At 45.2% G+C, this 121,896-nt stretch overlaps 1 protein-coding gene across 6 annotated transcripts; it reads right to left on the reverse strand.

The window, feature by feature from the left end:
* Nucleotides 1–20,879: 20,879 nt before the first annotated feature.
* On the reverse strand, nucleotides 20,880–116,910 carry xpnpep1 (X-prolyl aminopeptidase (aminopeptidase P) 1, soluble). 6 transcript variants are annotated; one of them, XR_013498971.1, is made up of 22 exons: nucleotides 116,794–116,865; nucleotides 111,809–111,957; nucleotides 92,878–93,002; nucleotides 89,914–89,977; nucleotides 88,685–88,789; nucleotides 87,067–87,159; nucleotides 84,399–84,542; nucleotides 80,273–80,368; nucleotides 77,046–77,127; nucleotides 66,738–66,948; nucleotides 60,283–60,372; nucleotides 59,430–59,480; nucleotides 58,337–58,395; nucleotides 52,307–52,384; nucleotides 50,039–50,110; nucleotides 47,778–47,838; nucleotides 45,648–45,717; nucleotides 41,837–42,010; nucleotides 34,267–34,343; nucleotides 25,092–25,190; nucleotides 21,372–21,689; nucleotides 20,880–21,216 (listed from the first exon to the last, which is right to left on the reverse strand). XR_013498971.1 is itself a non-coding variant. In XM_078223194.1 (22 exons), the coding sequence occupies exons 4-22, from the start codon at nucleotides 92,992–92,994 to the stop codon at nucleotides 21,567–21,569; spliced, it is 1,866 nt and encodes a 621-aa protein (XP_078079320.1). In that variant the 5' UTR covers nucleotides 92,995–93,002; nucleotides 109,626–109,697; nucleotides 111,809–111,957; nucleotides 116,794–116,865; the 3' UTR covers nucleotides 20,880–21,566. The 6 variants fall into 6 exon arrangements, 5 of the variants coding, with proteins under 5 accessions (XP_078079320.1, XP_078079319.1, XP_078079321.1 ...); XM_078223194.1 differs by adding an exon at nucleotides 109,626–109,697 and having other exon boundaries at nucleotides 20,880–21,689; XM_078223193.1 differs by having other exon boundaries at nucleotides 20,880–21,689; nucleotides 116,794–116,910.
* Between the last annotated feature and the right edge of the window lie 4,986 nt (nucleotides 116,911–121,896).

Consider the following 121,896-nt stretch of genomic DNA (forward strand, 5'->3'; position numbering starts at 1 on the left):
TCACACAAAAAGTGGTAATTGTGTGGAATAATCTTTCAGCCGGAATACTGATTTCCAGGATATTGCATCTGTTCAAAAATGAGGTGAATGCTATGGTGGGAGTTAGTTTATAACAGGGATGAACTTCTAAGTGATTGTCCTCATCTCTTGTCTTCAGTTATGTTAATGGCTTTCATATGGTGGTGTGGTGGCACAGTGGCTAGCACTGCTGCCTCACAGCGCCAGGGACCCGGGTTCGATTCTGGACTCAGGTCATTGTGTGGAGTTGGCACATTCTTCCCGGGTCTGTGTGGGTTTCTTCCAGGTGCTCCGGTTTCCTCCTACAGTCCAAAGATGTGCTGGTTAGGTGGATTGGCCATGCTAACTTGCTGCTTCGTGTCCAAATATGTGCAGGCCAGGTGGATTAGTCATGGTAAATGTGCAGGAAGAAGGTGGTGGGGGAAGGCCTGGGTGGGATGCTCTTTCAGAGAGTCAATGCTGACTCGATGGGCCGGGTGGCCTCTTTCGGGACAGCAGGAAAACCAAAGCCTTGTGCTCTCATGCTTTGAACTCTAACCGTGCCTTAGCAATTATACAAAAGGAGAGTGCCATTTGTGCTGTAAATTTGAAGGTCTATATCTGAAATTTAAAACAGAAAATGTTTAAAAGTGGATACATCTCAAACTTTGATGAAAGATCATGAACCTTTGAGGCATTGAATCCCTCGCCAGATTCTGCCTGACCTGAGTATCGAGTATTTTCCGCAATTGCTGCTTTTCAAACTCAGCACTGTACAGATAGAAGCAACCAGGACTGGGTAGGGTTAATGCCAGGACTGGGTAGGGTTAATGCCAGGACTGGGTAGGGTTTTCCATAAATATCAGTGTCATGGTGTGTAGCCCTGAGTAGATGTTATTAACAGTGGGTTATGGGGGATGTTAATGTCCTCCCCTATTTAATCTGCCTCACTCATTCACCGCATGATTGGGTTATAATTACTGATCAATACTAAACAGTTAAAGCCTCCTCTCCAAATATTTCCCTTTGATAGTTTAAGGGAGTTAACCAGGGTGATGATAGGTGGTTCAAGTAACTTTGGAATCATCACATGTTATGTACATGATAACTTGAACCTGTCACTTTAACCAGGGAATGGGGAAGAACCATTAAAAAGTTAGCTTGTAAAAAGAGGTCATTCAGCCCATCCTGTCTGCACCAGTTCTTTTCCCACTGCTGAAAACAAATTCAATTCCAGATTTTGTATAAAGTTTCCCAAAAATGTTGTCTTAAGTGTGTGTTTCTTCAGCACCTTCGAAAAGTTACCAGGATATCATTCAAGGCCTGAAAATCCCGCCTGAGGTCAACAGATGGAACAAAGAACAAAGAACAGTACAGCACAGGAACAGGCCCTTCGGCCCACCAAGCCTGCGCCGATCGCATTGTCCTATCTAGACCTACCAACCCCCTGTATCCCTCTATACCCCGCCTGTTCATGTGCCTATCCAAATAAGTCTTAAATGTCGCTAACGTATCTGCCTCAACCACCTCACTTGGCATGTTCCGTGTCCCGCCCGCTACAATCCCCTGGCGGGCAGGACGAGAAAATTCCGCCCAATAACTTGCTCATTTCCTGATAGATTAACCCTACCTACACACCTCAGCACAACCCTCAATCACTTCTCATTGTCCCTTCTTACCTACTTGAATGAGCTTCCCTGGTAATAAGATTTATCCTGGCACCAATATAGCATTTCCTTGCAAATGATGTTTATTTTATGTGGCACGCATTTAGAATTGTTTAGTATAATGGTCTCATGGGGCCTGTTAGTGTGAATTCAATAAGTAAATAAACCTTCCTGTATGTGCGATGTTATTAATGACACGCGACTCTGCAATTACCTCACAAAGCGTCATGAGACATCAAAATTTAACCTTTTCCCATTCTACATGGATGCTACCTTTTGGCTGAGCATTTCCAATACTTTCACCTTAAAAGAAAAAGTGTACAGTTCAAGAGGAAATTCTGATATTCTAGAATCATAGAACCTACAGTGCAGAAGGAGGCCAAGTGGCCCATCGAGCCTGCAGCGACAACAATCCCACCCAGGTCCTATCCCCGTAACCCCATGTATTTACCCTCCTAATGCTAAGGGGCAATTTATCATGGCCAATCCACCTAACCCACACATAATTGGACTGTAGGAGGAAACCGGAGCACCTGGAGGAAACCCACGCAGACACGAGGAGAACGTACAAACTCCACACAGACAGTGACCCGAGGCCGGAATTGAATCTGGGTCCCTGGTGCTGTGAGGCAGCAGTGCTAACCACTGTGTCACCGTGCCATCCTTGCTCCAGGACCAAAGCCTTACTTGTGCTGCAGGATTAATGACAATATATATTCTTACCGTGTTGGTTACAATCACTGCTCACTGCCCTTAAATAACATGAACTGTTCATTATCACTGTTTGCTGTCTGTACTCAATGTTCACTATGTGCACTTTTCCTGATCAAATCTTCCAAATCAGAAAAGTGCTGTTTTCATAATCAAAGAACCTTTTTGCAATAATAAACAAACGTAACTATACATATAATATTAAATAAGAAACTATCACATCGTTGCAGCAGTTATAAACTGGGCCGGCACGGTGGCACAGTGGTTAGCACTGCTGCCTCCTAGTACCATGGACCCAGGTTCAATTCCGGTCTTGGGTGACTGTCTGTGTGGAGTTTGCACGTCCTCCCCTTGTCTGCGTGGGTTTCCTCCGGGTGCTCTGGTTTCCTCCCACAGTCCAAAGATGTGCAGGTTATGCTGATTGGCCATGATAAATTGCCCCTTAGTGTCAGGGGATTACTGTAAATATGTAGGGTTATGGGGATGGGACCTGGGTGGGATTATTGTCAGTGCAGGCTGGATGGGCCAAATGGCCTCCCTCTGCGCTTGTGATTCTATGTATGATATGATATGAAATAATAAATCATCCTCTTGAATGTACAGAATACACTGAAACTGCTCCAAAAAGGAATCTCCCTTAACCCTCTTTCTCTTTGATTTTACATCTTAATGTCACTTCACTCAGGGCAGGACGGTGGCACAGTGGTTAGCACTGCTGCCTCACAGCACCAGAGACCCAGGTTCAATTCCCAGCTTTGGTCACTGTCTGTGCAGAGTCCACATGTTCTTCCCATGTCTACGTGGGTTTCCTCTGGGTGCTCTGGTTTCCTCCACTCAGGTTAGGTGGATTGGCCATGCTAAATTCTCCCTCAGTGTACCCGAACAGATACCGGAGTGTGGCGACTAGGGGTTTTTCACAGTAACTTCATTGGTGTTAATGTAAGTCTACTTGTGACACTAATAAATAAACTTAAACTCTCCAAGTCCAGAAGGTGCAGTAGCAGTCTTATCCCCAACGTTATTCTTCAACCAGCTGCATACAACCTCTCTCCCCAGGAATTCAGTACACAGAAACCCATGTTCCTCTAGTCCATTATCCAGTGTGTTGGTGCACTAACCAGTGAGCCACCCTACAAAAGGGATTCTAATACAATGTTCGGTTTTTATCCATAACACAGCATTCTCTTTCGCGTGCCAATGTGACGGTTGATAGGATGACCCATTGGCACTAAGAATTCATGATGTTTTCACCACAAATGGCAAAACTCTAGAATACTCAAGCCAACATTGGCCTGAGCAAGAAGAGTGCGGATTTACAGATACAAGTGCTGCATTGTTGAAGCCAGGTTAGTAAAAACAGAAGAACTCAAGAAATAGAAACAGGAGTAGGCCATTTAGCCCTTCGAGCCTGCTCTGCCATTTAGTGAAATCATGGCTGATCCAACACTCACTAAGTCCAATTTTTCTGCCTTAGCTCCGTAACCCTTAATTCCCCTTGATGTTTTTAATATGTTGAAATCTTAAAAGTTTAAAGTTTATTTATTAGTCACAAGTAGGCTTACATTCGCACTGCAATGAAGTTACTGTGAAAATCCCCTATCGCCACACTCCGGCACCTGTTCGGGTAGACTGAGGGAAAATTTCGCATGGACAATTCATCTAACCGGCACATTTTTGGACTGTGGACGATACCCACACAGACATGGGGAGAATATGCAAACTCCACACAGACAGTGACACAAGCTGGGAATCGAACCCGGGTCCCTGGCGCTGTGAGGCAGCAGTGCTCACCACTGTGCCACCGTGTCGCCATAATCCATATCGATTTCAGTCTTGAACATACTCAAAGACTAGGCTTCCGCAGCCATCTGGGGAAGAGAATTCCAAAGATTCACCACCCTCTGAGTGAAGAGGCTATTCATCTGAGGCTTAAATGGCCTATGTCTTATTCTGAGAATGTGTCCCCCCGGTTCCCCAGCCAAGGGAAACATCAGTCCTATATCTACCCTGCCAAGCCTATAAGAATTCTGTATGTTTGAGTGTGATCAAATCTCATTCTTCTAAACTCCAGATAATAAAAGCCCAGTCTATTTAATAGGCTGTAGACTTTCCTACAGAAAATGAACTGGGGGAAGTATCAACCCAAACCTGTATGGTTGAGTCTACTGCACAAATGGGTGCTAATTTGTCCATTTTACTCAACCCACACTATGACTACTGTTAAGAAATATTAAAATCTACCATTTGTGCAGTTGAGTCTGTGGTACATTTCGGAGAGACACTCCGAAAGCTTGTGCTACCAAATATACCTGTTGGACTTTAACCTGGTGTTGTGGGACGTCTTACTGTGTTTACCCCAGTGCAATGCCGGCATCTCCACATCATGTACATTTAATGGCCAGAGCTGAGGAGGCTATAAATCTTCACTAAGGAACAAAGAAATGTACAGCACAGGAACAGGCCCTTCGGCCCTCCAAGCCCATGCTGATCATGATGCCCAAACTAAACTAAAAAAAACCTTCTGCCCTTACTCGGTCTGTATCCCTCTATTCCCTCCCTATTCATGTACCCATCCAGATGCCTCTTAAATGTTGCTGATGTGCCTGCTTCCACCACCTCCACTGACAGCGTGTTTCCAGGCACCCACAACTCTCTGCGTGAAAAACTTCCTCCGCACATCTCCCTTAAACTTTCTCCCTCTCACCTTGAACTGTGCCCCCTTGTAGTTGATATTTCCACCCTAGGAAAAAGCCTCCACCATGTCTGTGCCTCTCATAATTTTGTAGACCTCCATCAGGTCTCCCCTCAGTCTCCGTCTTTCCAGTGAAAACAATCCTAGTTTATTCAACCTCTCCTCATAGCCAACATCCTCGAGGCCAGGCAACATCCTGGTGAATCTTCTTTGCACTCTCTCCAAAGCTTCCAAGTCCCTCTAGTAGTGTGGTAACCAGAACTGCACGCAATACTCCAAATGCGGCCTAACCAAGATTTTATATAGCTACAACATGATTTCCCAACTCTTGTACTTAGTGCCCCGGTTAATGAAGGCAAGCATGCCTATGCCTTCTTAATCACCTTGGCCACCTATGTTACCACTTGTAGAGAACTGTGGACCTACACGCCCTGATCCCTCTGTATGTTAATGTTCCTAAGGGTTCTGCCATTTATAGTATAATTCACACCTAAATTTGATCGTCCAAAATGCATCACCTCGCATTAGTTCAGATTAAACTCCATCTGCCACTTGTGTGCCCAAGTCTCCAATATATCTATATCCTGTTATATCCTCTGACAATCCCTGGCACTATCAGCAATTCCACCAATCTTCATGTCATCCGTAAACTTACTAATCGGACTCCCCCACATTTTCCTCCAGATCATTTATATATACCACAAACAACAGATGTCCCAGCACTGATCCTTGCGGGACACCACTAGCTATAGATCTCCATTCTGAAAAACACCCTTCCACCGCTATTCTTTGTCTTCTACAACCAAGCCATTCTGTATACATCTAGGCAGCCCACCCCGAATCCCATGCGATTTTAGTTTTTGCACCAGTCTACCATGTGGGACCTTGTCAAATGCCTTACTAAAGTCCATATGAATTACATCCGCAGCCCTTCCCTCTTCAATTATCTTTGTCACCTCTTCAAAAAACTCAATCAAGTTGGTGAGACATGACCTTCCCCATACAAAACCATGCTGCCTGTTACTAACTAGTCCATTTTCCTCCAGATGCGCATATATCTTGTCCCTCAGTATCTTCTCCAAAAGCTTTCCCACCACTGATGTCAGGCTCACCAGCCTATAATTTCCTGGATTATCCCTGCTTCCTTTCTTAAACTAGGGAACAATGTTGGCTATTCTCCAGTCCTCTTGAACCTCGCCTGTGGTCAAAGAGGATGTTAAGATTTCTGTTAAGGCCCCAGCTATTTCTTCCCTTGCCTCCCACAGTAATCTGGGATAGATCCCATCTGGCCCCAGGGGTTTGTCTACCTTAATGTAATTTAGGATACTCAACACTTCCTCCTTCGATATATTGACATTCTCTAGAGTATTCACACACCTATACCTGACCTCAACATCCGTCATGTTCTTCTCCTTGGTGAATACCGATACAAAGTACTCATTAAGGATCTCACTCACTTCCTGTAGCTCCATGTATAACTTCCCTCTATTGTCTTTGAGTGGGACTATTCTTTCTTTTGCTACCCTCTTGCTCCTAATATATGCATAAAAAGCCTTGGGATTCTCCTTGGCCCTGTTTGCTCAAGACATTTCATGGCCCCTTTTAGCCCTCCTAATTCCACGTTTAAGTTCCTTCCTACTTTCACTATATTTCTCTATATTTCTCAAGGACATGATGTGGAGATGCCGGCATTGGACTGGGGTGGGCACAGTAAGAAGTCTCACAACACCAGGTTAAAGTCCAATGGGTTTATTTGGTATCACGAGCTTTCGGAGCGCTGCTCCTTCATCAGGTGAGTGACCTGATGAATCACCTGATGAAGGAGCAGCGCTCTGAAAGCTCATGATACCAAATAAAGCTGTTTCTCAAGGACTTCATCAGTTTTTAGATGCCTAGACCTATCATATGCTTCCTTTTTTCTTTTGACTAAGCATACAATTTCCCTTGTCATCCAACGTTTCCGAATCCTGCCATTTCTATTCTTCACTTTTGTGGGGACATGCCTGTCCTGCACTTCAATGAACCGGCCTTTAAAAACCTCCCACATGCTAGACATGGATTTGCCCTGAAAATGCCGCTCCCAATCCACATTCCCCAGTTCCTGTCTAATTTGGATGTAATTGGCTCTAGCCCAATTAAGCACCCTCACCCGAAGGCCACTCTTCTCCTTATCCATGATTTCCTAAAATCTTACGGAATTCCAAAATGCTCCCCTACTGAAACATCGATCACCTGGCCTGAGGTTATATCTGTCCTGCGAGTTTTATTGGCATCGATACTCAAACTGGGAAAGCATTTGATGAACATAAGGTCCAAAAGGATAGAAAATCTTCACTCATTTTACGAATTGGCTAGGGTGGCCAACTATGATTGAATGTTTTCCTGGAGGTTTCACCACATGACTTGCCCCAAGCTTCCATCCTTGTGACACACTGCCTTCCTACACCAATGCGAAGACAAAGAGACTCAATACCCAATTGGATAATGCTTGACTGTCCTCCCAACAGCTTTTTTTTCCCATTGTCAACATTTTATATCCAATAAAGAGAAAACTACGAAAAAAAATTATTCTTAAGATCCCAATGATGTCCCTTCAGGATTACACACAGCAGCGTCCTAGGACTGATCCTTATAGAATTTCTTTACAGAATTATAGCATCTCTACAGTGCAGGAGGAGGTCATTCGGCCCATCGAGTCTGCACCGACCACAATCCCACCCAGGCCCTATTCCCGTAACCCCACATATTTACCCTGCTAATCCCCCTGACACTCGGGGCAATTTAGCGTGACCAGTCAACCTAACCCTAGCACATCTTTGGAGTGTGGGAGGAAACCGGAGGAAACCCACGCAGACACGGGGAGAATGTGCAAACTCCACACAGACAGTGACCCGAGGCTGGAATTTAACCCAGGTCTCTGGCACTGTGAGGCAGCAGTGCTAACCACTGTGCCACCCAGGGATCTTCAATCCCTGGAGACTCCAGGCCAATCCCAAAGGGTTGGCAACCCTAGAATTGAAACAGAATTAGCTCAGCTGGGAAGGTGGTGTGTTTCCCTTTTGAAGGATGTTGTTTCCATGGTTTGAGAAATTCCGAATATTACAGTGTTGGGCACTGTTCCATACTTTGCAAACTTTGCAAACCTGATTCTTTCAACGGCACAGAAAGGATTAAGTTTAAAAAGTGTTAAACTATACACGGTTTAAAGCAAAGTTTCAACCAAGTGAAGGTGGCTCTGGCCAGAGCAGTGTAATGAGAGATTACCTCAGTGCGGCCAGACTAGTTTGCTTTCTCTGTTACAATTTACATAACGGCTCACATATTTTCTCACAGAGTGTATAAAGTGAGGATCCAAGATCCACAAAAGTGCCCATTGAGCGGCGCACAATGGAACCATTGTACAGTTGTTCTCTCCAGCCCAGTTTCCCAGAGCTGTGAAAGGACAAATGACACTGAGCAGATCAAAAAGAACATTTTGATTTTAAAAAGGATTCATAACTGGAGGATCGCAGCCTATGCTGTGCCTAAATTAGCTCAGAACGTTTTAATTTCGCTTCCGATAAGTGAGTGCATTACGGGGGATGGCGAAAGTGAATGTAGCTGTTGGCACGGTAACATATGATGACTAGTTGAATCACATGGTTTGACTATTGGAACTGCTCAGTCTGTGCTCACTTATTTCACTCTTATGTCAAGATGACTTTGAACAGTACAGACATTTTGGTGGGTTTCGCAGCCAATGGAACAAACTGTCGCAAGGGTCTGGATGATGCTATTTTGGGTGAGTGATACTATCTGTTCATGAAAATTTGGATTAAAGTAGGCTGCATGAACTGTGTGTCCTCTCTCTGTCTCACAACAGATAATAGAAATGTGTCTGCTTCTGTTTTGCAGAATTTAAAATCATGAACATCACCGTAGCCTCCATTGCATTTTGTATACTGATTGTGTCTGGGATTGTCTGTAGCCTCCTCTATCACAGGCGAAGAAGGTACAGTAAAATATTCAAAGGATGTACCAGTTAAAGGACATCCAGTTATTATTCTGACACTCATTGGTTCCCCAATAGATTTGATTAAAGTGCAGGGTAATCAAATGAAGGGATTGCTTTCCTATTCACTAGAGTGGTCCTATTCACGAGACCTTGACATACATTGTCCAGCAGTTAATGAACACCGTGCCGTTAGAAACAACAGTTTAAAGGGTAAATATTTGCTCGGGCATGGGTTCAATTCCCACGCAATTCATAGCAACTATTTGAGAGAAACCATTTGATGCATGGGACATGTTTGATTGCTGTTAGGTCAAACCTGTTAAGAGGCCTTAACTACATTTTACTTCACCTAAAAGTCACTTTCCAAAAAAAAATACAGATTTCAAGGCAAAAACTACATGACATTCTGGTTTAGGTGTTCAGATCAAAACATTATGTCACGTGATGTGAGCGCGGGAATGGCTGTGTCTCCGGGAACTCTGGTGCTACTCATCTTTTAATCCTTTCATTTATCCTGATGCACAGCTCATTAGTACCTAATCCTGGAGTGAAAACTCTGCACCATGTCCCTGGAATATTTCTGGTTAAATTTTGGGACAAAATGCCAAGTAAAAGGCATGAAAATCCTCGATGGAAAGAAGCAGCCCGGGTGAAGCCGAGCTCTCAGTGTGGCGATTTGGTCAGTGAGCTGGGTCTCGACCCAGTGACGGCGAAGGAGTTGTCAATGATGATTGCCAATACGATTGATGTCATAGACGACAAACTCAGCATTTTGGCACAGAATTTCAGTGCTCAGATTGCTGAACTGCAGAGTACTGATAAGAAGCTTGATGAAATGGAGGAAAGAATTCTTATTATCCAGAATGCAGCTTCCTCAGTTGCTTTCAATCCTTGGAAAATCAGCCACATGGTATGGCAGATATCCTGATTGATCTGGAGAGCCGGGGCTAGAGGAGGAGTGTCCGTGCGACCAGCTTTCCAGAAGAAATTGAATGCGAATTCCTAGCTAAATACATTGAGAACTGGCTACCAGATTTTCTTAATCTCAACACGAAAGCCGGCTGAATTAATCTGGAAGGGACATGTCACATCCTGTGTTCGAGACTTGCCCCTGGCTGGTAATCATGCACTTTCACAGCTTTGGTCAGAGCTTTCGATGAGGCGGGAAAGCATCTGAAAGCCATCTGAATGCAGTTTACCCTGCTTTATCCTGCTACCCTAAGGGTGAACATCTGATGGATCCTTAAGGCTGTTCCACATCCAACGAAGGTTTTAGCCTCTCCAAACTCCAATAATTTGGAATCCTAATCTGCAGTTCATTGTTAATCCTGGACTTTACCCTTTGTCGGGACACTCACTTTTTGATTTAGTGATGTGGTTTATCAAGCTGACAGGAGCGATCGAGTCTATGACACTGGGGTGAACTTCACCTGCTAGCCTTTGAAAACCAGGGATTGTCTATTAGTTTATAATGGAATGTATCCTTCAGTGTGTCCCGTTAATTACTCCAAGCTTGAGACACAGATTTGATCTTCCTAAATCCTCGTTATACCAGGGGTGCAAGGTGGCACAGGGGAACTACTTGCATTGTTTCTGGTCCTGTGTTAAAATTGAATCCTAGTAGTTTAATATCCTTAAATAGCTCGAGAGTGTTGGGGAGCCTGCTGGATAGGGTGTATGGCATGAGAGCTGTGCGATATTTGTCTGTGTTGTTTCTTATAATCCTTGCAATATAATGGTGGTATATACTATGTGGTATCCTTTACACTGTCCTGGCTAATATGAGTAATGCCACTGAGGGGAGGTGGGTGGGTGGTTCAGGGTAGAGATCGCAGGTATGACTCAATGAGTCCTCATAGCTGGTGAGGAAAACCCACTTAGAACTACTGGTGTTAGGTAGTTTGTTTCTGTATTTTGGTTAGTTTGGGGTCAAAGAATCCCAGAAGGATGGCACGGTGGCGCAGTGGTTAGCACGGCTGCTTCACAGCACCAGGGACCCGAGTCGATTCCCGGCTTGGGTCGCTGTCTGTGTGGAGTTTGCACATTCTCCCTGTGTCTGCGTGGGTTTCCTACGGGTGCTCCGGTTTCCTCCCACACTCCAAAGACGCGCTGGTTAGGTTGATTGGCCATTATAAATTGCCCCTTAGTGTCAGGAGGACTAGGAATAAATATGTGGGATTACGTGGATAGGAACTGGGTGGGATTGTTGTCGGGGCAGGCTTGATGGGCTGAATGGCCTCTTTCTGCACTGTAGATTCTATGACCCCTGTAAAGGTGCAGACAGAGAACGTATTCTGGGAAAATACATTGTTTTGTATCAATGGCACCCTTAATATAGCTGGAGATGGGGGAAGTATGCTTTGGTGCATGAATCATTAACTGATCAGCCTTTTCTATTCCCGTATCGATATCCTATATTCTTCTTAGCTGAATACACAATGGCAGGAGTTACTTTGAGAATGTATAAACATGACATTATTTCATGGTACGTCAACCCTCTGAGAACTGATTCTCCTTGGCAGCCTTCAAAATGCACTCCCTTTTCCTCATCAACTCTAATAAATTACTTCCGATAAACCACAGCAGGATGTTGTAAAGCAAGATTTACAAATTGTTAGTTACATCACCTTCCTCGCTTGGAATGATATTGCTGTTTCTTCACTGTCAGCGAGGCTTCCGGGATGGAAAACGTCCTCTCGCTGAACTCTTGCTCAAAACTGGCACAGAATACGTTGAGCTCATCGGGAAGGGGTGCATTGTTCCTGGCGATTCTACACGCCTTCATCTTGTAGCCTGCTATGCCATATAGACATTGCTATAATCGCTGTGTGTTTGTGTGGCTAGCCTGGGATTCTAGCTTGATCCAGTACTATCTTCTGGCATCTTTGATGGTTCTCTGTTGATCATATCTGGATTTCTTGTATAGGTCAGGGTCATCCGACTTGAACGCCTCAGACCTGGAATTCAGTAAGCAGTGGATATCCCTGTTCACCCATGGTTGAGGAACACATAGATTTGCTTTGCGGCACACAGTCTTCTGCACACTTACTAATGAAGTCTTGTTACTGTAGTGACGTACTTATTCAGGTTGGTCGCTGAGTTCTTAAATATTGACCAGTCCACTGACTCGAAGGAGTCCTGTAGGAGATCATCCAATTCCTCAGACCAATCTTCTTTCTCGGATTCTCCCGCTTCAGTTTTTGCTTGTAAGCCGGGAGCAGGAGCACAGCCTTGTGGTCTGATTTGTCAAAGTGTGGATGGGTGATAGAATGGTAGGCATACTTGATATTTGTGTAGCAGTAGCCAAGGATGTTTGGGCCTCTGTTGGGACAGGAGGCATGTTGGTGGTATCTTGGTAGGACACACTTGAGCTTGGCCTGGCTGAAGTCCCTGGCCATGATGAACAAGGCCTCAGGATAGAACTGACATATATGGCCTACAAAGCACTATAGACCTATGGTTAAACTGTGGAGGTACCAGAAAGCTTCACTCACTGGAGGACTCAAAGTTATTTAAGTTTTGACAAAGGCAATATGAAATTTCAATACATTTTTTTAAACACCCCATTATGTTATACATTTCACTCCTTCCACATTCCATCTCGCAAGTTTTTCTGTTATCGTTTACCATTAGACAGGGATGGATATATTCTTGGAAAAAGCCATCTGTTCATCCAAATACAGGATATTAAAATAAATGTTACTTTCCCTTATGCAAAATACAATTTGCATTTTTAAAAGTATTTTCATGGCCTCAGGACATCCCAATGTGCTTTTTAGCCACTAAATACTTTTGAAGTGTAGTCACCATCATAATGAAGGAAATGTGGCTGCCAATTTAGTGCTAACAAGGTCCCACAAGCAGCTACATCTGTTTACAGGTACTGGTTGAGGACTAAATAATGGCCAGGACAAGAAGCTTTTTAACATAGTCCCACAGGATCTTTCACATCCACCTAACAGGGTCTCGGATTAACATCTTATCCAAAAAATAACTCCTCGACAGTGTGGCACTCCTTCAGTACTGCACCGGGAGTGGTCTGGACTTTGTATTCAGGTACCAAGAGTGCTACTTGACCCTACAATCTCCTGACTCAGAGGAGAGAGTTCTTCCCACTGAACCATTGTTGAGTAATTTACCTGTCCAACGATGGTGAATTCTGGATTCAAAATTCCTTTTTTGGAAGGATTTTTATCCTGGCAGCGTGGTCAGTAAGGGGAAAAGACAGGTGAAATGAATTAAGAGCAGATAACTCCAGTTGAAGCATCGATACTGACAATATCAGCTTTCTTGCGATTCCTTTTATCCCCCTTTAGAGCCTTGTTCATGTCCTGGATTATGGAATAGACTCTTTGGGTGGAATTTTACCGGCATGTCTGCCTGAGGTTCGTCCGATCCCGCCCGAGGCCAATGGAGAACGCCGTTCTCCGAGCCTCGCCCGCCCCCCAGAATCGGTAAAATTCCGGCCATATTAGTTCCACAAACTAAAATAAACTGAACTTCGATGAGCTTTTTTTTCGTAAACAACTTTTGCTCCGGCTTAGGAATGTTTAGGGGAAAAAAGCGCTTCTGAATTCAATACTGTACACGTTTCTAATGTAAAACGGAGAGAATCTAACACTTTGATGCATTTTTAATTGGAACACTGCCACCAATACTGTTGCTTCAACACACAATGTACAGCGACTGATCCAACAGAGTAATTTACTAATTTCCAATTTGTGGCTGAGTGTGATGATGATTAATGTCAACATGCCCACTTTATCCTGTAAGTGAGCACTTTATAAGAAATAGGAACATGAGTAGGCCACTCAGTCCATTGAATGCTTTGCTATTCAATAAGATCATTGCTGATCTGTTTATGGCATGAACTCCATTCTCCTGCCTGTCCCCCATAACTCCTGACTCCTTCTAAACTAAAAATCTAACGCAGTCTTCAAAATATTCAATGACCCAGCCTCCGCCATTCTCTGGGGAAGAGAATTCCAAAGACTGATTAGGTGCTGAGAATCATAGAAATCACAGAAACCCTACAGTGCAGAAAGAGGCCATTTGGCCCTTCGAGTCTGCACCGACTGCAATCCCACCCAGGCCCTACCCCCATATCTCTACATATTTACCCACTAATCCCTCTAACCTATGCATCTCAGGGCACTAAGGGACAATTTTTTTAGCATGGCCAATCAACCTAACCCGCACATCTTTGGACTGTGGGAAGAAACCAGAATACCCGGAGGAAACCCACGCAGACACGAGGAGAATGTGCAAACTCCACACAGACAGTGACCTAAGCGGGGAATCAAATCCAGGTCCCTGGAGCTGTGAAGCAGCAGTGCTAACCACTGTGCTACTGTGCCGCCCGTGGCACGAGAGAAGAAATTCCTCTTCATCTCAGTCTTAAATGACAGACCACTTATTTTTAAAACAATGTCTCCTAGTTCTACATGCCCCACATGAGGGGAAATGTCTTCTCAGCATCTACCCTATCAACTCCCCTCAGAATCTTAAATGTTTCAATAAGATCATCTCTTATTCTTCTGAACTCCAAGGAGTATAGGCTAAAACTTTCCTTATCAGACAAGCCCCTTCATCCCAGGAATCAGCCTAGTGAACTGCTTCCAATGCAAGTATATCCCTCCCTAGTAAAGGGACCAAAACTGTACACAGAACTCCAGGTGCAGTCTCAACAGTGCCCTTTACAGTTGTTGCCATGAAGTTGGTGGTAAGTTGCAACAACCGAGGTGATGAGGTCACGACCTCCAGGGGAGGTGAGGATGTGTATGGGAGAGTGGTGTCCCTTGAGCTGGCATTGAGTGAGATCCCTGTGCTGTGTATGTGAGTGCGTGAGTTGAGAGTGATCAGAAGACTTATGCTGGCAGAACGGAGGGGATCATTCATCCACTTCCAGCGCTGGATGGCTGTCCTCTACTGCAGGGCATTGGCACTGACCACTGTTATCACTGCCTCCCATGCTGGGTGCATGATCTTATTGCTAGGTTTCCGCCCTGATATCACCATCAACCTCTACAGCATTGAGGAGTCTCGCCAGAGAGGCATCAGATAATTTGGGGGCAAATTTCCTGGTCATCACTTCCCGGTGACGGGCTAAATGTGGTTGCTGTACACCGGGGCAGCCTTTAAATGTGGCACCCGAATGATTGCAGTGCCGAGGTGATGGCGGGGCGGCAGAAACAGAGGCCACCACACAAGCATTATGGTGTAGAAACATAGAAGCTAGGAGCAGGAGGAGGCCATTCGGCCCCTCGAGCCTGCTCCACCATTCATCACGATCATGGCTGATCGTCCAACTCAATAGCCTAATCCTGCTTTCTACCCATAACCTTTGATCCCATTCGCCCCAAGATGTGTGAAAGCCATGGATGAGAATTTTTGACACTAAATGCCGCGGAAAAAGCCACAATTGTCATTTTGAAACAATTAGTAAACTTTTAAAATTAGGATTTAAACAAGGAATGTTGGCATTGATTAAATAAGCACAAAGAAAGTGCACTTTTGATTGGAACTGAGATCCGTTCAAGAATCAAACTCAAAACATTATCCGACCTTCCCTTGGCAGGCACTGAACAACCTGCTGTGTTTTGATGGAGGGTGATACCCAAAATGTTAGACTATCTTTTCCTCTCTACAGGTGCAGACACATCTGCTGCGTATTCCTACCTTTTTTCTACTTGTGTTTCAGACTTCCTTCAAGAAATTTCACAAAACCAGGTGTGAATTAATGCTTGCTGTGCTCACTCGCCTTCCCCTACAACAAGTACATCACAATCCAGCCTGAGGAGGTTCAAGAAAACACGAGACTGCTAGTCATTCACGACAGCGTCAACTTTAAAACTATGGGGCCCTGAACTGTTGATGCATCTCTGAATTTTGACCTGTGCTGTGGGGTAGCCAGATAGTGGGAAGAAGAGCAGATAAAAGGAAAATGAAATGAAGGAAGAGACATGACTTTAAATGATTAGCCTTTGGAACAGTGATAGTTTGGGTTCTGCTCAACAGTAGTGACTACGTTACCAAGGTGACCAGTGGAAGTGCAATTTTGATCAAAGTGGCTTGGGCAAATTAACATCAGACTTTAATTTGCTCAGATTAATTGAAAAAGATCGGAGCTATTGATGTGTTCACATTTTTTCATTTCTATTTCACAGGCAGCTTCAACAAGCCAAGCGGTATGAAAGCACAATCAAAAGCACGTCAAACACTGTCAATGTGAAGCGTGTGAAAGGGAGACAGAGTTTCAGCAAGTCATCAATTTTCATGAGGAAACAAGAAAACAAGCACAGCACAAAAATATTCTTCATATACCAAAATCCAGCAATGGCATCATCAGAGGAGTGCATCATTGCTATATGAACTCAGAAACCTTCCAGAAGTTGCAAAGCTAGCCTATGTTCTTTCCTTGGTAAAGAATGTGAGAATAAAAATATAATTTACAACACTCCATCACAGAAAATTTACCTTTTTAACGACATGCACACCCCTAGATTGCATTGGTTTCTAATCTCTAACTGTAGCAACCCTCCAATCAACTGTAATGAGTGGAAACCTCTTTGTCCCTTGCCTGGTACCTTGTCAGTGTGGCTCAACAAACATAACACATTGCTAAATGGGCAGCACGGTGGCATAGTGGTTAGCACTGCTGTCTCACAGCGCCAGGGACTCGGCTTGGGTCAGTCAGTGTAGAGTTTGCATGTTCTCCCCGTGTCTGCGTGTGTTTCCTCCAGGTGCTCTGGTTTCCTCCCACAGTTCGAAAAACATGCTGGTTAGGTGCATTGGCCGTGTTAAATTCTCCATCAGTGTACCCAAACAGGCACCGGAGTGTGGCGACTAAGAGATTTTCACAGTAACTTCATTGCCGTGTTAATGAAAGCCTACTTGTGACACTAATAAATAAACTTTAAACTCAATGGATTATCAGGGATTGAACACAGAGAGAATGTTGAACGTCAAGGATGCAATCATTTGGATGTGGTGCCAACACAGATGGTGATGAAAGATCCCGCGGCATTTACTGCCCCGATGTCCCGGTCCCATATTTATTGCTCACATTTGAGAGGCAGTGCAGTGCACAGACCAGCTGCTGCCTTCACCCACAGGACAATAATGGCTTTGCTTCAAAAGTAATTTAATAATGGTGAAGTATCTTGAGATGTTTTGAGCATGTGGCAAAGTACCTTTTGTCTCAATTTTAATCTCAGAAAAGCACCTTCTAATTCTCCCATCAGCTATCAGTGAGACCTCTGAATGGGATCATCATGCTTTATGCTGCAAGATCGTGTGCACTGGGAATTGTTAACTGATTTACGTATGGGTCTTTTGTCAATAGTATTCCATCTGTAAAACACCCAAACTGCTATTAATGTATTTATAACAAAGGTTAAGTCTATAAAACCCATTAGAAATTTAGATAAAGCTCCTGCATTTGTAAAGATTAAAAATACAATTATTCTAGATTAGACACAATTATTCTAGACTACCTCAACTAAATCGAGATCAGTGAGTGTTGGGATAAGATGGCAGCACCTGATTTGGCCTTTCTGTCATTCCTACTCATGCAAACTCTCCTAAAACAAGCAGATATAGCCAGACATTTGAATTGCTGTATATGAATGCTAATAATTGGATCTGTTGTCCTCACAATACTTGCATTAAAATATATTTCTAGTCAATAATAAGGCTTCGGATTCACCTTTGACGTCACCCATCTGTTCGTCCTCCCACTCCAGGGTCATCCGGCTCTTTTCCAAATCTCCTTCAATGTCTAACACCGTTTTTCTATTTATGCTGCAGATGTTCCTTTCAGTGGTCGCTCAGCACCCTTCCAGCGCAGAGGATGGATGGTATCAACAGCTCCGAGAATTTTTTTTAAATGTACAGAAGCAACAATATCCTCCGATCCTACAACAGTCATGGTGGCACAGTGGTTAGCACTGCTGTCTCACAACGCCAGGGATCCGGGTTTGATCCCCCGGCTTTGGGTGACTGTCTGTGTGGAGTCTGCACGTTCTCCCCGTGTCTGCGTGGGTTTCCTCCGGTTTCTTCCCACAGTCCAAAAGATGTGCTGGTTAGGTTCATTGGCTATGCTAAATTCTCCCTCAGTGTACCCGAACAGGCGCCAGAGTGTGGCGACTAGGGGATTTTCACAGTAACTTCATTGCTGTGTTAATGTAAGCCTATTTGTACAGTGAATACAGTAGGCAGGGTGGGAATTTTGTCAAACTTGCCGCTTCCAGACGCTGCAGTCAAGTACACCATTAGCCCACACTGATTGAATATACATTTCCTCGAGATTAGTGGCAGGATTCCAGAGCGCAGCTGAACTCACATGAAAGAGTTTGCGGCCGACATACTAAAACTGACCTTGCGTAGCACTGCTCCCTCCCTGGCTTACACCTACATATGCTTTTCGTCATCTGACACCAGCCAGAAACACGGCTCGCAAATCAGGTAACAGCTCATAAAAGGTCTAAATGGTTCTCCATTGCTACCAGAAGTAAAGACCCATGAGAACACCATTGCCTGGTATGGAGGTTATTAGCTGTTAGCTATGAGGTTGGATTGAATGAACTGAGATTGCTCTCCCTGGAAAGATGAAGACTGAGAGGCGATCTGGTAGAAGTTTATAAAATCATGAGGAGTATAGTTAAGATGAACAGTTGGAAGCTTTTTCCCCAGGGCAGAAATGACAATCATGAGGGGGCACAAGTTCAAGGATAAGAGGGGGAAATGTTCAGTAGAGATGTGCGGGAGGTTTTTACACAGAGGGTGGTGAGGGCCTGGGATGCACTGCCAGGTGAGGTGGTTGAGGGAGACATGTTAACAACATTTAAGGCTTATCGGGATAGAAACATGAACAGGCGGGGAATAGAGGGATACAGGCAGTTGGTCTAGGTAGGACAACGTGATCGTCCCAGGCGTGGTGGGCCAAAGAGCCTGTTCCTGTGCTGTACTGTACTTTGCTCGCTTTGTTCTAACCCTAAAATACCCAGCAACTTCCAGTCAAAGCTTCTAATGCAGACTTATAGATAGAACAGTTTAGTTTACAGCCTGTTACCATGATAAGAATCAGCAATGTGAACAGTAGGGCAACATGGTGGCACAGTGGTTAGCACTGCTGCCTCAGAGCACAAGGGACCCGGGTTCGATTCCCAGCTTGGGTCACTGTCTGTGCTGAGTTTAGTATGTTCTCCCCATGTCTGTGTGGGTTTCCTCCGGGTGCCCCGGTTTCCTCCCACAGTCTGAAAGACGTGCTGGTTAGGTGGTTCGGCTATGCTAAACTCTCCAGTTCAGCGTCTGTCGTTTACTTTGTCAAGTGTCGACCTTCGTTCTGTGGTAAAACTCTCACCTTGAGTCAGAAAAGTGCATAAATTAAGTTTTTCTTTGTTTCTTTGGTGGTGTACATTGAGGGACACGTGTTGGCCAGGACAGAATGGCCCTGCTCTCCTTCTAGAGTGCCACCTTCAGAGGACAAATGGGATCTCTGTTTTATATCTTATCCAAAAGATGGTACCTGCATCACTCTCTCAGTATTGCACTAAAGTGCCAGCCTAGATTGTGCTCTCAGGAGTGGGATTTGAACCCAAAACCTGCTGACTCAAGAGACGAGATTGGTAAAGGAGACAATCCTAACACCTTACCATCAACCGAGACAAAAGAACCAAGACAAGTCCATTCAAAATGGTCAGGTCTATGAAGGTCATAAAGAGCAAGATGGGCAACACAGTGGTTAGCACTGCTGCCTCGCAGTGCCAGGGACCCAATACCAGCCTCGGGTGACTGCGCATAGTTTGCACGTTCTCCCAGTGTCTGCGTGGCTTTCCTCCGGGTGCTCTTTCCTCCGGGTGCTCCGGTTTCCTCGCACACTCCAAAGATGTGCAGGTTAGGTGGATTGACTATGCTAAATTGCCCCTTAGTGTCCCAAGGTGCGTAGGTTAAATTGATTAGCTATGCTAAATGTGGGATTATGGGGATAGGCCAGGGAAGAGGGCCTGGGTAAGTTACTCTGTCAGACTCGATGGGCTGAATTGCCTCTTTCTACACTATAGGGATTCTATGATAATGATTATATAGTGAGCAGACAGATAGCTCCCACAAAGACCTCCAGAGAAATTGAACAATGTGTGTCCAGTCAACTGCACTTCTGTAGCACTGAAGTTTCTTAAACTTGCAAGCTCAGGGGGGATTTTTGTGTCAAAATGACAAATTGACAAAAGTGACGCAACAGCTCCTCTGGGTATTTGCGCTCATTAACACATCTGGACTTCAAACATTTCTGGACAAGATGCCTGTCGCTGTAAATCAAAATGTTTTCATATTTCCAATTCATTCAATCATTTATAAAGATTACTCTTGCAGCAAAGATGCCTTTCAAAGTTATCCACTGTTTGAATTTGGCCAATTTTTAAGCTCACCCACAACAGCAACAATTTGCCTTTATGAAGCGCCTTTAACATAGTAAAGTGTTCCGAGACAGTTCCCAGGAGCAAATTGGAGAAGCGCAGTGATCTCGAAGGGTTGTAGGGTTGGACGTAGTCACAGAGATGGCGGGCAAACATCCTTCAATTTATAAAACAAATCTCTCTCTGCACTTCTCCAATTTGTTCCTGTGAAGTGCCTTGGAACATTTTACTATGTTAAAGACACTACATAAATGCAAGTTGGGGTGGGTGAGCTTAAAAACTGACTATATTCAAACACTGGGTGACTTGAGAGACAACTTTAATGAAGCTGTAATATTTATGGACAAAATATCCTCCAAGCGGTAAAGCAGTCAAAACAGTTGATGAAAAATACATAAAAACACCTTTAAAGAAAAATTTATTTCATCATATAAAGACAGCGGGCCAAGAATTAATCTAAATTACAATGCTACAGAATATTAATTTACCATAAGACATAGGGGCAGAATTAGGCCATTCGGCCCATCAAGTCTGTTCTGCCATTCAATCATGGCTGATATCATTTTCATCCCCATTCTCCTGCCTTCTCCCCATAGCCCTTGATCCCCTTATTGATCAAGAACCTATCTATCTCTGTCTTGAAGACACTCATTGACCTGGCCTCCACACCCTTCTGTGGCAATGAGTTCCACAATGTGGAGATGTCGGTGTCGGACTGGGGTGGGCACGGTAAGAAGTCTCACAACATCGGGTCAAAGTCCAACAGGTTTATTTGGAATCACGAGCTCTCGGAGCGCTGCTCCTTCCTCACCTGATGAAGGAGCGGCGCTCCGAAAGCTCGTGATTCCAAATAAACCTGTTGGACTTTAACCTAGTGTTGTGAGACTTCTTACCATGAGTTCCAGATTCACCACCCTCTGGCTGAAGAAATTCCTCCTCCAAGTACAAAGTAATAGCGCACCATTAAATATTTTATTTGTAACAATTACATTCTAAATCTGAAGGGGACATCATTGCAGTTTCAGTTATTATATTGAAGGTGTTCTGTTCTCTGCCAAGGTTTCCTTTAGTCGACAGACTTCCTTTTGTTAATCAGCGATTGGTTGCGTTTCCTTGAGGAGCCACTGCAGAGCCTCCGGTCTTCCCTGCTTCTCCAGTTCTGCTCCAGTCACTTCTCTGCAACGCTTATGATAGAGGTTGATCCAATCGCGCTGAAGGACATTGATGAAAGTGACGTTATTCATCATCAGATTAAACCCATAACAAACAAAGCTGCTGAGTGATTGCATCGCTGGAGATCCGTTGGAAGCACCAGCAGAAGCCGATGCCTGAGACAACTGAGAAATGAAAATTCACACTTTGGTGCGTGGGATATGAAATTTCAGTGGGTGCGAGCACAAAGCCAGATGGGCCTCCCACACTCTAATGGGTGTCTGATGAATCTATAATTGCTCTAATCACATATGCATCCAGAGTGTGTACACTTTATGTCGAACAGTCGCACACATTACGGGGGATGAATCTGAAATTGCAAACTTGCACACCTGCTTAAATGCATTGCAGGGAGCAATATTAAGACTCTCTTTAATCCAATTATTTCTCTCTCAAAACCTGGAATGCTATTTTAGGAAGATAAAAATCCACAAGTTAAGCTCTTTGTATGTACTGGTCCTGTCATCCTCTCATTCTCCATCATTTTCTTAAACTAGGATAAATCAATCTGTCCAATACCTCCATTTCTAAAGAATTTTAAATCACTTTCCTTCTATCCTATTCATTTTATCTCTCACTGTTCAGTTTAAAAGTGGGATCTACTTCATGAATTTTCATAGACTGAAAATTAGCTTTGAAAGTAATTTCAATCAACTATTTAAAATTTCCATAAACTCTAATCTTGCCAGCGATCCCTGGGCACCCAAATTACTGAACCCACCCAAAACTGGATTATTTCAGCTCAAAGCTTTGTCACCTCGTCACTGCAACAAACTGTGTGCTCTGGTCACCAATTCCATCCCTCCCCTAGGCAACTTACTGTTGCTGAACCAGGCCCTGAAAACCCAACTGTAACTTGTTACATCTTAACATTAACATCCCCGAGATGAACACAGATTATCTATTTCCACCTCTGTTGTAGCGCCCGACTCCATTCCTGCTTCATCTTATCTGCTGCTGAACCCCTCATCCGTGCCTTTGTTACATAGAAATCAGAAACCCTACAGTGCAGAAGGAGGCCATTCGGCCCATCAAGTCTGCACTGACCACAATCCCACCCAACCCCTATCCCCGTATCCCCACTTATTTATCCTGCTAGTCCCCCTGCCATTATGGGTCAATTTATCCTGGCCAATCACCCTAACGCGCACATTTTTGGACTGTGGGAAGAAACCGGAGCACCCGGAGAAAACCCACGCAGACACGAGGAGAATGTGCAAACTTCACACAGACAGTGACGCAAGCCGAGAATCGAACCCGGGTCCCTGGCACCGTGAGGCAGCAGTGCTAACCACTGTGCCACTATGCCACCCAAGCAACCTCGAGACTTGACTATTCCAGCGCTCTCCTGGTCACCCTTCAGGAACTTGAGCCAGTTGCCAGTACCCCCATACACACCAAGTCCTGTTCCCCTAGCCCCCATGTGCTCACAATCAATCAATAATGGCACTCAGGGTGTGGCAATGCTATAATTTTCAAACTCTCATCTTCATTTTCAATTCTCTCTGTTGCCTCATCGGTCTAATTACTGTAGTCTCCTCTACCCCAGCAAGTCTCCAAAATCTCTGCACTCCTTAATTTTGGCATCCACGATTTTAATTTCTCCACCACTGGCAGCCATGTCTCCAGCAGTCTGAGACCCAGGCTATAGAATTCTTTCTTTAAATCTCTCCTCCCTTAAGGCCTTCTTTAAAACCTAATTTTTCACCCAAACTCGTGGCTCAGCATCAAATTTGATTAATGGTTCTTATTCATTCATAGGACGCGAGTGTTGCTGGCAAGGAGAGCATTTATTGCCCATCCCTAGTTGCCCTCGAGAAGATGGTGGTGAGCTACCTGCTTGAACCGCTGCAGTCCATGTGGTGTAGGTAACCCACAGTGCTGTTACGGAGGGAGCTTCAGATTTTGACCCAGAGACAATGAAGGAACGACGATATATTTCCAAGGGTCAGGATGGTGTGTGGCTCGCTAGGGAACTTGCAGTTGATGGTCTTGTCATGCCTCTGCCACTCTTGCGGCACAGTGGCACAGTGGTTAGCACTGCTGCCTCACAGCACCAGGGACCCAGGTTCGATTCCCGGCTTGGGTCAGTCTGTGCGGAGTCTGCACGTTCTGCCCCGTGTCTGCGTGGGTTTCCTCCGGGTGCTCCAGTTTCCTCCCACAGTCCGACAGACGTGCTGGTTAGGCGCATTGGCCATGCTAAATTCTCTCTCTCAATGTATCCGAACAGGCGCCAGAGTGTGGCAACTAGGGGATTTTCACAGTAACCTCATTGCAGTGTTAATGTTAATGCCTACTTGTGACTAATAATAAATAAACCTTAACTTGTTATTTTAGGTCCAGAGGTTGTTGGTTTGGAAGGTGTTGTTGAAGCAGAACGGTGAGTTCCCGCAGTACATCTTAGAGATGGTAAAAACTGCTGCCATGCGTGCCAGTGGTGGAGGGAGTGAATGTTCAAGGTGGTGGATGTGATGGCAATCAATCGGGGGTGCTTTTTTTCTGGATAATGTTGGGCTTCTTGTGTTGACTAGTGCAGGCGAATGGAGAGCATTCAATCACACTCCTGACATGTGCCTTGTAGAAGGTGGACAAGCTTTGGGGAGGCAGGAGGAGGAGAGTTACTCAGTGCTTGTGATAATGCTCATGAAGCACTTTGGAATGTTTTTCTACATTAAAGGTGTTTTGTAAATGCAGGTTATTGACGTTAACTAAAGCCAATCAGTGGTACAAAGCTCTGCTTTACAGGATTTCGTTTTCACGTCAGCACTCCAGAAAGGAGTCGTATTGAACAGATTGGGTCTGTACTCGTTGGAGTTTAGAAGGCTGAGGGGTGATCTTATAGAGACATATAAGATAATGAAGGGGCTGGATAGGGTAGAGGTAGAGAGATCCTTTCCACTTAGAAGGGAAACCAGAACTAGAGGGCACAGCCTCAAAATAAGTGGGGGCCGGTTCAGAACAGAGTTGAGGGGGAACTTCTTCTCTCAGAGGGTGGTGAATCTCTGGAATTCTCTGCCCATTGAAGTGGTGGAGGCTACCTCGTTGAATATGTTTAAATCACGGGTAGATAGATTTCTGATCGATAAGGGAATTAAGGGATATGGGGAGCAGGCGGGTAAGTGGAACTGATTTGCTTCAGAACAGCCGTGATTTTGTTGAATGGCGGGGCAGGCTCAAGGGGCTAGATGGCCTGCTCCTGTTTCTTATGTTCTTATGTATTCTGTTGGAATGGCAACATCTGAATGCCGTGGTATTATGAACATGGCTGCACAGCCTCCACGATGGTCATACATTACAAGTGTCAACCACTGCCACTTGACAAGTGATTGTTTCAAAACAAGATGCATAATGGCAGGTAGAACCTCCTCTGTTCACTTCTAACAATTATAATGTAATCTCACCTCTTTTTTTGTGAGTAACTCAACGTTGATCATTTTGGTTTGAATTGGAACTAGTGTCAATGCTTCAAAACTCAGGCTCTCCTTATTCAGATATCGGTACTAAACAAAAATAAAATAAGAATTAATACGTCTTGTCCATGATCGCACACAAAGCTTACTGTTCCAAAAGTTATGTTAGTACATAACCGAAGCATTAAAAGACAGATTCGAGAACAGGTCATGTCAATTACCCAAAGTCACAATGAAGTGATTTGAGTGATAAATCTGTAATTTCATCAGCTGGCCAAACATGTACTGAACTATTTGAAAAAGCACATTTTTAAAGGCAAGAAAAAACACTAATTAAGGATGGCTGCCACAAGTTACATGACATCTGGCAATATCAATTGATCATGTTTCTAGAAAGTTTGAATGTGGAATTACAATTCAAACTTTGCGATTTGAAATGAGACAGAACAAATTATTTAAAAGTTCAAGGCCACCTTTCAAAGTGAAGGTGAAAACGCAAGCAAATCACTCTGAGGGGATATTTCCTACAAGTCAAACGTTCATCAAACCTCGTCACTGGCTAAGGAAGAGACATTAAAATACAAAGTGATGGATGTTGAAACAATGGCTGCCACACACAGACTGATCCAAAACTCCTTGGAAATACACACTGGGTGAAGCATAACAGACAAACTGTCAGCCACTGCAAGGAATCTGTAAGTGTCAAGAAAGTTTTCAGCTGAGGAAACAGCCCGAAATGCTGTGTTCTTTTCCTCTCTTTCGGAAAAAGTGTGAATCACCCAACTTGAGAAGTCAATTACCAGAAACTAACAAGTGAACTGAGATCTCGCAATGATTGAAACACCTTTTACATCTAATCACACCAAAGGAACCAGCCAACCTAAATCAGATGCAACATTTAAAATCTATGCCTCAAGGAAAATCAAAAGACACTTAACCATTTACCCTTTTTTTTTAATTGGGATCTACCTTCCCTTACTTCTGATACCTGTGTGAGATGTCACATTCTTACTATCTTTTTTCTCAGGTTTACTGGTCAATTATAAATTTGTTCTTTCTTTAACTTGAAAGAAAATCGGCTCCTTATTGATCAGCACGTAAATAGTTGAATATCTTTGCGTTTGGAAACGGCATATCTTCGTGAAAAAGAAACTTAAATCTTTGTTGTGATAAACCAAGGAGGTTGAATTGAGGGGAACCAGTTCACTCCATCTCGCCTGGCCAATAAGAATAGAGTATATCAAGCTGAAATGATGTTGTAGACACCTAAATACAAATCATACTATCCTTTGTTAAATCTTTGAATAAACTCTAAATATCTTTCTATTGATCCCAACTCCACGAGAGCTCACTAATCTCATTGCAGAACAAGATTCCAGCCATTATGATACCTGCATAGTACATATTTTTGTTGCATTTACCTACAAGTAAATTCAAGTGACTGACTCATCTTTGATATTAGTTGCACCTACGACATATCTGCCACATTAAACTAATTGAATGCTGAGTATGAGATGCTGGCAGCCAGAGTCTCTAGGTTTCCTGACTAGCTTTAAGTAACAAATCATTGCTGAAATAACTGTAGCGCCGTGATAGAAAGTGCAGATCTCAGTAAGGTCAAAGGGTGCTGAGCAGAAGGCCAAGTTAATGCTGAACAAAGGCAAATATTCTTAATGTTATTCTCCGAGTTTTCCCTTTGCTGCTCGAGTGAGAGACAAACGCAAAACCAATCCGTGAAAACATTACCTCAGTGAGCAAGTGGTCAATCAATGGAACAAGCTCCCTAAGGAGACAGCGAAAGAAGTTACCATTAATTATTTCAAACGAAAATTAGATAAATTTCTGTCAGAAAATAATATTTTGGGGATGGAGTCCGAGTAATCTGTGACATGATATGGTAAGTATATCCAGCTTGGGAAGAGCATGTGACATTGGGCCTATTGCTCTCAAAGCTTTCCATCACTGGGGTTTTCCTCGTGTAGTCTGTTGTAAAACAGCTTAATAGAGACTGATTTCTATGAATCAGAAACTTAATTTTCATTGTGTATCACCAGGACGACAGAAGACAAACTAGATGGGCTACAGTCTTCCTAAGTTTCTATCTTTTCTGATGATGGCAGCCAGTGCTGGGGCCCTCAGCGAGTCGCCAGGCCTCTTGTGTGAAGAGTGTGAAAGTGGGAAAATTGGGTCATTTGACCTTGGGAAGCAGGAAAGCCAAATCCCACGTCATCGATCGGCATTCACAGCACAGGAATACACTTCTAACAAAAGTCTCGGAATTTTACTCAGAAATAAGTACCTTTGGCTGATTCTTCCCTTTGCTGAGTTGGGTGACCATCAGATACTTCCGCTCACAATACAGGCTGACAAGCGATCCATAAAGGTTTTAACAAAACCCTTCCATTCTAACCAGTTACATTTCGAACACAAATTAGAGGACAGGTGAGGGAAGAGATAGCGGAATAATTACACTCTGGTAGCAAACCTTTTGATTACAAGTTCACTACTTAATGAGGAGGGGCACTGGAGTCTTTTTAAGCACAATCTATGTTAGATTCATAGAATCCCTACAATGCAGAAGGAGGCCATTTGCCCATTGAGCCCGTACTGATCACAATCCCACCCAGGCCCTGTACCCATAACCCTCCTTATTTACTAACCCCCTGACACTAAGGGGCAATTTAGCATGGCCAATCAACCTAACCCGCACATCTTTGGAGTGTGGGAGGAAACCGGAGCACCCGGGGGAAACCCATGCAGACACGGGGAGAACGTGCAGACTCCACACAGACAGTGACCCAAGCCGGGAATTGAACCCGGGTCCCTGGCGTGGTGAGGCAGCAGTGCTAACCACTGTGCCTTTCCAGCACCACCATTCTGATCTTTAATGTAGAACTACCAAAGAACAGACTGCGGGAAACACATGCCATGTTAGACAGAAACTGAGAGAGAAAGATACAGAATGGAATTGGCAGAATGGACCCGGTGAACCACAGTATCTGGAACGTCAGTTTGTTTCCCACTTTACTGCTGTGCATTTCCAGCAACTTATATCCAGCAATTACTTTCAATATTTTGAGATTTCCAAATATCCTGGGCTTTTCTTTTTATTTTATTGACAGAGAGGAAAAAAAAACATCAGTGTAAAACATGATATTTTTGTCACACATTCAATGATAAGACAAAAGCCAGAGGCAAATATTATAAAAGAAACGCAAAATCACTCCTCCGGGGCCAGTGTCCCTTCACCAAATTCAGATTTATTTTACAAAGTCGGCCACACGCAGATAGGTACTTACCCGTACAGAGTATAAAGCCGGAGTGCTAGTAACCCTGACACTCCACATTTCATACACCTGCAGGGCTCTCTAATTGGGAATGCCATTACTGTCTCAATCAGGGAGCTCATATTCTAAGAGGCCCACATCAAGGGCCTCATTAAAGTCATTACCGAGTGCGGAGAGGTTAGAAATTGGAGCATGAGCAGACAACACTTAAAATTACAATTACTTTGTTCGGGTAATAACCAAGGAAAACATGAACAACCTGTTCTCCCTAAACAGTGATAGTTGAGGCAAAATAAATGGCTCATAACAAATAAATTGGTCAGCTGATAGTTATCTTAAGGAGAACAGATTGCAACTTGTGGTGGTTAGAAGTGTCCTGAAAGGGTCCATGTTAAAGCTATTGCTACTTCCACAACATTAATAATCTACCAATAAAAAGCATTGAATATCTGCGCTGGAATGTTTGTTGTCAGATTTGATACAAGAGTATTTTAAAGTTTATTTATTAGTCACAAGTAAGGCTTACATTAACACTGCAATGAAGTTACTGTGAAATTCCCCCAGTTACCACACTCCGGCGCCTGTTCGGGTCAATGCACCTAACCAGCACGTCTTTCGGACTGTGGGAGGAAACTGGAGCGCCCGGAGCAAACCTACGCAGACACGGGGAGAACGTGCAAACTCCACACAGACCGTGACCCAAGCCGGGAATTGAACCTGGGATCCTGGCGCTGGGAGGCAGCTGTGCTAACCTCTGTGCCGCCCAAGGTAGCTATCCACAATACCCAAGACAGATTGAAAAAGATCTGCACTGAAGTGTGGCATGATTTGGTAAAAATCAGTCAAAAGAAACAGTTTCAAATCAATGGGATAATTGCTCAGCGGCCAATTACATTTGCGCGGCATTCAGACACGCAGAGTAGGAGCGCCTCAATTTCAACTTCAGTCTGAATTCTTGGCCATGCCCAGTGAGCAGTCATTGGAAGCCTACATCATAGCGGGCCTCGTGGGGTTTGCGTGCGTCTGCGTGAAGTTTTGCCCTCCACAGTCCACCAAACACTGGCCGAGCCACCTCTTGTGTAGGATGGTGGAAAGCTAACAGTGGCTTTGGAGTTTGCATGAGTAACATGCCACTGTCTCCAGGAGGAGGAGTATATGCAACAAATAAAAGTGGATCGCGATGATTTAAATCAAAATGAACTAACTAAAATAAAAATGGCGATTTTTGTTTTTTTCATTCAAATTCTTGGCGGTCAGATAGGCTCCAGCTTTGCACTGGGCCGCAATTATACCAATTCTTTAAAAAAACATGTAATATGGGGCGGCATGGTGGCACAGTGGTTTTAGCAATGCTGCCTCACAGCTCCAGGGACCCAGATTCAATTCCAGCCTTGGATGACTGCTCCTCAACCTGAGTGTGAGGTGATAGTCAGTAATGAGGAACAGAATGTTTATCAGTGATTCTGGTGATGCCCTATCCTACAGCGTGAAATTAGTGAGGTGTATAACGCAAGAATGAGATTGAATTTTGCTCATTTGTCATTTATAATTATCCGGTGGCTCTGCAATACAAAGTATTCCACAGTGGCAAGCACTGCTGCCTCACAGCTCCAGGGACCAGGGATTAATTCCAGCCGTGGGTGATTGTCTGTGTACAGTTTGCACATTCTCCCCATGTCTGCGTGGGTTTCCCTCGGGTGCTCCAGTATCCTCCCGCAGTCCAAAGATAGGCAGGTTAGGTTGACTGGCCATGCTAAATTGTGCCTTAGTGTCCAAAGATGTATTGGTTAGGGAAATTAGCAGGGTAAATATGTGGGGTTACGGGGATAGGATCTGGGTAAGATGCTCTGTTGGAGAATTGGTGCAGACTCGATGGGCCAAATGGTCTCCTTCTGCACTATAGGGATTCTATGATTCTATGAATTTCTTGTTTTGCCTATGTAATTTTTGCCTTATGTTTTGTCTTTATAGCTACAAGATCATTGATTTTTAAATGGTTTGAAAATAATCAATAAATAATGGAGGTCACTGATTGTTTTGCTATTTAATCGAAGGTTAAATTCAGGCACAATAAATCTCAGATTTAGTTGCATCGGGAAGTTTAACACAGGCGCACACCTAGATAATATTTGCTGAAAAGCCTTGAAACATGTACTCTGAAAATAATATTTTTTGACTGCTACCAAGCCTCAATCCCACTGTCTCGCCTCATCATTCCTCCAAATGTCTTTAGAAACATATCCGCTGACCTATTTTAGGGTGACCCCTATAAAGTATTTTTAAAATACTGAGGCTAGAATTAATCTATTGTATCTTCTGTACTGGGTATAGAGCAAAGGGTAACTGTGTGACAGTGTTTGCTACGTAAGGTGCAATGATAAATGCTTGGAAAAATAAAATGGATTCAATCGTAGCATGTTAAATTACTGGAAGTTGGACAACCTGAAGTAATTCATGAGGCCACACAAGTTAATGAGAACAGGCAGGCCATCCTAGACCACAATGCTCAATTCAACATTGATGCTGTGAGCTTCACTGCAGGGTTCTTTGTTTATAACCGCAGGTATTTTTAACCCTTTTACAGCAATTATAATCAATTTGACTTCTTGTGTGTGTTGCACACAAGTAGCTGCTATAAAAAAAATTTATGTTTAAGGGAATGTTTTAAAATTCAGGTTTTTTTGGCTACAGTCAGTTTGTGTGGAGGGAATGTAGCTCAGAATCTGGGAGAGCAGGATAATCACTCATTTTAGCCATGTAGACTTTACTTAGGATAGAGTTAATGGATTTTTGTTTATAGATGAAAATTTTCCCTGGGGTTTTTAATTAGGTTGATTGATAGGGTCATGTGATAATGTGACTAATGGGAGGAGCTAGGTTTGCAGCAGAGAAACAGCTTTCAGTTCTGGCTGGGGTTGTTTAAAGACGGAGGTCTGCAAGCTGCTCTGAAACTCAAAATCTCTTTGAAAGCCCCAAGACGATTAACAAATGTTAAAGCAAGAATGCTTGGGTTGGTAACTGTAGTTACTTAAAAAGTAGATTTGATCTATGCATTAATGAGGCTTATTTGGAACTGAAACAGTGATATGTCAAAAATGAAAATTGTTACCTTTCATTTTTTAAACTATTGTTCAGCTGTTAAAAGTTAAGTGGCTTCATAGAGTTATACTTAAACTGTGTTACTAAATAAGGTTTGTTTTACTATAAAAGATCCCTAATTTGTCAGCAGATTTACTCTTGGAATGAAGCATCCTATCTTTACATTTATGCAAAAATAGAAAAATTGTTAGGGTCTAGTCTAGTTTCCTATTGCAATTTGGGATTCTGGTCCAACCCCCTAACATGTGCCAGAGGTCTCTGATTCATTCAGAGAATGCTGCATGGTAGCAAAATGTTATTGGGTCAGATTTCAGAATCGACAGTGAACAAACAGCCCCAGCCATTCATTGCACTTAACCAGAGTCTTGCTATGGGTTTTTGTGTTGGAACTTGCTGTGATTAGAGAACCATTTCAGCATGCCGGCTTTTACAGGGGATCTGTCAGAACAGAGCAAGCAACTGGGTATGTCCTTAACCGATCAGACTGAAGAATCCTTACAGAGTCAGGTAAAGTCTGAACAGGAATGTTTCAGTTCGAATACTTAATTCAATGTCAAATTCGTACAAAAAGCAAAGGGAAGGAAAGAAAACCAGGATTGAGTGGGGAGATAAAAAATCATAGAATCATAGAAACCCTACAGTACAGAAAGAGGCCATTCGGCCCATCGAGTCTGCACCGACCACAATCCCACCCAGGCCCTACCCCCATATCCCTACATATTTTACCCACTAATCCCTCTAACCTACACATCTCAGGACACTAAGGGGCAATTTAAGCATGGCCAATCAACCTAACCCGCACATCTTTGGAATGTGGGAGGAAACCGGAGCACCCGGAGGAAACCCACGCATACACGAGGAGAATGTGCAAACTCCACACAGACAGACTCCACAAAAGACAAGAGTAAAAAAAAATCTTCAACAATAATTAAAAGCTGAAGGAATGAGACTTTGCACTTCAATTCCAAGTCTACTGTGGGATTGAGGCTACTGGAGCAGCAGGGAAACTCGGACAGAAACTTCCCGATTTCCACGTTTAGTTGCACACACGCAGTCACCAGAGGTTGCTGTAAAATGTACTGTTAAATAACGGTGAGCGTTGATGGCTTTACCACTATTTATACAGCAAGATCTGGTTCATTGCCTAACATAGATCAAAGCTGTTGTTGCAGATTTTGTTCGAATGCAAAATACTGGTCTGTGGAAGCAATGCTGCTCATGAAATTGGAGTTAACTTAAGGGCAGCACGGTGGCACAGTGGTTAGCAGTGCTGCCTCACAGCGCCAGGGACCCGGGTTCAGTTCCCGGCTTGGGTCACTGTCTGTGTGGAGTCTGCGCATTCTCCCCGTGTCTGCGTGGGTTTCCTCCGGGTGCTCCGGTTTCTTCCCACAAGATAAAAGACGTGCTGGTTAGGTGCATTGGCCATGCTAAATTCTTCCTCAGTGTAGCCGAACTGGTGCTGGAGTGTGGCGACTAGGGGATTTTCACAGTAACTTCATTGCAGTGTTAATGTAAGCCGACTTGTGACACTAATAAATAAACTGTAAAACTTTGGATTCGGTACGATACAGCTTCTATACTCAGGTACACGAGACTGTCCTATTATGGACTTTCATTGAGATAATATCTAGTTCAGCAAGAACCATAATTGGTCTAATCAGGTGGTTAAAATATTTAATTAGAATATCATAGAACCTATCACAATGTAATTCATTTTAGAAGAGACAGAATCAAGAATGAGCTTTCTGTTCTTTTTTGTCAAGTTTAATGGGTTCATAAGGCAGGAATTTTCAGCCCTGCCCAAAACCAGATATTCCCACCCGAGGTGTACGGACCTTTTAATTGTCCATTAAATTGTCTGTCCTACCCACGGCAGGCGGGATCATAAAATTTACCCCAAATCTTGTTTTAAGAGACTGGGAGATTCGGCGTGCTAGTTCACCTTTCTTACACTTCTGGGGTCTGATTTCAACGGCACAGTGGTTAGCACTGCTGTCTCACAGCTCCAGGGACCTGGGTTCGATTCCCGGCTTGGGTGACTGTCTGTGTGGCGTTTGCACGTTCTCCCCGTGTCTGCGTGGGTTTCCTCCGGGTGCTCCGGTTTCCTCCCACAGGCCAAAGATGCATGGGTTAGGTTGATTGGCCATGCTAAATTGGTCATAGTTTCCCAGGATGTGTAGGTTGGAGGGATTAGTGAGGTAAACGTGTGGAGTGTGGGGAAAGGGCCTGGGGTGGGGTTGTTATCGGTGCAGACTCGATGGGCCAAATGGCCTTCTTCTGCACTGTAGGGGTCCTATTTCTATTTCAAATCCAACTCAGTCCAATTACGGGCGAAAGGCTCTCTTTTAACTCACCAAGAGAAAGCTTGGGCGGCCTCAGAACTATTTCCTCTGCAAGTAAGACTAAACCGGTCAAAACAATCCTTGCATTAAGTAAGCCATCAACTTCAGGAGTCATACAGATGGCAGCTGCAGGAAATGGAAATATGAAACAGTGCGAGGTGACCTGTACGCAACCCAGGCTGCAGCTGAACGAGAGCTGCTTAATGGGAGTGCAACGTCAAACAGAGCAAGATGCTCTCTTCCCCCAACACCTTCATACTTGACTGCAATTGAACACATTCCAAGTTCTTTTTAAAAATAAGGCAGATCCTACCAAGGGGACTAAATAGACTTGGCTAACATCCAGAAGAGATGAAGAGTCCAGTCAAGAGGATTCCAGTTAGGGTCCACATTTGCAAAGTATGAAACGAGAAGGAAATACAGAGGCTGATAATCTACCTTGGTTTTCACAGGAACTACAAGCATAATGCTTTCAATCCGTATTCCAAAACTGCCATCTTCATAATAGCCAGGCTCTAAAAATAAAGAGAGATTTATCAGTTAATGTCCTACAGATATCAAAACACTGTATCCATTAGTTATGTCAGATGGCTGTTACTGCATGAAGTGCAAAAGGAGTATTGCTAATTCATTTTTAATGTGTTGTCTCATTTCCTCACTATTAGCTTTGATAACAATGAAACAAACCGGTTTTTTAAGGTCTTACTGAGCTATACATTATGGTCTTTTCAAAGCACTCCTTCCCATGATAGGATTCCTCCTGTAACATGAATTTTAATCATTATTGCTCATATAATTAAGCAATCAGTGGTGTCTAGCTGGGAAAAGGAATGAAATGCAAAAACAAAACTGGGAAGAGACTGGTTTTTGATGACTGCTGCATTAACAGTTCACCATTTGTATTAAATTTTCTCCCATGTCTTTGGTACATTAATGCATCACTCTGCAACATACTATTAATTTGCAAAGTTGTGCCATGTCATAAAGTAGAATATATTATCGACATTGAATATCAAAACTCCGTGACTCAGCCTCCAAGAGCTTAATCAGACACTGGATTGAAAAGACATCAAAACATTCGAGCCCCGCAACTATTCCATATCTTAGAGAAGGAAAGGTTTGCAAGATCAGTAACACATACTCCTTCAAGTCAGGGTTTCTCTGATAGTAACTACAAATTGGAATGCCCGGGAAAAAGTCTGAGATCACGTACCAATCGACCCCAGAATAGGTTCTTCCCAGCTGCCATCAGGCTTTTGAATGGACCTACCTTATATTAATCTGATCTTTCACTACACCCTAGCTGTGACTGCAACACTATATTCTGCACCCTCTCCTTTCCTTCTCCCCTATGTACCCTACGAACGGTATGCTTTGTCTGTATAGAAACAATAATTTCCACTGTGTCCCAATACATGTGACAATAATAAATCAAATAACCCGTCTGGTTGTAGGAAGAGATTGAAAATAGAAGGTAAAGATAAACAGAAAGAACAGTGGAGAATATAAACTTATTAGAAAGATAATCCCTGGGCTGCTCTAAATCCCCTCTTGTGACTATTTCATAATAGTTGCCATAGTACTGTGGTGGCGATTGAACCCAAGGGTCACCACACCTCAGGCAAGGATCAAGGTTGAGAAGGCGGGGACTTCACAAATAACCGCAGCTGGTACAGGAATTGAACCCACACTGTTGGCATTGCTCTGCACCATGAACCAGCCGTCCAGCCAACTGAGCTAACCGACCCCCAATATAACAGGACTAAGCAGCAGGTGTCATATCCAAAAAAGATAGAGCTGGAGTCAATCTTCACTCAGTCTAACATAAAAGCAAAATACGGCAGATTCTGGAAACCTGTCTCAGTCTAACATTTGCTGAGATTGTGAAACATTACAAAGTAGGACCTCCTAACTCCAACTGTGCCACAGTTAGGTGTCTCTCTCTAAATGTGCTTGGGAAACCCACAATTAATGCTCTCCACCTGCATATAATTAAACACAAATTATATACAATAGACAGTAGATCCCACAAGTCTCAATGTGGCCCAAGGAGAGCAAGAAAGTGACGGTGAGAAGATATCAAAACTATAAATTACAACGGTGTCATTGGAGAATATTACCCTCCATCTTGTGTGCAAAGCAATATACTTCATTTAATGTCTCTTCGTAAGCATTCACTGTGTCCTCCAACAAGATATGAAAGTGTTTGTTTGTCATAAGGATTATTAACAGATGGGGCGGCACGGTAGCACAGTGGTTAGCACTGCTGCTTCACAGCTCCAGGGACCTGGGTTCGATTCCCGGCTCGGGTCACTGTCTGTGTGGAGTTTGCACATTCTCCTCGTGTTTGCGTGGGTTTCCTCCGGGTGCTCCGGTTTTCTCCCACAGTCCAAAGATGTGTGGGTTAGGTTGATTGGCCATGCTAAAAATTGCCCTTAGTGTCCTGGGATGTGTAGGTTAGAGGGATAGTGGGTAAATATATAGGGATATGGGGGTAGGGCCTGGGTGGGATTGTGGTCGGTGCAGACTCGATGGGCCGAATGGCCTCTTTCTGTACTGTAGGGTTTCTATGATTTCTATGAACAGAGATAGATTGTGTAAGTAGCTGAAATTTGTTATTGTACAGTTGACTATATTGCTTATTTAATCCGTTTGTGAATACATCCACACCTTGTGCAAAGAAGACTTAATAAAAGCAAAATACTACGGACGCTGGAAATCTGAAACAAAAACAGAAAATGCTGGATAAACTCAGCAGGTCTGGCAGCAACGATGGAAAGCGTAACAGTTAACCTTTCAAATCCCTATGACCATTCTTCAGAGCTAGAGAGGAGAAATGTGATGAATTTTATACCGTGTAAGAGGAAGTGACGCAGTCGGAGCAGAGTCACGATGGTCCTTTGAATGCAGAGGCTGGTGGGGTGGAAGGCGAGGATAGGATTATCCTCTGCTAGTTCCACCATCTCCAGCACGATGCCACCACAAAACATCACAAATCTTCCCCTCACCCTTCCGGTCAGCATTCCAGAGGGACCATTCCCCAATCACCCCCAACTTCTCATCCCCTTCCCATGCCAACTTCCCTTGGAATTGCAGATGGTGTAACCCTTTACCCTCTCCCTCCCACCCGTTCAAAGCCCCAAACACTCCAATCAGCAACATATCGTTTGCACCTCCTTCAATTTAGTCCACTGAATTCACCGTTCCCAGTGCGGTCCCCTCTACATTAGGGAGAGTAAACGCAGACTGGGTGACCCCTTTGTGGAACACCTTCATTCAGTCCGCAAACATGACCCCAACCTTGTCATTTCAACTCTGCATCTTATTCTCATGCCCACATGTCTATCTGTGGCCTGTTGCAATGTTCCAGTGAAGCCCAATGCAAGCTGGAGGAGCAGCACCTCAGCTTCTGATTAGCCACGTTACAGCCCTTGAGACTCAATATCAAGTTATACAACTTTAGGCGGTGACATTTTTCCTCCATTGTGACCCTTGTTTTTTAATATCCAAAACATTTTTTGGTCCCAATGTAAAGTCCCCATCCCCCACTGGGCCATCTGTCACTTGTTCCTTGGTTTTGCATTCACTAAGCACTCACCTTTGTTCTCCTATTAACACATTCTGATATCTTGCCTTTATGCCACTGTTAGCACCTTCTCTAGCCTATCACACTGCCACAGTTCCTCTGCCTCATGATCTACACACCTTTGTTGCAATGTTTCCATTTCTGACTTTCTACTCTACTGCTGCTGCCTACAGCGCTAAGGACTGGGTTCGATCCCTGGCTTGTGTGGAGTTTGCACATTCTCCCCATGTCTGTGTGGGTTTTCTCTGGATGCTCCGGTTTCCTCCCACAGTCCAAAGATGTGCAGGTTAGGTTGATTGGCCATGCTAAATTGCCACTTAGTGTCAGGGGGACTAACAGGGTAAATAAGTGGGGGTTACGGGGATAGGGCCCGGGGTGGGATTGTGGTCAGTGCAGACTCAATGGGCCGAGTGGCCTCCTTCTGCACTGTAGGTTATCTATGATTCTATTCCAGCTGCTCGCCCACTTATACAGTATAGCATGCATCATATTTCTCCCTCTCTTTAGCTCTGAAGAGTCATACAGACTTAAAATGTTAATCATATTTCTCTCTCCACAGATGCTGCAGAACCTGCTGAGTTTCTACAGCATTTTCTGTTGATTTTCTGGCAATGTGCCAGAGCCCAAATAGAAAAAAGTCTCAGACTCCCAAAGGCAGCTTGGAGCACTTCACACATTACAGTTACTTTATGTAATGAACTGCTGTTATGTAGGAAAGAGTGACAGGCATTTGGTCCACAGCAAACACCTCACAACGCAGCAACAAGGTAAATGAACAATGGTCATAGATCATAGAAACCCTACAGTGCAGAAGGAGGCCATTCAGCCCATTGAGTCTGCACCAACAACAATCCCACCCAGGCCCTATCCCCGTAACCCCACATATTTACCCCGCTAATCCCCTTAACCTATGCATCCCGGGACACGAAGGGGCAATTTAGCATGGGCAATCAATCTAACCCGCACATCTTTGGACTGCGGGAGGAAACCGGAGCACCTGGAGGAAACCCACACAGACACGGGGAGAATGTGCAAACTCCACACAGGCAGTCACCAAGCCAGGAATTGAACCCAGGTCCCTGGAGCTGTGATGCAGCAATGCTAACCACTGTGCCACCCTGTTAAGACCTGGGCAACTGGTTACTGTGGGAGGCAAGGGAAGAGATTGCAGAGCCTCTGGCGATGATCTTTGCATTGTCGATGGAGACGGGAGGATTGCGGATGTGGTTCCTATTTTCAAGAAGGGGAATAGGGATAGCCCAGGAAATTACCGACCGGTGAGTCTAACCTCAGTGGTTGGTAAGCTGATGGAGAAGATCCTGAGGGACAAGATTTATGACCATTTAGAGAGGTTTAGTATGCTCAAGAATACTCAGCATGGCTTTGTCAAAGGTAGATCGTGCCTTACGAGCCTGGTGGAGTTCTTCGAAAATGTGACTAAACACATTGACGAAGGGAAAGCGGTAGATGTGGTTTATATGGATTTAAGCAAGGCGTTCGATAAGGTCCCCCATGCAAGGCTTCTAGAAAAAGTGACAGGGCATGGGATCCAAGGGGCTGCTGCCCTGTGGATCCAGAACTGGCTTGCCCAAAGGAGGCAGAGAGTGTGTATAGATGGGTCTTTTTCTAATTGGAGGTCGGTCACCAGTGGTGTGCCCCAGGGATCTGTTCTGGGACCCTTGCTGTTTGTCATTTTCATAAATGACCTGGATGAGGAAGTGGAGGGATGGGTTGGTAAGTTTGCCGATGACACGAAGGTTGGTGGGGTTGTGGATAGTCTGGAGGGATGTCAGAGGTTACAGAGGGACATAGATAGGATGCAAGACTGGGCGGAGGAGTGGCAGATGGACTTCAACCCAGATAAATGCGTAGTGGTCCATTTTGGCAGGTCAAATGGGATGAAGGAGTACAATATCAAGGGAAAGACTCTTAGTACTGTCGAGGATCAGAAGGACCTTGGGGTCCGGGTCCATAGGACTCTAAAATCAGCCCCGCAGGTGGAGGAGGTGGTTAAGAAGGCGTATGGTGTCCTGGCCTTTATCAATCGAGGGATTGAGTTTAGGAGTCCGGGGATAATGATGCAGTTATATAAGACCCTCGTCAGACCCCACTTGGAGTACTGTGCTCAGTTCTGGTCGCCTCATTACAGGAAGGATGTGGAAAAGATTGAAAGGGTGCAGAGCAGATTTACAAGGATGTTGCCTGGATTGAGTGGCATGCCTTATGAGGATTGGCTGAGGGAGCTCGGTCTTTTCTCCTTGGAGAGACGTAGGATGAGAGGAGACCTAATAGAGGTATATAAGATGTTGAGAGGCATAGATCGGGTGGACTCTCAGAGGCTTTTCCCCAGGGTGGAAATGGCTGCTACGAGAGGACACAGGTTTAAGGTGCTGGGGGGTAGGTACAGGGGAAATGTTAGGGGGAAGTTTTTCACACAGAGGGTGGTGGGCGAGTGGAATCGGCTGCCGTCAGTGGTGGTGGAGGCAAACTCAATTGGGTCTTTTAAGAGACTCCTGGATGAATACATGGGACCTAATAGGATGGAGGGTTATAAGTAGGCCTAAAAGGTAGGGATATGTTCAGCACAACTTGTGGGGCCGAAGGGCCTGTTTTGTGCTGTAGTTTTCTATGTTTCTATGTTTCTAACTGCTGGGCAGAAGACACCCAGAAATTTCCTAGAATTCAGCTGGATTAAACAACAGCAACATCAAAAATGTGAGTAATATTAGAAATAGCCACCAGAAGTGGCTGAGTACATTAAACTAATGAGAAATGCTTTAAGTTTATGCTGCATTTAACACGCTAGAATTTTTTAGTGGTGGAAAAAAAAAGGCACTATGAAATTATTCATGCCAATACGCTGAATTAATCAACTCCTGATTGAAGAAGACCTCACTTTCACCCCTCTACTGCTGACATTTCTGTCAAGTACAGACTTTGCTGATGGGTTTGACTCTGCATCTCAAAAAATATTATCGTTTTGCTGACTGAAGAGTTGCCTTTTTGTTCGTTCATGGAAGGGAGGGGGAAGGGGGGGAAACAAAATTATTTTGTGAGAAAGTCTACTTCTTTTTAAACTCGAACATTTTCGCAAAGCTGTTGACAGGAGGAATTTCACTCCCTGGATGTCCATCGTACTCCATGAATGCACTAACACCTGGGTTTGCAGCCCCTTCAGACTCTGTAAAAAAAAATCATCAGAGACTGCACAGGAAAAATATCTGCAATTAGATTAAATCAAAATCAGGACAGGCCCATGGGGCGATTCAATCGAGGAACGCCCCCTCCCAGTGAGAATGAATCAGAGCCAGGGTCTCCTGGTGTTCATTGTGGGAAGATGTCAACGTTGGACTGGGGTGGGCACAGTAGGAAGTCTCACAACACCAGGTTAAAGTCCAACAGGTTTATTTGGTATCACGCGCTTTCGGAGCACTGGTGTTGGCACAGGTTTTTGGCTGAAGTGTCGGGAGAGAGAGAGGGAGAGAGCACAAAAGCTGATCCATATGTGAATCACTTTGTGCTCGGATACTGAGGGATATCCCTGTGGATGAGGGTGCCGCTGGTGGTCAGAACAAGGAGTTTTTTGCCTGGCCAAAAGGATCGAGAGAGAGAGAGTTTTTATAGGATGTGCACTTTTTTAAAACTGCTCAAGGTAGAAAAAAGCTTGAAAATTGGAAGGGTAATTATGTGAATCTCAGAGTGAGTGTGCAGAAGAGCGAATGTTAGTTGGAGAGAATGTGGAGGATAGTGATCAAGCTGTAAGTAAAACAAAAATAAATATATATGTTTAATTGTATAATTACTTTTTATACAGAAAATATACTTGTGTAACATTGTGGAATCTATGTGACACAAGAGAATCAGGCCTCAGAAGGAGTCTGAGAATTTTTTCTATAATAGACAATTCGTAGATTATGATATACTGGCATCTGGTGACAGGAAACCAATACTACACTTTCTTACAGGCTGCGTTTTTAATTTATTTATTCAGTGTGACACTATAACGTATATTGTACACGGATGGTTAATGCACTGTTCTTGTCCATTGCACACGGTCAGTGGGGTATAAAAGCAAATTACTGCGGATGCTGGAATCTGAAACCAACAAGAAAATGCTGGAAAATCTCAGCAGGGCTGACAATATCTGTGAGGAGAGAAAAGAGCTAACATTTCGAGTCCGGATAACCCTTTGTCAAAGCTGGACAAAGAGTCATCTGGGGTATTTTTGGACAACTCAAGCACCTGTGTTTACTGACGGAAGGGAACAGTTTTCAAGGAAAGTGCGAAACAGGTTACACATCACCAGCGTCAGGGGCCCTGTGGACTTGGCTCAGTCTTGGAGCTTGGGTATCCTTTTCTCCTGGCAGCTTGCCTTAACATCTGCAACACCGCGGTTCAACAACGTACGTCACCTTTACTCACCATCACTCAGAATCATTCCAGCCTCGAGAGGCTCGTCCAGCAATGTTTTGTAACTGATGCTGCAAGGCCCTTCGTGGACATTGAGGAAAGATCCGACTCCATGTCCAGTTCCGTGCAGGTAATCCAAACCATGATCCCAAAGGGTGGCTCTTGCAAAAGAGTCCAGTAGGTGCCCTGGCAGGAAGAAGCAGAGCAGAGGTGAACATACTAAAAAGAGTTTTATATATTGGACCTCACTACTGTGTCAGGAATTCATCACAAAGCACTGATGTTCCACGGGCATTGAACCAAGCCAGTATACATTTGTGGAATTCTATTAGGTAAATAGGACATTTCCCCGGGCAGGAAAGAAGATTAGTTTCTGTGCTTTACAGTACTGGCAAATGTGAAGAAAAATCAGGAGATCACAAAAGAGAATGGCCCCAGTGCCACAGTTTTCAACATCACGGCTGACTGTGACTTCATTACACTGAAGGGTGGCGCGGTGGCACAGTGGTTAGCACTGCTGCCTCACAGCGCCAAGGACCTGGGTTCAATTCCAGCCTCAGGTCACTGTCTGTGTGGAGTTTGCATGTTCTCACTGTGTCTGTGCAGGTTTCTTCCGGGTGCTCCGGTTTCCTCCCACAGTCCAAAGATGTGCGGGTTAGGTTGATTGGTCATGTTAAATTTCCCCCTACTGTCAGTGGGATTAGGAGTTTAGTTTATTTATTTATTAGTCACATGTAGGCTTACATTAACACTGCAATGAAGTTACTGTGAAAATCCCCTAGTCGCCACACTCCGGCGCCTGTTCAGGTACACTGAGAGAGAATTTGGCATGGCCAATGCACCTAACCAGCACATCTTTCGGACTGTGGGAGGAAACCGGAGCACCTGGAGGAAACCCACACAGACACGGGAAGAACGTGCAAACTCCACACAGACAGTGACCCAAGCCGGGAATCGAACCACCGTGCCAACGTGCTGTTCCATAAATATGTGGAGTTACGGGGATAGGGCCTGGATGCTTGTTGTCAATGCAGGCTTGATGGCCCGAATGGCCTCCTTCTGCACTGTGGAGATTCTAGGATTCAGCTCCTGTCATTCAGACAGCTACTCAACCTATTACTATCTCAAAGTCTGTTGTTTCTGAAGGGCGGTCGGCCAGTGAGCTGACAGAACTGGTCAGTCTGAATGTTTTGTGAAGCCATGATCTTAAGTCTCCGTCATGCAGCCCTACCACTGTTCCTGGCCGCCACCACCTTCTCGAGTTGGATCACTTTGTCCATGATTGTCGTGCTCTGTTTAATCCTGTGCTCAGTTTCATATCTCATCCACTCATCATCAAAGTCACTTCCTACAGGTTGGACAGCGTTGTTCACCACAGTCCCGGTGCCACGGAGACCTTCACACATGCCTTCATTGTTTCTGGGGATGACTATTCCAAAGCTCTCTATTCCCCCACTCCATCATAAACTACAACTTTCCCGTTGCTCTGCCACATATTATCTCTGTCTCACTTCCATGACTTTTGCACAAGGCTCCAGATCCCACAAAACTTTAAATCTTTGTTCTCATCTGTAAATTTCCCCATGAAGATTCCCCACCCTACTTTTCAAATTCTCCTTTGGCTGGACTTCTGTGCAGTCCCCCCCCCCCCCCCCCCCCCCCCCACTCCCCCCCACCTCTCAGCTCCCCGGCAACATTGGCAGCAATTTCAGACCCACACTTTGGAGCTCCCTCAACTTCTGCCTCTCCTCAGGACCTATCTCCAACCTACCTCCTAATCTCCCTTTTGCAGCCTCCATTTTCCTGATGCCTATTTGTGAGGCAGCTAGGGACATAACCCATGCTTAAAGTTCAGTGTCAGTGCTAGCTCTTAGTAAATTGACTGGGAATAATATATAAAGCTTTGAAAGTGGGTGTGGAGTGGCCAAGTGCCTCGGAACGGAGTGGACAGAACTGGAAGCTGATGTGAATGACAGGGTCTGGCTGCAGTGCCGGGGGATACAGATAAGCTGGGATAGAATGAATGCTTACGAATACTGCAGTTGCCTAATCAGCTGCTTAGTCAATTGTAGCGCGGAAGCTATTCAATTGGTTTAAAGCGGGAAGGATGCCAACATGTGCGGAACATCTGGAATGCACCAGGATTTACATTTGAGTTTCTAATACGATGCTTGGAAAAGAACAAGCATCACAACTGCACTTTCCCAGTAAGACGGCATTTTTTAAAAGTTTATTTATTATTGTCACAAGTAGGCTTACATTAACACTGCAATGAAGTTACTGTGAAAATCCCCTAGTCGCCACACTCCAGCGCCTGTTTGGGTACACTGAGGGAGAATTTAGTACGACCAATGCACGTCTTTCAGACTGTGGGAAGAAATCGGAGCACCTGGAGGAAAACCACACAGACACGGGGAGAACGTGCAAACTCCACACAGACAGTGACCCAAGCCGAGAATGGAACCCAGGTCCCCGATGCTGTGAGGCAGCAGTGCTAACCACTGTGCAACCGTGCCGCCCTACTTCAGCAGTCTTCAGTGTTTTCAATTAAAACCTCTGAAGGTGACTACTTCAGTGCTCAATCCAGTGGCACTGCCCACCCTGTGGCTTACCACTTCAATTCCCAGTACATTGGCTTCCTGCTAAACTCTAACCAAGTTTAACGCATGCTTTAGTGCCTTATGTTTCTGGGCCAATCAAGAACCCCCAGCTAACCATGGCTATTTCTGTCGTTTTAATATGGGATAGAATGAATGCTTACGAATACCGCAGTTGCCTAATCAGCTGCTTAGTCAGTTGTAGCGCGGAAGCTATTCAATTGGTTTAAAGCGGGAAGGATGCCAACATGTGCAGTTTTAATATGAGACAGAGGAGCTGAATATGTAAGTGAGAAGGGTGGGGGACTGTCTTTTGCGTTGAAAGCACAGATGAAATCTTTGCTAAAGAACAGAACTGAGAGGGGCGGCAACTTGCATCTCAGGTGTTGGTCTTGTCTTGTTTTGGGAGCTCATAACATCAGTATATTGCTTCCCAGCTACACCTGAATGATTATAAAGCATTGACAGCTCTTTCCCACCGTATTGATTGACCTTACTGAAAAAAGAGACATGCTATCAAAGCTTTTCCTCCTGCACCTATCAGGATAGCACAGAAGAATTTTTCAATGGGAGAACAACAATTGATATTGCACGAGAACAGAACCCATCTACTTCACTAATGTCTTTCAGGGAAGGAAACTTGCCGCACTACTCGGTCTGGCCTATAGGTGACTCCAGACCCACTGCAATGTGGTTGACTCTTACGTGTCCTCTGAAATGGCCCAGAATGCCGTTCATTTCAAGGGCAATTATGGACGGGCAACAACTGCTAGCCTCACCAATGATGCATACTCCCCATGAAAGAGTAAAAAAACAAAAGTGTAGATTGGTTAGCAAGTGGATTCTGATCGATGGAGGCACTGCCGTGGAGAATGCAGGAACAGCTAACTTCCCAACTTTGTTCAAACTCAAACCAGGCAGGTCAACTCCCATTGGTCAAAGCATTGCCCTGGTGAGTGAGCCAGGGAATGAATATTGCGTAAGCTTGTGTTCAGCTGAAAAAGATGCAATATTTGAACATGTTCCATTTGTCTACAAATGTTTAGAGAATGCCTCCACCAATCAGAGTCAACTTGCCAACCAATCAGCACTCTCGTCTCAGGCAGTAAGAATTGTTCTCTCAATCCCATTGGAATTTGAGTACAAGATGAAAAGCTTTGGTAGCATGTCTCTTTTTCCAACACAGCTCAAGTTCTGTACTACTAAACGACTATGAACCATATTACCTTTGGTACCACTTGGGAAAATTGTTGAACCCAGACAGATATGCCCCTTCAACACATAAGTGAAGCACTCCTGAGGATAACAGAAAGCACAGATAAGAACAGATAAAATATATTTTAACACAAATATATTTTACTTACAGCTTCTAGAAGATCTGAGAGTTTTGTTTTTTTTAAATCACATTTAACTATATTACATACGGGATACAGAATATCCTCCTCATCAACCGTGTATTGTTTATCATCAAACTATTGCAACGATGATCACTATTCCTCTCAAGACAGATTGTCACAAAAACTGGTCGAAACTAAATCATGCAAAATCTCCAGAGGAAACTATAAACACCAGAGACCAAAAATGATTTCAAAGTAACTCAAAGAATCCCTACAATGCAGAGAGGTCATTCGGCCCATTGAGTCTGCACCGACAACAGTCCCACCCAGGCCCTATCCCCGTGACCCACGTATTTTCCCTGCTAATCCCCTTGACATTATGGGGCAATTTAGCATGGCTAGTCAATCTAACTTGCACATCTTTGGAGTGTGGGAGCACCCGCAGACACGGGGAGAACGTGCAAACTCCACACAGACAATCACCCTAAGCCAGAATTGAACCCGGGACCCTGTTGCTGTGAGGCAGCAGTGCTAACCACTGTGTTGGTTATATATTTGTGGCAATCTGCCACAGCCACTTTCACTAGCCATTTCATAACAGGTGTAAACCTATGCAAGCTCTGATAATCCTCCGTTAACTTTACAAACCAGTTGACTCGCTGGTGGAAATCCACACATGCAAATGAGCCACTTATTAACCAGATCACTAATGTTAACAAAGAAATCTTCTATCTGTTGATTTCCATAGAAAAGACTACTTACTCTCAGTCTCAAGAAAATGTATAATGCTAACTAGGAACTCTCCTTAAAGTCATGGCATGGGGGCAGACACAATATGACTCAATTTGGGTTAAAAATAGCATTAAGTAAAATTAGATAGAGAATACAGTCCAGAAACTGGACATTTAGCCCAACCAATCTATGGCATTTCTGCTGCACTTCTTCCCATCCTTCCTCATCTAACTCTATCAACATATCCCTCACTTCCCTTCCTTATCTACCTTTTCCTTACAATGGGAACGAAGTGGAAATGGTCGAGAGCTTCAAGTTTCTAGGTGTCCAGATCACCAACAACCTGTCCTGGTCCCTCCATGCCGACGTTACAGTTAAGAATGCCTCTACTTTCTCATGGCATGTCCACTATGACTCTTACCACCTTTTACAGATGCACCATAGAAAGCATTCTTTCTGGTTGTATCACAGCTTGGTATGGCTCCTGCTCTGTCCAAGACCGCAAGAAACTACAAAGGGTCGTGACGAAGACCAGTCCATCACGCAAACCAGCCTCCCATCCATTGACTCTGTCTACACTTCCCGCTGCCTCAGAAAAGCAGCCAGCATAATTAAGGACCCCACGAACCCCGGACATTCTCTCTTCCACTTTCTTCCTTCGGGAGAAAGATACAAAAGTCTGAGGTCACGTACCAACCGACTCAAGAACAGCTTCTTCCCTGCTGCTGTCAGACTTTTGAATGGACTTACCTTGCATTAAGTTGATCTTTCTCTACACCCTAGCTGTGACTGTAACACTACATTCTGCACTTTCTCATTTCCTTCTCTATGTATGGTATGCTCTGTCTGTATAGTGCGCAAGAAACGATACTTTTCACTATGTTAATAATAATAAATGATGACAATAATAAGTCAAATCAAATCAAAAATAAGTGCTATTCATTTCAAATGCTTCCTGTGGTGGTGGAGTTCCACATTCTCAGCACGGACTAAAGAATTACCTTTGTAATTCCCTAATTGATTTCTTGATGACTATCTTGCATTGATTGCCCTTCGCCACCATTGGAAATACGCCCCATGACTATTCTATTGAAACATTTTATCATTTAAAAGACCTTCATTCAGTCACCTCTTTTCAAAAAAAAAGCAACCCAACCCTTTCCAAAGAGGTATAACCTTGCAGATCTGGCACCTTTAGCAACTCAATTAACTGGTTAGTAACTAGATCTTTAGCAGCTTCATGAACTACTCAATGGTACACTGGTGCTCACGAACGAGGTAACATACCTTCTCATACTCGCTAGGAGTGCCAAAGTGCATTGTCCGTGTGACATCTGTAGTTCCATCCCTAGTTAAAGCACAAACAGCAGTTTACACTTTCATGAAGAACCGTCAATCTAAACATCCTGAAGCAAAGAAGTTTCACATGTATTTACAATTAAAGGCGGCTGCATTAATGATGCAAGATCCCACAATATTAGTTTTTAGTTTATTTATTAATGTCACAAGTAGGCTTACATTAACACTGCAATGAAGTTACTGTGAAAATCCCCTCGTCGCCATACTCCGGTGCCTGTTCGGGTACACTGAGGGAGAATTTAGCATGGCCAATGCACACCTAACCAGACCAATTTACAGAACTGTAATGTTGGGGACATGATACAAGGTCCCACAAACAGCAACAAGATAAATGCCTAGAAAATCTGTATTAATGCTTTCAGTTGAACATAAATGTGAACCAGAAGATCGGGGAGAATTTCAGGCTTTTCTTCAAAATAGTGTCATGCGATCTTTCATGACTACCTTGAGGGCAGATGGAATCTCAGTTTAACATCTCATCCAAAAGACGACACCTCTGACAGTGCAACATTCTCACAGTACTACATTACGTGCTCAAGTCTCTGCAGTGAGGCTTAAACCTTCTGTCTCAGAGGCAAGAGCACTGCCAAAACTTCGGACCGATACACGGATTGCCATCACGCTACTGAAGTGAGACACCTTTGGACATTATTCCTTGCCATGAAGAACCTATTCAGGGGCCCTCTCAGAAGTTCTTTCACAGGAGGCAACAACAGGAAAGTCCCTAACATCAGCCAGCATGCTAACTGTCCAGAAAAATAAAATGTCTCCACAAACATGCCAGATCAGAAGAGGAGTGGGCGATTAGCAACAGCAGGAAAGAGCTTGCATGTGAAGGTTGACTCTCTTTCAACGAGTGAAAGAGATTATACTTAACAGTTAGTATTCTCTAATGTTTAACTGCTGCATGTCAAGTTTATCCCAAATTAGAATCTACATATTGACACCATCAGTGTGTAATTCTCCTGCTTTTCCATTCAAACTGGTTAAATTCTTTCCATTGAATCTAACTGTTAAATGGAACCTGTGTCTAAATATGAACCATTAAAGTTACTTCCCTAATAATGGAATTGGAGATCGATATTTTCATAGGTCTACAATGCCACTGAGCGAAAGTAGCCAAACATGTTGCCACTATGGACTAGAGTCAACCAAAGGAAAGTTACTAAAAGGGAGCATGTCGAACAGTCCAATTCTCCACCGTGTTATAAATGTGGACACCTGTTCCCAGGCTTTAGTTTCCAGCACCAATTGTTCAGTTTCAACTGGAAGCGCATGCCACAGAATTGAAATCTATCTATTGAGTTATAAGGAGATGCTGGATTGACTGGGACTTTCTTCCCTGGAGTGTAGGAGGTGGAGGGGTGATCTTCTGGAGTTCTATAAAATATTGAGGGGCATAGGAAAGGTAGATAGTCAACATCTTTTCCCAAAGGTAGGGAAGTCTAAAATTAGAGGGCATAGGTTTAAGGTGAGAGGGGGAGAGATTAAAGAAAGGGTCCAGAGGGGCAATTTTTTCACAGAGGGTGGTGAGTGTCAGGAACAAGCTGCCAGAGACAGTAGTAGAGGTGGTACAATTTTGTCTTTTAAAAAGCATTTAGACAGTTACCTGGGTAAAATGGGTATAGAGGGATATGGGCCAAATGCGAGCAATTGGGATTAGCTTAGTGGCAAAAACTGGACAGCATGGACAAGTTGGGCCAAAGGGCCTGTTTCCATGCTGTAAACCTCTACAACTCTATGACTCAAACCTCATTCAAGGGCATCAGCACGCAGACTAAGATATTACTTCCATAAAATCATAAATGAATGATCCGTGATCATAGATGTCATTTTTGAGATCAAGGCCTGGTCTGCCTGTGTAGGGGAAAAATCCCATAACTGTTTTTGAATAAATGTAGTGCGTGGTTAACATTCTTCCATCTAACAAAACAGATAATGCGGTCAGTCACCTGACTGATATTTGTGGAATTATGCTGTGCATCAATGAACTTAATTACTTAGCGCATCATGACAATCATCGGTGCAAAGCACTTAAGAGGCTTGTCAATGACATAAGGTGCTCCAGAAATGAGAGCCTCTCCTTTCCCCTCAGAAATAACTAATCACTTGCATATAGATCACACCGGTAAATGATTTTTTGTTTTTAAAAAAGTGCAACTCTTGTTTAATTTACTACAAAGTCTTACCTGTACTGAGCACCAGAATCCAAAAGGTAGACTTCATTCACTGATAAAGTTCTGTTTGTGTGCGGAGTGGGTCTGAAAATTTAAACAAGTCTGAAATTTAAATAAGCTTCAAGTACAAGTATTTATTGTACTGCATACAAATGTCCCCCACAACAAGTACAAGAGGCTTAGCCTTCAAGCCTGTTCTGGCATTCAATGAGATCATAGTTAATCTGAATTGTAATTTCCAATTCATTCCATATCCTTTAATAGCCTTACTCAAGTCTAATTACTGCAAAGTTTTTGCTTGTAAATGCAATATCATTATTGCAAAAATGATATCTTAGGAAGTGCAGTATATAGTTGTGTTGGCAAAAGCAGCACATTGTGTGGTGGACCTAGAAAGCCCCAACTACAAACAACAGAATTAGGATCTGGAGTAGGCCATTCGGCCCCTCGAGCCTGCTCTGCTATTCTATAAGATCATGGATGGTAGGATTGAGGCCTCAATTCCACATTCCAACTACCCCCAATAATCCAAATGTGTCAACCTACCTCTGCCTTAACACTATTCAGTGAACTTGTCTGCACCACTCTTGGAGGAGGAGAGTTCCAAAGATTCACAACCCTCAGAAAAAGTTTCCTTCGTCTCCATCTTAAATGGGAGATCCTTATTTTTAAACTGTATCCCTTTGTTCTCGTCTCTCCCACGAGGGGAAACATCTTTTCAGCATCCCATCCTGTCAAGCCCCCTCAGGATCTTATATGTTTTAATAAGATCTCTCAATCTTCTAAAGTTCAGTGGATATGGACCCAGCGTGTCCAACCTTTCCTTGGAAGATAAACTCCCCTCTCTCACCCCTCCCCATCCCAGGTATCAGTCAAGTGAGTACTCTTTGAACTGCTTCAAATGCTTTCTTATTCCCTTCTTCGTGTCTTGTACAACTGTAGCAAAACATCCCTACCTTTATATCCCATTCTCCGTGCAATAAACGGCAACATTACACTTGCCTGCCGAATTATTTGCCGTATCTGCATACTAACGCTATCTGATATTAACTCTCCTGAATTGAATGATCCAGAGTGCTATAATTGGCATTAATACCTCTGAGACAAAGGGTTAAAAGATGAATCGCAGTTGACAAATTTGATTGCTATTCATCTGTAGCCATTGGGAAAACATGGAATAGGATCAGATGTAATAGACTACATGGTCAACCAGCCTGACATTCTTGCATAAACAATGGTTACAAGAAGCATCTTTATCTTGGTATTACCCTTGACCCAAAATTGATATACAAAATACATCTAAGCAATACAGAAGATCAAAATTCAAAACAATCTCCTCAGTAAACTGGCTGGCTCTTCCTGGGGTGCAGATGTTCAAACCTTAAGGACCTCAGTTCTTGCCACTGTCCACGCAACTGTGCACCAGTGTAGTACAACTCATCCCATACTAGACTGAGAGATACCCAGCTCAACAATGCATATTATCTCGGATACCCTCCAATCAACTCAATTTTCCTGACTCCCAGTCCGCAGCAACATCGCACCCCCTCACATTCACATAAAGAGGGAGATTGCAACAATAAAACTCCTGGAGAAGGTCGACATCAACCCAACCCTGCTGCTGCACAAGGACCATACCAATCTACCGGCTGCTCGCCACCCATCACACCAGCCTGTAGGGCTAAGGCCATCGTGCCAAACAACAACAAGCAGAGACTCTGTGGCAGCAGGAATGGAATAAACACACCATCATTAAAAACCACTTCCTCATCACAGATCCCTCAGTCCACCCACCTGGCTTCACGCCAACATTGGGCACTCCTCAACCGTGCCCAAGGCCTTTGGGCAGCGAATCGGCACAAGTGGGGCCTTGCAGGGAACCCAGGGTGCAACGTTGTTGCATCCCAATCAATGATTCACATCATTGAAGACTGTTCCCTGACAACATCCAACAGAGGGTTCAGAGAGCCTCATTTAGCCACTGCGGAAGCTGTTGACTGGCTTGGTGATTAATGCATATGCTTAAAAAAAACATGAGGCACTGGGAGGACACCAACATCCATAAATGTACCCTTGAAAGAGCTGGGAATAAAAGGGAAAATAGCGTTGAGGTAGAAGATCAGCTATGGAATAGCGGAGCAGGTTCACTACACGGAGGACTCTGTTAAGCTTCTGCCTTTAGAAAGAACGGATCCCAAGACCGAACATTTCGCTTTCAAAGCTTATTGAACATTATTGTCACAATGCAACACCACAGCTGTTCAATCCATTGGTTTTTACCTGTAGTGAATTATTGCACTGTTTGGACCTGTGCTGGAGATGGTGGAAAAACTCAAGTCCACAAATTTCTCTTGCTGCCTGCAAAATATTCACAGAGGGGATGAGTGAAAACTGGTCATATTTGAAAATGCATTCTTCAACTGCAGAATTTAATACCAAATACATTGGAAACATCAACATAATACATCACTTTTTAAACATGAAACTGGTACTTTGTTTAACCATCCAATTTCACCATTACAAATATTTACTCTGAAGCAATATGATAGCGTGATGGCCATTAAGAAAATGTACACTGATTAGAAACAGAATACAGTCAGTTCCACTTAATCCAACAATTTAACCCCAAGAACCCACTTTGCAGTGTTATTTTCATTGCTATTTCAAATTGTTGAATAATTTCATTAATGGCGCAAAACAGTTTCAAATTATAAGTAGACTGCGAATGAAAAGTGTGACCTAACTTATCAAAGGTGATATATTTCATTCCCCGCTGACACTGGTGATGTAGTTACCCTGACGAGCAGTCGCTAGGTGGCCTTCCTCCAGACCTCCACCCAGGCAGCTTTATAATTCAGCACAGACGGTTTCAACAGTGCAACTCAATCTTCAGTATCCCCCATTTTTGCTGTACCCCTACTCAGCTAATATGTTCAACTCCCTTAACCCCCTACTCAGCTAATATGTTCAATTCCCTTAACCCCCTACTCAGCTAATGTGTTCAACTCCCTTAACCCCCTACTCAGCTAATGTGTTCAACTCCCTTAACCCCCGAATCAGCTAATATGTTCAACTCCCTTTGGAGTGGGCATTTCTTTGTGTGTAATAATAATATCATAGAAATCATAGAAACCCTACAGTGCAGAAGGAGGCCATTCGGCCCATCGAGTCTGCACCGACCACAATCCCACCCAGGCCCTACCCCCACATATTTTACCCGCTAATCCCGCTAACCTACGCATCCCAGGACTCTAAGGGGCAATTTTTTTTATTTTTTTTTAACCTGGCCAATCAACCTAACCCGCACATCTTTGGACTGTGGGAGGAAACCGGAGCACCCGGAGGAAACCCACGCAAACACGAGGAGAATGTGCAAACTCCACACAGACAGTGACCCGAGCCGGGAATCGAACCCGGGACCCTGGAGCTGTGAAACAGCAGTGCTAACCACTGTGCTACCGTGCCGCCCTGATTGATTCTGAAATGTCCAGAGAAAATCTTAATTCCGTATGGGGAAAGGAGGTGTAAATCTATTTCCTAGTCTTCGTCAGTAGAATCCATACAGTGTAGGAGGCGGCCATTCGGCCCATCAAGTCTGCACCAACTCTCTGATAGAGGATCTTACCCAGGCCCTCTCCCCAGCCCTATCCCCATAACTCTGCACATTTACCATGGTTAATCCGTCCAACATCTTGGGACACTAAGGGGCTATTTAACATGGCCAATCCATCTAACTTGAACATCTTTGGAATGTGGGAGGAAACCGGAGCACCCGGAGAAAACCGATGCAGACACGGGGAGAACGTGCAGACTCCACACAGACAGTGACCCAAGGCCAGAATTGAACCACAGGTCCCTGGTGCTGAGAGGCAGCAGTGCTAACCACTGTGCCACCATGCATCGGATAATTATAAATGACAAATGAGCAAAATTCAATCTCGCTCTTGCTTTATATACCTCACTAATTTCACATAGAACATAGAACATAGAACATTACAGCACAGAACAGGCCCTTCGGCCCACGATGTTGTGCCGACCTTCATCTGAAACCAAGATCAAGCTATCCCACTCCCTACCATCCTGGTGTGCTCCATGTGCCTATCCAATAACCGCTTAAATGTTCCTAAAGTGTCTGACTCCACTATCACTGCAGGCAGTCCATTCCACACCCCAACCACTCTCTGCGTGAAGAACCTACCTCTGATATCCTTCCTATATCTCCCACCATGAACCCTATAGTTATGCCCCCTTGTAATAGCTCCATCCACCCGAGGAAATAGTCTTTGAACGTTCACTCGATCTATCCCCTTCATCATTTTATAAACCTCTATTAAGTCTCCCCTCAATCTCCTCCGCTCCAGAGAGAACAGCCCCAGCTCCCTCAACCTTTCCTCATAAGACCGACACTCCAAACCAGGCAGGATAGGGTATTATCAGAATCACTGATAAACATTCTGCACCTCACGACTGACTATCACTCTATATTCATACTGACGAGCAGAATCACTAACATCAGACTTTGGTTGCTGATATCCCCCGGGTAGATGGACAAATAGAGAATGGGCACCGTACAAGTGGGTATCTGGGCATCCATGAAATTGCAGCTCAACCTGGGTCATTGCTTTAAGAGCACAGAAAAATGGAGAATGATAATAAGTGGATGTGAAATATCCCAGGCACTATTTTGCTGAATCGGGGGGGTTTCTTTGCCAATGTCCTAGCTAATGTTTATCCCTTAACCAACATCACTAAAACAGATCATCTGATCATTATCAGATTTTATACAATGCCTTACTATGTATAGATTTCCTATATTGCAACAGTGGCCACACATCAAAAGTACTTAATTGGCTGTCAAAGGACTGGCTCAGATGGGGTACACAGACAAGCTCTCCAATCCTGTGTGGACCAGCTGGCGGGAATATTCGCAGACACCTTCAATCTCTCCTTACACCGATCTGAAGTCCCTATCTGCTTCAAGAAGTCTGTACCAAAGAAAAGCCAGGCAGCGTGCCTTAATGACTATCATCTGGTGGCTCTCACATCCATCATCATGAAGTGCTTCGAAAGGTTAGTCATGGCTCAGATTAATTCCAGCCTCCCAGATTGCCTGGATACACTACCGCTCACCTATCGCCACAACAGGTCCACAGCAAACGCCATCTCCCTGGCCCTACACACAACCCTGGAACACCTAGTTAACAAAGTCACCTGTGTCAGACTCCTATTTATTGACTACACCTCAGCCTTCAACACCATTATTCCCAGAAAACTCACCTCCAAACTCTGTGGCCTGGGCCTCGGCTCTTCCCTCTGCGACTGGGTCCTGAACTTCCTAGCTCATAGACCACAATCAGTAAGGATAGGCAACAACACCTCCTCCACGATCATCCTCAACACCGGTGCTCCACAAGGTTGTGTCTACAGGCCCTTAGTGTACTCCTTATACACCTGTGACTGTGTGGCCAAATTCCCCTCCAACTCGATGTTCAAGTTTGCTGTTGACACCACCGTAGTGGGTCGGATCTCAAACAATGATGAGACGGAGTACAGGAAAGAGATAGAGAATCTGGTGAACTAGTGTGACGATAATAATCTCTCCCTCAATGTCAGTAAAACGAAGGAGATAGTCATCGACTTCAGAAAGCCTAGTGGAGGGTATACCCCTGTCTACATCAATGGGGATGAAATGGAAATGGTCGAGAGCTTCAGGTTTCTAGGCGTCCAGATCACCAACAATCTGTCCTGGTCCCTCCATGCTAATGCTATAGAAGAAAGTCCACCAATGCCTCTACTTTCACAGAAGGCATTGTTGGCATGTCCACTACAACTCTCACCAACTTTTACAGATGCACCATAGAAAGCATCCTTTCTGGATGTATCATAGCTTGATATGGCATCCGCTCTGTCCAAGACCACAAGAAACTACAAAGGATCGTGAACGAAGCCCAGTCCCTCACGCAAACAGCCTCCCATCCATTGACTCTGTCTACACTTCCTGTTGCCTCAGAAAAACAGCCAGCATAATCAAGGGCTCTATGCACCCCAGACATACTCTCTTCCACCTTCTTCCGTCGGGAGAATGATACAAAAGTCTGAGGTCACGTACCAACCGACTCAAGAACAGCTTCTTCCCTGTTGCTGTCAGACTTTTGAATGGACCTACCTCATTAAGTTGATCTTTCTCTACCCCCTAGCTCTGACTGTAACACTACATTCTGCACCTTCTCGTTTCCTTCTATGTGTACGGTATGCTTTGTCTGTGTAGCGCGCAAGAAACAATACTTTTCACTGTATACCAATATGTGTGACAATAATAAACCAAATCAAATCAAAAGCACAAGTCCGGAGGTTGTGAATGGCGGCTTTATAAATAAACAAGCTCTTTCTCTCTCGATAACAAAAGGTTCAATCTTCTGGTCTTCAATGGTCACCACAGATCCTCACCTGCCGAATTTAATCCCACACGCATCTCAAGTTACCAATACCTTGATGTTCTGATTTAACATGGCAAAGATATTGAGGACAACCCTTTCCAAGCCTCCATTTGATTTGATTTATTATTAGTATACAGTGAAAAGTTTTGGTTCTTGCGCATTATACAGACAAAGCATACTGTTCATAGAGAAGGAAAGGAGAGAGTACAGAATGTAGTGTTACAGTCATAGCTAGGGTGTTGAAAAAGATCACCTTAGTGTGAGGTAGGTTCATTCAAAAGTCTGACAGCAGCAGGGAAGAAGCTGTTCTTGAGTCGGTTGGTACGTGACCTCAGACTTTTGTATCTATTTCCTGACGGAAGAAGATGAACAAAGAACAAAGAACAATACAGCACAGGAACAGGCCCTTCGGCCCTCCAAGCCCGTGCCGCTCCCTGGTCCAAACTAGACCATTCTTTTGTATCCCTCCATTCCCACTCCGTTCAGATGGAAGAATGTCCGGGGTGCACGGGGTCCTTAATTATGCTGGCTGCTTTGCGAGGCAGCGGGAAGTGTAGACAGAGTCAATGGATGGGAGGCTGGTTTGTGTGATGGACTGGGCTTCGTTCATGACCCTTTGTAGTTTCTTGCGTTCACAAAATGCAAAAATGACAAATCAGCAAATAAATTATCAAAGCAAATAGTTGCCAAGTGCATTAGTTTGCAGAGATGAAGGGCCAAGTTATTTTAAAGGTCTTTGAAATATGCACTGTAATTAACCAGGGCCAATGATTTATGATGACCGATTAAGTCACATTAAACCTTTATTACCGGAGATTTGCAAGACTATTTACTGGCACCTTGAGAATCACATTCTGCCCATTAATAATTGCAATGGGCTTTTGGAGACTAAAATTTTGGTTCATTTTTATTTCAACCAAAAATCAAACTTCTGTTTTCATTTCCACATTTTATTGTTCAAAAACGTTTTGTAGTTTCCAGTGGAGTTTGAGAATTTTAGCAATGAGGGAAGCTTAGGTAGGGTGATGTTGTTTTCTTTGTTACAGAGGAGGCACGAGGGGATTATTTAATTGAGATGAATAAAATTATGAGGGGTCTGAATGAAATGTACAGAAAGGACTTATTCCCTTTGGTATAGCGATCAATAACCAGGGGCATCGATTCAAAGTAAGTGGCAGAAAGGATTTGGTTTTTTTTTAAATCGATGGTGATGCAGTATTGGAACTCACCATCTGAAATAGTAAAAGCAGAAACCAATACTACATTTAAAAAGGTGCTTGGCTATACGCTGGGAAGTGCTGTAACCTAGAGGGCTATGGAGCAGGAACTAGAGGTAGGATTAGGCTTGTTAGCTCATTCTTAGCCAGCACAGACATAATGGGACCAATGGCCTCGCTTGCTCTATAAGCCTCTACAATTCCAAATTTCTAAATCACATTCCATGATTCTATCCAAGCACAGCCGATCTTAAAATCAGCCATGAAATACATACGGACAACAAAATCCTAAGAAAATTACTCCCTAATGCTCCTAACTAGTAAAACAAGAACAGATGACATTTGGCCAACAATCCCACCCTATCCCCGTAACACTGCATATTTACCCTTCTTACCCCCCCCCAAACTAGAGTCAATTTAGCATGGCTAATCAACCTAACCGCATATCTTTGGACTGTGGGAAGAAACCGGAGGACCCAGAGGAAACCCATGCAGACACGGGGAGAATGAGCAAACTCTACAGAGGCAGTGACCCAAGCCGGGAATCAAACCCAGGTCCCTGGCGCTGTGAGGCAGCAGTGCTGACCACTTGTGCCACCGTGCCGCCCCACTGACAGAGAAACTTGTGTCACACAGATTGCAGCATTAAGACTTACCTGCGGAATTCAAATGCTTTGTCTGAAGCATCCAGTTCCGTTACATTGCCTTTCGGAACCTGTAACATCGCAATTTCAGTAAGAACTAATCAAAATGTTAATAGAAAATTACTAAGTGACTAATTTTTATTAGTCACTTAGTATTACACACGTTGATATATATTACTTAATACATGTTAGAGCAGAAATCCTGAAGTATGTTATGAGGCCTGACTGGACCCTAACAGTTTTTTTGCTATTTTGGCATTAATGTGATGATAAGGTGTTTCTCTCCAGGTGTGATTCTATTGACACACTCGGAAGCTTTTATCCAAACAAACTTTAACAATATAGTTTAACTATAACAATGAATTAGCTTAACATTTAGCAACTGGAATACTTAACATGACAAGATACAATTCTTAACTGCTAATCTATCTCTATTAGTTCCAATTTAAGCAATATTCCTCTTATAGACTTAAACTCCTCTTCAAATTCAGTTAACAAACAACAGCGGCATACGCGTTTTTATTTGTTAATAGTCCTAGATCCTTTGAACACCTGTGGAGAGAGACAGAGAGACACTTGTCTTCTGACACCTAAGCAGCAGCCTCCAGAGAGAGAGACAGACAGAGAGACACCTCTTGCTTCTTTCAGAACTAAGCAGAAAACTGCTTGTTTTCCCTATGGGGCTTAGCTCCTCCCATTCACATGACACTGCCTCCATAAACCAACCTAATCAAACCCTACTCTAAAACCCCAGGGGGAAAACAAAAAACAAAAAATGCATTAACTCCGATTAAAACAAATGCCCCATTATCTAGAGTCAATTATTAGTCTGCATTCTCAACATGTGAGTTCCTGTGGCAGACAAATCGGCACCATGTAAGGGCTGATTTCCAAACATACCCTTACAGGAAACACGATAAATATGTATTTCCTAAAGGCACAGTATCATCACAATGCTGTGCATGGTTTAGTATGCCTGGTACATATACATGATGTACTGTAATGGTGCAGAAGATATGTTGAGTGACATAAGACTGTGGAAGACGCTGTACTTTAACCAAGAAATAACACAGATGCTGATATGAACAATGAGAAACATTCTTACCTCCTTCTCCAGCCAGGCAAACAGCTCACAGAGAGCCACAGCATCTTTAATCTATCATTTAGAAGCACAAAAAAAATCAGTTCATTCCCAATAGTTTCTTGCTAGCTTGCTCACCACCATTTTTCTTCAAATTACAGTTTATTTCACTAGACAAAGTAGAGCAAGCCCATGAACCTCCCCTCCCATCTGTGTGAAATTCAATATATCATCTCCCGTGGCCACAACCTGATCCTGAAGCAGATAACAATTTTCACGCAAGAAAAATGACAAATTGGGTGGGATTCTCCGGCCGCGCTCACCCCAAAACCAGAGAATCCCGCCCAAGGTCAATGGACCTTTGCATGGTCTGCCCCCCCCCCCCCCCCCTCATCCCCCGCCCACCACGATTCCCGTGGCGGGCAAGACGGGAGAATTCCCTCCCCCTCTTGTTTTGCAGTGTAGAAGAAAAAGATGAAAGTGGAGGGGGAACTGAAATCGCAGGGTTAAGGGTGTTTTTTAAAGCAGCATTTCATTACTGATTAATCAAAGATCAATCACGATTTTCAATGAAAAAGGAACAAGCTCACATTTTAACACTGCATTACTGGGTCTCAGACATCCCAAAGCACTCCACGAACAACAACTGCTTGTTTTTGTATCGTAGTCACTGCTTTAATGTAGGAAGCGAGAAAACCAACTTGTGCACATCAAGATCAGACAGACTGAAACGTGATTAATGGCCAGATAAGCCAGTTACAATAACTAGTATTAACAAGTGCAGATTTAAACATCATCCCCAATTGTACAGACTAACTGAACGAGATGAGCCGCACGCATTATTACACCAATTTCTGAGAGTTTACTTATTACTCACATGGGCTTGTCTCATCCCTCTGATTTCTGTTGCATTCTTCTGAGCTTTTGCAATGCAGACGGGGGTGTACATAGTCTGCAGTCTAAGCATCTATTAAAATCAAAGCAAATAGCTTTATATTCCTGCTCACAGCCACATCTTACTATAATTACAACGAGCATGGAGTGACACCATTGTTCAGTGACTAAAGGATAACCAGGTCGCCTTTCACACCGATACAAACACAAGCAAAAGCAAACTGCACAATTCAATAACTGCATTGTTGAGCTCACCTCAACTATCCAGTGATAGTCAGGATTGCAGTTGGTAATATGGTGAGTTTCTGACTTTGGTTACGCTATTCTGGGCAGCGCGGTGGTTAGCGTTGTTGCCTTACAGTGCTAGGGTTGAATTTGGGTCGCTGTCTGTGTGGAGTTTGCATGTTCTCCACGTGTCTGCGTGGGTTTCCTCCGGGTGCTCCGGTTTCCTCCCACACTCCAAAGATGTGGGTGGCACAGTGGTTAGCACTGCTGCCTCACAGCGCCAGAGACCCGGGTTCGATTCCCGACTTGGGTCACTGTCTGTGCGGAGTTTGCACGTTCTCCCCGTGCCTGCGTGGGTTTCCTCCGGGTGCTCCAGTTTCGTCCCACAATCCAAAGACGTGCTGGTTAGGTGCATTGGCCATGCTAAATTCTCCCGCAGTGTACCCGAACAGGCACCAGAGTGTGGCGACTGGGGGATTTTCACAGTGACTTCATCGCAGTGTTAATGTAAGCCTACTTGTGACAAATAAATAACCTTTAACTTTAGTTTTTGATTGGCCATGCTAAATTGCCCCTTAGTGTCAGGGAGATTAGCTGGGTAAATAAGGGGGGGTTAGGGAAATAGAAATCATAGAAATCATAGAAACCCTACAGTGCAGAAGGAGGCCATTCGGCCCATCGAGTCTGCACCGACCACAATCCCACCCAGGTCCTACCCCCACATATTTACCCGCTAATCCCTCTAACCTACGCATCTCAGGACTCGAAGGGGCAATTTTTAACCTGGCCAATCAACCTAACCCGCACATCTTTGGACTGTGGGAGGAAACCGGAGCACCCGGAGGAAACCCACGCAAACACGAGGAGAATGTGCAAACTCCACACAGACAGTGACCCGAGCCGGGAATCGAACCTGGGACCCTGGAGCTGTGAAGCAGCAGTGCTAACCACTGTGCTACCGTGCCGCCCAGGGTGGGATTGCTGTCGGTGCAGGCATGATGGGCTGAATGGCCTCCTGCACTATAGGGATTCTATGTAATGGCAAGGTCACAGAAAGCTTGGGGCGGGGTGGGAGGTAGGGGAGATGGCGATTGTGGGTAAGGTGGTTGAGGAGGGGGTGTTGGAGGCGACAAAACTGAAAGAAGAAACAGAAATTCACACACACGGGATGACTCTCTACAATTTTGAAGTATTGGGTCAGCTCAGCAAGTGACTGCAATAGGGATTTAAAAACAGACAGCAAGGGTGGAAACAGGTAAAATTGGAACCGCCCAGAAGGTTGTCCATAATCTCCTTCAGTGACTGACCAACCCACGGAGCATTCCTGTCGCTTTTGCTCCTTTCTGAAATCTGATCAGGTCAGGAAAGTGACATTATCGCAGGTGCTAAATCAAAGACTGTCAAAGGTAAAAGAGCCTCAGGGTAGCCTGAAAAAAACATCTGTTGGACTTGCCAACATTTAGCAGTAACAGCAGCATGATGTCACATCGAGTCTGCATTGAAACGGGTGACCCCTTAACAGGGTGCCAAACCCTCGAAGTTCCCAACTCCCCATCCATCAGCACACGCTTCTCTTTAAATGTCTAAATCTAGATGCATTTTCATATGAACACACATTGGGTTTTTTTGTAGTTAATACACTTGATTTTTTTTTAAAAACCTGACTCCAGCCTTCAATGAACACAACTGAAACCATGACCACGATCAAGGCACAAGAACAGAGAGCCTAAGACCGGAAATAATGTGAACATCCTTGATGTTGGAACCTTTTGAATACATACAGAGACCAGTTGGAAAGGTCTGGATCAACTAAGTTCATCTTTCCATTTTTAGATACTATGTGCGGGAAAAGAATCTACAAGCATTTCTGATGGTCTGTTCTCTTACACAGGTTTGTGTTTGAAAGCCCAGAGTTTACCAACATCACAAACTACAGCCACTGAAAACTTCCCATTTTGCACATTACCATTTTGCAAATTGTATGAAGTCAAAACTTAAAGAGCACTGACTTTGCATCCTTAGTGCTGGTCAGTCAATGCAAGCAAATTCCTCTTCCCTCCGTCTCTAAACAGGGGCGGCACGGTGGCACAGTGGTTAGCACTGCTGCCTCACAGCGCCAGGGACCCAGGTTCGATTCCCGGCTTGAGTCACTGTCTGTGTGAAGTTTGCACATTCTCCCCGCGTCTGCGTGGGTTTCCTCCGGGTGCTCCGGTTTCCTCCCACAGTCCAAAGATGTGCGGGTTAGGTTGATTGGCCAGACTAAAATTTACCCTAGTGTCAGGGGGATTAGCAGGGTAAATATGTGGGGTTACGGGAATAGGACCTGGGTGGGATTGCGGTCAGTGCGGACTCAATGGGCCGAATGGCCTCCTTCTGCACTGTAGGGATTCTATGACTCTAAACCTATGGTGTAAATTGAGTCACAGCCCAACCTGTCCCTAGACCAGTAGTTCCCAACCAGTGTGCTGTGAAGACTGCCCCCTACCCCATGTGTGCTGCAAAACAAGATTTAAAATGATTCAAAGTTCATGCAATGAAACGAAAACTAACCTTTGTCTTCAGCTCTGTGGTTGACATCCACAAGACCCGATGAGTCTTGGGTCTCCCGCACATGCGCTGGCTCGGTAAGAGCCACACATGTGCGATTTAGATTTTTTATGTTGGTCAAGCCCTTGCACGTAACCAACGGGACTTGGAGCTGAAGACAAAGGTCCCATGTGCCTGCACAAAGTGTGAAAACTCAAACAGGGCACAAAAATCCTGGAGAGAGAGAGAGACAGGGAGAGGTTTAAAAAAAACAGGAGAGAGGCCAGGGAGGAGTTACAAAGTTCCAGTAAGGGAAGAAGATGAAGAAAATAGGAGGTGTGTGGTGTCAAACATTTTTAATAGTACAGAGGTGTGCCATGACATAGAAGAAGTTGTGAACCACTGGTCTAGAGTGAAGCAATGATATTTCCCAGAGGCAGCAACCAAACAACCTTCGCATTCATCACCAGATAGTGTACGTTCTAGGACCTTATTAAAACTAACTTGACGTCACTTGAATCTTGTGAGAGCAAGGGATTTCCCCTATTAGTTCTTTAGGTATTTAAATTTCATGTTAGTTGGGAGTGTGTGTGTGTGTCAAGTCCTTGTGCAGGTCTCTCTGGAATTGTTTAGAATTCCAGATAGCAGCCAAACACAAGTCAGCAACATTCAGCCTGGCTACATCCAAACTGCAGCTATTAGTCCGCAAACAGAAATACACCCTTAGATAATGAGTTCACTGTTAACATCCATCAATAATTAACCAGTACTTTTATGGTATTTTTTCCAGTTTAACTTCCTCTATCACCACTACCCCATGTTCTTCTCCAGTTGCAACAGTACGAGGCGGAACCCACTCTGTGGTTGGCACAGTAAGTAGTCTCACAACACCAGGTTAAAGTCCAGCAGGTTTATTTGGTAGCACAAGCTTTCGGAGCGCTGCTCCTTCATCAGGTGAGTGCAGGATTTGTTTCACAAGCAGGGCATATATAGACACAAACTCAATTACAAGATAATGGTTGGAATGCCAGTTCTCCGGAAGGCCGCTGCCCTTGACTCGACATGTATGCCCAAGCTGTCAGGAGCTGTCAGGAGCTGTCAATACCAGATTCATTAGCCGCACTCAAGACAGCCTCGAACGTCACCCAAGCACAACGCAATGCCATCCGCGCTCTCAAGGCCAACCGCAACATTGTCATCAAACCAGCAAACAAAGGAGGGGCCACTGTCATACTGAACAGAACAGATTACTGCAAAGAAATGTACCAACAACTGAACAACGAAGAACATTACAGTTACCCGCAGATCTGACCAAAGAACACACCCGTCAACTCAACAGACTGATCAAGACCTTTGATCCGGACCTTCAGAGCACCCTCCGTGCTCTCATCCCACGTACTCCTCGCGTTGGAGATCTCTACTGCCTACCGAAGATACACAAGGCCAACACACCCAGCCGTCCCATCGTATCAGGCAATGGGACCCTGTGTGAGAACCTCTCCGGCTACGTCGAGGGCATTCTGAAACCCATCGTACAAAGAACCATTAGCTTCTGTCGCGACACTACGGACTTCCTACAGAAACTCAGCACTCATGGAGCAGTTGAACCAGAAACACTCCGCATCACAATGGATGTCTCCCACGACGACGGCATTGCTGCAACTGCCTCAGTACTCAACGCTGACAACTGCCAATCTCCACACAATTCTACAACTCATTCGCTTCATCCTGGACCACAAAGTCTTCACCTTCAACAAGAAATTCTTCATCCAGACACGGAACAGCCATGGGGACCAAATTCGCACCTCAATACGTCAACATCTTCATGCACAGGTTCAAACAAGACTTATTCACCGCACAGGACCTTCAACTGATGCTATACACTAGATACATTGATGACATTTTCATCCTTTGGACTCACGGTGAACAATCACTGAAACAACTCTATGATGACATCAACAAGTTCCATCCCACCATCAGACTCACCATGGACTACTCTCCAGAATCGGTTGCATTCTTGGACACACACATCTCCTCAGCACTTCACTGTATCGCAAGCCCATGGATAACCACACAATGCTCACTTCTCCAGCTTCCACCCTAAACACGTTAAAGAAGCCATTCCCTACGGACAAGCCCTCCGTATACACAGGATCTGCTCAGATGAGGAGGATCGCAACAGACAGCTACAGATGCTGCAAGACACCCTCGTAAGAACAGGATATGGCGCTTGACTCATCGATCGACAGTTCCAACGCTCCACAGCGAAAAACTGCACCGACCTCCTCGAAAGACAAACACGGGACATGGCGGGCAGAATACCTTTCGTCGTCCAGTACTTCCCCAGAGCGGAAAAGCTACAACGTCTTCTCCGGAGCCTTCAACATGTCATCGATGAAGACAAACATCTCGCCATGGCCATTCCCACACCCCCACTACTTGCCTTCAAACAACCGCGCAACTTCAAACAGACCATTGTACACAGCAAACTACCCAGCCTTCAGGAGAACAGTGACCACGACACCACAAAACCCTGCCACAGCAATCTCTGCAAGACGTGCCAGATTACCAACACGGATGCCATCATCCCATGTGAGAACACCATCCACCAGGTACACGATACACACTTTTGTGACTCGGCCAACATTGTCTACCTGACACACTGCAGGAAAGGATGTCCCGAGGTGTGGCACATTGGCGAGACCATGCAGATGCTACGACAACGGATGAATGAACACCACTCGACAATCACCAGGCAGGAGTCTTCCCTTCCTGTCGGGGAACACGTCAGCGGTCAAGGGCATTCAGCCTCTGATCTTCGGGTAAGCGTTCTTGAAGGCGGCCTTCAAGACACACGACAACGCAGAATCACCGAGCAGAAACTGATAGCCAAGTTCCGCACACAAGGACAGCCTCAACTGGGATCTTGGGTTCATGTCACACTATCTGTAGCCCCCATGACTTGCCTGGACTTGCAAAATCTCACTAACTGTCCTGGCTTGAGACAATTCACACCTCTTTAACCTGTGCTTAACCCTCTCTCCACTCGCATTGTCTGCACCTATAAAGACTTGATTACCTGTTAAGACTCGCAATCCAACCATTATCTTGTAATTGAGTTTGTGTCTATATATGCCCTGTTTGTGAAACAAATCCTGCACTCACCTGATGAAGGAGCAGCACTCCGAAAGCTCGTGCTACCAAATAAACCTGTTGGACTTTAACCTGGTGCTGTGAGACTTCTTACTGTGCCTATCCCAGTCCAACGCCGGCAACTCCATTCTGTGGTTGGCAACAGGCTTGACTGGGGGGGCAGTGGCGAATTTTCTGACCAAATTTCCCTAGCTCACTGATGTGGAGCCTTTCTTGCCCAGCCAAGAATTAGCAAAACTTTGCCAGTGAAGGTCAATTCATTTCCAATGCCAATGGAGGCTAGAAATTAAACCGAGAATCACCGAGAATCAACAAACTATCCCCGAGATTCTCTCATTCTGTTGCTTTTCATTCTCAATACAATTGCTGTTTCTCTCCCCCCCAATTTATATTCAATATTCACACACACACACACATACAGAATCCTTCGGGGACCTGTTACCAACAAATCTGCAGTTTGCAGCCTTGATTACGAGTTGAAAATACATTTTGTTTCGAGAAATTATTAGATTGCGGCATTGCCTCTCAACAGACCTTTGGGATCACTTCACACAGAGCATGGCTGGCTTTGCTACTGATCCACACTTTTTCCTTTGAAGTCATATTGGAGCAAAGAGTCTGCAGTTCAGTCAGAACGGATTCATATGGGAGTACTTGTACTTTGAAACTGGGTGCTGTATCACAGTCAAGCTGCAGATGTTCTCGCACAGCAGAGTCCTCCATGTGCATCTCATTGATGAACAGTCTGCAGTAAAGAGATTCAAAAGAAAACATGGTGTTAGTAACTAGCCTCCTGAGAATTTTGTGGCATTGGCTTTTGTTTCAAAGATATGCTCATTTGAAATAAGCACAACTCTTTTGCACTGATGACCCCTCACTCTATCCCTGCGTTCTTGTAATCGCATAACAGCTTCTTTCTGAAGCAAAGAGAAAGCAAAAAACACAAATGATGAGAGTGCTGCTGCCCTCAACAATGTAGTAGTGCTGGGTGTTCCTCAACTGCTGCAGTCCAGGTGTTGTGGGAACACCAATTGTGCTTTTAAGGAGGGAGTTCCAGGATCTCGACCAAGCAACAGTGAAGGAACAGTGAGATAGTTCCAAGTCAGGATGGTGGATGGCTTGGAGGGAACCAGGGGTTCCTATAAAGCTGCTTTCCTTGTCCTAGGCGGTAGAGGTTGCGGGTTGAAGAGCCTTGGTGAGTTGCTGCAGAGCATCTTGTAGATGGTACACACACTGCTGCCACTATGCATTAGTGGTGGAGGAGGTGGATGTTGATGTGGTGGATGGGCTGCCAATCAAGAGGGCTGTTTTGTTCTGAATCATTCAAGCTTCTCGATTGTGGCTGGAGCCGCTGTGGATGGGATTTGGGGAGTCAGAAGGTGTATTACTCACCTCAAAATTCCCAGCCTCTGACCTGATCTTGTAGCCACAGTGTTTATATGGCTAGTCCAGTTCAGTTTCTAGTCATTGGTAACCCCCAGGATGTTGGTATGGGGATTCAGCAATGGAAATGCCATTGAATGTCATGGGAAGATGGTTGGATTCTCTCTTGTTGGAGATGGTCACTGCCTGACACTTGTGTGGCACGAATGTGACTTGTCATTTATCAGCCCAAGCCTGAATCTTGCCCAGGCCTTACTTCCTATGGGCACAGACTGCTTCAGTATTTGAGGAATAGTTGAATATAGTGCAAGCACCCATGAACATCCACTTCTGAACTTATGATGGAAGGAAGGTCATTGATGAAGCAGCTGAAGATGGTTGGGCCTAGGATTCAACCCTAAAGAACACCTGTAGCGATGTCCTAGAACTAAGATGATTGACTTCCAACAAATACAACCATCTTCCTTTGACCTATGTATGACCCCAACCGATTAAGAGTTGCCCCCCACCCCCCAATTCCCATTGACTCCATTTTGCAAGGGCCCCTTGATGCCACACTCTGGTCAAATGCTGCCTTGATGTCAATGGCAGTCACTCCCACTTCATCTCTTGAGTTTAATTCTTTTGCCCTTGTTTGCACCAAACTGTAAGGGGGTCAGGAGCTTAGAAGCCCTGGTGGACCCACAACTGAGTGGCAGTGAGCAGATTATTGTTGAATAAGTGCCACTGTTTAGCGCTGTCAATGACACTTTCTGCGAATGACCAAGAGTTAAGTGACGAGGCGGCACTTGGGTTGAATTTGTCCTGTTTTTCATGGGTAAATGCCAGTGTTGTAGCTGTACCGGAACAGCTTGGGTAGGTTGTGCAGCACGAGTCTCCAGTACTATTGCCAGAATATGATCAGGCCCACAGTCTTAGCAGTGTCCAGTGCCTTCAGCCGCTTTCTTGATATCGCCAGGGGTATATTGAATTGGCTGGAGGATGGCATCTCTGGGGGAGGATGAGATGGATCATCATATACGGCACTTCTGGCTGGAGATGGCTGTAAGTTAAGACTTATCTTTTGCACTGATATACTGGGCTCCCCCATCATTGAGGAGGTGGAGCTTCCTCCACCAGTGAGTTGATTAATTGTCCACCCGACTGGATATGGCTGGACTGCAGAGCTCCAATCAGATTTGTTGATTGCGGGATCACTTATCTCTGTCTATCACTCGCTGTTTTTGCACACAAGTAGTCCTGTGTTGTAACGTCACCAGATGGACACCTCATTTTTAAGTATGCCTGGTGCTGCTCCAGACATGCTCTTCTGCACTCTTCATTGAACCAGGTTTGATTCACCGCCGTGTTGGCAATGGTAAGATGGGAGGTATGTCAGGCCATGAGGTTACAGATCGTGGTTGCATACAGCTCAGTAACACTACCGCTGTGCTACCATCCCATTTGTTTCCAAGTAGCTCCAAGTCCAGCACCAGCACCATGGAGCGTAGGAAGCTTAGGGGTGATCGTATAGAGGTCTCTAAAATAATAATAATAATTGATCAGCTAGATAGTCAATATCTTTTCCCAAGGGTAGGGGAGTCTAAAACTAGCAGGCATAGGTTTAGGGTGAGAGGGGAGAGATACAAAAGGGTCCAGAAGAGCAATCTTTTCACACAGAGGGTGGTGAGTGTTTGCAACAAGCTACCAGAGGAAGTTGTAGAGACAGGTACAATTTGTCTTTTAAAAAATGTTTAGACAATTATATGGGTAAGATGGGTAGAGGGATATGGGCCAAATGCGGACAATTGGGACTAGCTTAGTCGTTACAAAAAGGGACAAGTTGGGCCAAAGGGCCTGGTTCCATGCTGTAAACCTCTATGACCCCATGACTTGTCGAAGATTAAAATGCATACACCTCCCATACCCATTCTTCCTCGCAGCTGAAATGTTTGGCTGCTGTGGCAAAGGCACTGGAAGTAAAATTTTTAAAACAATCACTTGTGACTGTTGGGGTTGTAAGCAGTGAAATGGAGGTAAATTCACCATAGTCCCAAATGACCATAGGCTGACTGGTGGTGATTTAACCGGAGGGTCACCACAGGCAATGAGCAAGGTTGAGAAGGCGGGGCCTTCATGAATAACCTCAGCCGGTACGGGAATTGAACCCACACTGCTGGCGTCACTCTCCATCACGAACCAGCCGTCCAGCCAACTGAGCTAAGCAACTCCCAGTGAAATGCAGTGACATCCTATTAATGCATCCTATCAACTTACTGATGTGCTTAGACTTAACAGAGTTACAGAGAAGAAAAATTAGGCGAAAGGTTCATATTGTAGGTGGTGTCAGCGAGTAAGCCCTGTGCATTTGCACAACTAAATCCAGCTCTCCTACCCACCAGCAGGCCTGCAGATATGGGAAATAAAAAGAAATTGGGTTAGCAAGTCTGCCACTGAGATAAGCCAGCTGGATTTGGTGTTGCAAATGTTTGAGACAGCTTACCAATTTCAGTTTCCTGTAATCTAAACTAAGCGATGCTAGCTAATAAGGCCAAAAACGGCATATACAGCACTGGGGTTTATTTATAGAGGGATAGGATTGAAAAGCAGACAAGTTTATGTTAAACTTGCATAGAACCTGAATTAGGCCACATCGGCAGGTACTGTGAACAGTTTGGTCTCCAAGTTGTTATAAAAGTATATATAGAGACAAGTATACAGAGGTGCAAAAACGATTTACTAGATACCAGAACTGCAAAGTCATACCCATCAGGGAAGACTGAACCGGGGCTTTTTTCCGCTAGAAAATAGAAAGAGAGACCTAATTGGGTCTGCAAGATAACATTGTTCCACAGGAGCAGGCTGAGGGTAAGAGAGTGTGTTTCTGCATTTGGTTTATTTATTTATTTTTCAGTTAAATTTGTGTTAAAAATCGGAAGTTTTTTTTTCCAAAACAGGAAGTCGGCCCAGGAGAAGCCTGGGAAGGTTTTTGGAGGGTTTAAAAGCAGGCCGCACTTTTGAGCGGGCAGTGTCGGGAGCGGGCAGCGTAGTGAGTGGGGAGTAGAGTGTGAACTGTAAGGGCTTTGGCTCACAGGGCTTCGTCGAGGACAGGCAGAGGCAGAGTAGGGTTTCACTTTTAAATTACACCAACTTATACAAGGTAAATTGGTATGGAGGGATATGGAATGTGCTGTTTCTGCATGATGTGGGAGCAAGTGGAACCCAAGGTGGACCCCAGGGACCATGTCTGCAGTAAGTGCTGGTTGCTGGAGGATCTCCAGCTCAAGGTAGATGAACTGGACTCTGAGCTACAGACACTGAGGCTTATCAGGGAAGGGGAGAGCTATCTGGATAATGTGTATAAAGAGAAAGTCACGCCCCTTAGACTGACTAACTTAGCTGGGGGTCAGGGACAACAGGGAGTGGCTGAGGGTGAGGCGGGCAGTGGGGGGAAGAAGGCAGGCAGTGGGGGGAAGAAAGGAAGTAGTTTGCGGGAGGTAAAGTCCCAAGAACCTCAGCCCTTAAATCTGTGCAACAGATTTGAGGTTCTTGCCACCAGTGTAGATGGGAAAAATGACTGCGAGAAGGACGAGCAAACTGTCGGCAGTACCAGGGTGCAGGGTGCTGCTGCAACGGAGAAATCAAAGAGAAATGTCATAGTAATTGGGGATAGTGTAGTTAAGGGCATAGACACTGTTCTCTGTGACCAGGATAAGAAATACCATAGGTTGTGTTGCCTGCCTGGTGCTCGGGTCCAGGATGTATCATCTGGGCTGCAGAGGAATTTGGAGTGGGAGGATGAAAATCCAGTTGTCGTGGTCCATGTAGGTGCCAATGACATCAACAAAACAGGAACTAAGGATCTACAGAGGGAGTACGAAGAGCTAGGGAACAAATTAAAAAGCAGAACCAACAAGGTGGTAATCTCTGGATTACTACCTGAGCCACGCGCGAATTGGCGCAGGGTTAATAGGATTAAGGAGACGAATGCGTGGCTCAAGTATTGGTGTGGGAGGAATGGGTTCGAATTCATGGGGCATTGGCACCAGTATTTGGCAGATGGGACCTGTATAGATGGGATGGTCTCCGTTTGAACCGTGCTGGGACCAGAGTCCTAGCGAATAGTATCACTAGGGCTGTAGATAGGGCTTTAAACTAATTTATGGGGGGGAGGGTGCAGAGGTAAGAGGAATTACGAAATCAATGGTAGAGGAGAGGGAGCGAGTGCAAGTGAATGAGGGCATTCAAGTAGTTAAAGGAGTAGAGGGCGAGGGAGAGGTTGATAGCTGGAATAAAGACACTTTGCCTGAATGCAAGAAGCATTCGGAACAAAGTTAATGAGTTGATGGTGCAAATCGGCACAAATGGGTATGATCTAGTGGCCATTACAGAAACGTGGCTGCAGGGAGACCAGGACTGGGAGATGAATATCCAGGGGTATCAGGCATTTAGGAAGAATAGACAGGAAGGAAAAGGTGGTGGGGTAGCTCTGTTAATAAAAGATAATATCAGGGTAGTAGTGAGGGATGATACAGGCTCTAAGGAACAAAACGTGGAATCGTTATGGGTAGAGATAAGGAATAGTAGGGGGAGAAAGACATTAGTAGGCGTGGTCTATAGGCCCCCAAATAATAATGTTGAGGTGGGGAGGGCTATAAACAAGCAAATAATGGATGCGTGCAAAAACGGAACGGCAATAATCATGAGGGACTTCTACCTGCATATTGATTGGCTGACTCAAGTTGGAAGGGGTGGGATGGAGGAAGAGTTCTTAGAATGCTGTCAGGATAGTTACCTTGAACAGTATGTTACAGAACCGATGAGGGAACGAGTTATCTTAGATCTGGTAATGTGTAACGAGGTAGGTAGAATTAAGGATGTTCTTGTGAAGGACCCTCTTGGGTCAAGTGATCACAATATGGTCGAATTTCTGGTACAAATGGAAGAGGAGAAAGTAGGGTTCCATACCAGTGTCCTCTGTTTGAACAGAGGGAAGTACGATAGGATGAGGGCTGAATTGGCTAAGGTGGACTGGGAGAGCAGACTGGTAGGTAGGACAGCTGAGGAACAGTGGAGGATTTTTAAGGAGATCCTTTTCAGTACTCAGCAACAATATATTCCGGTGATAAAGAAGGACTGTAAGAAAAGGGATAACGAGCCATGGATAACGAAGGAAATTAAGGAGAGTATTAAATTAAAGACCAATGCGTACAGAGTGGCCAAAAACAGTGGAGAATCGGAAAATTGGGAAAACTTTAAGAAACAACAAAGAACGACTAAGAAAGCGATAAAGAAAGGAAAGATAGGTTATGAAGCTAGGCTAGCTCTAAATATAAAAAATGATAGTAAAAGCTTTTACAAATATATAAAAAGGAATAGAGTGGCAAGAGTGAATGTTGGACTTTTGGAGGACAAGAGGGGGGATTTAATAGTAGGAAATGAGGAAATGGCTGAAACTTTAAATAAGTTTTTTGTGTCGGTCTTCACGGTGGAAGACACAAATAGTTTACCGAATATTAACGATAGAGGGTTGGTAGGAGGAGAGGTACTCAATACAATTAATGTTACCAGAGAGGCAGTGCTTGGTAGACTAATGGGACTGAAGGTGGACAAGTCCCCGGGCCCGGATGGAATGCATCCCTGGGTACTGAAAGAAATGTCAGAGGTAATAGCGCATGCGTTAGTGGTTATTTATCAAAATTCGTTGGATTCTGGGGTAGTGCCGGCGGATTGGAAAACGGCTAATGTTACGCCGCTGTTTAAAAAAGGAAATAGACAAAAGGCAGGTAACTACAGGCCGGTTAGCTTAACGTCTGTAGTTGGGAAAATGCTGGAATCCATCATTAAAGAAGAAATAGCAGGCCATCTGGATAAGAATGGTTCCATTAAGCAGACGCAGCATAGATTCATGAGGGGAAAGTCGTGCTTGACAAACTTGTTGGATTTTTATGAAGATGTGACTAGTGCAGTTGACGGAGGGGAACCGGTGGATGCGGTGTTTTTGGATTTCCAAAAGGCGTTTGATAAGGTGCCTCACAAAAGGTTGCTGAAGAAGATTGGGTCACACGGAGTTGGGGGTAGGGTGTTAGCGTGGATTGGGGATTGGCTATCCGACAGGAAGCAGAGAGTCGGAATAAATGGGTGCTTTTCTGGTTGGCAGATGGTATCTAGTGACGTGCCGCAGGGATCGGTACTGGGACCTCAACTATTTACCATTTATATAGACGATCTGGAGGAGGGGACTGAGTGTCAGGTAACAAAGTTTGCAGACGACACAAAGTGGAAAAGTGAATCGTGTGGAGGGCGTAGAAGGTCTGCAGAGAGATTTGGACAGGCTGAGTGAGTGGGCGAGGATCTGGCAGATGGAGTATAACGTTGACAAATGCGAGGTTATTCACTTTGGAGGAAATAATAGCAAATTGGATTATTATCTAAATGGAAAAAAATTACAACATGCTACTGTGCAGAGGGACCTGGGGCTCCTTGTGCATGAGACGCAAAAACCCAGTCTGCAGGTGCAACAGGTGATCAAGAAGGCAAATGGGATGTTGGCCTATATCGCAAGGGGGATAGAATATAAAAGCAGAGATGTCTTGCTGCATCTGTACAGGGCATTGGTGAGGCCGCAGCTGGAATACTGTGTGCAGTATTGGTCCCCTTATTTGCGGAAGGATATATTGGCCTTGGAGGGAGTGCAGAGAAGGTTCACCAGGTTGATACCAGAGATGAGGGGTGTTGATTATGAGGAGAGACTGAGCAGATTGGGTTTGTACTCGTTGGAATTTAGAAGGCTGAGGGGGGATCTTATAGAGACCTATAAGATAATGAAGGGGCTGGATAAGGTAGAGGTGGAGAGATTCTTTCCACTTAGAAAGGAAACTAGAACTAGAGGGCACAGCCTCAAAATAAAGGGGGGTCAGTTTAGGACAGAGTTGAGGAGGAACTTCTCCTCTCAGAGGGTGGTGAATCTCTGGAATTCTCTGCCCACTGAAGTGGTGGAGGCTGCCTCGTTGAATATGTTTAAATTACGGATAGATGGATTCCTGATCGCTAAGGGAATTAGGGGTTATAGGGATCAGGCGGGTAAGTGGAACTGATCCACTTCAGATCAGCCATGATCTTATTGAATGGCGGGGCAGGCTCGAGGGGCTAGATGGCCTACTCCTGCTCCTATTTCTTATGTTCTTATGAAACAAAATAATTGCTGGCAACGCAAAAGAGAAAGATTTAACATTTCAGATACTCTTGGTTCTTGTATCTAAACATCAGCCCATCGCGGTTGCCTTCTTTGATGTATTGATGGGGCCACTAAATAGTAAATTAGCTGCTTAAATTGGACAAAAAGACACCATCTTAACATCTGAACACCCTTGCTGGCCAACCTTTCTGACAATAAACTGCACCCACGTTTATAATAGAAACACTCTTGTGTAAGATGGACAATATACAATTACATCTCACTTCAGTGGAAGCCCTCGACACTAAGGTGCAACCATAATATGACATGTTCGCACAGACTTGTTCTTTTTGGATGAATTGAAAAGCTACATATTACATGAGGAAAGATCCTCTCTCTCTCTGCTCCTATGTCCGATAGCTGTTAATAATTAAGAATTGTTCATTTCTGTCAACATAATACAGTGAGATAATTACACATTGTTTGCTACAAAATTCAACTCATCCTTGCGAACTTTGGAATTTGATTACAGGAAAGTATCTTCTTCCATTTATAGAACTGAAGACAAAAATGACAGTGAATGTGCAAGGAGGAGCCTTTTATTCATTACTCTCTCCCTCTCAGCCTCTGTTTAAAAATGTCTACAGACAGTTTTGTTTTTTAAGCTTGTTCTCTAGTTATTTCAACAACAAAAAAGCTTCTGAGCAGAAACTGGTGTAATTCTGTGTCCGTACAGCTGTCTAAATGGCACTGATAGATCCTGCGATCACCCGTCTGCACGCACAATCTGAATCCTGCTCAGATTCACAGGTTTGTGAAGAAGTGCCAAGCTTTTGAGGAAAGCCGGCGTCTTCAAGTAAAACCTTCAAGGCATTGAAATAAAACTTAAAAGACGACCGAATGGATAAACTTCAACAAGTTGTGAAATGTGTGAGATTGTTTAAACTTCAGTTATTGAGAAAAATACAGCAGTTCATGAGAAAGCATTTTGTTAAGAAGATATTAAGTGGGGCGGCACAGTGGTTAGCACCGCTGCCTCATAGCGCCAAGGACCCGGGTTCAATCCCGGCCTCGGGTAACTGTCTGTGTGGAGTTTACACATTCTCCCCGTGTCTGCGTGGGTTTCCTCCGCGAGTTCCGGTTTCCTCCAAAGATGTGCAGATTAGGTTGATTGGCCATTCTAAGTTAACCCTAGTGCCAGGGGGTGTAGCAGGGCAAATATGAGGGGTTACAGGAATAGGGTCTGGGTGGGATTGTGTTCGGTGCAGACTTGATGGGCCGAATGGCTTCCTTCTGCACTGTCGGCATTCTATGATTTGTAGGAATCCAGTCAGCAGATACTAGTGTGACAAACTTGCAAAGGCAAAACCCATTATAAATGCAGACATAGGCATTTGTAATGGACAGACAAAGTTAAAGGTGCAGGCTTGGTGGGCTGAAGGGCCTGTTCCTGTGCTGTACTGCTCTTTGCTCTAACATAGGAGTTCAAAGAAAACGTGGCGATAGAAAGTCAAGATACACAGAAAGCAAATGAGCGCGGATCCAAGGTTTTAAATATGCTACAACCATAACATACAAGGCAACAATATGGCAAAATTGGAAGTATACTTCGAAATTAGGACAGACCTATGAAAAGTTGACCTGAGTCTAATTCATACCAAAAACTATTGAAAATGTATTACTTCACCCCATGTTCATTGTTTAATTTGGGTGGTGGTTGATTTGAAATGATGTGCGTTAAAGGGCTTTTGCATGGCAGCATTGCATTGTGAATGTCTGAAAATATTGCTAGGTGGATGGGAAGCAACATAAACACTTTCCCAGTTCCACACGGTCCCAGCAGATTTTAGTATATATGACCATTCATATACAAGAGAAGCAAAAATTTATCAATCCTTCCAGGCCTCATCCCAAATCATCATAACTCCATAGAGTCAAAACAATTACCCTCAGGTCCCCCCCAAGATGTTTTGCGAATTTTCTTAAATCTGTGTCCATAACTCTTAACGCGAGTGGAAACAGTTTATCTCCATTTGCTCACCCAAATCCCCTCGTAACTTTAATTACAGCTAATAAATCTTCCCGTTGCTCTAAGAACAACAACCCCAGCTTCTCCACTCTCTCCGCACAACTAAATTCCTTCATCTCTGTGAATCTACATTTGTTAAACTTCTGGCGCCAGTCACATCAAAATTCAATCAGCCTCAGAAAAACTGACATTAAAAAATAAGCGTTAAATGTTTAAACTATGCAACACAGTTTTAGATAACTTAAAGGAGGGTCGCTTTTCGCACCCGCATTACCGGATAGAGTTCAGACCAATGACTGCGAAGGCGAAGAACACTGGATTGTATTCTATTTCAGAGCCACGAAGGTTGAACAGCCCTGTGGAGGGAAAAAAGAAAAATCAAAACGGTACAGCCAAGACGCCAACTGAGCAAACAGCAGAATACAACCTAAATCTTCTCAAGGTTGGAAAGGAAATTCAGACAAGGTGATTGCTTTGCTTGAACGACTCCATTCAGTCCACAAGCACGGCACTGGCCTTCCAGTCACCTGCCATTTTAATTCTTTTCGCCACTCCCAGCTCTGTCCATGCCTGTGACATTGGTCCAAAAGAAGTTTAACAAAAGCTCTTGGAACACAACCTCATCTTTCAAATAGGCAATTTACAGTCTTCCAGATGCAACATGGTGCTCAATAATTTCAGATCAGATTCACTTCTATTGTTTCTTTTTTTAATTATTCATTTGTGGGACATGGGTGTTGCTGGCTGGCCAGCATTTATTGTAAGAAGTTTAACAACACCAGGTTAAAGTCCAACAGGTTTATTTGGTGGCTTTTGCTACCAAATAAACCTGTTGGACTTTAACCTGTTGTTGTTAAACTTCTTACTGTGTTTACCCCAGTCCAACGCCGGCATCTCCACATCATCAGCATTTATTGCCCATCCCTAGTTATCCTTGGAGGGCAGTTGAGAGTCAACCACATTGCTCTGGAGTCACATGTAGGCCAGACCAGGTAAGGACAGCAGATTTCCTTCCCTAAAGGACATTAGTGAAACGGATGGGTTTTTCCGACAATCGACAATGGTTTCATGGTCATCAGTAAATTCTTAATTCCAGATATTTTTTATTGAATTTGAGTTCCACCATCTGCCGTGGTGGGATTCGAACCCCGGCCCCCAGAACCTTAGCTGAGTTTCTGGATTAAAAGTCTACCGATAATACCCCTAGGCCATCGCCTTCCCTTTGGACAGCAGCTGTTGGTAATGATGTTGCTGTTGGCATATATAGCTCCTCCAAATCACTGTTTTGGGTCATTTACTTGTCCAATTATCACCCCCCCTTTTGCTTTGCTTATTATCCCCCTTGCCATGCAATACTTTCTGCCTCCCACCCTATCACAGCATCTGCACTATTTTGCTTTTCATAGAATCCCTACCGTGCAGAAGGAGGCCATTCGGATTCGGCCCATCGAGTCTACACTGACTCTTCGACAGAGCATCCTACCCAGGCCCTATCCCTGTAACCCCACGAATTTACCCCACTAATCCCCCTAACCCACACATCCTGGGACACTAAGGGGCAAGCTAGCATGGCCAATCCATCTAACCTGTGAATCTCCCAAAACTCCACACGGACTGTCACCCAAGGCCGGAATTGAACCCGGGTCCCTGGTGTTGTGAGGCAGCAGAGTTAACCACTGCGCCACCGACTTTTGTTAAACTCCACAGATTTGTCTGTTCCATTCCCTACTTCAGTCACTACCTTGGGATCAAGCAGGCTGTCTGAAATCCTGTTATCCGAATGGATATCAGGCTCAAGATCGCATTTCTCCTCCATCACAACTGCTGCACCCATCAACGCACTAGTCTAACGGTCAAATCTTAAACCACGATCTTGAATGTTGCCCCGGGGGTCTGCGGCAGGATTTCTTTAATGCACACATTGCATTAAGCTTTCAGTGAATACTGCAAGTTACAGTACAAGTTCTGATTTTATGCATTTATTCAAATGCACTCAATAAAATCGCATGAAACGTACGTAAATAGCTACATAACAGCTTTCACAATATGCAGACATTTCCTAAGGGAATTCAGTGTTGCTGAGGTTTAAGCAAGTACAGCTCAATAAACCTGTCAGAAGTGAGACAGATTGAAAAGAACACATACATATATAGCACTGGAGGTAAGAGTTCTATGACCTGCAGCATCTTCCAGTGGTGAAATACAAATACTGCAATTACCTGTCAGGCAAAAATAATGACTTGACAACGCTTCACAAATACTGGAAGAAAATCTTGCAGTAGAGGCGTACAATTTCAACCCTTTTAAGTTTAAAGTTTATTTTATTAGTGTCATAAGTGGGCTTACATTAACACTGCAATGAAGTTACTGTGAAAATCCCCTAATCGCCACACTCCTGTTTGGATTTAGCGCGGCCAGTGCGCCTAACCAGCACGTCTTTTGGACTGCGGGAGGAAACTGGAGCACCCGGAGGAAACCCACGCAGACGTGGGGAGAACGTGCAGACTCTGCACACACAGTGACCCAAGCCAGGAATCGAACCCGGGTCCCTGGCGCTGTGAGGCAGCAGTGCTAACCCCTGTGCCACCGTGCCGCCCAGGAATCAGCTTAGTGAGCCTTTCTGGAATAGATTCCAATGCAAGTTTAGCCCTCCTCTCTGTGCTACTTGCAGTAAAGATGTATCCATTTATTAGGGAGTCCAAAGTCAGAGGACACAAATGTAAGTCTCAAATATCTAAGTCACTAGGCGGCACAGTGGCAAGCACTGTTGCCTCACAGTGCCAGGGACCCAGGTTCAATTCCGGCCTTGGATGGATGACTGTATGGAGTTTGCACATTCTCCTCGTGTCTGCGTGGGTTTCCTCCGGGTGCTCCAGTTTCCTCCCACAGTCCAAAGATGTGCGGGTTAGGCTGATTGGCTATGTTAAATTGTCCCTTAGTGTCAGGGAGGATTAGCGGTGTAAATACATGGGGTTACGGGGATAAGGCCTGGGTGGGATTGCTGTTGATGCAGACGCGATGGGCTAAACTACGTCCTTCTTCACTGTTGGGATTCTATGATTCTAAATCCAGTCAATTCGTTTTTAGTAGCTTGAATTTAGAACTTGCAACCAGCTGGAGTAGTTGAGGCAAACAGATTAGTTACTATTCATCTGTGCTAAGTGCATGAGGGTGACAGAAACACAAAAAGATACACAGTTAGAGGAAGTAAGGTGAAGGAGCATAAACCCCAGCATGGGATAATTGGGCTGAGTGGCCTCTTTCTGCAACCACTATTGGTTTCACAAGTCGGTGCAACATAGAGGGCCGAAGGGCCTGTACTGCGCTGTAATGTTCTATGTTCTATGAAATGCTTGGATGGGACTTTGAGAAATTTCAGGTGATATGTAAAGATAAAAAATGAATATATCAGTGTAAATTCTCCCTCTTACGCAACATCTCCTGTTAAAATAGCACTGATTTTCCAATTGCTAAATTCTTGAAAGAGAAATATGTACCCACATGCAATTTCATCGAGGGCCGTGAGCACCAACCAACTGGCACGTTTCTCGGTCATCTTTGCCCGTTGCTGCACAATTTTGTCTTGCCAAGCCATACCTGAAATGGAGTTAAACCACAATTACTGAAAACTCTTAACAGTCATTTTATAAGATGAAGGACCAAGCCAGGATTTATGTTAGTGTTTAAGGAGAAAGGAATGGGAGCGGGCCATTCAAGCAGGTTATTCCTCTGTGCAGTGAGACAACGGCTCATCTACATCCCTGTTACATCCACTTGCCTTGGCTCCATATCCTTTAACAGCAGATCTGTCGATCTAAGGTTTAAGATGAGTAACTGTGCCAGCATCCACTGCTTTTTGAGGAAGAGAATTCCAAACTCCCATCACTCATTTCCTGGATTGCTCCACCAACAGAAACAGCTGCACTCGATCTACCCTATCAATCCCTTTCAAAATCCTAGAAACCGGACATCAAACCTTCTATATCCAGGGAATACAAGCCTCATTTGCAGAACCTCTCCTCATAATAGAAACATAGAAGAAAGGAGCAGGAGGAGGCCATTTGGTCCTTCGAGCCTGCTCCACCATTCATTATGATCATGGCTGATCATCCAACTCAATAGCCTAATCTGGCTTTTTCCCCATAACCTTTGATCCCATTCACCCCAAGTGCTTTATCCAGCTGCCTCTTGAATACATGCCATATCCAGCCGTCTGTTGAATACATAACCTAAGCCTTGGAGCCCTGGTAACATTAGATGAATCTGTACTCTACTCCGTCCAAGGCTAATATAACCCAGGTAAGGTATGGTGTGCATTACTCCAACTGTGGTTAAGACTGAATTTTGTACAGCTGTAGAAAATCCTCCCCTGTATTTTCTAGTCCTCCTGTTACAAAAACTTGCATTTCATTCCACATTTATCAGATAGCCCACTGGGGGAAAACACAAAGATAGGTCTCTTGGCCCCATCACACAGTCTCCAATGCCAAACTGGGGAAGAATGCTTTTTGTCAGAGGTGCAATCCTTCAGATGAGATACCAAAGCACAATTCAGTCTATCCATCCCTGTGGTTCAGGTTAAAGATCACCTGGTTATATTCACAGCGTCTTGGCCAAACTGTACATTTCTGACTGCCATTGTACTTGAGAAGATTGGAGTGGATTGCTGTTGATTGCTTTACAGAGAGGACAGTCAGGCTGTCTTTGGGTATTCTTGGGAGAAGCACCCTTTCTTCCATCCCCCATGGGCTTTCAGAAGCGTAGCCACTCCTGACTTATACTGCTCTCGGCTGAATAGCTTTGCTTCCCTTTTAGAATGGGCAATGAGGAATATCTGACCGTTGACAAGAGTGAAGATTTTTATATCAGGTACCCAGATAACAAAATATTGGCAGTAAGCATTGCATAAGTTCACAAAACCAACAGTTGCTGGAGACCTCCAAATAACATTGTGGTGGCACAGTGGTTAGCACTGCTGCCTCACAGCGCCAGGGATTCGGGTTCGATTCCCGGCTTCGGTCACTGTCTGTGTCGAACTTGCATGTTCTCCCTGTGTCTCCATGGGTTTCCTCAGGGCCCTCAAGTTTCCTCCCACACTCCAAAGATGTGCGGGTTAGGTGCATTGGCCATGCTAAATTGCCACTTAGTGTCAGGGGGACTAGCTAGGATAAATGTATGGGGTTACGGGATAGGGCCTGGGTGGGATTGTGGTTGGTGCAGACTCAATGGGCCAAATGGCCTCCTTCTGTACTGTAGGGATTCTATGAACATTACCTACATTCAGTGATGAGGAAAATAGATTATATGTTGGCAATTATGAGGAAAATAGATTATACGCTTGCAATTATCAAACTCCATAAAGTTATTCTGTAAAACCAACACCCCTTTAGAAAGACTACAGCAATAGTTCCATAAATTTTGAGTGTGAAAAAAAAGTAATGATTTTGCCCAAGTGAACTTAACACACAACAGAATGTTCCATGAATCTGCTATGTGGGAAAGTTAAGATGTAAGGACACAAACATACTGAAAAGGGATATAGGCTGGTTAAGTGAGTGGGCAAGAAGTTGGTAGATGAAGATGTAGTGTAACAAAAACAGAAAATGCTGGAAAATCTCAGCAGGTCTGACAGCATCTGCTGGGAGAGAATAGAGTAAGAAGTCTTACAACACCAGGTTAAAGTCCAACAGGTTTATTTGGTAGCAAAAGCCACTAGCTTTTGGAACAGGCTGTCCCTTCGCCAGGTGGGTGGGAGTTCTGATCTCACCTGGTGTTGTTAGACTTCTTACTGTGTTTACCCCAGTCCAACGCCGGCATCTCCACATCGGGAGAGAATAGAGCCAACGTTTTGAGTCGAGCCCTTCGTCAGAGCTAAGAGCATGAGAAGAGATTCATACTATTGGGGTTGGGGGGGGGGGGGGGGGGGGGGGGGGTTGCGGGGGGGGGGTGTGAATGGAGAGGGGGTGTGGAATTGGACAGAGTGAATGTAAATGAGAATACAGAAGGCTGAGAAGATACTAAGAGTGTCCATTAAGTGATCAGAATGCAAGAATGGCAGAACAGCTGTGGGTCCAGAGTCACATGTCGGCCAGACCAGGTAAGGACAGCAGATTTCCTTCCCTAAAGGACATTAGTAAACCAGATGGATTTTTCCGACAATTGACAATGGTTATCGGTAGATTCTTAATTCCACCATCTGCTGTGGCAGGATTCGAACCCGGGTCCCCAGAACATTAGCTGAGTGTCAGTGGGGTAGGGGGTTGCCTCAAGTATAGGGGAATCTTTGAGGTTTCCAGATTAGGGTTTATGTAGCAATTGTGTAGAAGCGCTAACATCCCCTGGACAATTACTCTGCACTAGGCACCATCTAACAAAGCAATTTAAATCACTAATTGTGGATAGTTCTGCCAATGCGACATGAATAGTTACTCTGAAAGAGTTAAAAGAAATAAAAGTACTTCTAACTTCAGCATAAATATTTAAAAAACCCAGCCTGAGCCCCACATGGGACAATACATTCCTGAACCTCCAGAGAACTCTCCCAACCCCAACCCACCCCCCAATCATGGTACTGCTCACTCCCAATCCTCGATCCTCCCACCCGCGTTGGATTTCCACCTACCCCGAGACCTGACCCAACCCCTACCCTCTCCAGTGTCTGTCCCACGCGCCCCCCCAGCCGCTCCCATTGCCCAATTCCCACATCACCCCAATGTCGATCCCCCCAATGTCAGACCCACCCAAAGTCGGACCTCCCCAAAGTCGGACCTCCCCAAAGTCAGACCCCGCCCAAAGACTGACCCCACCCAAAGACTGACCCCGCCCAAAGACTGACCCCACCCAAAGACTGACCCCGCCCAAAGACTGACCCCGCCCAAAGACTGACCCCGCCCAAAGACTGACCCCGCCCAAAGACTGACCCCGCCCAAAGACTGACCCCGCCCAAAGACTGACCCCGCCCAAAGACTGATCCCGCCCAAAGACTGATCAGGCCCAAAGACTGACCCCCCCCAAAAGACTGACCCCCCCAAAAGACTGACCCCCCCAAAGACTGACCCCCCCCAAAGACTGACCCCCCCAAAGACTGACCCCCCCAAAAGACTGACCCCCCCAAAAGACTGACCCCCCCAAAAGACTGACCCCCCCCCCAAAAGACTGACCCCCCACCCCAAAAGACTGACCCCCCCAAAAGACTGACCCCCAATGTCTGACCCCCATGCCCCATGGGACTTTTAAGCTCCCTGGCTTTATGGCATCTAATGCTGTAAAAAAACAGGGTGTGTCCTCCTCCGCTCACTTCTTTTGGACTTCGGTATTGGATCCGGGGACGCACTGCGCTGCCTAGATCTCACTCAACACAAGTCAGGAAGGTCAAGCCAGACAGGCACTTCAGAGTTTAAGTGCAAGTAAGGGGTTACAGATTGGCACTCCGACAGATTACTACTTAGAGAAAGTTATGGCCCATCATATTCAAAACAGCAGCATGGAATGCCTCAAACACTTACAAAAATAATCTTCAGAATCATATCACCAATGACATTTACACAGATTGAAACTTATGTAATTAAACTTCAGTTTGGTAAAGTACATGGCGACAGAAGAACAATTACTGACAGTCAACACTCACCAGTATAACTCAAATCCATAACAAGCAAAGGTTTACAAGGTCGGCTAGGCTGGTCATTCCAAATCACATCAACAAGGTTTTGTTTGACAGGCACAAGGATATGTCCGGCGCTCTTCATTGCTTTGGACAAACTCTTCCATTGATCTGAAAAAGGAATGCACTATGGTCTGAATTTTGACCTTGAAGAAAGCTAATCACAAAAATGTAGCTATCTTCATGTCTTGGGATTCCGCTCTTCCATCTTTAGTTCAAATCTGGCACCAAATCAAGGAGACCGCCAGGTATCTAGCAACAGTGATTTCGCCAAGCAGGGTAAGCAGCCAATCACAATTAAGTATTCTCACAGACAGAAAAGCAGGAAGTAAAATGCACTGAAGAATCTTACAGACTCGAAATGTCAAGTCTGTTTCTCTCTCCACAGATGTTGCTGATCTTTTCCAGCATTGTCTGTTTTTATTCTAGTAAAATGCACTGATTATTCTTCACTTCTTGTCGTTTTACTAACCATGAAATAATTAATTGGGACACAAACTTGAGATTAAAGTAGGAACTAAAATATCAAACAAACTTAAAAGGATTTTTTTTAATGCAATTTATCACAATGGAGAAATTTGACATTCCACAAATAATCTTTCAGGAACCAAGAAGATTTTCAGCAGTAATTATGAATTTTGTGCACCATTAAAACCCAATTACACCTCATTCACAAGGATTTAACTTTTTAAAGGGTTTTTACAGCAAAATTAATGCACTAGGGGCAAGTTCTCATTAGTTCACTGATTTGTAACTGACTGCAGTCTATGAAAACCTCAACAATGCACCCTATGGAGAGACATAAAACCACTGCCGGTGGCCAGCTGCTTACAGACTTTATTCCCTTCAAGTAACCAGGCGAAGAATTGCAGAGTTTTAAAATCGGCCATTTATTACAAGCTATAGCAAGGGCTCTGATGCGCCAACTGGTGGCGGCGTCCAGAGCACTGGAAACAGTGTTACACAAACATACTTCCAAATTCAATCACAAGTATTTGCATATACCAATAAGAGATGTACATTTTTGTAGCTGTTATCCATATCCACTCAACTATTGATTAGGTTTACATCATGACCAATCACAACATGTGCACGTCTACTTGCCTATTATATCCAATCAGTGTAAAGGCTTGAATATGCTATCTGGTCTTTAACATAACAACTTGCGTCTCACTTGTAGATATCACTTATCCTCCCCATGCCCAAGGACCGCAGTATTTGGTTAATGTGCCCAGGCTATGGAGGTTTGATAGATAAACAAACCCTGTGTTCAGGTTGTGAACTGTTTTGCCTCCCTATGTTATCTTTAGACCATTTGGTTGTCTGAACAGCCCCACAATGTTTTACAATCTGTGAGGGTTGACACCCGCAATCTTGCAGCCTATCGTCTGAGCCCTTGGGTACTTACTTGTACCTAGCAGTGTGTCTATATGATTTTGCTGCTAAACTATATCTTTTAACCCATTCAGTGAGCATGATTATTAGTATGGCTACTAGCCCCCTTCAATCACTAATTGTAATTTTTGGATTTTCATGATTAGTTAGACAAGTGGGGTCGGCACGGTGGCACAGTGGTTAGCACTGCTACCTCACAGCGCCTGGGACCCGAGTTCAATTCCCAGCTCGGGTCACTATCTGTGTGGAGTTTGCACGTTCTCCCCGTGTCTGCGTGGGTTTCCTCCGGGTGCTCCGATTTCCTCCCACAGTCTGAAAGACGTGCTGGTTAGGTGCATTGACCCGAACAGGTGCCGGAGTGTGGCGACTAGGGGAATTTCACAGTAACTTCATTGCAGTGTTATGTAAGCCTTACTTGTGACGAATAAATAAACTTTTAAGTGTAGACCCCAAAGGTTAGTGCCAGTTTCAGAGGAGAACACAATGACAGTCACTGTCATTAGTGTTGCAAAATCCAAGTTATATATGTGTCATCATGTCAGCTATGCACACTGAAAAGTAAAAGCTGCCCTGTGATCTCTCCGTTTCTGTTCCCCATCTGAGTTTGATCACCCCATCAGCATAGTCAACAAACCCACTGAATAAAAACAAAAAGTTTAAACTTTAAGCACCAGTAGTTTAAACTTCACATTTCATTGAAAGAATCTTTTAACTAAGCCAGCAGATCCTATTTTATTTTAGATTGTCACAAGCAGGCTTACATTAACACAGCAATGAAGTTACTGCGAAAATCCCCTAGTCACCACACTCCGGCACCTGTTCTGGTACACTGAGGGAGAACTTAGCACGGCCAATGCACCTAACCAGCACGTCTTTCGGACTGTGGGAGGAAACCGGAGTACCCGGAGGAAACCCACACAGACACGGGGAGAATGTGCTGACAAAAAAGTAAACGTTTCCTTCACAGGTTCTTGCCTAAAGCCCTATCGGATTAGAAAAACATTTATTCTACTACTGCGTCACACTTTAAATTGAAAAATGGTTGAAAAGATTAATTTTCAAACTCAACGTTTCTCAGAAACAAGAGATGCGACTCTGATGAGTGGACAATGCAATGGATTCACAAGCTGCCAAACTTCTCTGTTTGTAAAACTTAACACACAATGGAACAAAAATTAATACATGGAGAGGAATGGTGATCCTTCTTAAAACGTTACCGCAGTCGATAAATTCCACTTACCAGCTGCCAGAAGAAAAGGATCTACGCCAACCTTTGACCCGTCAGGGAGTACCTGTACTAGCCATTCTTCCTGACTAAGCGTGGTCTTCAAACCTACAACACAAGAAGGAATAGATTCAGAAATAAAGGCTTTCACTATTTGTTGATCATAGAAATCATAGATACCCTACAGTGCAGAAGGAGGCCATTCGGCCCATCGAGTCTGCACCGACCACAATCCCACCCCACTGATATCCCACTTCAGAATAGTCGGCAGGTGTCAAATACCTTGAGTGTCACATTGATTTGTCAACAGAGCGTAACACATCCTGAAAGGAGGAGAAACTTAAAGGGGGAAGATGCAATTCACCTGAGACAGCACTTTCCAAACCCACGACCACTTCCATCTAGAAGGACAAGGGCAGCAGATACATGGGAACACCTCCACCTGCAAGTTTTTCTCCAAGCCACTCACCATCCTGACTTGGAAATACATCGCTGTTCTTTTGCAGTCGCTGGGTCAAAATCCTGGAATTCCCTCCCTAACGGCATTGTGGGTCAACCCGCAGCACATGGACTGCAGCGATTCAAGAAGGCAGCTCACCGCCACCTTCTCAAGGACAACTAGGGATGGGCAATAAATGCTAACAGAGCCAGCGCCGCCCATGTCCCATAAATGAATTATAAAAAAACTGCGGAAACCTGAAGACCAGCATGCAGACCAAAAATATTGGAAACATTTCATGGTGAGAATGGGATGTGTACATAGCCACAAACATGCTGCATTGAAGCAAATTAAAAACTATTTTTCTGCGGTTCCCCAGCATATAGAGAATATAAAACTGAAGCTCATCAATCTAGAACAGGATAAGAAAGCTAAAACGATCATACTTAACAGATCATCACCAAAGGGTGGCACAGTGGTTAGCACTGTTGCCTCACAGCGCCAGGGACCCATGTTCGATTCCCAGTTGGGGTCACTGTCTGTGTGGAGTTTGCACATTCACCCCGTGCAAACCCACTGTCTGTGTGGAGTTTGCACATTCACCCCGTGCAAACCCACTGTCTGTGTGGGTTTCCTCCGGGTGCTCCGGTTTCCTCCCACAGTCCAAAGACGTGCAGGTTAGGTGGATTGGCCATGCTAAATTGCCCCTTAGTGTCAGGGGGACTAGCTAAGGTAAATGCATGGGGTTAGGGGGATGGGGCCTGGGTGGGATTGTGGTGGGTGCAGACTCCATGGGCCAAATGGCCTCCTTCTGCACTGTAGGGTTTCTATGATTTGTAATTGCCAACAGAATCTGGTGAAAGGCCAGGGATGTGGGACTAAAGAGCCAGCAGGGACACAATGGGCCAAACGGCCTCCTTCTGAGCTGTGTCATTCTATGACTTTAACCAGTTTCCATTTATTCCAGTTTAATGGATGCATGAAAAATCATGCAAAGAAAATCAGCTTGCATTGTCTAAACCTTTTTATTAAGGATCATAAAATGTTTTTGCTTACTGCTTCCACTACCGCTGATCCTAATGATACTTGGAACAATTTAAATCTGATTTAATCCTGGCCCCGCACTGTTTGAATTCCCGTTCATCGATAGTCAAGCAGCAACAAATGTACACAGCTAATTCCACAGCCACTCACCCGTTTTCATCAGGGTCCAGTTGCTATCTATTTGCTGGGAGGCCTGAAGGAAGTAACGGCCATCTGTCCACAATGTTGCATGCTCCTGAGTTACAATCGCAGTACCTGCAGGCAAACACATTACTTGTGGCTTAGCACATTCATCATTACTCACAATCAGAGCACAGAACAGTCAGAATCACAACTCTCAGCCACCGGGAGCAGGTATAGGGGACATTACATTTTTACATTGCAAGTTTTTTTACACAGAGGGTGGTGGGTGCCTGGAACCTGCTGCCGGGGGAGGTAGTGGAAGCAGATAGTGGACTGTAAGGTGGCACAGTGGTTAGCACTGCTGCCTCACAGCGCCAGGGACCCAGGTTCGATTCCCGGCTCGGGTCACTGTCTGTGTGGAGTCTGCACATTCTCCCCGTGTCTGCATGGGTTTCCTCCGGGTGCTCCGGTTTCCTCCCACAGCCTGAAAGACGTCCTGGTTAGGTGCAATGACCTGAACAGGCGCCGGACAGTAACTTCATTGCAGTGTTAAATGTAAGTCTACTTGTGACTAATAAATAAATTTTAACTATAGTGGCTTTTAAGAGGCGTCTGGACAAATATGTGAATGGAATGGGGAGAGAGGGATATGGTCCCCAGAAGGATATGGGGTTTTATTTCAGATGGGCAGCATGGTCAGTGCAGTCTTGGAGGGCCGAAGGGCCTGTTCCTGTGCTGTAATTTTCTTTGTTCTTTGTACATGCCTAAGCCACCAATTTTCTTCCATTGAAAGTGATTGGACAGAAAATGGTAGAATATTCACACACCATTTCTTGACGTGCAAGTCCAGTTGGTGGTAGCGTGTGGGAAGAATGAAAATTTAGGTAGAATAAACATGTGTGCCGAATGGAGCCCGTTTGGTGCCTTAAGTGACCTCCTCTCACACTTACGATGGCCCACGTGCTTCTAGGGGAAAACATCCTACGTTTTGTGCATCTTAGGATGAAAGTAGGAGCAGCGCTGGGTGACATTGGGGGTGGCGGAGGGAGGTGGCGTGTGAAACATATGCAACTGCTTACTATGATTACATGCAAATATTTGGGTACAGATCCAAATGAGGTGCATATTTGTACTAAATATTCAAATTACTTGTAAATTTAAAGAGCGCAGCTGTTGCAGCAATCTACCCAACACATATTTTATGGGTATTTTGTGTATTCTTTCATGCTTATGTTTTTTTCTTTATTACCACTGACCTGCAGAGCCATCAAACCCTGAAAGAAACTCGCGTCTACAGTCACACGGAGCAATGTATTCGCTCTGCAAAACACAAAAAACCACTTTAAATTAGACACAGAATCCAAGGCACACAATTAGACAATGCAGAGTAACTACTTCAGATTAATTACCAAAGCAGATGTCCCTGTGAGCAGGAAAGCACTGTTATTAGACCCATTAACAGAAATGTCAGACGCAGCTCATAATGTCAGGGAAGAGGACCTCTGATTACGAGTGTAAACGGACTGGCAGGTGCAAAAAAAAACAATTACGTGGCCCAGTGGTTAGCACTGCTGCCTCACAGCGCCAGGGTCCCAGGTTCAATTCCGACCTGTGCATGGGTTTCCTCCGGGTGCTCCGGGTTTCCTCCCACAGTCCAAAGATGTGCGGGTCAGGTTGATTGGCCATGCTAAAATTGCCCCTTAGTGTCAGGGAGATTCACAGGGTAAAAAATGGGATTACTGGGATAGGGCCTGGGTGGGATTGTTGTCGGTGCAGGCTCGATGGGAGGAAAGGCCTGTTTCTGCCCTGCAGGGATTCTCTGATTCCAACAGCAAGTTGAGACATTGGAGGCATTCAGAAGCCACCCCAATATCGCATATGAAATGTCCATTGAATAAGGAATACTGCTGACTAGTTAACTATCTTCCCTTTAGGAAGAAGTCCCATAACACCAGGTTAAAGTCCAACAGGTTTATTTGCTAGCACGAGCTTTCGGAGCGCCATTCCTTCATCAGGTGAGTGATGAAGGAACGGCGCTCCGAAAGCTTGTGCTACCAAATAAACCTGTTGGACTTTAACCTGGTGTTGTGAGACTTCTTATTGTGCCCACCCCAGTCCAACGCCGGCAACTCCACATCATATCTTCCCTTTAAGCATTTGCAAATTGTTTTTCATTCTAATACGACATTCAGATTTTATATTCGCACGTATCTTGGGGTAGAACAAAAATAAATTTCACAGTGGGAAAGCAGTATCTAAACTAGAAGAGATTAGCCAGTCGCAATGGGATTTGACATGGTCACACAGTCCCTGGTAATTCAGAACCTCAGAACACAAGCAAATTGGACCTTTCTGAAGCTTAGCTATCTGGGTTTTGAGGCCGGAGATTTCGGCATGGCGAGTCTTAAGTGTTGCTATCTAACTGGTGGATGAATTCCCAAATCAAAACAAGGTTAGCTTGCATTAACAACTTAATAACTACTAAAGAATGGGCATGTGCATTTAAAATTTTACTTTTCAATTCTTACATAGGATGTGGGTGTCACTGGCTGAGCCAGCATTTATTGCCCATCCCTAATTTCCTCAACCCTTGGACTGAGTGGCTTTTAATATGCCATTAAAGAGTCAACCACATTGCTGTAGGTCTAGAGTCACATTGTGGCCACATTTTCTTCCCAAAAGAACCAGATAGGTTTTTATGACAATCGGTAATTGTTTTATGGTCATCACTAGATTTTGAATTCAAGATTTTTATTGCGTTCAAATTTTGCTGTCTGCCTTGATGGGATTTGAACCTAGGACCCAGGGCAATACCTTGGGTCTCTGGGTTACTAGTTCAGTGACAATACCACTATGCCGCCACTTCTCCCCTATGTGAGGCCTTCAGGCCACATAGTATGCGAAGCAAAAACATCACCACAAACATAATGTTGCTAAGATCGAGGTTGAATACTTATCTGAAAGTGTGTGTCAACAAATGTGTTAACTTGGTATTCACTTTCTTGAAGGATAATTTGCATCATGGGGTCATGTACTTTGCAGTGAAATTGTGATTCTGAAACCTAGCGTGCTATCCATTATCCACACCCTTACACATGCAGGACATTTACTTAAAAGTGAAAGCTTTCACTCTGTGTCATCACTTAACACGTCTTTAATGTCATGGCGGGGGATGAAGAGAATTGCCAGAAGAATCTTTACAGAACAAGTGCATAACCCAAAGCATCAGCAACAGAAGCTGTATTGGATTTGAAGTCATAGAGTGAGATTTAACCGGCTCACCGCCCCGATCGATCTGCGTTGCAAGCCAGGAAGATTGAGGGCGAGGCTAAAAAAAACAATTCGCCCCCATCCTCTTGTTTTGCCGGCGAGATCGGCTCCACAGCCAGAAAAGGCGCAAAGCCTATCTATGTAAAAGTAAAAGAACTTACCAGCTCCAGCACGGCATCTTCCAGTCTCCTGGAATCTTCCCCCTTGCCAGTGTGACAGCACCTTGGCAAGGATCACTGCTGGTCGCCACCAGCAGAGAGCAGGCGGCATGGCCACACTAGGGGGAATTGGAGACCATTGAAGCCCCCGGGTGGTCGGGGGCATGGCCAGGTAGTGCCCATTGGACAGTGCCAGCCTGGCAGTGCCCTCTTAGGTACCATAAGTGTGCCAACGCAGTGCCAAAGGGATGGGGCCTGAATGGGGATGGGACTATGATGGGGGAATTTGCACAAAGATGGGGGAGGGGGCCGTGCAGGAAGGGGGCCGGCCAAGGGACTAGTTGGGAGGGTCCTGATGCCACTATGTCGGCAGCCCATGTTAGTGTGGGTGGAAGGTGGTGGGGGGTTCGTGGCGCACTGTGCAATGGCGCAAAAGAGAGCTGAACACTAAAAATATGGAGTTTAATAAACCATCATCCCAACAGAATGGTAACACTCACATGGAACGAGGGGGAAAATGAAAAAGGGATGATGTTAAAAGAAAACAAAATATAAATCTAAATCACAAAACATATTCTAAGCATACTACGGAACATAAATCTTGCTCCTAATTCTTTCGTATTTCATGGGTAAGAATTTACCAAGAGATTAATTAAACTAGGAAAACCATTAAAGCTACTCTACGAGGCTTCCAACAACCTAATCAAACATCATTAAAGGATACATTGTGGAAAAACAGGATTGAAGTTTTAATCTAGTAATTGCATCGAAAAGATGATTCAGTCCAGGTACCTGATGATTGTCCCCTGATGGCACAAATAGGGCTTGGATTGGTTCCTGCACGTACTTGGTGTTCTTCATCATCTGCCTCAGCTGCTTCAGCAGCTCTGTTGTGGCTTTCACAGGCATGCTCCTTCCTATAGAAATCAGGCATAGTGTCAGCAACCGCAAGCAAAGGTGGGGGAGGGTTATGGGGGAGGGGGGGAATCCCCCACACTACTGATTAGAAATTCCAGAATTCCACATCATAAACACACCGTTTGCTTTCCTTAGTCAAACCAGGGCACCAAAACTCCTGAAGTAAATACAAGTTTTCTTAACACTTCTCTCCACAAATTACTCTCGCGAGTGGCACAGTGGTTAGCACTGCTGCCTCACAGCGCCAGGGACCCGGGTTCGATTCCTGGCTTGGGTCACTGTCTGTGCGGAGTCTGCACGTTCTCCCCATGTCTGCGTGGGTTTCCTCCGGGTGGCTCCAGTTTCCTCCCAGAGTCCGAAAGACGTGGTTAGGTGCATTGGCCATGCTAAATTCTCCCTCAGTGTACCCGAACAGGCATCGGAGTGTGGCGACTAGGTGATTTTCACAGTAGCTTCACTGCTGTGTTAATGTAAGTCGGCTTGTGACACTAATAAATAAACTTTAAACTTTCCTTTTCTGTAAAACTAGCACCAGCAAATATACTTAACCCACTTCCTTTCATGATTCTCACATTAAATCATTGATTGTTCGCACATCACTGCGGCAGGCACCACAAAAGCCACAGGGGACCCCACAATGTTCAGTTTCTTCAATCCACTTGCAACAAAAACAAGGAGAGGAAGTGTTACATACCACTTGGCTCAGTGCTGGAACTATCGCTATTGGATTAGATTAGGGGTGAGGGGTTCAAGTTCCATTTCAGCACCTGAACTCGAAGGCTAGGTCTGTGCCACACTGGAGGAGTGCTGCACTATCATAGGTCCACTCTGCCCAATCGGTGGATGTAAAAGTTCACGTGGCATTTATTTCCCCCAAAGGTGGACACGGAGTTGATCAGAATCGGGGACTGAAAAGAGCGAGCTTGGTTCTGTGTTTAACTTAGCTCTGTCTGGCTGAGAATGCTTGATGGTGTGACTGGGAGTTCGACAACGGATTGTTCCGCAACATTAACAAACTTGAATTTCACACAACACATGGAACTGAAAAAGTTTTCCTTTTATCAATAAAGATTTATATAATAATGTGGTTAGCACTGCTGCCTCACAGCGGCAGGGACCCGGATTCGATTCCCAACTCAGGTCGCCGTCTGTGTGGAGTTTGCACATTCTCCCCGTGTCTTCGTGGGTTTCCTCCGGGTGCTCCGGTTTCCCCCCACGGTCTGAAAGACGTGCTGGTTAGGGTGCATTGACCCAAACTGGCGCCGGAGTGTGGCGACTAGGGGAATTCCACAGTAACTTCATTGCCGTGTTAGTGTAAGCCTTACTTGTGACGAATAAACTTTAACTTTGATCCAAGAAATCGTTTTTAAAAATATAAGCATGCAACTGAAACAGGATTGTAATTAAATGTCTCAGAGAAAAAGTAACCTTTATTTTTTATAGAGGGCAGCGACTGCTGTCAAGGAACATTTGCTGCTTTTGGGTGACGGCTGATTTTTTTTTTGAAAAGTACTTTGCTCCAAAGAAACATTTCACTAATCCAATAAAACCAAAGTCAGCTCTTTCAGACTGAAGAGGCAAATCTGTTAATTACTCTACAGTAACTAAATTATAGGATTCACCTTATCATCATCTGCATTAGCAGACTGCCGCCACACCCCATCCAGCTTCCCTCTGCTCGAAAAGCTCCTCATCTTTAACACCTTCCAGTCCCAAAGGAAGGTCACTGACCTGGAACAATAACTCTGCTCCTCTCTCCACAGATACTGCCAGACCTGTTGAGCGGCATTTTGTTTCTGTTTCAGATCTCTGTGGTATTTTACAGTTTGTTTTAGTGTCTGGGCCTTCTGATGTGCCACTGCCCCCTATTGGTAAACACCAGTACAACACACGAAAGCAAAGAAAATGTGTTGTATTGGAACCAGGAAGGCAGGCTGATAAACTCCTGAACGTTTTGGGACGGGATCTAGATCTTAACCTGCCCCAACCCAATCGGTATTTCAAACACTTTTTGTTTTGGACGGCTAACTTCTCTTCTCAATTCTAAAATCACTCGGGCAATCTTTTGATTTGATTTGATTATGGTCACATGTATTAGTATACAGTGAAAAGTATTGGTTCTTACGAGCTATACAGACAAAACATACTATTCATTGAGAAGGAAACGAGAGAGTGCAGAATATAGTGTTACAGTCATAGTTAGGGTGTAGAGAAAGATCAACTTAATGCGAGGTAGGTCCATTCAAAAGTCTGATGGCAGCAGGGAAGAAGCTGTTCTTGAGCCGATTGGTGCGTGACCTCAGACTTTTATATCTTTTTCCTGACGGAAGAAGGTGGAAGAGAGTACGTTCGGGGTGCGTGGGGTCCTTAATTATGCTGGCTGCTTTGCCGAGGCAAGGGGAAGTGTAGACATAGCATATGGGTTAAGGACTATTTTTACTGTATAGTGAATAAATACTTGCATTAAAATAATACCCAAGAAAATTTCTCCACAATGTCCCACATGCAGAACAGCTAATTTCATGCACATCAAGAACCTCATGGAGCTGTGTGGTGAATAATCTGTTCTGTTGCTGATGGCCTTTCGAAACATTGGCCAGGACATCAGATGAATTCCCTCCCTATCCTTCAAATAAGCCCGGACCAGCGGAACATGCAGAGATTTGATTTAACTTCTCAACCAAAACACAGCATCACTGGCAATGCAGCACCTCCTCAGCACACTACAGGAGCGTCAGGATGAACCACTAGCTCAAATCCTGGAGTAGGGTTTGAACCTATAGCCTTTTGACTCATAGTACCACAAACCATGCCAACAAATCAAGAACAATCAATTAATGTTTCTGAACTGCAGCAAAACAAAACAATACCTAGACTGGTAGGAGCCAGAGAAGGGAGCAGCACTATAAATCTTTCAGGTGTTTGTTTTGTAGGCACGAGTCAGGGAAACTCGTATGGGACTGAATCAAGAGCTGAACACCAGGTCCATATACAAAGCCATTGGACCACAAGCCCAAACACACATTTGATGCAAATGGAAGACAGTCTGGAGGCTAGTAGAAATTTGCAACCTCTTCATAAAAGCAAATTACTGCGGATGCTGTAATCTGAAACCAAAAGAGAAAATGCTGGAAAATCTCAGGAGGTCTGGCAGCATCTGTAAGGAGAGAAAAGAGCTGACGTTTCAAGTCCAGATGACCCATTGCCAAAGCTTTGACATGCTTTGACAAAGGGTCATCGGGACTCGAAACGTCAGCTCTTTTCTGTCCTTACAGATGCTGCCAGACCTGCTGAGAGTTTCCAGCATTTTCTCTTTTGCAACCTCTTTATCCTCATTTCAATTGCATCAGCTCTGAAATTTTGCATAACTAATTAGGTTTGGAGGGAGTAACATTCAAACTAGGATAGGAAAAGGGTAGATTTCCATTGGCCTCCAAATTTGGATCAGGTATGGTCAGGCACACCCAGGACATTATGTCAAAAGACACATCCATAACACACTTTAAACAAGTTCAGCGAGTCTGATAAGCAAGAGAATTTAAATGAGTGGATACTGGATTCCCATTCACTTGCCCAGTTCAGCAACAATGTCATTTCGGGGGTGGCACAGTGGTTAGCACTGTTGCCTCACAGCTCCAGGGACCTGGATTCGATTCCCGGCTTGGGTCACTGTCTGTGTGGAGTCTGCACCTTCTCCCCATGTCTGCGTGGGTTTCTTCCGGGTGCTCCAGTTTCCTCCCACAGTCCGAAAGACATGCTGGTTAGGTGCATTGGGCATGCTAAATTCTCCCTCAGTGTACCCAAACAGGCACCGGAGTGTGGCGACTAGAGGATTTTCAAAGTAACTTCATTGCAATGTTAATGTAAGCCTATTTGTGACATTAATAAATAAACTTTAAATTTTATTTTGTATTGTTACACAAAGACAAGTTTTATTGATTGAACTCAGATTAAAATGAGTGACCTATAAGGTCACTTGTGAAACAAAGCAGCTTTCCAATTCATAACCAGCAGTATCTTTATCAAATATTTCTTTCATCTGCCTGAAGTGATTTTGTGGGCATACGGACAAAAGATATGAAATCACTTCCAGGAATCAAGGGCACTTCTGGACCCATGAGAATATAGAAGGCAAGACCTCAATCGTCCCGCACATTAGAATGTAAATAAGATGGGCACTAGCAGATATGGCTAACAGAGGTTTCACTTCTGTCCTCACAAACATAGGTATGTTCAGGACTGGCAAAGAGCATCCGGTCAAGCTACTTTACCGTCAATTCCCCAATTTATCCAGCGAACTCTTGTAAACGTTCCTCCCTGTATGCAGGCACACAGTCCAAAGATGTGCAGATTAGGTGCATGGCCCATGTTAAATTCTCCCTCAGTGTACCCGAACAGGCGCCAGAGTGTGGCGACGAGGGGATTTTCACATTAACTTCATTGCAGTGTTAATGTAAGCCTACTTGTGACTAATAAATAAACTTTACTTTAAAGTTTTTTAAAGTTTATTTATTATTGTCACAAGTCAGCTTACATTCACACTGCAATGAAGTTAATGTGAAAATCCCCTCGTCACCACACTCTGGCACCTGTTCGGGTACACTAAGAGAGAATTTAGCATGGCCAATGCACCTAACCAGCACGTCTTTTGGACTGTGGGAGGAAACCTGAGCACCCGGAGGCAACCTACGCAGACACAGGGAGAACGTGTAAACTCCACACAGACAGTGACCCAAGCCAGGAATCGAACCCGGATCCCTGGCGCTGTGAGGCAGCAGTGCTAACCACTGTGCCACCGTGCCGCCCAATTTTACTTACTCGGCTCAGCAGCAAGGACTCTGCATCAACTCCTACATTGACTCTGATCATAGGATCATAGAATCCCTGCAGTGCAGAAGGAGGCTATTCGGCCCATCAAGTCTGCACTGACTCTCCAACAGAGCATCTTACCCAGACCCACCACCCTGCCCTATCCCCATAATCCCACAAATACAACACATCCTGGGACACCGAGGGGCAATTTAGCATGCCCAATCCACCTAACCTGCATATCTTTGGACTGGGGTAAACACAGTAAGAAGTCTAACAACACCAGGTTAAAGTCCAACAGGTTTATTTGGTAGCAAAAGCCACTAGCTTTCGGAACAGGCTGTTCCTTCGTCAGGTGGGTGGGAGTTCTGATCACAAACAGGGCACAAAGACACAAACTCAATTTACATGAATAATGATTGGAACGTGAGTCTTTATAGCTAATCAAGTCTTGAAGGTACCGACAATGTGAGTGGAGGGAGCATTAAGCACAGGTTAAAGAGATGTGTATTGTCTCCAGACAGGACAGCCAGTGAGATTTTGCACATCCAGGCAGGTTGTGGGGGTTACAGATAGTGTGACATGAACCCAAGATCCCGGTTGAGGCCGTCCACATGTGTGCGGAAGCTGGCTATCAGTCTCTGCTCAGCAACTCTGCGCTGTCGTGTGTCGTGAAGGCCGCCCTGGAGAACGCTTACCCGAAGATCAGAGGCCGAATGCCCGTGACCGCTGAAGTGCTCCCCAACAGGAAGAGAACAGTCTTGCCTGGTGATTGTCGAGCGGTGTTCATTCATCCGTTGTCATAGTGTCTGCATGGTTTCCCCAATGTACCATGCCTCGGGACATCCTTTCCTGCAGCATAACAGGAAGACAACGTTGGCCGAGTTGCAAGCGTATGTACCGTGTACCTGTTGGATGGTGTTCTCGCGTGAGATGATGGCATCCGTGTCGCTGATCCGGCACGTCTTGCAGAGGTTGCTGTGGCAGGGTTGTGTGGTGCCGTGGTCACTGTTCTCCTGAAGGCTGGGTAGTTTGCTGCGGACAATGGTCTGTTTGAGGTTGTGCTGTTGTTTGAAGGCAAGAAGTGGGGGTGTGGGGATGGCCTTGGCGAGATGTTCGTCTTCATCAATGACATGTTGAAGGCTCCGGAGGAGATGTCGTAGCTTCTCTGCTCCGGGGAAGTACTGGACGACGAAGGGTACTCTGTCCACCGTGTCCCGTGTTTGTCTTCTGAGGAGATCGGTGCGGTTTTTCGCTGTGGCGCGTCGGAACTGTCGATCGATGAGTCGAACGCCATATCCTGTTCTTATGAGGGCATCTTTCAGCTTCTGGAGGTGTCTGTTGCGATCCTCCTCATCCGAGCAGATCCTGTGTATACGGAGGGCTTGTCCGTAGGGGATGGCTTCTTTAACGTGTTTAGGGTGGAAGCTGGAGAAGTGGAGCATCGTGAGGTTATCCATGGGCTTGCGGTACAGTGAGGTGCTGAGGTGACCGTCCTTAAGGAGATGCGTGTGTCCAAGAATGCAACCGATTCCGTAGAGTAGTCTATGGTGAGTCTGATGGTGGGATGGAACTTGTTGATGTCATCATATAGTTGTTTCAGTGATTGTTCACCATGAGTCCAAAGGAAGAAAATGTCATTGATGTATCTAGTGTATAGCATCGGTTGGAGGTCCTGTGCGGTGAAGACGGTCGCCTACGCTGCAGGAAAGGATGTCCCGAGGCATGGTACATTGGGGAAACCATGCAGACGCTACGACAACAGATGAATGAACACCGCTCGACAATCACCAGGCAAGACTGTTCTCTTCCTGTTGGGGAGCACTTCAGCCGTCACGGGCTTTTGGCCGCTGATATTCGGGTAAGCATTCTCCAAGGCGGCCTTCACGACACACGACAGCTCAGAGTCGCTGAGCAGAGACTGATAGCCAGCTTCCGCACACATGTGGACGGCCTCAGCCGGGATCTTGGGTTCATGTCACACTATCTGTAACCCCCACAACTTGTCTGGATGTGCAAAATCTCACTAGCTGTCCTGTCTGGAGACGATACACATCTCTTTAACCTGTGCTTAATGCTCCCTCCACTCACATTGTCTGTACCTTTAAGACTTGATTAGCTGTAAAGACTCACATTCCAATCATTATTCATGTAAATTGAGTTTGTGTCTTTGTGCCCTGTTTGTGATCAGAACTCCCACCCACCTGACGAAAGAACAGCCTGTTCCGAAAGCTAGTGGCTTTTGCTCCCAAATAAACCTGTTGGACTTTAACCTGGTGTTGTTAGACTTCTTACTGTGTTTACCCCAGTCCAACGCCGGCACCTCCACATCATGACTGTGAGAGGAAACCAGAGCACCCGGAGGAAATCTATGCAAACATGGGGAGAACGTGCAAAGTCCACACAGTCGCCCAAGGCTGAAATTGAACCCGGGTCCCTGGCGCTGTGAGGCAGCAGTGCTAACCACTGTGCCACCCTGATCCTGGTCAACATGAAGTCTTGCTTTCAGACATCCTTGTATCGCAAACCTGGGCAACCTCGATCTTCGGCCAATAGCAAGCTCACCACAGAGCACATCTTTGGGACTGTGGCCATCATCCGTCTAGCTCACATGACCCAGTCAAGTGTCACCACTGACTCAAGAAGGTGAAAAAATTACTGTTAACTCCAGTCCTCCAATTTTGAATCATTTGAGAACTTAGCTTCTCTTCCCACTCCTAAGTTATTTAGATAAGATGTAACTGTAGCACCTCTAGCCTACGTTAAGGCCCAGGCCAGAAACTCCATCTTGTGAAGTTGGCCGAGACCCTAAGTTTTACATTTGATTTTGGCATTGGTGAGCATAAGGTGTTTCACTCCAGGTATGATTCAAGTGACCCACTGGAAGGTTTTATCAAACAAAGTTTGTTTAAGAACACAGTTAGAATATAACAAAAATAATTAGCATAACTTTTACCAATTACAAGACTTAAACATGACAGTGTAATTCTTAACAACTAGCTATCTCTGCTGTTCCAATTTTAAAAGCAATGCCCCACAGACATACACCTTTCTTCAGACTCAGTTAGCACTAAAACAAGTATGCTCACACGATTCTAGATTTCCAGCTTTTAACACCGATGGACAAAAATCCAAACAGTAATTTTCAGAGAAGGATGTATCTTCAAGCCAGCAAAAACAGCAGTTTTCAGAGATGGATATATCTTCAAGACAGCAAAGCAGAAAAATGAATGTAGTCTCTAATAGCTTCCAGTCTTCAGACTTCAGAGACAGGAAATGATACCTCTCTCTCTCAGTGCAGCTTCCAAAACAGCAACACTCAGACAGCAGAATCTCCAACTCTAGAGAAGGGGTGGGGGGGTGGGGGGGGAGAGAACAATTCTCTCTCTTTCCCTCTCAATTCCAAATAGCAGCTGAAAACGTATGGTGGAGTTCTGTGAAAACACGGCTGTCCCCAGTCATATGACCTGACCTATCAACTATCCCAATCAAGCTCTACTGTGCAATTCTTGGGGAACACTAAAACAGCACAACAGTGCATTAGTTCAGATTAAAACAAATATGATGTCAATTGTACTGCTTCGGTAACAATAGAGGATACAGACTGCATCCAAAAGGACTCCAACAAAATGTCAGAGACTGCTGGAAACATCCTGCAGAGAAACATAATTAAAATATATTTCTTAAAGGCACAGTGTCATCACACCCCCCCCTGAAGAAAAAACTGAACCATCAATATTCAAAGATGGCTTCATTTTACAAAACCTCTTAGTTTCACATGACTAGTACTTTACAGTACATTTTATAAAATCAAAATATGCAAACATAACAATATAGTCCATTTCAGTCCTTGTCTTCCACCATTGACCATTCCTTTTTCTTTCATCTCAACACGCTGCTGTTGTTCAGCTGTTTCCTCGTTCCTCTCCAAAATTCTCCGTCAGTCATTAATCCTGTTATGATTCCAAGACAAAGTTCAATTTTGTCGCTATGATTATAAATTAGCTCTGGTAGCGTCCTCAGAGAGCTAGACAGGATCAGGAGATTAAAACTTTACATGTGTGTAGTCAGGGCCATTCAGAAAGATCACTTTATCTCTGTCCCCTTTCTTGTTAACTGGGCTTAGTTCTTCCGCCAAGCAATCCAACTCCTTTGTTTGCTCTGGATCTTCATCACTTTCTGCACACTCTTTGGCAAAGACACACAGTAGATTGTCTCCCTTGGTGTCAGAACCCATTGGTTCCACATTGAGGTTAGAACCATAGAAAATTACAGCTCAGAAACAGGCCTTTTGGCCCTTCTTGTCTGTGCCGAACCATTTTTTGCCTAGTCCCACTGACCTGCACTTGGACCATATCCCTCCACACCCCTCTCATCCATGAACCCGTCCAAGTTTTTCTTAAATGTTAAAAGTGATTTACCACTTTATCCGGCAGCTCATTCCACACTCCCACCACTCTCTGCGTGAAGAAGCCCCCCCCCCTAATATTCCCTTTAAACTTTTCTCCTTTCACCCTTAACCCACGCCCTATGGTTTGCTTGAGAACCTATTTTTCATTTATTATAAAGCAAACCAAGGAATTAGCTGCTCCCAGGCCCGATGGGATGATACTATGCACCCTCAAGGTTGTGAGCAATGAAATTCTAGAGACTGGATTTTATATTTTGAGTAGAGAAGCTTTTGCAGGAATACAGAATAATGATTATCCTAAACTTCAGGACAACATTGAGATATTAAATTACAGGCCAGAGAGTATAACAGCCACAATCAGAAGATCAATCAATTACATTTTGCAATGCTCATGATTAAAGCACAGAGGCCATTAGGAGTGGTGAGCAGGGAAGTAAATTGGTGAACAGGGATAGCCAGAGCATCCAATATCAGATATTTCAAAAAGCAGGCTCGGTACTTGAGGAAGATGAGGTTGATGAAATTGTCCAATTAGCTAGCTACATGTAACCAACTGTGCAACATCCTGCAGTACCTCACCCAAGTGGTAATTTATCCAGTGTAAGCTGAAACAGTAAAGGGTGGCAAGATATTTAGATGTTGGGGAGCAAAGCAGGTTTCAAACTCAACTGGGTCCCCAGTCAGATTGCAGAATGCCACTGCAATTTCCACTGAGATCAGACTGACACTGAATCCAGAGTAAGAAGTCTCACAATACCAGGTTAAAGTCCAACAGTCTTATTTGGAATCACGAGCTATTGGAGCTCTGCTCCTTCATCAGGTGAGTGGAGAGTTGGGTTCACAAACACGGCATATAGAGACAAAAACGCAATTGGAGGATAATGTTTGGAATGTGAGTCTTTACAGGTGATCAAGTCTTTACCACATTCCCACTCGACAATGCAAGTGGAAAGAGGGATAATCACACGTTAAAGAAGTGTGAGTTGTCTCAAGCCATGACAGTTATTAAGATTTTGCAAGTCCAGGCCAAAGGGTGGGGATTACACATAGTGTGACATGAACCCAAGATCCCAGTTGAGATCGTCCTCATGCATGCGGAACTTGGCTGTCAGTTTCTACTCGGCGATTCTGCATTGTTGTGTCTCTTGAAGTCCGCCTTGGAGAACGTTTGATTACGTATAAAGACTCGCATTCCAACCATTATCTTGCAATTGCGCCTCCGTCTATATATGCCGTGTTTGTGAATCCAACTCTTCACTCACCTGAGGAAGAAGCAGTGCTCCGAAAGCTCGTGATTCCAAATAAACCTGTTGGACTTTAACCTAGTGTTGTGAGAGTTCTTGCCGTTCCCATCCCAGTCCAACGCTGGCATCTCCACATCACTGATACCGGACACCGCAACTGCTTAATTAGTACAATGAAAATGCTGCATTACAGAGAAATACCTCACTGTGTGTTTCGACCGGAAGGGAAATTAGGATAGGGGGCACGAGACTACGATGAGTGAAAGCTCATTATCTGGCATACATTGTGTAGGATTGCAGTTTATTAAATCAATAAAGCACGACCTGCAATAGCGTCAGAAACCACATTACTGATTAGACAATGTGGTAATCCTTAGGTCCAAAGTAACAGTAACCTTTGCTCCAAGCTCTCATCGCCTTCAATTTGTAAGGTGTGCTGAGCCAGCAGGAGACTGACAGAAAGTTGCAATGTCATCGTTTTTATAGCGATAGAGGAAAAAACCAATTTATATTCATATAGCACCTTCCCCAAGCTCCGGGTGTCCCACAACACTTTAAAGCCTCTGAGGCATTTTCAATGTACAAACAGTGTTTTATAACAGTGAGGTCCCACAATCAGCAATGAGATTAATGGACACAATGTCTCAGTGGTCGTTGAGAAAAGAATATTGTTCGGGACACCAAGGAGAACCCCCATGCTCTTTATCCAAATGGCGCCGTGGGATCCTTCACCTTAGACAAGGCCTTGGTTTAACATTTCATCCGAAAGACGAGTTAAAATATAATTTTGCAAACACTCCCAGGGATGTCTGATCAATATATGATAAATTGTGCTGGCTGATTTCCCTGGAGCTGTTGAGGCCAAGCTGTAGCCTTTAACCATCCCAGGTATCGATTGTTCAATATGACAACAAGTGCTTTCTGATACCAAACTTGCATCTTAATGCTTGTATCCAGATCTCCCTGTCATGGCGCAACCTCAGGCAGAACTAATCGTTCCTAACAGAATAACACATCCAATGTGTGCATTGTTGTGATTAGCCTCCTCCTCAAGCAAGAATCTACCACTCGCCAAATCTCAGCTACTTCCCTTCCCATTTATGCAACACCTTTTGCGGCGAATAATTAGCTCGTTACTGGAACTGAAACAGATTACGTGACCACATTGATGTTTGTGGGACCTGGCCGTGAGCTAACTGGCTGCTGCCATTTCTGACAAGACAACAGTGGCCGCATTTCGAAAGTGCTTCAGTGGCAGCAAGTGATCTGGGGCAGTCAGAGAATCTCAGAATGGTTACAGCACAGAAGGCTGCCACTCGGCCCATCAAGTCTGTGCCAGCTCTCTGCAAGAGCAACTCATTTACTCCCGCTCCCCCACTTTTCCCCAGAGCACTGCAAAGATGTTTCTCCTCAGCCTTGACGGAATCTGCGTCCAGCACATTCTCAGGCAGGGCATTCCAGATCGTTGCCAAACCAGAACGCAGGAAGGGCACCGTATAAATGCAAGTCGGTCCTTTCTTTTAACAGTTTCCTTTAAGATCGTAGGTTTACCACAGTAGCGTGAAAACATCAACCTGGGTAACAACCCGTCCAACAGGTATCACCTCCGAATATTCCTTGATAACATCTTACCTCTGATGCAAACCTTTAACAATCCTGCACAATTCTGAATCTAAATGCAATGATCTTTGAACACGCTTTGTTCCTAAAAGAATCTTAAATCATTGAGTACAGATCCCTTACCTTCACCAGCCATGTTTTAGAGATACAGTGCAAGTGTCTTGAGATGTCAGAAGTGCAACATTGGCAAAATCTTGATATGTCCTTGCCCTTTATCATACAAAATTCATGTGCCTCTCCATTATCACTATTTTTTTTTTCTTATCCACCATAAGGCAGCACCTAAACCTGTAATACATTAAACCTCAGCCACAATAAACTTGCTCAAGGGCCATTATTGTGAAATGCTATTTTACTGTCAGATTAATTTAGTAAGTGGGGAGGAGGGGTGATTATTATTTATATTATTCTCTTGCTACAGACTTTGGATACCGGTGAAGGAAGCACCAAATCGCAGCGTCAGATCTTTCTGAAGAAAAGCGTGGGCGACTTTATTGTGAAATTGCCGGATCAGAACTTCAGGTTTTTAACTCACAAGTAAATCCCTTACTTGTTCAGCCAGGCTGATTGCACTGGGCACTGGGCAAGCTGGCGTTGAGACTATGCTGCATTTTATCTCAAATAGTACCATGCATTACATGAGCTGCTGAACAAGCCACCAAATCCAGCACAACTTGTGACTATAATCAATTCAGATATTCTGCACAATAATTCAAGTAAATGATTAAACTATTTTAATCAGCTGAATTCACAATTCTCAAAACTATAGCATGGTTGAATAAACTGAATTATTCTACTATTCCTTGCTGAGCATTCTGCAAAATAAATTTTAAAATATTCAAGCATTTTTTTCCCTCTAATTATTGAATGTCGGAACCAGGTACTCTCACATTTAAGTCTCAGTTAGAATCGGGCTAACAGTCAGAGCACTTGGGGGCAAGACAGACTCCGGACACTTGAGCACACAATCAATGGCACAGTGGTTCACACTGCTGCCTCACAGCGCCAGGGACCAGGGTTCGATACCTGGCTTGGGTGGCTGTCTGTGTGGAGTTTGCACGTTCTCCCCATGTCTGCATGGGTTTCCTCTGGATGCTCCGGTTTCTTCCCACAGTCCGAAAGACGTGCTGGTTAGGTATATTAGCCATGCTAAATTCTCCCTCAGTGTACCCGAACAGGTGCCAGAGTGTGGCGACTCGGGGATTTTCACAGTAATTTTATTGCAGTGTTAATGTAAGCCTTACTTGTGAAACTAATAAACAAACTTCACTGTGTGGTGACCCACTGTAATTACATGTTGTATGCCTGGACACACCCCTGTTGCACCTGGCACGAGACTCCTCCCTTTTGCCATTCCCTGCCCGGATATGACTTCAACCACGGTCGTCAAGGTCCTGCACGGCCACTTCACCCTGTTCGGTTTCCCTAACTACATCCACAGCGACCGGGGATCCTCCTTCATGAGTGATGAGCTGCGTCAGTGCCTGCTCTCTAAGGGCATAGCCTCGAGTAGGACTACCAGCTATAATCCCAGGGGAAACGGGCAGGTAGAGAGGGAGAATCCAACAGTCTGGAAGGCCGTTTTACTAGCGCTAAAGTCTAAAGGCCTTCCAGTCACCCGCTGGCAAGAGGTCCTCCCTGATGCACTGCACTCAATCAGGTCCCTCCTGTGTACGGCTACCAATGCCACCCCCTATGAGCAGATGTTTGCTTTCCCTAGGAAGTCCTCCTCGGGAATCGCACTACCGTCGTGGCTGGCGTACCCAGGCCCTGTTCTGCTCCAGAGGCATGTACGACCCCATAAGTCGGACCCCCTGGTCGAAAAGGTCCTCCACGCCAACCCCCAATATGCCTATGGGCGGGAGGACACGGTCTCTATCCGGGTCCTGGCGCCTGCGGGTGCCCCGGAGCCCACTATGACCCCCCACCCCACATCCCTAGACCCCTCTGTTGTTCAAGTAGCACCAGGTCCGCTTACGTCTTTGCCCCTTGTACGCAGCTTGCCTGAGCCCCCGGAGTCACCACGCAGGACCCGATCAGAAGGGATGACGGCGGACTCGAGCGGATCCACCCTGCCATCGGAAGCAACACCTCAACTGGTACTGCGGTGGTCACAGCGACTGATCAAGCCGCCCGACAGGCTGAACCTGTGAGGGGACGACGCCTTACTTCAGTTTCGTGACTCTTGTATATATATCTTCATGCCTCTGTATATATTGTTCCACCCATCTCACCCCCGCCAGACTTTTCTTTTAAAGAGGGGGCGAATGTGGTGACCCACTGTAATTACATGTTGTATGTCTAGACACACCCCTGCTGCGCCTGACCCGAGACTCCTCCCTTTCCACCTGAGACTCCCCCCTTTCCACCTGAACGAGGAATAAAGGTGATGGTTCCTCCTCCTTGCCTCAGTCTTGGCCAGGTTAGCCACAAGGGTGTGCTCCAGTTCTTTGCGAATAAAAGCCTGTTATTTCACTCACTCGTTGGAGTCCTCGTATCGTAATTGATGGTGCATCACACTGCGGTTGTGAGAGACTGCTGCACTGTTGGCGGGTCCGCCTTTTGGCTGAGATATTGAAGTGAGGCTCCAAGTGCCCTCTCAAGCAGGTTGAAAGATACCTTGGCATCTCTTTGGTAAAACAGCAGCGAGTCCTCGTGACGTCTTAATCAACAATTCTCTCTCAACCAACTTGACCTAAAATATTAGTGAACCATTTCGGTTTTTGGGATCTTGCTGTGTGCATTTTTGGTAGTCGTCAACAAAACCGTGACTGTACTTCAAGAAAAAATGCATCCAGAGCAATGTGCCCTGGTATGTCCTTCTTTCCTGACATATGTAAAATGCACAATAATACAGCCTAACCTTGACCACACTTCAAAAACACACTATTGGATGTAAAGTGCTTTGAGACATCCGGTGGTTGCGAAAAGTGCCAAATAAATGCAGGTCTTTATTTCTTCCTTTTGTATAATATCTTTTAATTCCTTTCACGCTTTGGTTTTTAAACTTTGACCTGCTTACCCGCGATGCATTCAGCCAATACATCACAGGACAGTACATTAGGGCCCTGACTCAGTGGTGCAAAATGCTGTCAAGTTGGACAGAACAGTAGGCTTTTGATGTCTGCTGCTTCATCCTGAGGAGGCAGAAACAGAGTTGGCCTTGTCATTTGGAGCAGAGTCAGAGTAAACAGAGGAGCGGACAGCCGGTCAACCTGCCCACACACTCAGTGGCCCATGTTATACAATCAGGGAAAGCCCATGAGAGGTGCTTGTGCGCGCCGAGCGGGGGGAGTGAGGGAGGGGAGGAGGAGATGGGGTAGGTAAAAACAAAATCATGTTCAATAGGGTTCTGTGAGGAGGACTTTCTATCTAGCTCCGGGCTGCACTATGTACAATAGTAACTTCTTCCGGTGCAGCCTAGTGATTGAGTAAAACATTTTAGAAATCGTTGTAACTGTGGCAACGTTTACCAATTGCTTCGTAACGAACTGAGATCTTCAAGTCAGGTTCGGTCAAAATTCTTCTATCTTAGCTCAGTCTTTCCTCTACACTTCCTGATGTAGGGCTTTGCTGTTTAAAATACATGGCAATAGCTGCCATTGAGTGTTAGCAGAGACATCAACAATACAGGTGGCACAGTGGTTAGCACTGCTGCCTCACAGAGCCAGGGACCCGGGTTCGATTCCCGGCTTGGGTCACTGTCTGTGTGGAGTTTGCACATTCTCCCCGTGTCTGCGTGGGTTTCCTCCGGGTGCTCCGGTTTCCTCCCACAGTCCAGAAGATGTGCGGGTTAGGTAGGTCGGCCATGCTGAATTGGCCCTTAGTGTCAGAGGAACTAGCTTTAAGGTAAATGCATGGGTTTATGAGGATAGGGCCTGGGTGGGATTTTGGTCGGTGCAGACTCGATGGGCCAAATGGCCGCCTTCTGCACTGTAGGATTCTATCAAGGTTAGGATATAAACAGGCACCAAGGCAATATCTTGGTTGCAGGTCACTGGACTGTGCCTGTTTCACGCTGCAGCAGGGGAGAAAACTTCAACCGCAATTTAGAGAAACAAAACCAAAAGCAAGGAGGAAGAGTGTTCCTGAGCAAGAGTTTACAATTCGCTGCTTTTACCCTGGGGCTAAAAAGGGAAAATATCACACAAAGTACACTGTAAAATAAACATGTTACAAAAATAACGCGTCACGATTATTGTTCTGATCTCTGGCCAGCTTACAGCAACCAGACTTGTTTTCAAGGTTCAATTCTTAAGAATATGACGCACACTGCTTTTCCCACCTTTCCAGTCTTGTACGGCGAGGTGGATAAAGCTTCGCGCTAACTGCAAAGCTACAAATGCAATCCAGGAGGTGACGCCTTTTCTGATATCTGTCCAATGCTCTTGAGTTGAGGACTGTCACCACAGAGGGGCAAAGCAAAGCAAAATTCTCACCCTAGCTTATACAAACCTCCCAACATCAGGTCCACTACCTTGACGAAGAAAGGGCCAGAACTGTAAACCTCACATCAGCAAGACTGCATTTACACTTACAGAGACTGCACATCAATATTCCCATGTACGCACGCACTTGGTTGAACGGAACTTCTTAGGTGTAGCTCTGTCCTATCAAAGATATTCAAGGACAGATATAACCACAAAATAAAAGGATACAAGCAGCATGCATCAATAGTAGAAATAAATAGTCCACCTGTGTGTCATCACAGCTTAAGTATTACTATATTCAAAGCCCTTTGAGAAAAGACCTCATCAAATAAATTGCCACAGCGATGCAAGAGATTGCAAAATGGGAGATTAATTGAGGGCAGGCAAAATTATATTTTTCAGGCATTAAGTGATTAATATTCACATAACCAATCCACAAAATTAGAAGAAACCCAATTTGAATAATTACCACCCCATAAGTTTGCTCTCGATTATCAGCGGAGAGAGTCGTCAACAGTGCTGTCAAGCAGCACTTTTAAACAGCAATAACCTGCTCACTGACACTCAGTTACACCAATGCTACCCAGCTACGGACCTCATTACAACCTTGGTCCAAACATGAACAAAAGAGCTTGAACTCAAGAGGCTAGGTGACAGTGAATGCCCTTAACAAAGCAGCATTTGACCAAGTAAAGCATCAATAGGAATACAGGAATTAGGAGTGAGAGTAGGCAATTCAGCCCTCCGAGCCCACTCTGCCATTCTATATGATCATGGCTGATCTCCATCTCATCCTAACTCCACTTCCCTGCCTTTTCCCCATAGCCCTTTATGCCGCTTTTGGTCAAATATTTATCTATCTCTTTCTTGAATCCATTGATTGATTCTGCATCCACTGAACTCTGGGGAAGTGAGTTCCATAGATTCACAACCCTCTGTGAGAAGTAGCTTCTCCTTATCTCTGTCTTGAACCTCCCCCCTCTTACTCTGCAACTATGACCTCTTGTCCTAGACTGTTCTAGTGGGGGGAACATTTGGTCAACATTTACTTTATCAATCCCGTTGAGTATTTTATATACCTCAATCAAATCCCCCCTCGTTCTTCTGTACTCCAGCGAGTACAAGTCCAAGCTACTCAACCGCTCCTCATACGACAGCCCCTTCAAACCTGGAATCAATCTAGTGAACCTCTTCTGAACCGCCTCCAGTGCCACCACATCCTTCCTCAAAGGCGATGACCAAAACTGAACACAGTACTCCGAGTGAGGTCTCACCAATGCCTTATACAATTGTAACAACACTTGAATGAGCCCTAATAAGACTGAAGTCAATGGGTATCGGGGAAGACTCTCCACTGGCTGGAGTCATACCTGGCACAAAAGAAGATGACTGTGGTTGATGGAAGTCAATTTTCTCAGCTCCAGGACATCACTGCAGGTGGTCCTCAAGGTAGTGTCCTCGGCCCAACCATCTTCAGCTGCTTCATCAATGACCATCCTAAGGGCAACCATGGGGTGTTTGCTGATGATTGAGCAATGTTCAAAACCACTCGCACTATGAAGCAACTGGGCCCACATGGAGTGAGATCGGGGCAATATTCAAGCTTGGGCAGATAATTGGGCAAAAAAATATTCCTATCACACATAAAAGCAGGAGAGACGGTAGGGCGGCACGGTAGCACAGAGAGAAAAGCAGGGCGGCACGGTAGCACAGTGGTTAGGGCGGCACGGTAGCACAGTGGTTAGCACTGCTGCTTCACAGCTCCAGGATCCCGGGTTCGATTCCCGGCTCGGGTCACTGTCTGTGTGGAGTTTGCACATTCTCCTCATGTCTGCGTGGGTTTCCTCCGGGTGCTCCGGTTTCCTCCCACAGTCCAAAGATGTGCGGGTTAGGTTGATTGGCCAGGTTAGAAATTGTCCCTTAGAGTCCTGGGATGCGTAGGTTAGAGGGATTAGCGGGTAAAATATGTGGGGGTAGGGCCTGGGTGGGATTGTGGTCGGTGCAGACTCGATGGGCCGAATGGCCTCCTTCTGCACTGTAGGGTTTCTATGTAACTAAGACTGGATCTGGAATAGCTCTTCGAATCTGCTCTGCTATTCAACAAGAATCATGGCTCATCCTTGACCTCAACTCCACCTACCCATGTCATCCCCATCTTCCTTAGAACCCAAGAAATCTATTCACCTCTGTCTGGAATATACTTAACGACTGAGTTCGTCAGGATAGAGAATACGAAAAATTCAATGAGATCACCTCCCATTTGTCTACACTTTGGGGAACATTAGCCTTACCTACACAATCGCTCCTCTTCGGACAATGCCTTCATCACAGGAGCCAGTTTTGTATACCGTTGTTGCACTTCATCTGGGGTAAGTGTCTCCTCCCTCAGGTTCGGAGGCCAAAGCTATAACAATCCGAGAGGTGTGGTCTCATCGATGTCCTATATAATTGTAGTAAGACTTGTTTACTCTCAACATCCAATTGCTTTGTCAGAAATGTTAATGCACAATTTGCCTTCCTAATTGCTTGCTGTACCTAGAAGCATAAAAACTAGAAGCAGGAGTAAACCCTTTGAGCCTGCTCCGCCATTCATTTTGATCATGGCTGATCATCAAATTCAATATCCTGATCCCCCACTTCCCCCCATATCCCTTTGAGCCCCAAGAACCGTATCTAATTTCTTCTTGAAATCAGACCTGTATGTTAACTTTCTGTGACTCATGTAAAAGAATACCCAGGTCCCTCTGAATGCAAAACATTCCCAGTCTCTGAGCCTTCAAAAAGCATTTCTTTCATAGTTTTCCAAGGAAACAGAGAGCCAATCCTGACTTGTGCGGGGATCAGATGCTGCTGTAATTTTTGATAACTGTTTTTCTCCACGGTAAACACAGAGCAGAAATATTCACTGAGAATCTCGACCATCTCCTGCGGTTCCACACGTGTCCACTTTGGTCCTTGAGGGAGTCCTATTCTCTCTCTAGTTTTTCTTTTTTTCCTTTAATATACTTAAAGAATCCCTTTGGATTCACCTTAATCCTCTGAGCCAAAGCTACCTCATGCCCCCTTTTTGCCCTCCTTATTTCCTTCTTGAGTATACTCCTGTAAACCCTGTACACCTGTTAGGAATCCCTTGATTCCAGCTGCTTGTATCTGAGCCATGCCGCCTCCTTCTTCCTGGCCAAAACCTCAATACGTTTCTTCATCCAGGTTGCCTACTCCTGCCAGCCTTGCCCTTTAATTAGATATGGCTCTTGGGGCTCAAAGGGATATGGGGGGAAGTGGGGGATAAGGATATTGAATTTGATGATCAGCTGTGATCAAAATGAATGGCAGAGCAGGCTCGAAGGGTTTACTCCTGTTTCTATGGATGAGAGGGGTGTGGAGGGATATGGTCCAAGTGCAGGTCAGTGGGACTAGGCATAAAATGGTTCGGCACAGACAAGAAGGGCCAAAAGGCCTGTTTCTGAGCTGTAATTTTCTATGGTTTCTATGGTTTCTATGGTTTACCCTAACAGGAACATACAGACGCCTGAACTCTAGCTATTTCACTTTTAAAGGCCTTCTATTTGCCGGAGGTCCCTTTGCCCTCAAACAAGCTTCTCCAATCAACCCTTGAAAGCTCCTGTCCAATTCCATCAAAACTCGCCTTGCCCCAGTTTAGAACCTGCACCTGTGGACCAGTTTTGTCCCTTTCCATAATTATTTTAAAATTAATAGAATTATGGTCACTGGTGCCAAAGTGGTCCCCCACCGTCACCTCAGTCACTTGCCCTGCCCTATTTCCCAAGAGTAGGTCTAGCTTTGCCCTTTCCCGAGTAGGACCCCCACATACAGCCTGAGGAAGCTTTTCTGAACACACTTAACAAATTCCACCCCATCTAAGCCCTTAACACTATGGCAGTCCCAGTCTATGCTAGGAGAATTAAAATCCCCTACTATGACAACCCTATTACTCCTGCAAATCTTCCCAATGTCCCTAAATATTTGTTCTTCTAATTTCCATTGACGGGAATTCCAGTGGTTAGCACTGCTGCTTCACAGCTCCAGGGACGTGGGTTCAATTCCCGGCTTGGGTCACTGTCTGTGTGGAGTTTGCACATTCTCCTCGTGTGCTCCGGTTTCCTCCCACAGTCCAAAGATGTGTGGGTTAGGTTGATTGGCCATGCTAAAATTGCCCCTTAGTGTCCTGAGATGCGTAGGTTAGAGGGATTAGTGGGTAAATACGTAGGGATATGGGGGTAGGGCCTGGGTGGGATTGTGGTCGGTGCAGACTCGATGGGCCAGATGGCCTCTTTCTGCACTGTAGGGTTTCTATGATTCTATGACTATTTGGGGGCCTATAGTACAACCCCAATAAGGTCACCATCCCTTTCTAACTTCTTAGCTCCACCCACAAAGCCTCACTGGATGATCCCTCAGTGAGTGAAGGAAGGGTCAGTGAGTGAAGGGAGGGTCACTGAGTGAGTGAAGGGAGGGTCAGTGAGTGAGGGAGTGTCAGTGAGTGAGGGAGGGACAGTGAGTGAGGGAGGGACAGTGAGTGAGGGAGGGACAGTGAGTGAGGGAGGGACAGTGAGTGAGGGAGGGACAGTGAGTGAGGGAGGGACAGTGAGTGAGGGTCGGTCAGTGAGGGAGGGACAGTGAGGGAGGGACAGTGAGGGAGGGACAGTGAGGGAGGGACAGTGAGGGAGGGACAGTGAGGGAGTGTCAGTCAATGAGTGAGTGAGGGTCAGTCAGGGAGTGAGTGACGGTCAGTGAGAGTGCCAGTGGTCAGTCAGTGAGTTAGTGACGGTCAGTGAGTGCCAGTCGGTCAGTCAGTGAGTGAATGACGGTCAGTCAGTGATTGATTGAGGGTCAGTGAGTGAGTGAGTGACAGTCAGTGAGTAACGGTCAGTCAGTGAGTGACGGTCAGTCAGTGAGTGAGTGACGGTCAGTCAGTGAGTGAGTGACGGTCAGTGAGTGATGGTCAGTGAGTGAGTGAGTGATGGTCAGTAAGTGAGTAACGGTCAGTCAGTGAGTGAGTGACGGTCAGTGAGTGAGTGAGTGACGGTCAGTCAGTGAGTGAGTGAAGGTCAGTCAGTGAGTGAGTGACGGTCAGTCAGTGAGTGAGTGACGGTCAGTCAGTGAGTGAGTGACGGTCAGTCAGTGAGTGAGTGTCGGTCAGTGAGTGAGTGAGTGTCGGTCAGTCAGTGAGTGAATGTCGGTCAGTCAGTGAGTGAATGTCGGTCAGTCAGTCAGTGAGTGACGGTAAGTGAGTGAGCGGGTGTTGGTCAGTGAGTGATGGTCAGTCAGTGAGTGAGGGTCAGTCAGTGATTGACTGACGGTCAGTCAGTGAGTGAGTGTCAGTCAACGAGTGAGTGATGGTCAGTCAGCGAGTGAGTGACAGTCAGTCAGTGAGTGACGGTCAGTGAGTGAGTGAGTGATGGTCAGTGAGTGAGTGAGTGGTCAGTCAGTGAATGAACGACGGTCAGTCAGTGAGTGAGCGACGGTCAGTCAGTGAGTGAGCGACGGTCAGTCAGTGAGTGAGCGACGGTCAGTCAGTGAGTGAGTGACGGTCAGTCAGTGAGTGAGTGACGGTCAGTCAGTCAGTGAGTGAGTGACGGTCAGTCAGTGAGTGAGTGACGGTCAGTCAGTGAGTGAGTGACGGTCAGTCAGTGAGTGAGTGACGGTCAGTCAGTGAGTGAGCGACAGTCAGTGAATGAGCGACGGTCAGTCAGTGAATGAGCGACGGTCAGTCAGTGAATGAGCGAAGGTCAGTCAGTGAATGAGTGACGGTCAGTCAGTGAGTGAGTGACGGTCAGTCAGTGAGTGAGCGACGGTCAGTCAGTGAGTGAGCGACGGTCAGTCAGTGAATGAGCGACGGTCAGTCAGTGAATGAGTGACGGTCAGTCAATGAGTGAGTGACGGTCAGTCAGTGAGTGAGCGACGGTCAGTGAGTGAGTGACGGTCAGTCAGTGAGTGAGCGACAGTCAGTCAGTGAGTGAGCGACGGTCAGTCAGTGAGTGAGCGACGGTCAGTCAGTGAATGAGCGACGGTCAGTCAGTGAATGAGCGACGGTCAGTCAGTGAGTGAGTGACGGTCAGTCAGTGAGTGAGTGACGGTCAGTCAGTGAGTGAGTGACGGTCAGTGAGTGAGTGACGGTCAGTCAGTGAGTGAGCGACAGTCAGTCAGTGAGTGAGCGACGGTAAGTCAGTCAGTGAGTGACGGTCAGTCAGTGAGTGAGTGACGGTCAGTCAGTGAGTGATGGTCAGTGAGTGAGTGAGTGTCGGTCAGTGAGTGAGTGAGTGTCGGTCAGTGAGTGAGTGTCGGTCAGTGAGTGAGTGTCGGTCATAGAAACCCTACAGTACAGAAAGAGGCCATTCGGCCCATCGAGTCTGCACCAACCACAATCCCACCCAGGCCCTATCCCCATATCCCTACAGATTTACCCACTAATCCTCTAACCTACGCATCTCAGGACACTAAGGGCAATTTTTTTTTAGCATGGCCAATCAACCTAACCCGCACATCTTTGGACTGTGAGTGAGTGAGTGTCGGTGAGTCAGTGAGTGAGTGAGCGTCGGTCAGTGAGTGAGTGAGTGTCGGTCAGTGAGTGAGTGAGTGAGCGTCGGTCAGTGAGTGAGTGAGTGTCGGTCAGTGAGTGAGTGAGTGAGTGTCGGTCAGTGAGAGAGTGAGTGTCGATCAGTGAGTGAGTGAGTGATGGTCAGTCAGTGAGTGAGGGTCAGTCGGTCAGTCAGTGAGTGAGTGACGGTCAGTCAGTGAGTGAGTGAGTGACGGTCAGTCAGTGAGTGAGTGAGTGACGGTCAGTCAGTGAGTGAGTGACGATCAGTCAGTGAGTGAGTGACGGTCAGTCAGTGAGTGAGTGACGGTCAGTCAGTGAGTGAGTGACTGACGGTCAGTCAGTGAGTGACTGACAGTCAGTGAGTGAGTGACTGACGGTCAGTCAGTGAGTGAGTGAGGGTCAGTGAGTGAGTGACTGACAGTCAGTGAGTGAGTGACGGTCAATCAGTGAGTGAGTGACAGTCAGTGAGTGAGTGACGGTCAATCAGTGAGTGAGTGACGGTCAGTGAGTGACGGTCGGTCAGTGAGTGAGCGACGGTCAGTCAGTGAGTGAGTGACTGACGGTCAGTCAGTGAGTGACTGACAGTCAGTGAGTGAGTGACTGACGGTCAGTCAGTGAGTGAGTGAGGGTCAGTGAGTGAGTGAGGGTTAATCAGTGAGTGAGGGTCAGTGAGTGAGACTGAGACCACCCTCAGCGCCCCGGACCCCGGTTACCAACCTGACTCGGGGTCTCTGTTGCGCATTGATTCACCGCCTGGGCGCCGCCATTTCTAAATTACGTCAGTTGACGGGTGCCTGTAGTGCGCATGCGTCTCCTCTACAAATGTACGCATGCGCGTTACCACAGAGAGAGCGAGAGCGAGCCAGCTGACCCGCGCATGCGTAAATCCGTGGAGCCATGCGCATGCGCTGTAGGAAAATTTAGTGACAATCAAATTGAGATCTGAAGCTGTCCTTTCCACAAGGGCAGAATCTACACTGCTCACTCTGGAGTAGACACAGATAACTCCCCATGTGTAAAAACTATCAGAGCAATAAAAAATATCCAGAATTATACCTGTTTATTGACATTGAAATGAATGTCTAGTTGGGAACTGTTTTTCCTGAGTTTAAAAGCCAGGTTAATGTCCAATTGGCTCAGTATTACTGGAGGAATAAACTGGAACCAGGGACGCAGTTTAAAAATAAGGGTCTCCCATTTGAGAAGAATGTTTTTCTCTCAGGGTGTTGTTAATCTGTGGAACTCTCTTCACCAGCGAACAGTGGAGGCTGGGTCCATAGAAACCCTACAGTGCAGAAGGAGGCCATTCGGCCCATTGAGTCTCCACCGACAACAATCCCACCCCAGGCCCTATCCTCCGCAACCCCACACATTTTCCCTGCTAATCGCTCTAACCTACACACCCGGGACACTATGGGCAACTTAGCAAGGCCAATCAACCTAACCCGCACATCTTTGGACTGTGGGAGGAAAGCAGAGCACCCGGAGGAAACCCATGCAGACACGGGGAGAATGTGCAAACACCAAACAGATCCAAGCCGGGAATCGAACCCAGGTCCCTGGAGCTGTGAGGCAGCAGTGCTAACCATTGTGCCGCCCATTGAATAATTTTAAGGCAGAGAAACACAGGTTCTTAACTGACAAAAGGCAGTCCGAAGTTGTATGTGGGGATGTGGACTTGAGGCCAGAACCATAGGATCCTTACAATGCAGAAGGAGGCCATTCAAATCTGCACCGATTCTCTGACAGAGCATCTGATCCAGGTTCCCCAGCATATCCCCATAACCCAGCGCATTTAGCAAGGCTTATCCATCTAACCTACACATCTTTGGAGACTTTAGCATAGCCAACCCACCTAAAACCTGCCATGATCTTATTGGAACAGGGTCGAGGGACCAAATGGCCTACTCTTGCTCCCGATTTGTGTGTTCGCATGTGAACACTTCTTTCTTTGAAATCATAGATTGGAATATCCCTAGGGCTAGGGGTTTGGATGGAGAGGAGTTTGTTAGGTGTGTCCAGGAGAGTTAGGTGTGTCCAGGAGAGTTTCCTGACACAGTATGTGGATAAGCCTACTAGAGGAGAGGCTGTTCTTGATCTGGTGCTGGCTAATGAACCTGGACAGGTGGAGGATCTCTCGGTGGGTGAGCATCTTGGGGATAGCGATCATAATTCTATCTCCTTCACGATAGCATTGGAAAGAGATAGGGTCAGGCAGGCTAGGAAAGTGTTTCTCTGGAGTAAAGGGAAATACGGTGTCATCAGGGAGGAAATTAGACGGGTAAATTGGAAGGAGGCATTCTTGGGGAAAAGTACCGAAGGAAAGTGGAGGATTTTCAAGGAATGTTTGTCTGGAGCTCTGCATGACAACGTTCCGATGAGACAGGGGGGTGTTGGTAGGGTACGGGAACCGTGGTGCACGAAGGTTGTGATGAACCTGGTGAATAAGAAAAGAGAGGCGTACAGAAGGTTCAGAGAGCTAGGAGGTGTTAAGGATTTAGAGGAGTATACGCGATGTAGGAAGGAGCTTAAGAAGGAAATTAGGAGAGCGAGAAGGGGTCATGAGAAGACCTTGGCGGGTAAGATTAAGGAGAATCCCAAGGCTTTCTACAAATATGTCAAGAGTAAAAGGATGAGATGTGAAGGCATAGGACCCTTAAAAGGTGAAGGGGGAAAAGTTTGTGCGGAACCGTTAGAAATGGCGGAGCTGCTTAATGAATACTTTACCTCGGTATTCACGGTGGAAAGGGATCTGGGTGGTTGTACTGCTGGATTGCGGAGGACAGAAAGGATCGAGCATGTGGACATAAAGAAAGAGGATGTGTTGGAACTATTGAATGGCATCAAGGTTGGTAAGTCGCCGGGACCGGATGGGATGTACCCCAGGTTACTGTGGGAGGCGAGGGAGGAGATTGCGGAGCCTTTGGCGATGATCTTTGCATCGTCGATGGAGACGGGAGAGGTTCCGGAGGATTGGAGGATTGCGGATGTGGTCCCTATATTCAAGAAAGGGAACAGGGACAGCCCGGGAAATTACCGACCGGTGAGTCTAACCTCAGTGGTTGGTAAGTTGATGGAGAGGATCCTGAGAGACAGGATTTATGATCATCTAGAGAAGTTTAGTATGATCAAAAGTAGTCAGCACGGCTTTGTCAGGGGCAGGTCGTGCCTTACGAGCCTGGTTGAGTTCTTTGAAAATGTGACCAAGCACATTGACGAAGGAAGAGCGGTGGATGTGGTCTATATGGACTTCAGCAAAGCGTTCGATAAGGTCCCCCATGCAAGACTTCTTGAGAAAGTGAGAGGGCATGGGATCCAAGGGGCTGTTGCCTTGTGGATCCAGAACTGGCTTGCCTGCAGAAGGCAGAGAGTGGCTGTGGAGGGGTCTTTCTCTGCATGGAGGTCAGTGACCAGTGGAGTGCCCCAGGGATCTGTTCTGGGACCCTTGCTGTTTGTCATTTTCATAAATGACCTGGATGAGGAAGTGGAGGGATGGGTTGGTAAGTTTGCTGACGACACCAAGGTAGGTGGTGTTGTGGATAGTTTGGAGGGATGTCAGAAGTTGCAGCGAGACATAGATAGAATGCAAGACTGGGCGGAGAAGTGGCAGATGGACTTCAACCCGGATAAGTGTGTAGTGATCCATTTTGGCAGATCCAATGGGATGGAGCAGCAGTATAAAATGAAGGGTACCATTCTTAGCAGTGTAGAGGATCAGAAGGACCTTGGGGTCCGGGTCCATAGGACTCTTAAATCGGCCTCGCAGGTGGAGGATGCGGTCAAGAAGGCGTATGGCGTACTAGCCTTCATTAATCGAGGGATTGAGTTTAGGAGTCGGGAGATAATGCTGCAGCTTTATAGGACCCTGGTTAGACCCCACTTGGAGTACTGCGCGCAGTTCTGGTCACCTCATTACAGGAAAGATGTTGAAGCCATTGAAAGGGTGCAGAGGAGATTTACAAGGATGTTGCCTGGATTGGGGGGCATGCCTTATGAGGATAGGTTGAGGGAGCTTGGTCTCTTCTCCCTGGAGAGACGAAGGATGAGAGGTGACCTGATAGAGGTTTACAAGATGTTGAGGGGTCTGGATAGGGTGGACTCTCAGAGGCTATTTCCAAGGGCTGAAATGGTTGCTACGAGAGGACACAGGTTTAAGGTGCTGGGGGGTAGGTACAGGGGGGATGTCAGGGGTAAGTTTTTCACTCAGAGGGTGGTGGGTGAGTGGAATCGGCTGATGTCGGTGGTGGTGGAGGCAAACTCGTTGGGGTCTTTTAAGAGACTTCTGGATGAGTACATGGGATTTAATGGGATTGAGGGCTATAGATAGGCCTAGAGGTGGGGATGTGATCGGCGCAACTTGTGGGCCGAAGGGCCTGTTTGTGCTGTGACTTTCTATGTTCTATGCTCGGGTCACTGTCTGTGTGGAGTTTGCACATTCTCCTCGTGTCTGCGTGGGTTTCCTCCGGGTGCTCCGGTTTCCTCCCACAGTCCAAAGATGTGCGGGTTAGGTTGATTGGCCAGGTTAAAAATTGTCCCTTAGAGTCCTGGGATGCGTAGGTTAGAGGAATTAGCGGGTAAAATATGTGGGGGGAGGGCCTGGGTGGGATTGTGGTCGGTGCAGACTCGATGGGCCGAATGGCCTCCTTCTGCACTGTAGGGTTTCTATGTTTCTATGTTTCTATGTTGGTTAGAATGTAAGCAGCATCCATCGAAGAAAACACCTTCCTAACAGCCAATAATTTTTAAAAAGCTGGAAATGCACAGCAGGTCAGGCATCATCTCTGGAGCCGGAAAGAGAGTCAACGGCTGGAATTTTACCCCCCACCCCCACCCTCCCACCACCCGCCACAGAACCGGAGCGGGCAAGGGGTACATAATGAAAACATCCATAGACTGCGGGTGGGATTTTATGGTTTCAGGATGAGCGAGGCCGTAGAATCCTGTCCAATGTTTCAGGACTGTGATATTATCAAAACTGAGATAAGTTGGAAACGTAAGACAAGTTTTGAGCAAGGGGTGGGTGGGATGAGGGCAAAAGGAAGGCCAAAAGGTCGGGTAAAAGTCAGGAGAGATTGAAATGATAGAAGTGTTTTCAGAGATGAGGACAGAGACGCCAGCATGAGAGCAAGGTGAAGACTTAAAATAACATTTGATTTGATTTGATTTATTATTGTCACATGTATTACCATACAGTGAAAAATATTGTTTATTGCGTGCTACACAGACACCATTCATAGAGAAGGAAACGAGAGAATGCAGACTGTAGTGTTGCAGTCATAGCTAGGGTGTAGAGAGAGATCAACTTAATGCAAGGTAAGTCCATTCAAAAAGTTTGACAGCAGCCGGGAAGAAGCTGTTCTTGAGTCGGTTGGTACGTGACCTCAGACTTTTGTCTCTTTTTCCCGGTGGAAGAAGGTGGAAGAGAGAATGTCCGGGGTGCCTGGCGCCCTTAATTATGCCGGCTGCTTTGCCGAGGCAGTGGGAAGCGTAGGCAGAGTCAATGGATGGGAGGTTGGTTTGCGTGATGGATTGGGCTACATTCACAATCTTTTGTATTTTCTTGCGGTCTTGGGCAGAGCAGGGGCCATAACAAGCTGTGATACAATCAGAAAGAATGCTTTCTATGGTGCACAGTGGTTAGCACTGCTGCTTCACAGCTCCAGGGTCCCGGGTTCGATTCCCGGCTCGGGTCACTGTCTGTGTGGAGTTTGCACATTCTCCTCGTGTCTGCGTCGGTTTCCTCCGGGTGCTCCGGTTTCCTCCCACAGTCCAAAGATGTGCGGGTTAGGTTGATTGGCCAGGTTATAAATTGCCCCTTAG

The sequence above is a fragment of the Mustelus asterias genome, chromosome 11 (genome assembly GCF_964213995.1).
Source record: "Mustelus asterias chromosome 11, sMusAst1.hap1.1, whole genome shotgun sequence".
Lineage (NCBI taxonomy): Eukaryota > Metazoa > Chordata > Chondrichthyes > Carcharhiniformes > Triakidae > Mustelus > Mustelus asterias.

Bases quoted from the DNA above. Each gene is read 5' to 3' on its own strand.
- xpnpep1 (XM_078223192.1), bottom strand. From the start codon at position 116,818: ATGCGCAACAGAGACCCCGAGTCAG. The intron at 87,160-88,684 runs GTGAGTGGCTGT...CTTGTGTTGTAG, and splicing joins CTGGACCCTGATGAAAACGG to GTTTGAAGACCACGCTTAGT. The intron at 34,344-41,836 runs GTGAGTAAAGGT...CTTTATTTTTAG, and splicing joins TGGAATGATTCTGAGTGATG to AGCCTGGCTATTATGAAGAT.